At 37.3% G+C, this 144,179-nt stretch overlaps 3 protein-coding genes and 1 pseudogene across 9 annotated transcripts; 3 read left to right on the forward strand and 1 right to left on the reverse strand.

The window, feature by feature from the left end:
* The first annotated feature begins 10,737 nt into the window (after positions 1 to 10,737).
* Positions 10,738 to 11,712, forward strand: LOC104605451 (uncharacterized). Its single transcript, XM_010270231.1, has one exon. It carries the CDS (start codon positions 10,738 to 10,740, stop codon positions 11,710 to 11,712), a length of 975 nt encoding a protein of 324 aa, XP_010268533.1.
* Positions 11,713 to 28,987: 17,275 nt separating this feature from the next.
* Positions 28,988 to 65,277, reverse strand: ENDO2 (endonuclease 2). Of its 5 annotated transcripts, XM_010270069.3 has the most exons (11): positions 61,259 to 62,620; positions 61,115 to 61,166; positions 52,659 to 52,895; positions 32,211 to 32,385; positions 31,273 to 31,377; positions 30,733 to 30,788; positions 30,555 to 30,638; positions 30,257 to 30,349; positions 30,098 to 30,165; positions 29,449 to 29,522; positions 28,988 to 29,356 (listed from the first exon to the last, which is right to left on the reverse strand). In XM_010270069.3, the coding sequence occupies exons 3-11, from the start codon at positions 52,764 to 52,766 to the stop codon at positions 29,202 to 29,204; spliced, it is 918 nt and encodes a 305-aa protein (XP_010268371.1). In that variant the 5' UTR covers positions 52,767 to 52,895; positions 61,115 to 61,166; positions 61,259 to 62,620; the 3' UTR covers positions 28,988 to 29,201. The 5 variants fall into 5 exon arrangements, 1 of the variants encoding a protein (XP_010268371.1); XR_016079531.1 differs by lacking the exons at positions 28,988 to 29,356; positions 29,449 to 29,522; positions 30,098 to 30,165; ... (2 more) ...; positions 30,733 to 30,788; positions 31,273 to 31,377 and adding exons at positions 36,014 to 36,086; positions 64,882 to 65,277 and having other exon boundaries at positions 32,248 to 32,385; positions 61,259 to 64,771; XR_016079534.1 differs by lacking the exons at positions 28,988 to 29,356; positions 29,449 to 29,522; positions 30,098 to 30,165; ... (2 more) ...; positions 30,733 to 30,788; positions 31,273 to 31,377 and adding exons at positions 36,014 to 36,086; positions 64,882 to 65,277 and having other exon boundaries at positions 32,248 to 32,385; positions 60,995 to 61,166; positions 61,259 to 64,771.
* LOC104605450 (uncharacterized) lies at positions 57,803 to 60,982 on the forward strand (annotated as a pseudogene).
* Positions 65,278 to 117,399: 52,122 nt separating the features above from the next.
* On the forward strand, positions 117,400 to 121,554 carry LOC104605340 (putative alpha,alpha-trehalose-phosphate synthase [UDP-forming] 9). 3 transcript variants are annotated; one of them, XM_010270065.2, is made up of 4 exons: positions 117,400 to 117,606; positions 117,801 to 119,809; positions 119,921 to 120,194; positions 120,653 to 121,554. In XM_010270065.2, exons 2-4 carry the CDS (start codon positions 117,801 to 117,803, stop codon positions 120,971 to 120,973), a joined length of 2,604 nt encoding a protein of 867 aa, XP_010268367.1. In that variant the 5' UTR covers positions 117,400 to 117,606; the 3' UTR covers positions 120,974 to 121,554. The 3 variants fall into 3 exon arrangements, with proteins under 3 accessions (XP_010268367.1, XP_010268369.1, XP_010268370.1); XM_010270067.2 differs by having other exon boundaries at positions 117,401 to 117,606; positions 117,812 to 119,809; XM_010270068.2 differs by having other exon boundaries at positions 117,401 to 117,606; positions 117,856 to 119,809.
* The last annotated feature ends 22,625 nt before the right edge of the window (positions 121,555 to 144,179 follow it).

Below are 144,179 nucleotides of genomic sequence, written 5' to 3' on the forward strand. Positions count from 1 at the left end.
ATAGTGTAATCCGTTTTTTGTATTCTTCCTATTTGTTTAAAATTATTGGTACAAAATGTTGGCCCCATCATTAAATGCCTTAAACTTTTGGTCAAGTGCATCGATTATTAGAAGAGTACCAAACTATATCCAAAAGAGGAAACACTTAACAACAAAAAACTGTCAAGAAACACATTTTTGACCTCTTAATAATTGCATTTTTACATATCAAACAAATGCTCACAAATCCGAACCGAGATACATAAATACCCTGATTCAACATTTGTATCGCAAACATACAAAGCCTATATAAAATTTTACTGACTAAAAGAAAAAATCAGTAAATCATCCAATTCAGCCACTTAAGCTATTGTCTAACAGACCCTTAATATCAATGCCTTTGTGGTCACGCATCAAGTCCAATAGTTTCTTAACAACTTTTCAGGTTAATGACAAGATGCTATATGTCTTATAGAAGAATATATTCATACACTTATTTTTATTACTTTTTCAATTCTTGCCTATATCATGACAAACGAAAATCTACCAATACCTAGTTATCATAGAAATTTGATCATTTCTACCCAAAAAAAGAAAAAGAAATTGATCATGACAAACTAATATTATCTTAAATTTAGTTAAGTTTTTTCTATAATTTTTCCTTTTACATCATATTTGTAGAAAATGCTTCAATTTTTTTTGATCATGATAAGGTAAAAAGGGGTAGTTTTTTTTTTTTTTGATATTTGGTGATATGCACCACTAATAACCCCATCCCCAAATTCAGTGGTTGTGGAAATCAAGTCCACATCTATGTTGGAGCGAACCAGTTAACATACCAACTGAGCCGCCCCTTAGGGAAGATTACAACTTGAAAAAGTGCATTGACCACTTTAATAAAACTTTTAGAAATTATTACTTTAAAATAGATAATAACTAATATGTATCAACATTTCGTTTTCTTAATATTATTTAGGGCACATCGCTATTTTATATATCATCATATTAAACACAAATATGATATTTTTTGTAAACTAAAACTTCATTTAAAGAGAAAAAAAGGAAGTATACACAATAGAAATGCCCAAATGGAGTATGTAAATCCCGATCCATACAATGACATATAAAAAAATAAATATGAAATATTTATTAATGATGAACATAGAATATAAAATTTAAAATCAAACAAAAATGAAACCATTTTCTATTTGGGTGGCAGATCAATGGTTCAACCATTTGAGTCAAATTGGTCAACCCATGGTACCATAATTAAAAAAATTAAAAATAAAGAAATGAAAAAATTATGAAAAGATACATAAAATAATAAAACAAATTTGGGCACATGTTTAGTATCATATATTTGGCATATTAAAAACTAAGTGTGATGAAGAATAATTGTTTTTAAAAATGACAGAAATGGAATACTAATTAGAAAAATTGATGTCTAATTCATGGTCCCACTAACTAGGTCAAACGGTTTAATTAGGTCACCATGCTGATAACCAAGTAAATGTCTTTTGCAAATGGTTTGGTTGTAAATTGACAAATCATTGTTAGGTGATGGATTAACCTCTTTGAGTACTTGACTTGGCCATGAGATAAAACCAATATTCTAAAAGCTCAATTGCAATTGCATTTGCCTCCTAGTTAAATAAGTTAACTTGTGATGTCATAAAACAAATAATGAAAATACAAAATATGAAAAATTATAAAGCTTATAAAAAATTGAACATGCCTTTTAATATTATATATATTCCTTATATCTATAATTGCAGAAAATATGCTACCAAAAGAATTTTAACCGATCATACCCCTAAGCAATTTTAATGAATTCTACTTGATTGGCATATGAAGGAACCTAGGAGTAGCTCTAAAAGGAGAAAAATGAGAGGAAGTAGATTGAGATGGTTTGGTCATGTGCATGCAAAACCATATATAGAATTTGTTTGAAAAAGTGATCAATTTAATGTTGAAGGTGATAGAAGAGTGAGGGTAAATCGAGGACCTAGGTGGAAGTAATAAAAAATATAAGTGCACATAATTTAATGATGGATATAGCATTGAATGGAATTGGATGGTGAAAGGTGATTCGTGTAACTGATCCCATATAGTTTGGACAAGATTCTTAGGTGATGATGATAACCACCTAATTAGTTATCATTTTTATAATATCAGTTACTGATGATGCGCATTTTGGCAGCTCCTGGCTAGCAAGTGACTCGGATGCCTGGCTGAGTATTCCCTACTTGGAATGTGGCTTGGATGCCTAGTTGAATGGTTCCTACCTGGAAGGTGGCTTAGATGCCTAGCTGAATGGTGGCGAGCTAGAGAGGTGGCTCTGATGCCTAGCTGAATGGTGACGAGTTGGAGAAGTGGCTCTGATGCCTAACTGAATGGTGACGAGCTGGAGAGGTGGCTCTGATGTCTAGTTGAATGGTCATGACGAGCTGGAGAGGTGGCATTGATGCCTAACTGAGTGGTGACGAGCTGGAGAGGTGGCTCTGATGCCTAGCTGAATGGTGACGAGCTGGAGAGCTATGAGAACTAAATTGCGCATCTACTTGGGTCTTAAGGGTTGGTGCCCTTATATAACTGGGCTGCCGTGGGTCTCGTGAAACGCTCCCGAAATCCTCGGTCCACGACGTAGGGGTCCGTTCCGCTTTGGAAGGAGGATAACATGCCAGTTAATAAGGCTTATCGTTCCTCTCCGATTTGGGCGGGATGAGGATAAGGCCTACTGTTCTGTGACGTGATCCCGAAAGGTTCAAAGACAAATTGCAAGCTTCTAGAGAGGTAGGTTGCCAGGTCGGCGATAGAAGCAGGTCGCCAGGTCGCCAAGTCGGCGGCAGAGGTAGGTCGCCAAGTCGGCGGTAGAGGCAGGTTGCCAGGTCGGTAGTAGAAGTAGGTCACCAGGTCGGCGGCAGAGGCTGGTCTCCAGGTCGGCAACAGAAGTAGGTCGCTAGATCGGCGGCAAAGGCAGGTCGCCAGCTGGGACCCCATTTTGGCTAAGACAAGTTGTTGCCTAGGTGATGCTGGGATGTAGTCCAACTATTCTGATATGCCATGTGTCATGATGTGAGTGGAGGGCCAAATATGCCCTCATCAGTTACATTATGATTTGGTTACTTATTTTTGTTATATGAGCTCTGAGAAGAACATTTAAATTTTATCATCATTATCATTATCAATAAAAATTGTCACATGCAACGCATGTGCACATTTACTAGTAGAATGAAACAATGAAATAGGATTCATGTAACCAACCGTATGTAGTTCAGGTAAGGCTCAAATGATGATGATTCTTTTTTTTTCTTTTAATTTATGAGAATTTAGAAGGCTTGATGGTAGGACTGATCATTTTCAGCCTAGTCCAGGACTGGCCCAATATCTTACTTTGTTATATAAATATTATAATATATTGGTGGTTAAATAATTTTTTACTACTTCTATCCAAATCTTTTTATTGGTCTATCCATAGCCCTTTTAGACCTTTCACCTTGCAATAGATCACTTCTTTTTATAGATGATGTTGATGCTCTTCTATTCATGTGACTAAGCCATGTAAGTCTACTTTTTCTCATTTTATTTGCTATTGGCTTTAAAGAGAATGAAATAGTGAAACAAGATTCTTGTAGTTGATCCCGTATGGTTGGGATAAGGCTTGGATGGTGATGATTATGCTAATATAAATATTATAATAATATGAATCCTATAATACATATTACATATAATATTCTTTGGAAGGTTAAAAAGATCTAAAGAAAGGGAATCCAAATTATTATTCTTCAAAGCGTCATGATTCAATAGATCAATAGCTTGATTTGCCTCTCGATTCACAAGCCAGTAAGACGAACTTCTCCACGAGCTCTAAACAGCTAGAAATGATATTCTTCAATCTCCACGAAGGATTTGTGATTTGCTGAAGGCAAGAGATAACTAGCTTCGGATCCCCTTTAGTGACGATTGAGAAATCCTTAAAATTCAGAGCTAGGTTGTGTGCTTTCCATACTGCCAATGCTTCAACAGCATTGATGGTGGTATGTCCCAATTTGTACCCTTTAACGGGCACTAGGTCAGTGGTTCAACTGTCCTATTCAAATGGATTTCAAATTAAAAAAAAATAATAATTAAATAAAAAGCAGTCAAAACTGTTCTCTAGGTCAAACTGGTCGGTCACCTGGGTCAGCATGTCGCTGACCAAACAGTCTAACCGTCAGGGCCAATAACCGTTTGAAAACACTGGAAATTCACTTCTTTCAAATTAATAAATTAAAAGTATTACACATATATATTTTCCTTATTCACTTCCGACCAAACTGCCACCTTTTTTTTTTATTAAATAACATTCTTGTGTTTTCGAATTAAAATATCAAAAGTATAAAATGAAATTACTATCACCAATAAATTGCCACTTCTTATATCCATATCAAGTCACCATCCCTTTCGAGTGCGTGAATAAAGGCACTAACAGGTGTAGTTAGGTTTTTGCATCATTTTTTTATTGAGCTTCAGTTCTATTGTTTCTTCATCTGATGCAAGAACAATTATATAAAAAAAATAAAAAATAAAAAATAAAACTAAAACCAATAAATCTATACTACCTATAAAAGAGCAAATGCCCATTCTTTTTGGAATTTTAATTGGACGCTTTCTATCCCTTTGTCTAAGCATATAATGGACATAAAGAGGGTATATATGTCCTTTACTCTCACTTTAAAAATTGCTCACTTATAACTATTCAGAAACTGTCCATAAATTATATATAATTTTGTCTTAGGGGGCATTCTTTTTTTGGATTTTGAGAAGGGGGAAAGTTGGTTAATGGGATTTTGGTTTCCATTGACCAAGAATCCCATGTTCATTTTTCAGGTTAATGTGGGGACCGGGGAAAGTTTATTTTCCTGGAAAGTGATACCCATCTCCTAGGTGGGTAAATAACTTTTCCACCTAGAAGGAAAGTTGCTAACACTTGAATGTGACAAAAATGCCCATTTTCATAATGGATTTTTATGACTAAAATGGTCATTACCTTATTTACTTGAGAAATAAAAGAACATGGGTAAATGCACTTACCTGGGTAAGGAAAGGGATACCCATCTCCTAGGTGGATAAATAACTTTCCCACCTAGAAGGAAAGTTGCTAACACTTGAATGTGACAAAAATGCCCATTTTCATAATGGATTTTTATGACTAAAATGGTCATTACCTTATTTACTTGAGAAATAAAAGAACATGGGTAAATGCACTTACCTGGGTAAGTGTTTCCCAGGAAAAACTTACCCATGTAATTGCATTTACCCAAGTAAGTAACTTACTGAAAAGTGAACAAGGCCTTAGAGATATTGTCACGTGCAAATGCATGCACATGTTTACTAGTAGAGACAAAAACCTCAAAAAAGGATAACCAAAACAATAATCCTGCAAAACAAACCTGTACAATCTAAAACAAATAAGGAACTAGTAATTGGAGCATAACATCAATGAAACCTAATTTTAAGGCTAAGTCGAACCAATATACGGTTGTCCCAACAAAACTGAACCTACTAATGACCAGAGAAAGCAACAAATTCAAACAAAAGCATCATTATCCCTAATGTGGAAGCCGAAGATCGCCAAAAACTCAAAATATTTTACACTGAAAAGCCTTAAGGCTGCGTTTGGATGGGGCGTAAAACCCGGTTCAGTGTATTTTTACATTCAGGTCCAATTTTGCGGCCGTTTGGATGGGGTGTAAAAGTACTCTAAAAATCGGTGTAAAAGTGAGTTTCGATTTTTTTTTACTTCGATTATCGATGTATAAAATACATCGATTTTATACATGTGAATACTTAGTTGAGTCTAGCCAACTTGATCTGAACTTGCTGAATTTTCAATTTCTAAAATTCATTAAGACTACATGAAAGAGAAATTAAGAAGTAACAATTTCATTCTTGTAAAAGCAAATTAGAAAAATCAACATCAATAACTGCAGGTGGTCACAAAGTTGTAATTTGAACCTTTGGGTTTAGTTCACGAGTCGTTGCCTTGTCTCTTCCATGCCAATAATAACTACTAATATCCTTTCCTAGAAAATGAAATATTGAACTGTAAATATACACCATACAGTATAGTGTAGTTGTAACCAACAGATTTTTGGAATTTTAGTAGAGAAAAAAAGTTAATACAATAACCTACTAAGATGTCTTAAGTATAAATATTTCATTCTTAACACAATCAAAAACCTCTGTAACACATTTAGAAACTTGTTCTCATGAGAAATGTCAAACAAGTCTATTGTGGCTCCCTACTTCTAAAGCAAGATAAATATGCCAGTTTTAACTAATCAATATCCTTCTAGATGTTTTGAAGGATAGAACTACCAAGTAAAACTGCAATGTTCATTATTAGAAATTGAATGTCTTACCTGATTGTGTAGTATTGAACCACTGGAACCATGCTTCAAGGTGAACAAAAGCCCTTTCCAGGAATGAAGATATCTCTATGCTTTCAGTGGTAGTAAATCTATTTTGTTTTATGCCATGAACTAGATCTGAAGGAGAAATTTTCTTCTAGGGGTATCCAATCTTTAAAATATCCTTGAGCTTAGTAATTGTCTATAAATGCAGAAACCTCCAAAAACCATTCTTCATAATAGGATCAATAGCACTAAGAATCATCTCAACTCATAGCCCAGTGCCCCTGCAAGCACTTTTAGTTCACCACCTCTCCCATCAAATTCGGATATAGGTTTATCTTAAACAGGAATGGATGTTCATTAGTGGCTAATGAAAAAAGGCAGTAAATGGAACGAAACCTTATCCCAACTATTTAGGATCAATTTATAGATAACGATAGTATCATCTGCAAACTACAAGTGAGAAGAAAACAAGCAAGGTGATGATACTATCAAGGTGGAGGGGGGTGAGATTCCTTGTAGAAGGAAACTTTTTCCTTCTTAAAACTTATATTTGTGGTGGCAGTATTGCTGTTTTCCTCGCTTGAGATCCTTATTCCTTTTGTACATTCTACACATTCACCCTGTCTTCAATAAAATTTCTTGCGGATCAACTCCAACTTCCAACTCTTTGGTTTAATTAGATCTTCCAGGTTTATTTTGCTTCTGATTGTGTTTATTTTTGGGTGGTCAGGCCTTTTGAGTGAGAGCTTTTATGTTCTCATTAGGATTTAGTCTTGATCAAATTTAGTAAATAGTTGAAGAATAGAGCTCCTAACCCTAGTTTTCCAGTTCATTGTATGAAGGCCTATTCCAAGACTGTCCTCCTAATGATATACAAATTCATCATGCATACATACTGAATATCATGTACTACATATAAGAAGAATCAACAGGTTGTTAAATTCCCATGAGAAACCATCCAAGATCCATTAGAGGCACAGCCCCAGAGGCCAATAGTTTTGGTTTCTATCACAATATCACATACATTCCTACGTCTATGGTTATCATTTAGCATAAGGGGATGCATGTGCTAAGATTCAAATGCATGCAATGGTTTTTATCTCATCAGGAGATTAGGGTTCTCACTTCTCAACAATGTATGGTTGTATCATGTGAAAGGAGGCTGGTGGGGAGCAGATTAGGGTTAGATTTTATGAAGTATTAGAATTCAGAACTGAAATTCAAATCTGAAATTCAGACCTGAAATTGTAGGATTAGATTACCAAATCTAAAATTGTAGGATTAGATTTCAGATCTGATATTGTAGGATTAGATTACCAGAAACCAAAAACCTTTTGTCATAGCATTGATAGACCTGAAATTCAATGGTAGTTAGACTTTAACCTAGAACCTCAAGCAATATGTCTTTTTGCTTGATATACCCCTTTCTTTCTTGAGTTCAATTCAGTTATTTTAACAAATTTGCATCCATAGATAAAATATTTATATAGCCTATGCTCACTATGATAAAGTGTTTATTTGACTGTGTGTTTGTCTTCGACTACCAGACATGAGGGCACCTTGATACATTGAAAGACGTAGGCGAGTTGTAGGGGCCTTCTTTGCAATCCTGGGTGTCATCATTACCCCAATTATGGTAGGCTACTACACACTTTGTGAGCGTCCGAGAGCAAGGGAAGTTAGGAGCATAGGGAAAGGGAAATTCATGAAGAGCATATTTAATAGTGAGGAGTCATGCCTTTCGCAAATTAGGATGAAGAGAAGATGCTTTGATTCACTGTGTGATTTACTTAGACTACATGGTCAACTCACACCAACCCTTCATTTGAATGTTGAGGAGCAAGTTGCAATGTTCTTTCACACCATTGGTCACAATGTCCGGAATAGTGCAATCCATGTTAGGTTTGGCTGATCCCAGGAAACCTTTAGCCGATACTTTCATAAAGTCCTTCGCGTTGTGTTGAAGTTGTATCCCCTGTTGGTTGCACAACCTACATGAGATCATGTACTGCCAGAAATCAAATATGATGCCTGATTCATGCCATACTTCAAGGTATGCCTAATAATATGTATTGCTAACAATTAAACATATAAATCTAATCCGTTACCCATATGACATGGATCTAGTTGAAATGTAGGACTACATAGGTGCTATTATTGATGGAACTCAAATTCCTTGCAAGGTGTCTGTTGAAGAGCATGCTAGATTTTGTGGTAGGAAAGGGGTAACCACCCAAAATGTGATGGCCACAATCACATTTGACTTGAAATTTACCTATGTATTGGCTAGTTGGGAAGGGTTAGCTACTGATGCAACAGTCCTGTATGATTCCTTATAGAGGGAATATAGCCTTAGTATACCTGAAGGTAATCTACAAAATTTTTTCTATCTTCTTCCTACCTCTATATCAACAGGATCATTGGTGTGAATTGTTTTTTTTTATTATTTACTTCCATGTGAATATAGGAAAGTAATATCTTGTAGATGTGGGTTATAGAAATATGCCGTGATTCTTAGCTCCTTATCTAAACACACGGTACCACCTCAATGAGATCCAAGGATAGTTACCTGATTCTGCAAAAGAAATCTTCAACCATAGGCATTCTGCATTGAGTACTGCAGTGGAGTGCGCATTTGGTGTACTAAAGAAGCACTGGGCCATTCTAGACTCCACCCAACACTTTGATTTCCTTACACAGGTTAAGATTCTAATTGCATGTTGTGTCCTTCATAATCACATAATGGGCATTGATCCAAGCAATGCAGTAACTCGACAAGGTATTCAGGATATACAGGTTAAGATTCTACTGACCATTATTGAAAACCAAATAAATCGGGTTGTATTGGTTTGGGTTGATTTTTGGTTTGCTCAATTGGTTTAAAAGATTACATTGAAAACTAAATTTTATATTTTAAAAATTACATTAACATTATTAAAAAATAAATTTATAATATAAAATATTTGGGACTAAGAAATATGGGAATTTCCCCACTTTCCCGTATTAAAAAAAATATATTGAAAATATAAAAATATTAGTATATGTTTGTGATTGGGTCATCCGATTTTGGTCAATTTACAAATGACCACAGCAAAATTGATCCCAATTTCAACCGTAAAGATTAGAAACTAAGCAATTCGGGTCAAGTTGGTCAGGTTGATTGGTTTCATCAGTTCGATGAACAAACTTAACTGAAATAAATTATTGTTATTTTTGTATTGTAAAAAATTATTAAAAGTATTATAAAATATAAATAATTAATCATTATTTAAAAACTTAGAAATATAAAATAATTATATACTCTTATGTATTTTATTGTTTAGCTTTTCTTAACAAATCCAGGTCCACGTTAATTAATTATAATAGGAGATGAGGATTGAAAACTAGACAGACTTGGTCAGGCCCATTCGTATCATTCCATACCCATCGGCTTTTACACTTGCTAGTTTTGAATTGGCTACCCCACCTTTATTATTTCCATGGGAGGTTGGGGCATCTACTCACCTTGTATGAATGAGAAAGTAGCTTCGTCCATGGTTGTAAACCTCAGAGTAGTCAGAAGTTTTGGCTATGTTCGGACAATTTTAGGTGAAATTTTGACAAGTATTTCAAAATTTCAGTACCCAAAGTTTTATCATATTTCATTTTGATATCATCATTAGAAACTGATGAAAATCTTGATTTTATTTTTAATTAATGCGATAGCTTCATAAAGGCAAGCTTTTCCGCCATTAACATTACGAGTGTACTTCGTACTTTGAAGTTGTTCCCACAGCTCCCTCTATCCTGGGTGCCTCAAGAGAAAACCCTGATTTAAACGGAGAAGAAAGGGTCATCATATGGGAAGCATTCAACCATTGCATTGGTCACAGATTTAACTTATTCCTATACAAATTAATTAGTAGCGTATGGACATTAACTAAGTAGATTTTCTGAAAATCACGATTAGACTGACCGAGTCTTATGTCAAACTTCATTTTTTGTCTTTTGGGTGGTGTCATTTCTTTATTATCCTAAAGTCTAAATATATCCTTCCTAGAAATTTCTTCGCGCAATAACAAATAAAACGAACATTTCATTCTATCGTCCTCATTGTCAACTTCTTCATCAAGCACATCTTGCCATTTTATGACATATCTGGAATCTAGAGCCCAGATTCAAAATCAATCATATCAGATGAACGTAATCTGAAGAATTCATGGGTTAGCTTCTGCCCTATCTTTACCCCTACTTCAAGCAAAGAAATTAACCAATAAGACCGAGTCAAGTCAATTGGGTCTAAGCTTATACGTGTATACATTGCCTTCTTTTTGGAGCACAAAAGCATTGCAAAGAGAGTATACCATCAGAAGCTGAGGGAATGTCCACACAGAACACGATGAAATCTTCCGGCCAGTTGGGTGTTGCGGGAATTCTAATAGATGCACTGAAAATCCTCTTCAATGGTGGGAAGCTCATGGCTTCCATCTTTGTCTTCACCATCTTCCCTTCCTTTCTTCTCTTCCTGGGCAACCATTTTTCTACCAAAACATTGGTTCTTGATCTGGTTCTAAAAATTATAGACTTGCAACAAAGTACACCAGGAAGTGCTGAATACATCGAGCTAATGGGCGAAATCAGAAGTGATGTTGGAATTCTCATGGTCACAGAAGGGATCTTCATAGCTGCTGTTTGGCTGGTCTGTCTTTTCGTCATGATTGCAACTATTTATGCCTCAGCCGTGAACTACAGCGGCGGAGACTTGACTCTTAAGGAGTTGATTTCAAGGATCAGAGCAACATGGACGAGTCCAGCAATCACTTGGTTCTATATTTCTCTCTTTAATCTGGGTTGTACTCTTCTTGTCTGGGCTTCCCTAGGTTTCTTCTTCATGGTTGCTACTGGTTCCAGTGGTTCGATTGCGTTGACTGCTATTGCTTTCATGGTAGCTCTTCTGTTTCTTTGTATTGCACTCTATCTGTCCCTGGTTTCGATTGTGAGCCTCGTAGTCTCGGTTCTGGAAGATGGTTGTTATGGGATGGAGGCAATTGGGAAAGCTGAAGGGCTTATCAAGGGAAGAAGGCTTCAAGGGAGTCTTCTCATCGTTCTTTGTGGTCTAGTTCTCGTCCCCATCTCGGGATTTCTTGGATTCGAAATGAGCAACGTGAATTTCACAGAAGCTACACGATTAAGAATTGCAGTTCTGGTGATTAGTATAATTTGCATGGTCAAGATCTTCAGCTTAACGGTGTTTACTGTGTTTTATTACCAATGTAACGAAATCCCTGCTGAAGAGGTTCAAGTGCAACAAGGAAAGGGATACAACAAGGTTCCCAGCGATGAAGGCCTTCCTTAACAGGGCTGCTGGGAATTCTCAAGTACTCAGTGTCTCGTGTCCTCTCTTAGTGTGTATTCTATATATATATATATATATAACTTAGTTGTTTTACAGTTTTCCCACAACGGAAGACGATGATATGGCTAAAAGAAATTTCGATATTGTTGGTTTGTAATGCTTGTCTTCATGGGTAGATGCCAAAGTGCCGAGTCAAGACCAGGTTTACACTACAGCTTGCTTTAAGGTGGGTGAAGCTTGATGTGACGTACGCTTGGGTTGTGGCAACCCTAAGGCAAAAAAACACGGTTTCTCCTTAGGTTTGATAGACCTAAGGGATGGCAATTCTCGCCCTCCCCGACCACGGGAATTGTTTTGGCTGGGCAGGGATAGGGATGGGGATTAATAGAGATCCTCGACTGGAGTTGAGATCGAGCCGTTAGGATGGAGAATGAAGTTCTTGCCCCTCCCCGATCCTGATTATATATATTAAGGGGGGGTGGGTTGAGCCATCAAAGCTGGAGAATGAAATTCCTGCTCCACCCCGATCTTGATTATATATATTAAATGCTATTTATATTAAATATATTGTTTCATATATGATTTTATTTATATTATTTATATTATATATATTAAAATATTATTTATATTTTTGAAAATTTTCTTTATTTTAATTTAATTTATTTTTCAAAATAATACTGTTAATTTAGAAATTTTAGGGACTCGGGTCCCTTCGGGGAGTCCATCTCCATTAGGGATCAGGGATGGAGGATAACTTTTATCTCTGATGGGAATTGGGGTCAGGAGTTGGGCTTTATTTCAAAATCAGGGTTGGGGACGGGGAACATGATCCCCCAAACCCACCCTGTTGCCATTCATAGACCTTGATTAGAACTAGCTTAACATGCCCAAATTGATTTTTTGGGGAAAATTGCTGAAATCTTCCTTCAAGTTTTGGATTATTGCTAAAGCATCCCTTAAAGTTTGGTAATTACAATCACCTCCCCTAACTTTTTTGATACAATTGCAAGTAAACCCCCTCTGTTAGAATCCTCTAAAAAGAGGCATAAAATTGTCCAATATACCCTTGTAGTTACAACAATGCACTTTATGAAAACAAGAAAGAAAAAAGAGAATTTAAAGTTGGAACTTTACTGAATGATATGAAGGAAAAAAATGGAAAATAAATCAATTTCGAAAAAGAGATGGAAAGGTTTGGGGTAAACATTCATATGTAGACAAAACTTGGAAAATAAACATTTTAGTTAAAATAACAACATGAGTATTTTGGACATTTCCATGTCTCTTTTTAGAGGATTCTAACAGAGGGGGTCTACTTGCAATTATGTGATCAGAAAGTTCAAGGGAGGTGATTGCAACTACCAAACTTCAAAAGAGGTTTCAACAACTAGGGGTGTCAATGGACTGGTTTTGGATTGGACCCTATCCAAACCAAAATCAATTTGGACGGATTAGATGGACCAACAAGACATATTGAATTGTACAAGTCTAGACTTAATGGTCCAAAGTATTTATTGGATTGGATTGGACTTGGTCCATCCATAATATCATGTCCATTAATAGAAGATAAGAATTAATATAGGTGTCAATGGACGGTCCAAACATTTGGGTTAAAACTAATCTAGATTAAAACAAATTTGAATAGATTGGACGGTCCAAACATTGAATTGGACCGATCCAAAATGTTCATTAGATTGGATTGGACCTGGTCCATTTGTAATGAACTCACATTGGACTGGACTGGATTGGACTAGATTTGGTCCAATTGAGACCTTTGTTGATTGGCAACGACTAGAAACTTGGGGGAGGTTTCAACAATTTACCTTTTTTTTTAAACCCTAAGAGTATTTGTAAGTTATAATTCATGTAATTAAGGAATATATAGTAACACTTGGTAGAGCTAAGTGCAATCAAATTTTTGAAGATCAGTACTTGGGCCAACCAGAATTTGTCCGACGCATCCTGAAATTTAGGCTAATGAGGGGCTTGTTTGTTATGAATCCAATGTGTCATTTGGCAAGTCTTTTTGGAAAGATCTTCCAGCATCCCAGATGTCCAAAAGACATATTGAGCTTTTGGGGTCTTGTCTTTCAAGACAAATATCATTTGGTAAGTGGTTCATTCTATCGGGCTTTTAAGAATGCGTTTAGAGGCTATCTATCATGCAAAAAGACTAGAAAGTTTATTAAATTTGGCCTTTATGGCTTTTTGGGTCTTTCCACACACACGTCTTCTCATCTTTCCAGCTTTTGGTTGCTAAACAAAAAAGACTGATTTTCAATCTTTCGAACATGCCAAAGCCTTTTCCACATTGTAAGACTTGCCAAATGCCACATAGTTGCTGCACTTGAAGGCTATGTTAAGGGCTTTTAATTTTTAATCAATAATAATGCCCCATGCCACCAATGTACAGAACTAAGAATTGAAGGTTGTGAGGCATCTATCTATCTATCTATCTACAAGACTACCTAAAATCTCTCTCTCTCTCCTCCCACACATTTCTAATAACCTAAATAATCTCCTCTCATAAAATTTATCCTAAATTATCTCTAATTCCTAATTATGTCCTAAATTTTATCTAATTCATATTTATCTCCTAAATTATCTCTAATTTAGTAGAGAGTTTCTCTTAAATTATCTATAATTCTATTTAGGGCTTCTAGCCGTTAAGGGCAACTTTTTGCCCTTAATATCAATAAAAATAATATATTTTATATAATAACAGAAATGAGGTATCTTTTTTTGAAAAATATCAAATAAGGGCATTCATCTTCCTCCTCTGCATTTGGCCAGCGAATGCCCTTATTTTTAACAGAAATGAGATATCCGATTAAGCCCAATCATCTTAATGGCATTCTTCAACAACAAATAAGGGCTTAACGGAAAATTTAAGACGAACACGGTCAAATAAGGGCATTCTCATCTTGCCGGCGAAATGAGATATCTTGACGCCAATAACAACTTCTCTTTCAAGTGGAGAATGCTTCCTCCAGCTTCTTCAACAAACAATTTTTGTGACTGTCACCTTGTTTCTTCTTGAATTTTAAATTCAGTCAGCCGGTGAAAATGGCCTTGCTCCATCGAGTTTGCCCTTTGGCCGCGACAACCAGGACTTGATCCGCGGGTTCGCGTACAACTCGACCATGAGGCGGAGCTTTTGAGGATGCAAGGAATTGATTCCGGTGAACTTGTCGCAAATCTTCGGTGCAACATCTACCTTTTGGAGACTTGAGTGAAGAGAGGCGATGCATCGATTTACCAGAGAGTTCCGCTCCCAGACCGACAAATCCTCCTCTGGTGATGCCTGCTCCGCCTCATGGCTTGGCGTCCTTGCACTGACATCAGGATTCACTTGCTCACCTCAACCAGCTCTGCCTCCTCGATCTCAAATCCATAGGAACAAAATTCACTTGCTCACTTCTCAAAAATAATGGAGTTAAGATGATTAGGCTTAACCGAAGGGCATTTGCCAGCCAAATACAAAGGAGGAAGATGAATGCCCTTATTTGATATTTTTTAGGAAAAGATACCTCATTTCGGTTATTATATAAAATATATTATTTTTTTATATTAAGGAAAAAAAGTTGCCCTTAATGGTTAGAGAGCCTTCTATTTATCTTCTCCCCCACTTTTTATCTATATATGTCTAAAGAAAGTTCGAATTAAAAAAAATTAAGATTTATTTAAATATTCTAACGAAATTATATTACAACTTTTAAAATATTTATTAAAATACAAAAAATAATTATAATAGTTTTAACAACTTTCATATTATTAATAAGGGAAATTCCCGATCAGTACCCTGTACTTTGGCTCGAGTGACAATTTGGTCCCCAAGCTTTAAAATGCGACAATTCAATACCCGAACTTTCAATTTGCAACAATCTGGTATCTGGTGTTAATTCACCATCAGTCAGCGCATAAAAAGACATAAATACCCATTTCATTATTCAACAACCGAATTTGAATCATTTTCGAAATGACAAAAATGACCACTATATTGACGAATTCCTCTTCCACTTCCGCCTTGACCACAAAATCCGGTGAACTTGCTCTTAGATAATAAACAACCTCAAAAGGCTTATTTATTCTTGCTAACTTAGCAACTTCTACTATAGATTCAACTGGAACCCTGCCCCTGCTACTCCTCAAGAACCCCTCTCCACTTCCAAACCCCTCTTCCATTTTCATAATGGGAGAAGCCACAGACCCAACATGATAATTCCACTGAACAAGCTTCTTATGATAACCCCTCTCCACTTCCAAACCCTGCCCTTGTTGCTTGACCTCGCAGTGCGCCTTACCCCAATAGAAAGCTCTCTAGTTTGGTTCTTCATAAAAACCACTGAATCTCCAGGAACAAGCTTCTTATGATTAACGAACTTACTCTACCCAGTCATCAACAAATGCTGACATGGCATCCTACGGTAAATGTGCCAAAAATCCCACATCACACCATGAACATCTCTCACTATAATTGCCTATACTGGCGGCTCAGCCTTGTAGTTTAGTGGGGGAAATACTAAATCTTCACAAAACCTAGGAACTGAAAACCCATATCCATTGTTTGCATCGCTTGGTGTCAGGATATTCAAGAATGACGAAATCCTTTCCTCAGAATCCTCAATGTCACTGTCCTGCGACAATCCCGTTACAACCAACGGCATATGAACCATTCCGAAAAACAATTGATCTAGCGGTTCAAGACGTATTTTTGCAAAAACCTCATCAGTATCACGATTCACTAGGAACATAACCAACACAATTCTTCATAGAACCACATGCCTAATGTAGGCCAGAGAACTAAAATCTAGAGAAGAAGAAGCCTGCTCCGCATGGCCTTGCGGGAAGTAGTAAACTGTGGAACCAGCGGTGGGGATTTTTAACTCATTCCTCTCAAAATAGGTTGTATCGCTTTCGGAAATTCATTCCTCTCAAAACAAAAAACAAAAACAGAGATCATAATCTCCTACAATATTGCTCGCCATCGAAAGCCCATCTCTCCTCTTTATTCTTCTTCAAGGAAGCGAAGATGTTTCCCTACCAGAGTGGGCATACCCTTCAAATGAACGATACTAGGTGATAAACTTTTCATTTCTGCAATCTCTTCTTCTTCTTCTATCTTGTCATCGCTGTTGTAGATGAATCGAGTGTGCTTCCTTATAAATCGTGGCATTTTCTTCTGGTTCACGTTCATCTTTCTTAGCAATGACCAAGTAACTAGAGTCTTTCGAGATTCAACAACCTCTTTGTTCTTTCCATCCATCCCCATGACAGATTGAACACAAAGTAGATTAGATTTTACATTTTAGAATTCAATTGGATAGAAGGGAAAAAGAATGGTTAGTCAATGAACACCACCTCTTTTGTCGTTCCTTCAACCCAGATTGAAGAGAAAGGGTAAAAGGGTAAAAAGAAACGAAAAGGGTAAAATTTGAATATTATCATAAAGTTTAGTTTTGGCATTATGAAATTATTTAAATTGCACCTGATGTCATGTGATGGCTTTGACTGACAGTGAGTTAACGTTAGGTACCAGATTGTCGCAAATTGAAAGTTCAGGTATTAGATTGTCGCATTTTAAAGTTTAGGGACCAAATTATCACTCGAGCCAAAGTACATGGTACTCATTGGGAATTTTCCCTATTAATAATTTTATATTTTACAAAATTCATGACAAAATTATAAATAAAATTCAAATAATGAAAATTTTAAATATTTTACATATTATTTAAGTACTTAAATAACTAAATAATATTGTAAATAACTAGTTTTTTTATCAATTAATAATTCTAGAAAATAACTTTCAAAAAATTAATATTTATTAATAATTTAAAATATGATTCTATATTTATTATAGATTTATATATTCTAAAGTTAATATATGAATCTATTTTTGTTTTGTTATTTACCAGAAAATTTTCAATATTTATTAGAGATTAAACTATTATTTGATATTACACTATTTATTGACTACTTTAATATATTTCTTAGTATTTATTGTATTTTCATTATCAACATATTTTCAATAATTGTATCTTTTCACTATAAATTTTCAATAATTATAGGAGATTAAAATATTATTATTTATTAGAGATTGGACTATTAATTTAACTGGAATTAGGAATGTTCGTGGATTGGTTCAGTTCGATTGCTGGTTGTTTGGCCAAAAAATCGATTTGGTCTGGTTGAGGAGTTGATCACTTGAAACCAACTAACCATTAGTGAAAACCGACCAACTCAGGTTGTATTAGTTTGGTTTGATTTTTAGTTTGATCAGTTGGTTCAAAAGATTTAAACGTAAAAAACTAAATTTAAATTTTAAAAAATTATAGTGGCATTATTAAAGCATAAATTTAAAAAGTAAATTTATGACATAAAATGTTTCAAACTAAGAAATATGGGAATTTTCCCATTTTCCCATATTAAAAAAATTATATTTATAATATAAAATATTAATATATCTATGGTTGGGTCATTCAATTTTGGTCGGTTTGCAAATGGTCAAAGCGAATGAAATTGATCCAACCTAGTCTAGTTGGGAAATTGTGAACCAAAGCCAATAAAAAATACTAGAAAATTGGCCAACTCGGGTTGAGTTGGTTGGATTGGTCGGTTTCATCAGTTTGATAAACAACCCTAACTGGAATTAGGGCTGCAAGTTGGGTTGGGTTAGGTTAGGTTGAGACCAACCCTAGCCCAACCCTATGTTCTAAACCCCCAACCCAACCTGACCTACCCAACCCTAACCCTAGCCCTAACTAATTCCTTCAACCCTAACCCAACCCGATGTCAACTTCGGGTTGGGTTGGGCCAACCCAACCTTCTTCCCATCCCTTAAAATCTAGTTTTTTTTTTTTTTTGAAAGAGAATACTTTAATAGTTTAGTTTAACTCCTATTCTGATTTTTGAGTTCTTTACAGAAAAAATAAAGGATAAAAGAATTACACCAACTCTAAAATACTACAGCCTTGATTTAGAATAAAAATAAAGATGAAGTCAGACTTTTGTTTACTTTTTTGATAAAATACTATCTTTCCTCTTTTAAACAAACATTTGTTTTAGATTTTAAAATAATAAAAAAAAGTTAAGAATTCCGCAAACCCAATGAACAATTAAACAATTAAATAGTACACCACCCTGGATTTATGTTAACTTGTTAAGGTATCACTAATAGAGTAACGGTTGCACAAATAGTAAAAAAACAGGCCCTATTGCCCTATTCTAATCATCCTAGAACAAGAAACCTAACCCAAAAGTCTGAAATAGTGTGTGATTGTGTTAGTGTTGAGTGACGAACATAGGTGAATGTTTAGATTACTAAAAAAACTAAAAAACACCATTTGAGACAAAATATTTAATGGTGTGCCATCAGCTGTGAGTTGTGAGTGACGAACACGTGAATGGCTTATTCATATCTTTTCATATTAGTAAAAAACTAAAAACACCATTTGATTATTTGATCTCACATGAAAGGAAAGGAAAAAATCAAAAAATAAAAATATTGAGATTTAACACTTACCAGTTATGTGGCAGCAAGCTATCAGCTATGGGTGATGGGCATCTGGGCAATAAACAAGAAAGAGTAGAACACTTTAGATGGTAGACCACTATAGTGTAGACTCTGTATTTCTATAGTCTGTACTCTGTAGATGGGCGGAGAGAGGAGACCAGTCGACCACTGTAGATGGGCGGCAAAGAGGAGAGAGGAGAAGAATAAAATTTTAAAAAAGACAAAAGGTTATTAGTAGAACTGACAAAAAGTTGACCCAACCTGCGAACCTTACCTAACCCAACCCGAAAAGGCAAGGTTAGGGTCTCATATTTAGCTAGCTGAATGCGAAAATGACCTGACCCAAAAAAAACTGGGTTGGATTGGGTTGGGTCATGGGTCAACCCGCTGACCCGATTGTCAAGTCTAATTGGGATTATTTATGCATTGTTAGAAGTTTCCACTCTTTAATTTTTTTCTATTTAGTCTTTACTTTTTATTGTTTACTCTTTAAATTGTTAAATGTTCAAATTTTTTATTTTATATTTGGAATTTTAAGGTTAATTCTTTTAATTTTGATCTTTTTCATGTAATTTTTCTTTATGTTTTTAAATTTCAATTATTTTTTGCGATGACCCAAATTGACCCATGGGTCAACCCTAACCCGAATATTTAGGGTTAGGGTCTAGCATTTGACAACCCGACCCGAAATCAACCCGAAGTAACTTGACCCAACCCGACTCCGACCCACCCAATCCAATTGCCAAGTGTAGTTATTAGGGTTTTTTAGTTTTGTTGGTTACTTGATTAGGATGTGATTAACTTAAAGAAAGGCATGATAGTATGTAGGGGGCTATATAAGTATCATGCATCTAAACCCGATCATCAACCCGTCCCAAGTCAACCCAGCCCAAGTTGCAGCCCTAACTGAAATTAGTATTATAAAAATTATTAAAAATAGTATATAAAACATAAATAATTATTAAAAATTATTATTATTTTTGTATACTCTTATATATGTTTTTATTGTTCAGCTTCGATTAACAAATCATGCATATAGCACGGGCCCCTAGCTAATCTAGACTTGTTTTACACGAGGACAGGTGAAACTTAGACCTTGGAAATCACAATGACAAGAAATATAATGTGAATTTTCTTCATCTTATATCATTAATTTGTAGGATTGAATCTTCCCATGGTGATGATGAATTGTCCAAGTGGGTCGCATTCTTCATTTCCTAATGTCTTCTTATTAATTTCTTCCTAGAAATTTCCTGGTCGCCTCACTTCTGATTCTTGACAAATATCAAGCATATATAAAATAACGAAAGCCCTTTAAAAGTTTCCTGGCAAGGTGCCTATTTCCGAAGCTTCAAGTATGGATATGTATAAACATGCATATCAGGATGTTTATTAGATACTACTAAACATAATTTCTCTTTAACATTTAAAAACAAAGGTTTCTTGAAATGCCTTAAAAATGACGTTTCCGAGAACCTTTTTTTTTTCGGCTGCAAAGAGAAGTTCATGCATATAGTTTACTAGTAAATGCATACGTACATTTGCACATGACAGTATTTTTAAGACGAAATTATTTATAATTCATGGACAGTTTCTGAACGATTATAAGTAGACAGTTTATGAAGTGAGAGTAAAGGATATATATGTCCACTTTATGCCGATTGTATTTTTGGACAAAAAAAGTAGAAAACATCCATTAAAAATTCCACAAAAAATGAACATTCACTGCTAGCATAGATTTGGTTAGTGTTTGTTTTTTCTCTTTGGCTTATCAAAATCGAATACCTCAGGTGGGCCGTTGGACCATAACTGTTCATCGTCAGCACCACTGAAGCAAGTGGCAGGCTTGTGGGCTAAAACATTCATAGTGCGAGCTGCGAGGAATTAGGAAAAATAAACTGAATGAAAATCTATAATATCCTGTAAAACCACTTGGGTTGACCACGAACATGACCAGAGGGAGCCCTGAAAACCACGAAGTCTGATTTTTTAAGGTGATAGGTGTTAACGAGATGCTTTAATTTCTAAATCCTGGAAGGTTGAGCCTTCTTCCTTTCTTGACTTCACAAAGGATTCCTGGCTTGTTAAATTCCCAAGTGGTTACAATAGGGATAGAGTCATTGAATGTGGTCCCTGGTTATATGAGGATGATTTGACCGTGATGCAGAAGGCTGAACCTCATAAGAGCCCAGATTCTTATACCCTTACATTTGTTGATCTCCATGTTCATCTTCTGGGCTTGCCTGGTCAAAAACTAGGACATATACTCCGGCAGCTTCGGATGTAGAGAAGTGGAGTCAGTTGCATGTCTCAAAATCATGACGGCAATTTTGTTATATGTGAGTCATTTCAGTCGACCACTGCATGGCAGAAATTGCCGTTAGTAATTGAATAACTGGAGTTGTTTGTGATCAACTTTATAGCCACCTTGCTTTTCAGCCGATCAACATTTCTGTAGAATTCATTGGAGTTACTTAATCATGCATGTTAGAGAATATCAACCTATTCAAGGACCTCATCTAATAACTCAAGTTTTTAGGTTGAATAGTTCTTTGAGATGGTATCTGAGCCATTTTGATCAAATGGTCTAGTGTTCAATCCTCATTACCCCCATTATAATTAATTAATTAAGTTTCAGCACAAGGTATGGGTGGGCCGGGTGGGCCTGTGCTTATTCACACTTTAATAAGCTTTTCGTATGAGAGGGCGCATTAGAGAATATCAACCTATTTAAGGACATCACCTAACAGTTTAAGCTTTTAAGTACATCCATCCCTATTGGATGTACATCCACCAAATTAGGCAAGTTGTCCACTATGCTTACTTCACTTACTGTTTCAGCACCACCTCAAAAGCTAATTCTATTTTAACTATTCCTGCCGAGGAAAAACATATGGCTAAGCCTGGAAGCTTTCATAATTTGAGTTCCTTGTCAGTATAGATGATTTTCCTACCACTGTTTTTACATCGCCTCTGATGGGCGCGCCTGAAAATGAAGTATCTACATTTTGATGATCCGACTGAAATGGTTGTGGTGGAAGACCATGCCACCATGGGTTTGGGGGGGGGGGGGGTAGCTTGACAATTCGACACTTTCATCATCTCCTGAAATCTTCATTGTAACTCGATGTGATGCACACAAATCAAATTTTGAAAAGGCTTTTGTATTATCATTATTTTGTTGTGCCATCTCAAGGTCAATCTGGTGGTATGTGACTCAGTTGGAATAAGAATATTCAACTCTACTATTGTTATCCATGCTTCTGTGCACACAATCTAATCTAATAATTTTGTGTGTGATTCATTGGTGTTTACGAACATCCACAGAAGTCGAAAAGACAGGAAGTTTGAAGTGAAGTATTTAATTTGGGTTCCAGCATTAGTAATCCCACATTAAATACTTCACACCAAGTAGGTGGCAATTTCATAAATTTTGGGAAATTCGAGGATAGTTTTGGGCAATTTTACGAATTCGGGTCAAACCCAATCCAAGGGGTCAACCAAGCTTCTGGTTCAATGATGGGGGGTTTTGGGTTGATGGTCGGAGGGTTAAGAGGGGCCCTGGCCGTAGAGAGTGGGTTTTGCGTGTGTGGGCCAGCGAGACTGGCCAAAACAAAATCTATTTGGAAGAAGAGGTAAGTGAGGCTATTTTTTATTGAAATTTGGCAGGGTGGGATTTTCGGACAATCTAAGTTGACCAGTAAGGTTGGATTGCCCTAACTAGGCCTGGATTAGGCAGATATGGCAAGGACTGGATTCAGTTAATCTGGAATCTCGAAACGAAATCTTTGTATGATCGAGGGGCAAACAAGGTCTGTTTTGGATGAAAATTCACAATGTAGGGTTTTTGGGTAGTCTGAGGTGATTGGTGAGGTTAGATTGAGCCAAATGGGCCTAGATTGGGCAGACTCGGAATCTGGTCAATCTTGGACCTCAAAACGGAATCTAGGTTTGATGGATGGGTAGACGAAGGTGTTTTGAGCTAAAACTTCATAGGTGGGTGTTTGGGGGTGTCTGGGATCTGATGATGAGGTTCGATCAGTCTTTAAGGGTCAAGATTGTAGGAATTTAGGTCAATGGGATGTTTTAGAATGGAATATTGGTTTGATAGAGGGGAAAATAGGAGAATCTGGGGATAAAATTTTATGAGTAGGTATTATGTTATGTCCAGAGTCTAAATGTGTGGTCTGGTCGGTTTGGATGTGTCAAGATCAAGGTAATCAAGGTTCTGAGTGTTTAGGCTAACGAGCGAGGTCGAAATGGAATATTTGTTTGATAAGGGGGTAAACATGAGAATCTTGGGTTCAAATTTCATGGCTAGGTGTTTTAGGAGGTCTTGGGTCTGATGGTTGTGTCTGATCTAATGGTTAAGGTGAAAATGGGGTTGATCGAGGTTATCGGATAGGTATTGGGCAGGTTTACCAGTGGATTTGAGGGCTTTGGGGCTGAAAGCTGGGCTTTCTGGGATTTTGGGTGTTCTAGGGAGATTGGAAGGGTCTGATTGGGTGTTTGGGGGAAATTAGAGGTTTAGGCGATGGACCGAGCAAAAGTCTGGTGCTAACAGCTTTGAATGAACGATGAGTAATCGGACCATATCTAATAGAGTCAGATTTCTTCTCTCTGACACACCATTTAATTGAGGTGTAGCACGAGAAAACAACTGTGATATAATCCCATTATCCTTTAAGTAGTCCCTACATTTGTCAAAGAGATATTCACCTCCTCGATCTAATCGAAGGGTTTTGATCTGTCTCCCCAATTGTTTCTCGACTTCTTGTCCAAAATCCTTGAACTTTTCAAATGATTCAAACTTATGTCTCGTTAGGTACATGCAACTATACCTAGAATAATCATTGGTGAAAGTTATGAAATAACAATGTTGGTTTCATGTCCTAACATTCATGGGACCGCATACATTTGTATGTATAAGGTCAAGTGTATCTATAGATCTTTCAAGCTTACCTATAAATGACATTTTTGCCATATTGCCTTGGAGGTAAGGTCCACAAGTTGGTAGATCTTCCACATTGAGAAAATCTAAAGGACCATCCTTCACCAATCTTGTGATACGTTCTATATTAATATGGTCAAGTTGGTAATGCCACAAGCACGTGGGATTAACTATATCACATGTTCTTTTCTTGGGGATGTGCTCCGACACAGTTTCGACTATATTTATTTTTCCATGAGTAAGGAAATTGTTATTCAATTTAATCATAATCTTAGTACTAAATAAAATAGAATAACCATCTTTACACAACTTAGAAACTGAAATCAAATTTCTTCTAAGTAATGGTACATAAAGACAATCTTTCAATGTAACAACTCATTCTCTAAAAATCAAATCTACTGTTCCTATAACAGTAGCAGCAACAATTGTATTTGTCCCCAAGTAAAGCACAACCTCGTCATCATTCAGCCTTCTGCTTTTCTTGAACCCCTACAATGTGTTACATGCATGAGTGGAATCCCCAGAGTTAATATAGCAAGATGCATAAGTGACCAACATATTGGTATCTATGACAACAGATTCGAAATTACCTTCTTTGTTCTTCTGAGATTCTAGATATTAAGGACAATTCCTCTTCTAATGCCTAGTCTGCTTGTAGAAGTGACATTCATCTGATGACTTGTCTCTCTTCTACTTCTTCAGTTTGCCTCCCTTTTTTTTAGGCCTCTTCTTACCATCGGGCTAGGAAATTGAGAAAAAAAAATTATATTTTTTGTTTAACAACATAATTGATTTATTTATATAGAATTGACTTCAAAACTGAAAATTCTATTTATTTATTTATTGTTTTATTTTATTAAATTAAACATATTATTATCCACAAATTTCTACTTATTTTAAATAATCTTTTTTCTTAAAAACTTTTAATTAAAAAATTTACCTTTTATAATCCCCTGTAATGAGGGGTGATTTGGCCTGACCTAATAAGTAAAGAACACGTGGATGCGACCTGCTAGTCAGACAACAAATCAACATGTGGTGTCACGTCAATAGATCATGGGACCTCGGGTCCTCGGTCACTTCAGAGCTTGAGCACTTCGGTCCCCACGTATGCCGAGGTGCCACATAACCGAACCTAGAAGTTAGCCAGTTGTCTCTAAACTTCTTGGGATCACACTACATAACTATAAGCCTTATCCTCGCCCGAAACAGAGGGAAACGATAAGCCTCATTAATTGGTACGTTACCCGCCTTCCAAAGTGGAATGGATCCCTACGTCACGGGTCAGGGATTTTGGGAGAATTTTGTGAGACCCATGGCATCCTAGCTATATAAGGGCATCAACCCCCAAGACTCAGGTACGTGTGATTACTTGCTCACTAGTTTACTTGCATTCAAGCTTTCATCTTGCAACCAGAGTACAATAATAACTTAAGCATCGGAGCGACCTCGCCGGGTTAGCCACCCTAGGTTCTCTGGTCCTTTATCTTGCAGCTTGGTCCAACTCGCTACGTGACTAGTGTCCAGGTAATCTTCCAACTAGGAGCTTCTAGATCACATGCACCATCAATTAGCGCCGTCTATGGGAACCAATCAAAAGGTCAACCTTACACCTCATCTGTCTGTAGGAATCAATCAAAAGGTCCACCCTCGTCAAAAAGATTACCTTAGCTAATGCTAGATATATCAAACTAGAGGAAAAAGATAGCAGGAAACGGAAACAAAGGGAGACGAACTCACCAAGAAGACCAAAGGAAAAGAAAAGACTCTGGATGCAATGGCGACTAACACTGACCTGGGAGACTGAAGCGCGACCTCAACAAACTCGAGCACGCAATATGTGGCTAGAAAAATGGGCCCCTCTAGCCCTTATTTATAGCCAACGCGACCGAGACTCAACAGTCGAGATCTACACAATCTGACGACTCCCATCAAAACCAACTATATGCCATCGAAATCGGTTGAGCACACGATTTGACGTCCGTTGAGTTTATAAATGGCATGGCGTTCACATGTACCCAATACACGATTTGAGGTATTCCCTGGTCGAGCCAAATTGGTCATGAAGGTTCGATCGAAGAGCCAACCTCCGAACCACCTGGAAGTCGTGCCAAATCCACTTGGGCTCGCCATGAACTCCCCGCGACGGGTCAGGACCCCTAGCACAGGGAGTGGGGGAAATTGATAAGGGGTGATTTGGCCCGACCTAATATGTAAATGACACGTGTATGTGGCCTGCTAGCCAGACAACAAATCAGCATGTGGTGCCACATCAGCAAATCGCAGGACCTCGGGTGCTTGGTCACTTCGGAGCCAAAGCACTTCGATCCCCACGTACGTCAAGGTGCCACATAGCCGAACCTAGAAACTCACTAGTTGTCTCTAAACTTCTCAAGATCACGCCACGTAACTATAAGCCTTATCCTTGCCCGAATCGGAGGGAAACGGTAAGCCTCATTAATTAGTACGTTACCCTCCTTCCAATTCGGAACAGATCCCTACATCACGGACTAGGGATTCCATGAGCGTTTTGCGAGACCCGCGGAAGCCTATATATAAGGGTATCAACCCCCAAGACTCAAGTGCGTGCGATTACTTGCTCACTAGTTTACTTGCATTCAACCTTTCAGCTCGCAACCAGAGTACAATACTAACTTAAGCATCGGAGCGACCTCGCCAAGTTAGCCACCCTGAGTTCTCTAATCCTTTGTCTTGCAGCTTGTTCAGCTCGCTACGCGACTAGTGTCCAAATAATCTTCTAGCTAGGAACTTCCAAATCACGCACCATCACCCTACAACCTCCGCAAGTGTCTCGAACTGAGGGTCTAACACTGACTAAGATGGGAGAGAGATTGATTGAGATAGAGCAGATCGAGCAGAATAAGAAGAAGAGAGAGTGTGTGAGCGAGAGAGAGGGAGAGTGGGAGAGAGGAGCGGTTCTTGGCGGTGGTACCCTTACTAAGATCAAGTAGAATAAGAAGAAGAGTGAGAGAGAATGGGAGAGAGGGAGGGAGAGTGAAGGAGAGGAATGGTTGCAGTGGCAGTGGTACCGTGACTAATCGATCTAAGAAGAAGAAGAAGAGAAGAAAGAGAGAGAGAGGAACTATCACTGTAACAAAATAGGGGAAGGGAAGAAGAAGAAAAAGAAGAAGAGGAGAGAGAGTCTGACGATCTGAGGAGATTGCTAGCGATTTGAACAGGTCAGCAGTCGGCTGTCTAGGGTAGAGGGTGGTGGCGCTCACCGGAACATACACATGTCACCTAAACTGTACAAATTTGAAATGACAATTAATGATGGTCAGTTTAGGGCACCTTTATTTTTAGGTGGCTATTGTTTTTTTTCCTAATTTAATTTAATTTACATTTTCTCTTCCACAATGTTTGTATCCAATTGCATGATGGAATAAGTATTGTAGTTATGCATTAAGCTTATTAATTTCGCTCATACTTATTACTCATATTTTGTAGAATTATTGTTTTCTTTTTAATATTTTTGTGTTAATTTCGTTCATATTTTTTAGTTTAATTTCTTGCACATTATTTTGTAATAAATGCATTAAACCTATTAATGCCACATATACTCCAACGACAATTGACATGATTAACCCATGGTGAATATTTTCTAAATTTTTTGAGTAATTATCTTTAAATTGTGGGAGAGATAATTAGGAATGGCAATGGGGCAGAGATCATATTTTTCGTTATTACTTTCGATTCTGAAAATAATTTCCATCCCCATCCCCGATTTCCACTGGGAACAAAATTTGTTTTCCATTCCCAATTCCTGACAGGGATGAATTCCCATGGGAACCCGAATCTTCAGTGGTTGAACTATTTGTATTTTTGAATCGTTTCTTCACTTCTTGGACTATTTATGTTTTTGAATCATTTTTTTACTTGTTGGACTATTTATGTTATTGAACTCTTTTAACATCTACATCCAACACAACTAATTTACATTATCACTTCTTTTATTTTATCACTATCCCCTGCAACGCAGTGGCCCGCCCGCTAGTAGTAAGTAATTAAAGATGAACATGAATAGTACAGACCTCAGTATTGTGATAATATGATATGCTCTGGATATACTTGAATCCATATTATGGGGGTTGTGCAATACAAACACAGAGTCCTATTTGACATCTGGACCTAAAGACCCACACAAACACAAAAACCTGATTGATGTGATTGGCAACTTCTGAAATGTTTGTGAATGGGGTGGGATACAGGCGTATGTGCACGCCCTCTATCGTTTTTCCTTTTTGATCGTTCTTTTTTTAACCGTCGTTTGGTTTGAATATTTGAATTTAATTTTATTTTTAAATGTTTTCTTCTTCTTATGTTTGTGTTTCTTCAAATTTGTGCTTGCTTTACAGAGTGATCAAGTAGCACGACTCAGTTTTAGAAAGCAAAAGAAATAAGTTTCATTCTGCCTTCCATTTATTATTTTTTACAACAAGACGTGACTTTTCCTAGTCATATAAAAAGTATAGATACAACCCTGCCGATACAATCCGGTGTATCGATACTTTAAACCATGCTGATCAGTCGATCACCATTGGATATTGAATAACATTCCGGCATTCCCCAATAATATTCCGGTTTAAACTGGCTGCTTATAGAATACCCAAACAAAAAAACCTCAGTGCCTATAAGATTCCTTTGCCTCTATAGTCTATTGCAGTGACTTGAGACAAGGCAGTTGTGCCCTTTGCCACAGATTCTCAGAAATGTACCTGTTTCTTAGAACTAAGAAAAATGAAATTTCTTTTGGAAACCATTCTTCAATGAACGAATTAAGCTTCTGCGTATACCATACAGATGGAGCTTCTTGTACTTTTCTTTCTTTGTGAGAGGCTAAGAGATTCTTGTAGAGATAGAAGAATATGCTTCAGTAAACAAGACTAGCTAGAGAGCTTTTTTGAAATATATGTTCTGCATTTGAATAATAGTTTTGAATTAAATAATCACTCAAACATATTAAACATTTATTTAAGATAACAAGGTTCGATCTGGTCAATATCCTCAATTATATTGTTGATAAATTTTATGAACGTCTTTAGCAAAACCAGGTATTGAGTCATCCGACCCAAAAATACTATTGAGCGTGGCTGCCAATCGAACCCCACCTTGTGCCAACCGTAAATTAACTACCGGCAGACGGGATAGGAAATAGTCATCTGCAAGTGATTGTCAATTATATATTTATCTTCTCTCAGATAAAAAACTAAAGAAAAAATATTGTATAATTGTCAAAACGAAGGTAGCTTACCTTGTAACACTGAACCTTCAGTAACTCCTTTATATGCCCAATCACAAGCTGCTTTAATACTTTCAGAAGCATAACTGCAGACAAGGCAAAATTCTGGTTTATTCTTTTATGTTCATTGGTTAACATGTTTTTTTTGGGGAATCTAGGATTCACTTTTTGATTACTCATGTGAGTGCATGCCATGAAAAACAAAAGAAAATAAAAACTCAATGGAGGATTAGCTGAACATGGCTATCTCTACAGACCCACTGGAGGCAAGAATTTGGTTCTTATTGAATCTCTTTGATATCTAATTGGTTGCTAGTTTTTACTTCACTTACATGTGAAAGCGCAAGTTGCGTAACTGGTAAAACAGGATTGAAGCATAGAAGAATAATAAGTGATCAAGTGAAACATCCAACTCTATCATGGGAATGAATGCTCCAGATATCTACTGAAGCACAAAGTTCTGATAAAATATTTGTTCATTGTTTGATGTTTTAGATTCTTCTTAACATGACTGAAGGAAATGCCAAGTCACCCCAAGTTTAAAATAAGGTCATCTGAAAAAAATAAATAAATAAAAAATGAAATTGTTGTCCCCCATCCAAAGCAGAAATACTGAAAATAAATGTCTGTAGATCTTAAAAAATGAAGTAGAGAAATATACACATCTGGACAAGTCACATTATTGAAGCTGCATTTCTCCCATTCCTGTACTTCGTCTTGCCAGTCACCCTGTAATAAAGAATAAGATGGTTTATAGTAATTCACAGAAGGCGCTCTTCTTTCTTTTTAGATTGTATTAGTTAGCAATAACACATCATACCGTGATATTTTGTTGGATTGCATCAATCATATCTTCTACATTTGAGTTGTAAGACCTTTCTTCTGATGACTGAATTATGTTATCATCCCATACCTGAATATTTTCCAATTAATAACAGTACTCATAATCAACAGAATGGCAAAAGTCATCATATCCATCATGGAGCTCAGTAGATTAATCCTTTAGATGAAAGATTTTTTGCTGGGATGACCAAACAGTTATGATCAAGTCATTATCTGATACTTATTTGCACAACTGGTAAATGGTAAAAAGGAAAACAGGAAAGAAAGAATCTAACATGATGGAGGACTGTTTTTCTCCTGTACCAATGGACGTCAATAGTATTGCCTCCCTGATCTGATGCAAAACCTACATGCAGAGGCTGTGATGCATAGAAACCATTAATTAGCTTTGTGAATGGAAACTCAAAAAGTCCTCCCCAATGCAGTATACAATATATTTAATCTTCATGTTACCTGATGAATGTCCCCCATAAAATGGGAGAGGAAGAGAAGTGCTTCCGTGAGGTTATCTGATCCCCTCGTTCATTACATGAAAAGAAATGTACACTCAGTAAGCATAAAAGGAGAGTTTTGCAAACTATAATTTCTGTTACTAGGTGCTTATGATCCAACTCATGACACCAGATACAGGATTTGTTTATTTGGAAAATATAAAAACAACACAACCAAAGTGTGGCAATACCCAGATTTATTGAGAGGAATGTCTCCTGTAAGGAAACCTTGTACATGCAGAAGGAATGCTCTGAGTTGTGTTTTTAGATGCTAAGTGTAAATTATAGTTACCGAAAGTCCAGAACTTTAAAGGATTTATTTGTTGAGAATTCGATTGAAAAAGTTTTAAAGATTATGTACAATGTTGGGAAAAGAAAACTCAAGGCTTGGCTCAGTTTGGAGAGAGTACAAATACATACAAAATGCAAGGTTTTGCACTCTACATATTTGTATTTGTACTCCTTCCAAACTGAGCCTAAATAGTTAAGTAAATGGCCTTACATTCAGATTGAGATGCAATGGCATAGCTGAGAAGCTGACTGGTGTAATTTTTAATGGCCCCACTTACACACCTTCCCTTCTCTCCATTTTCATCCTTGCAGTCTCCTGAACATCATCATCAACATAGTTAAAGTAAAGAGAAGAGTAGTCTTCAAAGAATGGGTCGAATTTCACTTAATTGAATGACTGTACAAGACTGAATATATATACAAAAATTATAAAGAATAAATTGGAAACAATTACAAGAATAGAAACAGAGAAATAAGGAAAGGAGCTTCAGTAGGAAACTTCCTAAGATGAGAGTTTCCTTTTTGCTTTGATTGATCTCTATAATAGGAATCCTTTGTATGGTAGCCGGTCCTTCTTTAGCAGGAAGATTAGAGCCTTCTTTGGTAGGAGATCTAGAGCTCTCTTTGGTAAGAGTTCTAGAGCTCTCTTTAGCAGGAAGGCTAGAGCTCTCTTTGGTAAGAGGGGAAGAGCTAGGGTTGGTAGACCTAGGGTTGGTCAACTCCTCAATAAACATTGTCAAATTGAGATGGTCATTCAGCATCAAAACTGACAAGCCATGGCCATTACAGTATTCAACATTGTCTGGTATGTAAATATTCTTCAATAATTAATCCCAAGAAAATATAAATAAATAACATTTACCCATGTTGCCTGCAAGATCCCAGTTCCCAGGTATATAACAGAGTCCATAACAAAATAGTCCAATAGTAATAGAAAAAATAAAGAAACAAATCAGAGATGAAATAAACCAAGGTTGCTACAAGTATTCATTTTAACAAAGATAAATCTATATATCCTGTAGAATCTGTGGTCATGGCAATCATAACATATCTATTTCATCTGAACATATGCATAGAATAAATGTGTAAACATGCTCCATTTTATGACTACAAACGCAAAGCCAAAAAGTCTGGGAATAGGAAACTTACTGTTATACTGGTAGCTGCAAAGGTCATCAGGAGTATCGATGTAGTGAAGGGCAGATGACCAGTGATACCTAAATTTGACATGGTCTGCCCATGAGCAAAGACTTCCTAGATCATTCTCTGCGTAGTCTGGAAGAAGTTGCTTCACGGCATCTGCCGCAGCTTTGTTTAAACGAGCCTGCAACGCCAACAGAAACACTACGTGTTGTATTAGTTACAGAGAAAAGAACAGAGACCATGTAGAAATCACAAAGTAATCATTTTTAAAACCAACAAACTTATGGATAGTTTGAGGCTCTAGACACCAACAGAAGTCATGGACAGAAGTCACAGAACTAACCTGAGATATTTAGCATTGTTTAGAGGTTTAAAACTAAAGATATCTAGCATTGTTCAAAAAGTGATGAGAAAGATTGAATAAAGAACCTGAGCAATCCTGCAAACCGTGAGATGCCCATCTACTCCCCAACCGTGGATTGTTGGCAGAGAGAGAGAGAAGAGTAGCAAAGAGAGAAGAACAAATATGTGGAACCTGTTGAAGTTCACCGTTTCCTTCTGGTCTCAGCTCATAGACCAAGAATTATGCAAAAGAAAACTAGATTGGCATGATGTTGTGTCTGAATGGTAGGTATAAGGTATATACCAAAGAGAAAGAGAGAAAGATATTCTCCAGAGTCCAGACACTAATAACAGAAACCCATCTTATTTAATAGCATTAAATGATTAAATATTTGATTGTCGGAGCGTGCAACGGAATTTGGAATCCTTTTGCCTAAATTCGGAAGCAACCAAAATACAAGGAAGCTGCAAAAGCTACGACTATTGCTATTGGTTACGACTTACGACAAGCCAGCACTGCATTAATCATTTGTAATGTAAAGACTTCCGTTGACACTTTAATATACCATTACCCCCAAAGCCGTGTGTATCTTCTTTCTGGTATCATAGATTTTCCCTTCCTTTCTTACCAAAAAATGGAACATTTTCGTTTTCCCTTCCTCAAAGCAAGCTATGGCCTATCCTCTACCAAATAAAATGACTTAAATATCCTTTTCAAAGCCATGAAATACCTATCTGCCGTTTGGCAAGTTTTTTGGGATGTGGGTCTTTTTGGTTTTTCATTTTTTGTTACGAAACAGAAAAAAAAAAGACCATTTTTTTATCTAACGAAAACCCAAAAGATCTTCTAAAAAGAGTTCGCATCTCCGCTCCACCACGTGTTGCCCCACAAACGCTCCACACAACGTGCACACGGTGGGGCATTCCCACGTGCAGGGCTCTCGTCCTATTAGCCCAAAAACGAGCCCAAACTTCCTTATCATGGTTCGACCACCGGATCAACGGGTTGTTGATTTTTTCAATGGTTTTTGGCCAAATACTGGATTTGAAGTAAAACGAAACCCGTTGACTAGACAGTTCCTGGGCCGAACAGTCTGACTGTCCGGGTCAACGGCAGTTCGAAACTTTGCTCCCATATTCCCGCCCCCTCAACCTCAACAGTCTGACCATCCAGGTCGAACGGTCAACCGGTTTCGTGGTTTTTGGAAAAATATTGGGCTTGGAGTAAAATGGAACCTATTGCCTGGACGGTTCCTAGGCCGAACGGTCCGACCTCCAGGCCAAGCGATCAACCGGTTCTGTTGACCCAGGTGATCAAACCGCTGACCCGTTAAACAGTTTTTAACCATTTTTTTATTTTTCACTAGTTTTATTTTTTTAATTTATTTGTCAAAACGTCCCATCCTTTCGAACTGTACAATTGGACCGTCAACCTAGAAAACGGTGGCCAAAACGGTTCCGTTTCTGGGTCATTTTTTAAAACGTTGATTTGAGGTTGAGGGGCAAGAATATGGGACAAAGGAGGTTTGAGCTCATTTTGGGGCTAATGGGACGAGCTAACAATCGTCTCGTTAGCCCCGCACGTGGGAACGCCCCATCGCGTGCAACTAGACATGTGGCAGTTGCACGTTGTGTGGCACAACAAGTGGTGGTGGCCGCCTGGTGATAGGGAACTAGCCGGAGCTATCATCGGTGCTGGAGATGAAGTTGGATCCGAGATCAAACAGAGGAGAGTAGAGCGGGTCAGACACAATTTGAGGTTGAAGGGGCAGGAATATGGGAGCAAGGTTTTCAAACCATTGTTGACCCGAATGGTCGAACCATTCGACCTAGGAACCATCCAAGCAACGGGTTTCGTTTTACCTCAAACCTTGTATTTGGCTAAAAATCGTCAACAATCCATTGACCAAGGCGGTCGAACCGTCTACCCATTCAACGATTTTTTATCATTTTTTATTTTTAATTATTTTTTCATTTATTTGTCACAACGGGCCATTCGTTCGAACCGGATGGTTGAACCGTCAACCCGGAAACCAGTGGCCAAAACAGTTCCAGCCTTAACCGATGGACAAAACTTCACAAAGTTTATTTTGGGGTTAACGGGACAAGCTAACGGCCATCCCATTAGCCCCACACACGGGAACACCCCACCCCATGCGACTAGACATGTGGCAGTCGCACGTTGTATGGGCTGTTTGTGGGGCGACAGACGATGGGACGGAGATGTGAACTCTTCTAAGAAGACTTGCCATTAGGGTTGAAGTGACCAAACAAAATATTATGGGATGGTTTTGGTCATTTGATCTTTTGGTTTTAAGACAGAAAGTAGAAAGGAGTAGATTTTCATGGCCGGAACATTGGGCTTTCTCCTGGTTGTGACTTGTGAGTTTCCTCCCTAGTTCCACCTCCTCGTAGAACGTCATTAGAGAGAGAGAAAGAGAGAGAGAATGAATGTTAGACCACAGACATAGACAATGAACTACTCCATAGCCACACCAACCTTGTTTAGCTTCCGGATTATGTCCTTCAAGCTTAACCAGAAAACCTTCCGTTTCAGGTTAACCGAAAACCCTCTCTCTCCTCTCTCTTCAACCACTTCTATCCCCTACAAAATGCACCCACAAGAATACCTACAAGAACCGCTTCCAATTGCATTAGCGAGAGGAGAGAAGATGAAACAAAGAATTGGACAAATTTGAATTTTATTCATGGGAAGAAGCTCCGTAGTGAACTATATACTTGGGGCATCGGAGGCCCTTGCAATTACTTTGTCCAAGTTTCCTCTTGGAGCTGAATCTATTTAGGGGGGTCATTAAAAAAGGAGATCATACAATGATCCATGGGCATCATGGCAATGATGTGCATTCAACCATGATGTTCGCAGAGAACCATATAAATCAATACATGTGCCAAGCACTTATGGCCCATGAACGAATCACATCCATTCATCACATCACATACACACACAATTGATCCAAATCAATTTAAAACTTGTAAAACCTATATCCATTTAGATTAACACGTGATCATCCCATCAATGGACCAAATTATCTAATAATTTTATCTTCATATATATGCTAAGCTGCAAAAAGTAGTTCGGCCTATATAGCAATCCATGCTAAAATAGGATAGTCTTGCTTCAATCTAATATAAAAAGGGATTTTCAAGTATGGGCCAAATTGGTCCATGCAATGGGCCATCAAACCCCTAGCCTAAAACCGATTTTGGGTCATTTAAATCACAATCCAAGGGGCTATGATCAAACCCCAAGTAACCATAGGTTTGGCCCAACAAGATTAGATCAAAACTAGGTCAAATCGACTTAGGGTTGGTGTACAAAACATCTCACATAGGTAATGATCTAAAATTCTCAGTTATGATTCATAATCAAAACAACAAATAAATAAAAATAAATAGCTATGGCTGATAGTATGATAGTCTAAATCCAATCCAGACAAAACTACAACCTTGCAAAAAATTGCAGTCTACAGATCGATCTCCATCTACAAGCTCTGCCTTCTCCACACGCTCCAGCGATTTCTATGATGTAAAAAAATAGAAAACACTAACTTCTATTGCTTACATAAAAAAAAAATCTAATACATTCTTTTTAAAAAAGAAAATAATTAATTACAGACCACATAATCAATATAATGATCTCGGTGTATACAAAACTTGCCACCAACAAGATTTCGATCTCCATCACACTTTCAACCCAAGATTTTAAGAATCCATAATAGAACAATTCTATAATATATCATAATATATTCACCAAAATTTCAGATCATTTGCCCATTTTGAGAACCGGTTTCTCAGAATTTTCTGTTAATTGTTCAAATCAGCTAGACTAGTTCTTGCTGATTTGAGTTTTGGTTCAAATTTGATTTGCTTAAGTCCAAGGGCTAAACCTAATGCTCTGATTCCGCTGAAGGAAGGGTTAGGATCCATCATATGGATGGTCGAACCATGCTAGATGGTTGGACGCCTAATCCTTCCGGGAATCGAATTCCCTATGCTTTAAAAAACTACATTTTTCAAAATCAGTCTTGTACTAAACCGGACGAAATTTGAAACCAAACAAAGAGGGAGATATATACCTAATATGAATGCCACAAACGCATCTCAATGTGAAAGTTCATGCCCAAATCAGTCTTAAAACCAGCCTCCACTGAAGATGGTGCAATGTATTCTTGAAGCCAATTCAACAATGCAATTTTCAGCAAAACTACAATCCAACTGCTTGAATCGAAATGGGGGGGTGAGCACAAAATTCCTCTGGATTTTTTTTTTTTTGCAAAAATCAGAATAAAACTAATCTCTATCAGTCCCAAAATAGTTGTGGTCGAACTAGGGTTTCTTGTGAGACAAAAGAAGAAGGGAGAATAATAGAGAGGTGTTTTAGTTTAGTTCACCATCTTCTTTTTTCTCTTTATGGAACACTTCTCCTAATCAAATTAGAAGATTATCCAAATCTAATTTAGATATGGGTGTTCCAAATTCACCCCATGTCACATGACAACTTAAGATGATGGGTGTTCCAAAACCAGATTCACCCCATGTTACATGACAACTTAAACTGTCATGTGACAACTTAATTAATCATATTAATTATGGGCTTTAGGCCCATCAATTATAAAACTCACGACCTAAGAGTGATGCATGGTCAACTTAAGCCTGATTTGTATGTCATGAGACCCCATAATGGCCTCACATAAGTCCACATGGGTCCGACCCAACCTCTATGAAAAGGTCTAGCCGAATTCACTTAAATGATCATTGAATTCAGTCATCCTATGAAAAACCAAGGATAATGGACTTATGTAAGATAAAACTCATAAGGTAATTAGCCATGTAATGGTCTCTTACACATAATCTCTCGGCCCATAATGATTAAACATTGCCCAACAGGGAAGGACCTTTCCCCTGACTACAAGGTGCAATGTCACACTCTCTACTCGTATGGATCCCGAGAATTAAAACATTTTGCAAACACTTATCATAAAACATGTATATATATATTGCAAAACCAAATCTAAATCACAGTTGAAATCCATTGCCAGCAATTTGGGTTTTCATCAGAGAGAGTGTAAGCCCTATCATTCACTTTATCTGACAAAGGAACCAATCCTATCACTATGATCACCCACTCAAGTGAAATCTCATACTACCCCAACAATACTTAAGTTTTGACCATCAATTGATCCCACTAATTGGCATATCAAAGACATCCCAATCCAACACCTAGTGCAATACCATAATCAAGTCTAGGGGTTATGTGTAACTTTCCAGTTTTGTCTATCAATTTCCAAGGTATAAGGCATAACTATAAAATGGTTTGGGCTCAGTGTTTCAACCAAACACACACTACATGTGCTTTGGGTCTAACCCTACTAGTTGAGACAAGCTACCCCAATTTCTTTGGCAAGATAAACTCCCCAAGTCTATTCAACGACTGAGAATATTCTAAACTAACACAAGTCTCATAAGTGTCTAGTTTAAGGAGTAATTTCATAAATACAAATATCAACATGAAACAATAGTATACTTTTATTCATTTACAATAAATGTTTTATACACCAAATTGATTGGAATTAAGGGCATACATTGTCTAACAGTTCATGGCTACCTACAAGGGTTCTCAAAAGATTTCTCTAAACTCCTATTATCTACTTATATTTGGCCATCCGTTTGAAGATGATGTGAATCACTAAATTGTAATGAAATAACCATTAGCCTCCAAAGACTTCTCCAAAAGTGTGATATGAACTTGGAGTCTTTGTCTGAAGTTATCGAAAATGATAAACCATAGAGTTTGATAATCTCATTAAGGAATAAACCAACAATAAATAAGACATCCATTGTCTTCCTGCAAATTAGGAAGTGAGTCATTTTTGAAAAACGGTCTATGACTTCATAGAATCTACTTGTCACTAGGTACATGACAACCCGAGAACAAAATCCATAGATATAGGGGGGGGGCTCTTAGAAACTTGACACATGTGACAACGCTCTGCAAACCTCATGATGTCTCTCATCATCTTAAACTAAAAGTAACTTGTTGAAACGAAATGAATTGCTTTGTTACGCCCAAAATGGCCTTCATTGTAAAGCTCCTTGACGATTTTTAATCACTATGAGCAATCAAGTGCACATAAGTGGGTTCCCTTGAATTAGAAGCCACCATATACCACAAAGTCTGTCATGCTACATACCTATACATCTTCCATGATACCAACAAAATAAGGGTCAATGAATAATAATTCATGAAAAGTATTAAACCTAGGTACCTATGCTTGGAATGTGAATAACATAGCTCTCCTTCAGCTGAGAGCATCTAGAATTTGATTGTGCATATCTGACTTATGTTTCGACACAAATGAATATTCTTGGAGGTATGCTACCCATTTAGCATGCCTTGCATTCAGTTTATGTTAATCCCCAATATGCTTTAGTGCCTCATGATCTGAATACAAGATGAACTCTTTATAGATGAGATAATGTCATCATCACCGAAGGGGGGAGCTCTTAGAAACTTGACACATGTGACAACACTCTACAAACCTCATGATGTCTCTCATCATCTTAAACTAAAAGTAACTTGTTGAAACGAAATGAATTGCTTTGTTTCGCCCAAAATGGCCTTCATTGTAAAGCTCCTTGACGATTTTTAATCACTATGAGCAATCAAGTGCACATAAGTGGGTTCCCTTGAATTGGAAGCCACCATATACCACAAAGTCTGTCATGCTACATACCTATACATCTTCCATGATACCAACAAAATAAGGGTCAATGAATAATAATTCACGAAAAGTATTAAACCCAGTACCTATGCTTGGAATGTGAATAACATGGCTCTCCTTCAGCTGAGAGCATCTACAATTTGATTGTGCATATCTGACTTATGTTTCGACACAAATGAATATTCTTGGAGGTATGCTACCCATTTAGCATGCCTTGCATTCAGTTTATGTTAACCCCCAATATGCTTTAGTGCCTCATGATCTGAATACAATGTGAACTCTTTATAGATGAGATAATGTCATCATCACCGAAGCGCTTACACCACTGCATAGAATTCTACATCATAAGTTGAGTAGTTGAAGTATGGTCCATTTAATTTCTCACTGTAATAGGCTATGGGCCAATCACCTTGACTGAGAACAACACCAATTCTAACCTTAAAGGCATTATAATCAACCTCAAAGGGTTGCTCAAAGTTGGAAAGTGCTAGCACAGGTGCAATTGTCAATCGTGCCTTAATCTCAATGAAAGTCTTTTCTGCTTCAGTGGTGAACACAAAATTGGTATTGGTTTTCATACAATCTACTTTAGTAAGTGTTTAGGGAGTGGTTACTTAACAATTGTACGAACCTTCTTTAGGTCTATAGAAACTCCTTCCCTTGAGATAGCATACTAAGGGAACAAGACCCAATCTGTGGCAATAATACACTTATTCATAGTTGCATAAAGTTGCTCTCTACACAGTCATAAATATATCCCAAAGATGCAACAAATGAGAGTTCATATCAATACTATATATGAGAATGTTATCAAAGTATACCACAACAAATTGACCAATAAAAGACTTGAGAACCTGTTCATGACCTTCATGAATGTGCTTGGTGCATTAGACAAATCGAATGGCATCACTAGCCATTCATACAAACCATCCCGTGTTTTGAACACAGTCTTCCATTCATTACCAGGACGAATTCTAATTTAATGGTAGCCTAATTTCAAGTCCAACTTAGTGAATACCTTGGCCCTAGAAAGGTAATCCAACATGTCGTCCAAGTGTGAAATTGGAAACCAGTACTTGATAGTTATTTTATTAATTACATGGCAACACACATCCACTAAGTGACGTCCTTCTTTGGCACTAGCAAAGTGGGAACCATGCATGGGCTCATGTTGTCTCGTATGAACCCCTTAACAAGTAGTTCATCTACTTGCATTTGTAACTTCTCATGTTCAATGGGACTCGTTCTATAATGGGCATTGTTCAAGATTTTTTTAGTTTTTTCAACTTTTTTCATAATTTGCAAAAATAGTTTTTTTTTCAACTTATTTGATAATATATTGCAATGTTTTGTATTTGCTTTTTGTTTTGATGCTTGGAAATGCTTGTATATAGATTAATATACTCTCTGTGTTGATAATCCTATATGTTTTTTGTGCTTTAAATAGATCTATGTAATTTTTTAAAGAAAATTCAGAAAAATATAAAATAACATAAAAAGAATGTAATTTTTATTTTCAAATTATGAAATCAATATTTTTTGTATACTCAATAGTTGTATAGCATTTTTTTCAAATTATTGTAAAATTTGTTTCAATTTTATATAATTTATTTGATATTTTTTAATAATGTATTTTTTTTCAATTTGTAACTATATTGTATTTTTTATATTTTATTAATTTATTCCATTTTCTAATTTTCATATTCCATTCAACCAACCATTGTATACTCTGTATCATTCAAATTTAAATGAAATAAAATTCATATTTTTCTTCCAATTTGTTATTCACTTTGAGTCTTTGTCTCTTTGACTTCTTATTTGGTTAAGTATTTTTTTCATTTCTTTGTTAAATTTTTTATTTTTCAAATAGTTCCCAAAGGAAAGTTAAATATTTTAGTTTTCCTTAGAAAAGAAATAAAAAAATCAAAAATGTCAAATAAAACAAAAAAACAAAAAAAAACAGTTTGGCCCGGTTTGACCCATGCACAAGGCCCAGCCTATGGCCCAACCCAACACGGCCCAGGCCCATGGCAAAGCCTACAACCCACTCAGCCTAGGCCTGCGGCATGGCATGGGCCCGCATGGGCTTGGGCTATGGGTTGTGTCAAGCCGACCCCCCAAACAGGCAGGCCGCAAGCGGGTGGCCCGACACAACCCATTTTACACCATTATATTAAAGAACCTAGATAAAAATTTCCCTTTTTTATTTGATCATTGTGTTTGAATAAAAATTTCTTGCCATGGGCCTCATTCTTTTCAGAATGAAAGTTGGGTCCATGGCAAAAAATGTATGTCTTTTGTAGCATGAAAAATATTTGTGCCCCACTTGCCATTCTATTTTTCCATTAAACCTCAACTCTTTCTCTCTCTCAAACCTCAACCCTATCTCTCTCTACACCGTACCTCTCTCTTTCTCTCTCACTTATGCATGGTTGATTCATTTGTGTTTTCTCTTGTTTTAAGGCATTAATTGGTGAAGGGCAACAGATACACTTGAAGTACAACCAACCTCACCCACCACTATCTCTTTAGGGTTTTTTTTCTTACTATGCTTTTAGACTTTTGCAGATTTCTTGGTTTTGGTTGCCAGGATAATGATTTTTGATGAATAATTTGAGTTTTATTAATAGACTTTGTATAATCTTTACAAGCATCCCTTAGAGAGGCACGAGCTGTTACCTCTCATACAAAAAAGAAAACACATTACAATTGTGCCCAAAATAAAATAGATCTATTGACCCCTTGCTTAGCCAAAGCGTCTTCCATCCCATTTGTTGATCTCCTAATCCATTGTATCCTTAAATTCATATTCCTGGTTAATCATGTAAATTTTTTCATTTTACTCCTATAGCACCAAATTATAGACTCAAGATTCTTTAGCCATTCTACCACCATGGATCCCCTTCAATCACCACCTTGAATTGTAGCAAGCAGTTCCGCTTTGAGGGAGTCACCCATACCAATAGGGCCAAGAAAAAAAAAGTGCTATGAGTTTACCTTTTCCATCTCTCAAAACCCCTCCAATTCTAGAAGGGCCTAGATTACCTTAGCTACTCCCATCAAAACTCAGTTTAACAAAACCTTCAATTGGTGGTACCCAGATCACCTCCATTCTGTCCTTGGTGCTTTTAGCAACTACTTCCCAATTCCTCCAAAAAATATCAAAGGAGAACTGGGAAAACAACTCCAGATTCTTGATCCAATGGATCACCCTAACCATCACACAAAATCCTGATTTCTTCCTTGTTTCTCTCTTTCTCTGAGAATATTCTTGCATTCCTCTCCATAGTTGTCAAGGCGACGCCTAGGCGACAAGGCGCCCTTGGAGGCTCACCTCGCCTAATCCCCAAGTAGCATTCTACTTCCTACTATAAAATATTCTTGTATTCATTCTTTTTTGAGATTACAATTATAAAATAGACATTGTTAAACTAAAATAATCATTTTGTGTGTTTATATACTAATTTCTTTTTATTATTTTCTTATTTATTAGGGTTTAACCAACACAAACATTGCTAAATTCTGTATTGAACCCTCAAAGACTTAAAAACCTGAACCAATAAGTAAGGAAGAATTTAAAATTTTATCTAATCAGCACATTTTCCTCTTCCATATATTCTTCTACTTCTTCTTCTTCTTCTTCTTCTTCTACTACTACTACTACAACTACCAATACTTTTTATTTTCTTCTTTTCCTATAACAAAAATAAGGGTTCAGCCCCTATATTTTTTGAATTTTATTTTCCTTCTTCCTTTTCTTCTCATGAATATGCTGATTTTCTATACTTTAATATAAAATTTATACTTTTCTTATGAAAATCATGAATAATTATTAAAGAAATATGGTTATGGTACCTAGGGAACTACCCTAGGATCTATGTTTTTAACATAAAAAATCCATCGCCTAGGCGACTAAGCAACAAGGCACCCCCCAGTCCCCTAGCCTTGCATTTGCGCCTTGAAAACTATGTTCCTCTCTTCCCAAATGGCCGAAATCAAGGCAGCTCTGACACATCTCCACATTATCCTCCCTTTCTTTTTTGGCCAAGTAAAACAAGAGGGACCAAATAACATAGTAAACTCCATTGGTAAAGCCCACCTGCACCCAAACAAAGAAAAAAAAAACAAAGCCAAATATCTGCAATAAAGAGGCAAGAAATCAATAAATGAAAACAACTCTCATTACTAGATTTGCACAAGACACACACCAGTTAGGGGAGAGACAGTAGTTAGGTCTTCTCTTTTAAAGCAAGTCCATAGTATTTATCTTTCTGTGAACTACTTCCCAATAGAAGGCTCTTACTTTGGGCGGAATGGGTCTACACCTAAACTCTTTAAGGCTTAGTTTGGAAGGAGTACAAATACAAATATGTACAGTGTAAATACATATAAAATAGTTCAAAATACAAGGTTTTGCATTGTACATATTTGTATTTGTACCCCCAAACTGAGCCTAAAGGGAAAGGAATAATATGAGGAATCACAAAAAGTCTTAAACAAAGAAGCACAAGAAAACAAACCATTAGGGTTGGGGGCCCAAATCCGCTTATCAAGTTTTCTAGGTTCCAAACAAGCATTTTGAAGGAATTGTAGAAGGTCCATACAAGCCACAAGTTCATTATCCCTAAGACCCGTCTGAAAGCCAAAGTCCCAACCAAGGCCCGCATGATTTAAAGGAGAAACAACAAACCTTGATACACTCATTTTGCACAAAGAAACTGAGTATAAGGAGGGGAAGAGCTCCATTAACAAACGAAAACCAACCCAAGTATCCTCCAGAATTTAGTAGAAACCCCAGAGCAAACATCATACCTAATGAAGCTTTATAAGGCGAGCCCAGAGTAGCTTTGGTAGATACACCTACATCCCAACTGTTTCCCAACCTTCCATGTATGCTATCTATTACTTCATGCCACAATCTATCCCTTTCCATCAACCACCTCCAAAGCCATTTCCCTAGCAAAGTCTTATTCTTTTTATCCATGCTACCAATACCCAATCCTCCTTGTTGAAAATTTCCTGACTAGTTAGACTTCTATAGGCTTTGTTTTTTATCTGTTATTATTTTTTATCTATTATTGAAATTCTATCCTCTGCTTGATTTATTTATAAGGGAGTGAAGAGTTGAAAGCTCTAAAATTCTGGGTCTAAACCCAACAGATGTACAACTAAAAGCAGTTTTGAGCAAACACTAGTTAGGGCAAATCAGGAGTATCCAACAACTATCTAAACCCAACAGCTAGGGATGGATAACACATTGTCCATGTTGGTTAATCGTTACTTCCAATGTGGAGGCCTCCATTTAGTAAAGTGATACTTCAAGAAAGGATTTCTCTATGGTTGAACTTTTGATTTAAACCACCTTCACAAGTAATGGTAATCATTTTTTTATCAATAACAAGCAAGGTTTAAAATATCTTAAACGGGGCCGTATCGACCGATACGTACTGTTTCGAAAAGAACTCGATACACAAAATGTGTAAAAGACATTTGTTCCATTTCTTTTCGTATGTCTCGGCCGATACGGGCCCATATCTGGCTGTTTCGAATTTGTATCAATCGATATGAACCCGAAACAAACCGAGTCGTTTCGGTTCCCCTTCTTCCATTAATTTTGTTAATGTATATTTAATATTGAATCTCTCTCATTAATGTCGTTTTTTACTCCTATTTTTAAGTCTAACTTTTCCTTCATTAATTAACTAATCACTCCTATATTTAAGGCAAATTTAAATTCAAATTTGAATTTTAGCACCTAATTCCAATTATCTTATTAATTCCATTAATTAATGATCCCCTCTCTCATTAGTTTTGTTTTGTTAGTATAAAAACTTTAAATGTTAACAATAGCAAGACTTGAACCCTGGTCAGTGGATTTTAGCACTCATAATTTCGCTACTAAGCCACTCTAATTTGTTTGTTATAAGTATATGCACTTTTAGTTTTAAGGAAATTTTATCTTTTCTTAGTGGTGCTTATAAATGCTGAAATTAATTACTAAAATTTATATACTAATAAATATTAAGATAAACTATATTGGTTATTTGAAAATTGATGTATATGTATTCACATTTTAGTTTTTATTTTTATTTTTTGCTTTTTTCACATTTTAGTTATTACATCATTTTTCAACGATTACTAATTATGTCTTGATATGTCAATTTCTATATAAACATTAAATTATGGTTTTTTACATTTAAATGACTTATTTACAATCATATAAAACTTATAAGTATTGTTAATAATATATTTTTTATGATTTATTCGAATTTCCTAGCATATTTATGCGTGTTAGAATGCTCGAGTCAAGGGTATTTTGGTCATTATGGTGTATCTTATTGAAAGTGAAATGTCTATTGTATCTGAGTTTAAGTTATGTGTCCCATCTTCTATGAGGGACAACATTGTCTTTCTTGTAACTTAAGTTTTATGAATAAAAGTCAAGTGGGTCGACTAGGAGAGGGTGACTTTCACTTTTCTCTCTTCTAGTTTGGCCGAACATTCTTCTCCTTCTTTCTCTTTTCTTTCTTCTTCCTTCTTCTCTGCTTTAACCTAGAATCAACTAGGGTTTATTCACATGGTATCAGAGCTGTAAGGTCGTATCCTTATTTTTTCTTGTTGCTGTTCTCTTTCTGGGTTCGCCGCCAGCTTTCATAGTCGTCTTCTTCATTTTCGATTGACTTGAGTGGAGGTTCGATAAGGGGTTGAAAAGGAGCTGTTGTTTTGTGGGTCTGGAGGTGAGAATGCCTCCAGTCGTTGCTGTGGTGGTCGTTGAAGTGGTATACTAAACCCTCTGTTCAGTATCGAAGAGGGCTAAATGTGGACAGGTATGAACACTACTGTTGTTTGTCCAAGTAAGGGACTGTAAATGTTTTCTTGTTGCTTCAAAAGTTGGTTGTGGTGATGCTTGGTGTGACTGATATGCATTTCAGTCGTACTCCTTTGCATTCCTCTTCATATGTATGTTGAAAGAAAAGTTGTTGACTGTTGAGGTTCACAACAGCAGTAGTTTGGTGGTGGTTGTGTCGTGGTGATTGGTGGTAGTGGTGGTTGGGTCCTAGACCTTGTGTGTAATCAGTTCTGCAGTGTGCAACCCAAGTGTTTGATGTGAGGACTGAGTGATTTCAGTCTTAGTGTGTGGTGGTGAATGGTTTTGTAGTGTGCAGCCCAGGTGTTTGATGTGAAGACCGAGTGATTTCAGTCTTAGTGTGTGGTGTGTAATGTGTATTTAAAGCTGGGATTGGTGGTGCTATAAGTGAGATAAGCCGTGTGAAAGAGTGTGTGGTTGTGTTGTATACTTGAAGGTGAAATAATGGAAATGGCTTCTTCCGTATATGGGAATGACAACAAAACCAACATCATGCTTTCTTCAGATTATATAAGTGTTCAAATGACATCCATCAAGTTGAATGGTGAGAATTATGTACTATGGGCAAAATCTGTGGAGGTGTTCTTGAAGGCCAAGAGGAAAGTAAAACATGTGAGGGAGGAGAAACCTTCCTCTAATTCTCCTGTGTTCAGTGATTGGGAACAAGATGATGCACAGATAATGACATGGCTTTGCATGGAACCAAGGATTAGTGTGAACTTCATGTTCCTAGATACAACCAAAGAGATCTGGGATCATGCTAAAAAGTTGTACTCTTGACAAGACAACACAACTAGGGTATATCAGTTGTACCAAGAGTACTTCAATTTGAAGCAAGGAAGTCAAAGCTTAGAGGAGTACTATGCAAGTTTGAGGAATATCCGCAATGAGCTAAATGTGTATCACCCTCTAACATCAGATGTCCAGATCCAACAAAAGCAACGTGAACAGTTAGATGTGACTAGGTTTCTTGTGGGCTTGAAGGTTGAGTATGAGCCTGTCAGAGCACAAATATTGGGGGGATCAGCTCTCCCTTCACTTGAAGAAGTTTTTGCCCGTCTCAAAAGGACATCCATTGAGCCGGTGGAACATTCTTCCTTCTCTGATAGATCTGGTTTGGTAGTGACTAAAGGGAGTGGCCGTGGAAGTAGAAGTGGTGGTGGCAGCAGTAGCCCTCCAAGCAACCGTGGTGGACACATATTTAACCGGGCTAGTGGCCTGACTGGAGGCCGAGAGTCAGGGGGAGGCCGTGGAAGAGGAAGGAGTAATGCTCAGAGAAAATGTACACATTGTGGCCTAGATGGGCACACAGTTAATTTCTGCTATGATTTGCGTGGTCCACCCAATACTTGGGCTAACCATGCTACATCTAAGAGTAGTAGCACCATTACTGAAAGCTAGCAAACTGTCCCAACCCCCTCCACACCCGCTTGTGCTTCCGGGCAAGAAATGGTGAGTGTACCACGGGCAGTGTATGAGCAGTTCCTTCAAACATCTCAGCAGAACACAACTACACTTGCCCATTCAGGTATGGCTTGCTTGGCTTCCAAAGCCTTACCCTGGATCATTGATTCCAGAGCCTCGGACCATATGTCTGGGACTCTTGATGTATTTTCTTCCCTTTCTCGCTCCTCCACATCTCAGTCAGTTACTCTTGCTAATGGTTCTACATCTCCTATTTGTGGTGTTGGTGATGTTGATTTCTCCTCCATGTCTTTAGCATCTGTTTTATATGTTCCTAAGTTTCCGTTTAATCTTATGTCTGTTAGCAGATTAACCAAGTCTCTTGATTGTTCTGTAACCTTCTATCCTTCTTCTTGTGTGTTTCAGGATCTCAAGACAAGGAAGAAGATTGGTGGAGGGCATGAAGCAAGTGGTTTGTATTACCTTGATGGTGGTGGCCCCCTAGTGGCTTTTCAGTCGTCTCTTACTCCTCTCCAATGGCACTGCAGACTCGGTCATCCCTCTCTCAAGTCTTTGAAGCTGCTAGTCCCTTCGTTGAGTCATCTTTCATCGTTAGATTGTGAGTCATGTCAGTTGGGAAAACATCATCGAGTCTCATTTAGTCCAATAATTGATAGTCGTGTCTCTAGTCCCTTTGCTTTAGTTCATTCTGATGTATGGGGTCCAGTTAAAGTTGTGTCATACAATGGGTTTTTAAGTATTTTGTAATCTTTGTTGATGACTTTTCAATGATGACATGGATCTACCTTATGAAAGACCATAGTGAATTGTTCTCTATTTTTCAGAAATTTCATGCTGAAATATGCACTCAATTTGGTGTTCATTTGAAAATACTTCGCTCTGATAATGCCAAAGAATACATCTCCTAACCATTTCAGCAATACCTAGAACATCATGGAATAATTCATCAAACTTCTTGTGCCTACACCCCGCAACAAAACGGCGTAGCTGAACGGAAAAATAGACATCTTCTTGAAACTGCTCGGTCCTTGATGATCAATATGCATGTCCCAAAGCATTTTTGGAGTGATGTTGTTCTTACATCCTGTTTTTTGATAAATCGGATGCCCATGTCAATCCTTGGAAGTCAATCCCCTTTCTCCGTGTTGTTTCCCACTTTGTCTCCCTTTCCTCTCACCCCAAGAGTCTTTGGTTGTGTTTGTTTTGTTCAACACTTGGGACCTGGAGTAGACAAGTTAGATGCTCGAGCTACGAAGTGTATTTTTCTTGGCTACTCGATGACTCAAAAAGGGTATAAGTGTTATAACCCAAATTTTCATAAATCGTTTGTGTGCTCTGATGTCACCTTCTTTGAATCAGTTCCATTTTTCTCATATGTCGGGGTCTCTTCTCCCTCTGTAGTTCCTCTTCCTGTACCGGTTATGGACCCTCTTCCCGTAGCTCCCATTCCTACTGCAGATGCACATCATATTCCTGTTACTACAAAGAGGCCGCCAATTACTCGTGTATACCCGCAAAAGTGCTCCGGCCCCTCCACTTCAGCACCTGTCGACAGATCCTGCTACTGCTCCTTCTCCCTCAGATCTTGATCTTCCTATTGCTTTGCGGAAAGGTAAACGTACTTGTACTTCTCATCCCATTTCAGACTATGTTTCCACCGTTCACCTTTCTGCTTCTCATTACAAGTTTATATCATTACTCTCATCGGTTCCCATTCCCAAGACTGTACAGGAAGCCCTTACGTCCCCAGGGTGGAGGCAAGCCATGGAAGAAGAACTCTCTGCTCTACAACATAATCACACGTGGGAACTCACCACCCTTCCTCCTGGTAAGCACACTGTTGGGTGTAAATGGGTCTATACAGTGAAGCATCTTCCTGATGGCAGTGTGGAACGATTGAAAACACGGTTGGTGGCCAAGGGCTATTCTCAGTTATATGGTGTGGACTATATGGAGACATTCTCTCCTGTGGCTAAAATTGGTTCAGTTCGGGTGTTGATCTCATTGGCTACTATGTATGATTGGCCTCTCCTACAACTTGACATCAAAAATGCCTTTCTACATGGTGATCTTGTTGATGAGGTGTATATGGAGCAACCACCAGGGTTTGTTGCTCAGGGGGAGGCTGGTAAGGTATGCAGGCTCAAAAAGGCAATCTATGGACTGAAACAATCTCCTCGTGCATGGTTCGGCAGGTTCAGTGAAGTGGTGAAGGCCTTTGGGATGAAACAATGTTAGGTTAATCATTCTGTGTTCAGCTATAACTCAAAAGATGGAAAAATCTTGCTAGTCGTGTATGTGGATGATATTGTCATAACTGGAAGTGACAACAATGGAATTGACAGACTAAAAAAATTCTTACAGGATCACTTCAATACGAAAGATCTGGGGAAGCTAAAGTACTTCTTAGGAATAGAAGTTGCGAGGTCAAAACAGGGGATCAATCTATGTCAAAGGAAATATGTTCTTGGTCTACTTGAAGAAACAGGGTTGTTAGGTGCTAAACCAGCAGACTCCTATGGAACTCAATGCCAAGCTAAGTGTGGATGCAGGTGAAGAGTTTGATGATCTTGGAAGATATAGAAGGTTGGTGGGAAAGTTGAACTATCTGACCATTACCCGACCAGATATATCATTTGCTGTGAGTGGTGAGTCAGTTTATGCAACATCCCCGGGTTCCTCACTGGGAAGCTGTTTTGAGAATTGTTAGGTACCTAAAGGGTGCTACAGGTCGTGGTTTGTTATACCAAAAGGGAGGAACTCTTGAGATAGTAGGATACACAGATGCTGATTGGGCTGGTTCTATATTAGACAGGAGGTCAACCACAGGGTATTGTACCTTCCTGGGTGGCAATCTTGTAACATGGAAGAGCAAGAAGCAAACAGTGGTGGCAAGAAGTAGTGCGGAAGCAGAATACAGGGCTATGGCCCATACCACATGTGAACTAGTATGGCTGAAGAACCTACTACAAGAGATGGGTTTCTCAATTGACGACCCCATGAAACTATACTGTGATAATCAAGTTGTTGTTCACATTTCATCCAATCCTGTCTTCCATAAAAGAACTAAACATATTGAGGTGGATTGTCACTTTGTGAGAGAGAAAGTGATAAGTGGGGTAATAACTACATCTCATGTGAGCTTAGGAAATCAATGGGCAGATCTCTTCACAAAAGGATTGTCTCGGGGAAGAATAGATTACATTTGTAACAAGCTGGGACTATATGATATATACTCTCCAGCTTGAGGGGGAGTGTTAGAATGCTCGAGTCAGGGGTATTTTGGTCATTATGGTGTATCTTATTGAAAGTGAAATGTCTATTGTATCTGAGTTTAAGTTATGTGTCCCATCTTCTATGAGGGACAACATTGTCTTTCTTGTAACTTAAGTTTTATGAATAAAAGTCAAGTGGGTCGGCTAGGAGAGGGTGACACTCACTTTTCTCTCTTCTAGTTTGGCCGAACATTCTTCTCCTTCTTTCTCTTTTCTTTCTTCTTCCTTCTTCTCTGCTTTAACCTAGAATCAACTAGGGTTTATTCACAATGCGTATCTTGATTTTTCATCTGTATCCCAATACGTCTCTTAAAATTGTCTTTCTAATACACCTTGCGTTTCCGATACTTTGAACCTTAATAACAAGTAATAGTAATCATCATATCCTCTATGTGCAAACATCATTTATTTTTTTTTTCCTTTTTTAGCAAATCTTATAGAAGAGAAAAATCAAAAAGAAAACCTAATCAAAATATCCTGGCATTGTAGAATCACATGGCTTTTGTAAGTCATACTTGACTTTTTCAAAGTATGGGACAATACAAATTTCATAATTTGAAGATGAACCTTACATCCAATTTGTGAAAAACATTAAAAAAGAATTTCATCTCAAGCCTCAAGTATAAAATTGGTTTATTATGTTTTGCAGTTTCTTCATAGACGTGTCAAGTTTACATTTTACAATACATTTGGAGGCTTGGCTGATGTGGAAGCTATATGTGTCTCACATGCTATTTCACATCAAGGTTTCTAATAGGAATGAAGGTAAAAACAAATAAGATTCAAGGTCACTTAAACTGACACTACTTCAAAACCCTTGTAAATCTGCAGCATATCAAGATTTCCCTTAATAGATGTTTAAGGATTTAGATCCAGCATCCAACAAAGTAGATCTCATGGTGACTCTTTTAGACGGTTTATTAGCATCAAGATCACCAATTCCAAAGACCATTTCAAATTTTGTCATGTATGATATGATAAAAAGGGTATATACATCAACTAAAAGGTAAACGTTAACCAAGTGAACTGCATAGATTCTATATATGTGTCTGTGTCTACATGTAAGTTACTTCTGAGAGGTGTTATAAGACATTTGTAATGTGTATAATATCATAGTCTGTTGCAAGTTTCTACTTATCCTGACAAGTGAACAATCATGACATTGCAGCTTGTCAAGTTAATAATATCTGCACGGTTCTGTTATAGAGCTAAGTATACAAGCATTCAACTACTTCAGTAGAAGTCCTAACATCTGACCATTAGCCTGATTATTGCTCGAATAAAAGAAAGGAGAAAAACTAATCATTAGAATCAATTTACTCCTTTCCTAAAAGCTTCCTAGGTCTCAAGTCCATTAATGACTTGTGGTTTAACTTGATTAGTGTAATTAAAACCCTGCAGGATTTGTTTACAGTTTCCTGCTCTAAGAAAAATCTTGGCCACACACCAAGTTAAACCCCCTTTCTCAAACACTAGTTGGCATGTTCTCTACCAAGAGAAAACATGTGATTTAGAACACAATGAAGAGATTAAAAACAAGAAGTTGCAAAACCAGTGAAGAAATGTCTTCTTGTACTGGGAAACTTTACCATCATATCTTTGTAATGCCTCTCCAGAATTTCACAGTTTTCCACAAGTTCCTTGTAAGCTTCAGGAATGCATTTTTTCATGGTGTACAGGTCGTGTAATTATGTCATAATTACCTATGAAGTTAACTATTAAATTACTCAACAAAATAATCTAATAAGAACAGATTCTCCATGCATATAACAAAATTAAGATAGAAGTAGGATGTGTGCACCTGAGCATTGACAAGAAACTCTCCATAGAGCTTATTTTCCCCAGTGCTTGGGTTCCTAATGAAAATAACACCTGTTCCAGAAGCACTCCCCATGTTTCCAAAAATCATACATTGAACATTAAGAGCAGTCTCCTTCAACCCAGTTATTTGATTGATGCTCCTATACTTGATAGCTCTTGGACTGTCCCAGGAGTCAGAGACTGCTTTGACAGCCAACTCTTAACTACTTCTTTGGATCTGTAGAAACATACAAGCAAAAAATAAGTTTTCCGGATACATCCTTGATGGAAATAACAGAAATCCTGTCACTTAGCTAAACTGTTTAGGCAAACTGAGGTCCTACTAATAATCCCAGAACAGACAAGGTTTATTAAGTTTACATGGAGAGTTGGTGGGGGTGTGGTGATAAATATTAAGGTACTTGGAAGTCTTTTAGTGAATGCACCAAGATTCTGAGTTTTTGCTGAGAATGATGAGGCAGGACAGCCTATTATCCTTTGTGTTTGAGCACTTATTAAAACTTGAATAGGCAAAACCTCAGGGGCCCAATGCTGTGTCATTTTTTTTTCCAATTGGGTACCTAACTTGCATAGCTAGTTTTGAAGAGTTGCATAAACTTGTTTACTGGTTTGTTAACTAATATATATTTTTGGAAACATAGCAGGACAGGACTCCTGGAATAAATACAAAACAGGCTCAATTTCACTAGTTCTTGGATTCCATATCACTATGAATGTCCTTCAGCATGATAATTTATGCTTTAGATCATATAAGCCCTCCTTTGTCATCACGACTATAGACATTTTGTACATCTTTCAAATGCAAATCTTCAATGTTCTAAAGTGGGAGTTTTTTTTATCAATAACAGAAACTTTTCATTAATAAAACAGAAGATACAAAAGAAACTCGAGGGAGAGATAAAATGACTTAACTCTCCCCAAGAAATGGGATTATGACCCTGTAAAATGATCAAAACCTGTAAACTGAAGTGCTTAGGTAACCATAAATCATCAATGTTGACGGATAATAGCTTCAGAAATTAGCATTTAGGTGGTGACCACCTATCATTTTATTAGGAGTTTGAGAAGATGGGAAGAGGGAGCGATAAGGAATTTCAGACGGTGAACAGATGGAAGTCTGAACTGGACATCGAAGCAAAGAAGCTTCTACTCGAATGCAGAAAGACCAGAGGCAAAAATATCTTAAAGGTGAGAGAAGGTAGGAGGGCGACAATACATCTACTCGAGGAAGCAGTTCTCTGGTTGAAGGGATCTGTTGATGGAGTTCTTCGGTCATTTAAATCCATAGGGTGGAGAAATGTTTTGAAAATGGAAGGAAAGAAATATGAAGTTGAGCTAAGACGCAATGGGAAAGGGTGGTACATTACCATCACAGAGTTTTTTGGTGATCGGAAGCAAATGGTCTGCTTACCGGCAGGGAAGCATACACAAGGCTGGTTAACGTTCGCGAATGAGCTACAGAAATATCTTGTTGCGTTTAACAATCACATGCAAAGGGAGCACGAACAGGAACAGAGCAAAGCCGATAGTCTTCTCAGGTCCTCGAGCCAAGTTTCGAAGCAGAGACCTTGGTGCAGCGGGAAGGTAATCACAAGCTCGAACAGAGGACTCAAAGTCTGGTGCGAGGCTAAGCAAGAGGATTGGGAGAAGAGAATGGTGATTACAACTAACAAGGATATTCAGGACTGGAGAAAGTTACTGACTTCGGTGGTAAACAACCTAAAACCTTGAAGCCATTTTCAAACCGGAAGGCAGTTCTCAAAATAGATAACAGGGTAAACAGAGGATTCACAGTGTTTGAATGGGAAGAAGGATTGGTATATGTACAAAACTGGAAACAGCTGTGTAATGAGATGGTAAATGCCGGTGGAAGTTTCAAACTAAAATTGTTTGGGCTTCCCTTCCATCTCTGGAACAAACCATGTTTGGACAGCATAGCTAAGATGTTGGGTGGGGTGATGGAGGACATCAAAATGCAGGATTATCGAGCTGCGGAGATTAAAATCAACGGGGTGGAGCCGGGATCGATCCCAAGAGTAATCGAAATGCTCGTTGACGAAGTATTGTACAAGGTGTGGCTGGTTTCAGAGGTGGAGGTGGAACTCTGGGGGCAGAGTCTCAAGGTAGAAGATGAAGGTGATGTGGCGGGCTGGTTCACATGTGGCAAGCAGGCGTTGGTGAGACTGAAAAGTCGACCATTGGAGATCAACAGGCACTCAAGCCATTTAAAGAAAGAAATTTAAAAAATTTTGAAATTAATGAAATTTTTGGGGCCCAGGCTTCCTTCGCTGACGTGGTCAAGAAGGGGGGAGGGCCAGTTAAGGGTGTGGTGCGGGCCGGGTTATCTGAACCAGTTGGAGGCCTGGATGGCCCAACCAAAAGGCTGAACCTCAGGCCAAGTGAGTGTTTAAGTGAGCACATGATCTCGGTGGGGATTATAGACGATAGCAAGCGTCTATCTTCTTCCTCGAAGAGGATCGTTGGTGCTGCTACAGTCTCATCTAGACGAGATGTTCGAAACGACGGCCTGTTGCAATGGGTCCCTAGACCCATTACCTGAAGCATCTGGGGGAGATCACACAGTGCAGGACAGTCCAAACCCCAGGTACGTAAGAGACTACGGTGAGGAGGAGGGTGTCGATGAGGGCTGGGTAAACTGTCAGTTGGAAAACCCAGTCCTGGAAGAAGATTCTGACGATCAAACTAGCATCGGAAATGTCGAGATAGATAAGTGGCCAGAGGAAGCTTTGGCGGCAACTTTAAATCTCGGCGACTTATTCACAGAAGAAGTTGCAGAAGGCTTTCTTTCAGAGAGGCTTCTACACAGGGAGGAAGATAACATGGCAGAGCACATCCGTATTGATGGGGGTGGAAAATCTGATATTATCTTAGAAGCTCCATTTCCAAAACCCACTAATGGACAGGAGATTTGTAAGGACGTATCTGCGACCTACCAGAAGGAAAACAGAGTTTTATTATGGAGGGACAAACAGCCGGGTATGGGAAGAAACTACTGTATAACAAAGGAGACAGGAAGGCAATCCCTGCAGACCCAAGCCAAGGAGCTAGTTGACACTGTCACACCTTTTCAGGATCCGGATTCTCCTGCCTCCAATTCCAATTTCCTGTCTCTTTCCCAGCATAACCCAGGTATCTGTGTCCTTTCAGCTTTTTCTACTAATGCTTGCTCTGTGTCCTGTGTTCCAAATACCAGTCTCGGTTCAGAGTCTGCTGCCTGTGAAGGAGGGGGAGGGGCAAGTAATAAAAGTAGAGTCAGAGAGGGTAAGGAGAGGGAAGATAGAAGAGAAGAGGAAGCAAAGAGTAATATTGGAGTTCTGGAAGGTACTGAGAACACGATTCATGAAGAGGAGGAGAAGGACTCTTAGAAGGAAGGGGTGGAAGAGGTTCAGATAGAAAAAAGTCAGGAGGAAGAGGGTAGAGATGGGGACATAAGTCAAGAGGAGAGAAAGGGAAGGACAGACAAAAGAGAGCTGGCAAGTGAAGACTCTGTGGCAGTATTTGTACAAAAGCTGGGGGTGTAAACTGAAAGATCCAAATGATTTGAAAGGATTCATACAAAAAAAGAGAGAAGAAATCAAAAGTAAGAGGAGGAAAAAGAGTGAGGTTGAAAGACTGGTGAAGGATGTGGAGGGAGAAAAAAGGTTTGGTGTTGTAGGGGAAAGGAGGAAAGGGAAGAAGTGAGGGTAATAGGTGCAAGGGGTGGACAATAAAGAATAATGAGGATTATTAGCTGGAATGTTAGGGGACTGGGGAGTGCAAGAAAGAGCAGTGATAAAAGAAGCCATCATGAAAATAGATCCAGATGTGGTACTGCTACAGGAAACCAAAAGAGTAAATTTTGACATCAAATGGGCAAGGAGTGTGTGGAGAGGTAGGGGGGTCAGTTGGGTGGCTTTACCATCATGGGGATCTGCAAGGGGTGTTGTGACAATGTGGAAGAATGAGGTAATTGTTGGGCTGGAGGAATTGATAGGACAATTTTCAATCTCTTTGAAATTTGGGCAAGTGGAAGATGGTTTGAATGGGTGCTCACCAATGTGTATGGGTCAAATGATTACAGAGAAAGAAGGAAATTATGGGAAGAACTGGCTAACATTAGGGGTTTGTGGGATGAGCCATGGTGTTTAGGAGGTGATTTCAATGTAATTAGATTCTTGGCAGAAACTAACAGTCCTAGGCAGAGGTCCAATACAAGCACGAGGAGATTTAACCAGTTTATTGATGCCTTTGAATTGAAGGAAATCCCATTGTCACAAAGGTGTTATACATGGTCCAATCTCCAAGTCAACCCAATTTGCTCTAAGCTAGACATATTCCTATTTTCAAATGATTGGGAAGAACATTGGAGAAATTTGAACTCTAGAGCACTCCCAAGGGTAGCCTTTGATCATTGGCCTATCATACTTTGTAAGGAGGAGGTGAGAAATGCAGGTCCCACTCCATTTAAATTCGAAAATATGTGGTTAGAGCTTCCGGGGTTCATTAAGAAAGTAGAAGATTGGTGGGCAAAGAGCAATCCAGTAGTGGAGTGGAATGGAATGAGGTTTCACGAAAAACTTCAATATCTAAAGGCAAGGATCAAGGAATGGAATCTATTAGAGTTTGGGAGACTGGAGGAAAGGAAGCAGAGGGTCATTACACAAATTGAAGATCTGGATAGCAAAGAAGGAAGTGGCAACCTAGCAGGAGAGGAAAGGGAACAAAGATGAAATTTGCGCAAACAACTAGAGGACTATATTTCTCAAGAGGAAATAAGTTGGAGGCAGAAGTCGAGATGCAAATGGTTGAAAGAGGGGGACAGGAATACTAAGTTCTTTCATGCTTTGGCAAATGGTAGAAGGGGAAGAAATTTTTTATCTCCAGTTTGGAGATTGAAGGGGCAACAATTACAGGTCAAGAGAAATTGTAGGAGCATTTGCAGATCATTTCAGGCATATATTCAGAAGGCCCCTAAACAACAGGGTGTGGCTGGAAGGTTTGGAATGGCCAACTTTGAGGAGAGAAGATAGGGAGTGGTTGGAAAAGAAATTTGAGTTGGAAGAAGTTAAAGAGGTAGTTTTTTCAATAGATAGATCAAAGGCATCGGGCCCAGACAGTTTTATGATGGCTTTCTATCAGGATTGTTGGGTGATACTAAAAGATGACCTAATGTCAGTGTTTGATGAATTCCATACCAGAGGAGTAATTAACCTTGGGCTAAACTCTACCTTCATTGCTCTGATAGCCAAGAAAAGTGATGCAAGTCATCCGAAAGATTACAGGCCGATCAGTCTAGTCAATGGCCTCTATAAGATCATCACCAAGGTGTTGTCCTTTAGAATTAGGAAGGTGCTCCTAGCAATCATAGCAAATAACCAAGGAGACTTTGTTAAGGGAAGGCAGATAACAGATCAGATTCTTGTAGCAAATGAGAGTCTAGAGGATTTTAAGATATCCAGGAGAAGTGGGGTGGTCTGTAAATTAGATTTGGAAAAGGCTTTTGACTTGGTTGATTGGTCTTTCCTATTAGAGGTGATGATGAACTTTGGGTTTGGAGAAACTCAGTGCAAATGGGTGATGGGTTGCATTAGGGATTGTCATTACTCTATTTGGGTGATGGGTTTCCTTTGGGTAAACAGATTAGCTGTTTACTGTTGTGTCCAAAAAATTCAGAGACCGCCACAAACCAACCCTTTTCCGGTTCCTCTTCAACTCCACCAAATACTTCCTTCTTGGAATTTCCAAAACACCTTTCCATCCTTCCACCCTCATAGAGTACAGTACTCCATTGATGAAGCCTTTCAACCACTGTATAGCTTCACCTAGTAGAAAAAGGATTTTTGGCTCTAACAACCCTTGAACTTTGCAAATAGGCCAGTTTCGACCTTAAAGAATTTAGAGGGCCATTTTAGACCTCAAACTAAATTGAAAAGGCCATCGTTAGCCCAAAAACACACAGTGTTAGTTACGTCATTCACAATCTATTAAATAATGAATAAAATAATAAGAAATGCTAATGTGGCATTATTCAACTCAAAAAAAAATGAAAAATTACAAGTGGGTCTCACTAAATTAAAAAAAAAAGCATTTGATGTATAAATTAACAAATGTTGAAAATAATAGGTGGGCACCACTTGAAATTATAAGTGGGTCCCACTTGAAACTATAGGTGGGTTCCACTTGAAAATAATAGGTAGGTCCCACTCTCTCTCTCTGCTTCTTCTTTACTCGACGCCATGTTCATTGTCATTTCTGGGCGAGCAGAGGACACTTGCAGTGGTGGCTCCTCTGCTCACACTAGAGAAGGCGATATCCATTCTTAGAGATAACAAGAAAAAGGCACCATATGATCAACTGGTTGTATTGATGATGCTGAGCTTGAGGGGGAAGTGGCTCAAAATCTGCATGACTATTTCAGAACAATGTACAAAAAGGTTATAGAAGCTAATATTGAAGAGTTTGAAACAAATTACCAAGGGTCTGGTTCAGAGAAGAATGATTTGAAGGATCTTTTTCAGAAGTACAAGGGCAATATGAACATGCTTTTCTGTTCGATGCTCTGTTCAGATCCTGAATTGGATTCACACAAGTTCAAGGATATTCTTGATGAGACTATAGCTGCAGGAGAGCTTAATGCAACCAAAGCCTACCAGAAGTGGGCAAAGCAAGTAGCTGAAACAGGGCCACCTACTGATCCTCTAAAACAAAGAAAAAAATCAAACAAAGAGTCTGAATCAAAGTTGCTTGCAGTTATTTCTCAACGACGAAGCCAAAGGAAAGAGCAATTTGATTCCATGTTCTCATCATTGATGGCAAAATATAATGGCAGTGAATCCCATCCAGAACCCACCGAAGAAGAATTTGAAGCTGCGAGGAAGAAGGTTGAAAGCCGTAAGCAGTCCAAGAAGGCAGAGAACAAGTGAATGGCTTGTGTCAACATCTTTCTTATAGAAAAAGTTTGCTGCAGAAAAGGAATGTGTAAAATGGCTATTGTAGGGAGGACTCTCTCCAATGTTTTTATTCCGTTTATTTGGCCTTCTGAAAGCACGGCATCGATCATATTCAGTGAGTGCAATCCTATGTCTAGGCTCTGATTTGCTTGAAATGCAATCCCATGTCTACGAAATCCAATTGCATAGGAACACAAAAATCCAAAGAAGCAGAGTGCGAGCGGAGGAACCACCGCTGCAAACGTCCTCTGCTTACCAAGAAACAACAATGAACATGGCATCAAGGAAGACAAAGAAGAAGAAGAAGAAGAAGAGAGAGAGAGAGAGAGAGAGAGAGAGAGAGGGGTGTGTGTGTGTGGGACCACCTATTATTTTCCTCTTAAAGGAGAAAATTTCAAGTGGGACCCACTTATTATTTTTCTCTTAAAAGAGGAAATTTCAAGTGGGACCCAAATATATAATATTTTTAACATTTATTAATTTATATATTAAATAGTTTATTTTATTTAGTGGGACCCACTTGTAATTTTTCATTTTTTTGAGTTGAATAGTGCCACATCAGCATTTCTTATTATTTTATTCATTATTTAACAGATTGTGAATGGCGTCACTAACACCGTGTGTTTTTTGGGCTACCGGTGGCCTTTTCAACTTAGTTTGAGGTCTGAAATGGCCCTCAAAATTCTTTAAGGTCGAAATTGGCCTTTTCGCGAAGTTCAGGGATTGTCAAAGCCAAAAATCTAGTAGAAAAATGGTCACTTTTCCTTCTTATCTTCAACAAAATTTGTCCCCTGCTCTTTCCTTGTTCCAACAGCAATTTTTTCACTTCTATCGCAAGTTCTTCTCTCCATCTGGAAGCTGGTATGAAATCTCCTGTCTTCCTTCCCTCCATCCCCACTCCTTTTCTAACTGCAGCCACTGGTTTGGCAATTTTCACTTTTAACACATGTTCTTGATTTAGGCAGCAAGAAACAAAAATTCACATGAGTTGCAACACTGAGAAAGGAGGTTGCATCCCTGATGAGAGAATTTTTCTTCTGTTTGTGAACAATATCGAGACCATGGATCCACTGACAGAGCATCACACACATGACCTGATTGCAAAGTTTTTGGCAGGAAAATGGAGAAGAAGGAGATTCAAGAGGAATTGATAAAAATTCAAATGATAGTCTCGCCATCTCTGCTGCGAGGGAATGGGGAGGAGAATATGGACTCCGCACATCAAGTTTAACAAGCATACTATTGACAACATCTAAAAGTAACAATTAATCCTCAAAACTCATCATAAGCATGAATAGTGCACAGGTCATGCAAACCACTCTACAAGAGAGCATGATATAGAATATAGTTTGTGCAAAATAGATACCTCAAATGACACTTTATCCAACTTCTGATTGGAAACCAGTTTTCTTCATGATGAGTTGGAAGGTAACTTGATATTTCAAGAAGTAATTAAAGCACAAACAAGGCCAATGAGCAAACTTACATGGTACAGTATACAGCCATTTTGGCTTATCCAGCTGTAAACATGTTTCTTCCTGAAAGCCATAAGTTTAGAGTCAAGAAATCTTATCAAAGATAGTATTAATCAACTTACAACTTCAACAGAAAAGAAAACTAGAATTCTTACCACCATTGGGACTGGGTTTAATGTTCAGGTAATTTTCTTGCATGGGGATGATGAGCCACTTCTATGCAAAATCATGGGTGGAATCTGGATATGATCCAACATGGATAGCAAAAAGAACAGATTCAAAGTGTCAACATTGCATGCAGTGAACACCTAACAAGATTACTTAATAATGAACCACATCCCAGAATCACCAGCCAATTGAACTTTTACTTCTTAAAAGCCAGCACTATAATTTAGCACTCCAGTTTTTCCCACTCATCCTACGTCATTGTTTCCTCTTCCTTTGCTGTAATAAATTTAACCTTTTCAGAGTATCAACCAATCTCTGATGCAAATCTCTAGTATTTCCATATTGAGGAATGAATCCCCTTTCTTGTATATCAAGCAATAATGTTTCACCCTTAACAGGATTATTTTCCTTAACAATGGCGTGAATAAGTACAGTATAAGTAGTAGTATTAGGCCAAATACCAATTTTTTTCATCTCATCATATAGTTCAAAGGCAGTGGCAACATTGCCACAAGCACAGAGACCTGAAATGAGAACATTGTAAGCAACAATATCAAGTTTTACCCCATAACATTCCATCAGATCCCTCAACTTCAAAGCTTCAATGGGCTTAGCTTCTTTAAAGAGATTATGCATTATAGTAGTAAAAGTAGAACTAGTTGGAACCAAACCCGTCCGAAGCATCCAATCAAGAACCAGCATTGCTTCCTCAGTCTTTCCGCACTGTAGGAGCCCTCTAACAAGAGCACTCTCAGCAATTTTGCAAGATGCTAAACCTAGCATTTGCATCTCATCTTTAAGTTTGAATGCTCTCTTTATATCACCCACCTTGCACATCCCCTTAATCAAAGCAATGTAATGTTTATGGGTGGGAAGAAACCCTTTGCCAAGCATTTCATGCAGAAGAATATGTGATTCCCGAAAATAATATTTTCTATTGAGTCCATTAATAATTGTGATGTAGGTATCCCCATCCATTGACACACCTAACCTTCTCATACAGTTAACCAGATCAAAAACTTTCCCCATTTCACCATTTTCACTGTATTTGGAAATAAGCATGTTAAATGTAAAGCGGTCTGGAATTATACCTTCCATTACCATCTTTTCTAAAAATTTAACCCCAACATCCTGTATGCCAGACTTGCAAAGTGCAAGAACTAAGGAATGGTATGTTACATTATCTGGCAAAAATCCTCTTCTAATCATGGTGTTGTACACTTTAAAGCATCTGAACAAGAGCTGCCTCTTGGAATATGCATGTAAGAGAATGTTATATGAAATCAAATTACAACACAGACTTCGGTTATTTACTGCAGAAATAAAACTCTCCACTTTATACACCTGCCCCATTCTTGAGTATCCATCTATCATCACATTTAGCATAACTGTATCTGGGTATAAACCTTTCCCCAACATCTCTTCATACATATAGGAAGCAACTTTTGGTAGGCCTTCCTTGAAAAGACCATGAATCATACAAGTGTACATGACCCGGTTTGGTAGTAAAGTTTCCCTTTCCTTCATTTTCCCAAATAAAATAATTGCAGTTAGCGTCTTGTTCTTCCTACAAAGACCATTGAGAAGAATAGTAAATGTATAAACATCTGGAACTATATCTTTTCTAACCATATCATCATATAGAAACACTGCCTCCTCCAACCTTCCAGCTTTACATGCTTCAGACAGTAATGTGTTATAGACAAAACTATTCACAGCACAAGGAACATACTGGAGTTTATGCAAAAATTTCCTTGCCTCTTCTAAGTTACCACCAATGAAGAGTCCTTTTAATAAGCTTCCATATGTGAAAGGACTTGGATGATGACCCAACTTAATCATGTCATCAAACAATGAAAATGCTCTTAATCCATCACCTATACTTCCATAGCCATTTATAATGCAGTTAAAGGTGATTGAATTAGGAAGTATGCCCATCCTACCCATGTGTTGCATGAAGATATTTGCCTCTTCCAACATCCCACATTCACAGAGAGAAGCAACCAACATGTTACAGGTCATAAGGTCTGCATCATAGCCCCCGTGGTTCATACTTACATAGGCCTTCATTGCTTCCATAACATTTCCCTGCTTGCACAAGCTGTAGATTAATGTAGAATATGTGACATGATTGGGCATAACTCCAGTCTTATGCATCTTGCAAAGAATCCCCTTTGCATTTTTAATCATTCCTGCTTTGCAGAATCCATTAATAAGCACTGAATAACTGACAACATCAGGATTAACACCACCATGTAGCATTTTATCAAGCAATTCTAAGGCTTCACCAAGCTGTCCAATTTTGCAGTATCCATCTATTAACATTGTGTATGTGATATGGCCAATAAAAATCCCACTTCTCCCCATCCTCTCAAGAAGATTTCTTGCTAAATCCATTCGAGAAGCCATGCAAAACCCATTCATAAGTATACCATAAGTAACCCAATTAGGTCTTAATCCCAAAGCTTCCATTTCACTCAAAAGTCTCAATGCTTCTTCTAAACCCCCTTGTTGGCAATACCCATCAATCAAAGAATTATATGTAATGCAATTTGGTGCAAGATTAAAAGTCAACATCTCATCAAACACCCGGATAGCTATTGCAATCTTCCCCTCTTTACAAAATCCTTTAACAAGAGTGTTGTAAGTGACTTCATTTGGAGATATTCTTTTCTTCCTCATCTTTTTCAACAGTAAATAAGCTTTCGCACTCCTATTGTTTTTACATAAGCTGTCAATAAATAAGTTATAAGTACATACATCGACTTCAATGCCTTTACAACCCATGTGATCAATAAGCCCAGAAGCTGCTTTGTATCTGCCCTTCTTGCAATACCAATTGAGCAAAGTATTATAACTAACTATTGTTGGGTTATAACCAGTCTCTTCCATCTTCCTCAAGAGATAACCAGCTCTCTTGAGCTTCCCTTCTGCACAGAGAAAATTCAACAGTACATTAAAGGTAACGACATTAGGACAAATTTTCCTGGTCAACATCTCCTTAAAGAAGAACCATACTAACCCCACTCTACCCTCTTCCACAATGGCAGCTAGCACACTATTACAAGTATAAACAGACGGCTTGAAACCTCGAGCACCCATCAACCGAAATGTCTCAACTGCATCTTTTAACATTCCCCGACGTACATAAATTCTAATTAGAAGGTCAAAAACCGAAGGATTCGAGTTGCAAAGCGAGTATGTCCGCATAAGAGCAGAAAATACAGAATCTGCCCCAATACCCATTTCGGAAAGATGTCGCAAAATCAGCTTTGCTGGTCCATACATTCTGGCTTTGACAAGTACGTGAGTTGTGATGCAGAATATGTGGGTGAGGTGATCGAATTCCAAACCCGGTTGCCGGATAACCCAATTAAGGAACTTTAAGGCCAGCTTTCCATGAACAGTTCTAAGCGAAGCCAATTTATAGTCCATGTGATTCAGGGATTCCCAACGATGAATTGTGAGAATTGTGTAGATGCTTTTCTCTATGTCTCGAGCTGTTTCCAACAGGAAAGTTTCAGAAACAGCATAATTGCTTCTAACAGAATCTGAAATAAAAAATAAAATGAGGAAAGAATACAGAGCCTTCTTTAAGCTCCAGACTTACCACTACTGAAGAGCTTTGAAGTTGAAAGTAGACGCACTGAAGCAAATCGCCACTGTGGAAACCGGAAGAGCTTCGAAGATCTACTTAGAGCATAACGGGTGCAAAACCCAAGCGCCATAAAAGAAAGAAGTACGAAGAAATTTAGAAAACAATCTGGATCAACAGAACCCAGAATTTGTTCCCAGATTCACTCACCGAGCTAAAACCCTAAAACCTCGGAAGCTCCAACTTCGAGTGAGAGAGAGAACAGAACATACTAACGTCGGAAGCAGCTCCAATTCACGGGCGAGTATTTTTGCATTTGGCCTGTCCGTACTTTTCCGTAAAAATTAATGACGGTCCGGATCGTCAGTATTTCACTTCGTAAGAATTTTTTGCTAAGCAGAATTTGCGCCATTCACTTTTTTTTTAAATTTCTTAAATTATCTTTACTGTTTAACTAATTATAAATTATATTTTTAATATTTAATTATTATCTTAAATTACCCTCAAGTTTTCTTATAATTGACTAATTATTCTTCTATAATTAGAGTTACGTGTGATTCTATCATTAGAGATGTCCATGATTCAGTTATTTTACAAATCAAATCAATTTTATCAGTTTTTCAATTTCTCTAAACCGAAATCAAATTAATACCACCGATTAACCGGTTCATCGATTTTAGTTTTTGACTGATTCAGTTTTTTGATTTTTCAGATTTTTATATTCATAATATATATTATATAAATATATGTATAATATTATATTATAAATAATAAATAATATAAAATATATTATAAATATTATAAAATATAATATATTTATAAATAGATGATTATAAATATAATATATGTATATATTTATATATACATATATTATAATATATGACATATATTTAAAATATATATAAAATATAAATATAATTAAACATACCGATCAATTTAATTAACCGTCAGTTTTTTTCTAGAATAACCGGAATCCAAACCACTCCTTCAGTTTTTCAAAAATACCAAACTAAATTCGAACCGACCAATTGGAGACAAATGGCGAAGGGGTATCCTGATGGTTGGTAGAGATGGAGAGGAGGAAGTCTTCGATGAGGAGCTTCGGAGCCCACTTGCCGTACCCGATGAGGTTGATGTTGATCGGAGAGGACAGGACAGGACCCATGTAGGTCGGTGACGACCTCGAGTAGTTGCTACGCTATCAGATGAGTTCACCGGAATTTTCGCTATCAAACACCGTTGACGACTTCAAATAGCCCTGTTTTAGAATCTTCGCTATCTACCCCCACCTTTCCATCACCACCCTAGCCGATAGCTATTTACCTTTGAAAATCAGTGGAGAATCGATGATGGGGAGTTTTCTCAGAAATGTTGGATGGCTGAACGGTGGTCATAACAGGTGATTGTGGGAGGAGGTGAGATGGATGTTTTAAAGAAACTATCAAGCTTGAGAACCAAGATAGGTACGAGGGGACAAGAAAAAAAAACAAAAAAAAAAAAAAACAAAATAGTGAGTAATCACCGAAGATATGAAAGAGAAATCAATTGGGGCCGCTATGGCCGAGTATTAATCACTGTTGTCAATGTGTTTTCGCTACCACTCTATTGTTGTGTCAAAGGATGAACAATTCCCAAGGAGGGACAGGGAGAGAAGGATTTAAGGGTAAAATGGACATTTTCATCCCTTTCGTTATTATTTAATGATTATGGTAATTGTTTGAAACAATAGGGATAGCATGAGACAATAATTAAACAATGGGGATATAATTAATCAATTAGCTAAATCATAGAATTTAAGAAAAATAAGAGAAACAAATCTACCAAACCAAACAAAACCTTATAAGGAAATCATTTGCTACTTCTAAGGTCGTTTCCGCGGAGAAAGCCTGAAGCATACAAGCCTCCAAAGAAAAGCCTTCAAGCCATATTTGGTGAAAAACATGGAAAGCCAAACATATGCTTATGCTGAAAAATAAACTTTCCATGAAGCTATTTTTGGTACATAGTTTCTTAAAAGCAGTACATTCAAGGCATAAAGCAGCACTAAAGTCTCCCAAATAGATCTTATTTGAAACTTCCCCTCACTTTGTTGTTAATGTCTAAAACATCTCATCTTCAGGCTTCTAGGATATGAGGACATAGCTTTTAGATACCTCCAAATAACCCTTTATCTATAACTAATATCTATATTACTAATGGGGACCTGTGCAATGCACGAGATTTGTCAAAAGAAAGTGAAACAATTGAAACTGATAACTATCATAAAGAATGCAATGTTATTTAAAATAGTTAATCTTTATTTTAGTAATTTGTCACATAAATAATTTAGTAGTTTAGCAGTTTGGATAATTATGTTAATAATTTTTAACAAAAATAGTAAATTACTACTAATTACTTAATAAAATAATTATTTTTTTATATTATCTACTATTGTTCTATTTTATTTATTTTAATTTATTAATAATTTAATGTTACAAATTTTCTATAAATATTACATAAGTATTTAAAATACTTAATATTAGTAAATATATAGATATAGGTTGTAGTCATAATTGAATTAATCTAAGCCCGAGCTTGAGGTTTAAGCCTTTGGAATGGTTTGGATTAATCCTCAACCCACCCAAGTTGCACCCCTAAGAGCAATATGACATTTGTAATTGGATAGAACCAAACCAAATACAACTCGTGCATACATTTTTTTGGATTTTTTTAACTATTTTTAGATATTGAAGCCAAAGGAGCTATGGGGGATGGGCTACCCCCATCATGTATCCCAATTAACAAAAAAAATAAAATATCTCAAGCCAGATTTTTATAATGTATTAATAGGACAAGGACCAAGGTTCAAAATATTGCAACATATCGGTTCGTATGGGCCGATATTGTTCCAACAAGGTTTCTTTTTGTATTTAATACCGAATCTCTCATTAATGTCGTTTATTTAAGTCTAATTTCTCTTTCATTAATTAGCCAATTACTCCAAGGCAAATTTAAATTTAAATTTGAATTTTAGCGCCTACTTCAAATTCTCTCATTAATTATGTTTTGTTAGTGTAAAAACTTCAAATTTTAGCTATAGCAAGATTTGAACCTTGATCACTTGATTTTAACAACCACAAGTATACAAATGAGCCACACATATTTATTTGCTATGATTATATGTATTTGTAATTTTAAGTAAATTTTCACTTTTCTTAATAAGTGACAAGTTTTTATTAATAAATGCTAGAATTAATTATTAAAATTTATATACTAATAAATATTAAGATTAATTATATTGATTTTTGAAAATTGGCATTCACATTTTATTTTATTTTTGTTTTTTTACATTTTAGTTATTCCATCATTTTTCAATGGTTACTAATTGTGTTCCGATATGTCACACTTTATATAAACCATTAAACTATGGTTTTTTACATTTAAATGACTTATTTACAATCATATAAAATATGTAAATATAGTTAGTAATATATTTTTTAAGACTTTAAGACTTATTTGAATTTTTTACCATATTTATGCGTATCTTGATTTTTCATCCATATCCATATGTATCCAAAGCATATCCCGATACATCTCTTAAAATTGTCTTTTCAATACACCTTGCATTTCTGATACTTTGAACCTTGACAGGGACACACTTGCCCATGTTAATTATATTTTTTACAATTAAAATTTATATTATAAAAAGTATATAAAAAGTTCTATTTATATATTAATATATATAGTTTTTATCTAAATATTGTATAATAATATTTAACATATATATGTATATAACTTTTAGGTTGAGCTTAGGGGTTTCTTAGCTTGGGCCTTGCATGCTAAGGTTGTCCATGGACTCTGAAAGTATGATACCAGATTCAACTCCGAATCTAATTAACCCAGATTTGGATGTTAGAACTTGCATTGTTAATAATCAAATCGGATATGGATTTAACCCCATCCGATCCAATTAAAATCCACGTCTATAAAAATATTATTTTATGTATACATATAGTTATTATGTATAATTATATAAAGTTTATAATTGACAAATTTAATATTTTATATTTATATATATTTATTATACATATATACTTTCAAAATAATTATTTTCTATTTTTGGTCACTTTTAACATAATAAAATGGTTTGGATTAAATCTGAATACAATCCAAGGTCCAACATAACAATTGAATGTGGATGCACATCTAGATATTTCATAATCAAATGTGGATGCAATTTAACTTGATCTTAGTCCGGTCCATTTATAATCCTATTACCTGTATTATGTGTGAACTTGGTGCATATTCAAACTAGACCTAACTTAGAAAAAAATAGTTGCTTAACCTTGGAAATTTGTAAGTCTAGCTAGGTTGGACTAAGTTATAGTCATCTCTAAGTAAGAGTTTTATAACATTTTTAATTATGTTATTATTAGTTTTATTATTTTAGTTCATTTCTATATGGGATGCAAATGCTTTGTTTTAATACTTTTAATACTTTTTTTTACTTTTTCTTATTAATTTTTGTTATCCTATTAATATTAGTTATTTTTAAATAGAATTCAAATGTATTTTAATTTTTAATTTATTAATTAATAGTTTTTATTATTTTCTTAATTTTTAATAGTTGTTAGATAAAAAATGTTAAATTTTAATATTTTTATAAACTTTAGTAATTTTTATTAATTTTAGTTATTATGTTTCAAATTATAATTTTCTAACAATTAACCAATTAAAATAGAAATTAAATATGAAACAAATAAAGAGAATTTGTATGAAAGTAAAATTCTCTCTTTGGAATACAATAGGCTAATAATGGAAGAGGCCTATAGAAATATGCTAAAATAGGTTAATGATGGAAGGGGTGGCACCTATGTCTTAGAATCCTCTCTCTCTCTCTCTCCCTCTATCTTTATTTTTAGGTGATTTAACTATTTATGATAATTTTATTAACTAATTTTTAAGTTGTTATTTGTTTATGGTCTAGGTTGGGCCCACGATGGCCTTAAAGCATTAGGCCCAAGCTTGGCCTTGAAATTTGTGGGTTTGATACGAGCCCAGGGCTAAATCAAAGTGAAATGATCTCCCCTAAGCAACTTGCTTTTAGTTTATTAGATTAGAGAATAAAATAAAAAAAAAGGAAAAGGAGTATGAATTTTAAACAATTGAATGGAGTAATTGAGAGGAGAGATAATTAGTAGAGTGAGTTATTAGAGGAGAGAGAGAGTTAATGGAATGATTAATGACAAGAGGTAATTAAAGGAGTTAATGAGAGAGAAGGGAATTAGTGGTGAGTTAATGAGGAGAGATGAAAGTCTTAATTAAGGTCTTAAAGTTGATTGACTAATTGAGTTATTTGTTCAATTTTAAAAATAAAAGATTAGAAATTCACAAAATAGATATATTAGCACAGAAAGGAAAGGCGTGCTGACATGACAAGAGTTTGGATGGGCTCCCCACCAAGTGCGCCCTACAAGTGCCCCACATGCCATGGGTCCCCCCTATATGTGATTCAAAACTAATAAAATCGGTAGAATATTTCAGAATAAAGTAAAAGAAATCAGAGAAGAAGAATGAGACAGCAAGAAGAAGGAGGAAGATTGGAGAAGAAAGGAGGAGTTCGAATGTCTCCTCTTTCCCCTACTCTTATCTTTTATAAAACATGCTTAAGTTACATAAATTACAAGGAGGCCCTTAAGTAGGCATCCACATCAGCATTAAACTTAGAAAAACATAAAAAGAACTAAAGGCCCAACAAGAAAACATAACATGAAAGAACTAATAAGAAAGACACCAATGGGCTAGGGTTCATTCGGCCCAGTCTATCTACACTCCCCCTCAAGTTGAGCATAGATATCCATCATGCCCAGCTTGCTTATATAATGAACCATCTTTCCTTTAAGAACTCCTTTTGTCAAAACATCAGCCAACTGTTCTTCAGAAGCAACAAATGGTAGGCATACTTCTCCTGAGGCAACTCTCTCTCGTATAAAATGCCTGTCAACCTCAATGTGTTTAATTTTGTCATGTTGAATAGGATTGTGTGCAATGTTGATAGCAACCTGGTTGTCACAATATAACATCATTGGCTTCTTACAGTCTATACCCAATTCATCTAAAAGTGATCTCGACCACATAAGTTAAGAAACTCCATGTGTCATTACCCTGTATTCCGCTTCAGCTGAACATCTTGCCACTACAAACTGCTTCTTACTCCTCCACGATACAATGTTCCTTGCTACCATAGCACAGTAACTTGAAGTAGACCTCTTATCATTAATACATCCAGTCCAGTTAGCATCAGTGTATGCTTCCAACTTCATGTGTCCATGCTTAGAAAACAAGATGCCTTTCCCTGGAGTCCCTTTTAGATAACATAGAACTCTCTCAGTAGCTGTTAAATGTGTATCTCTAGGAGAATGCATAAACTAGCTAATGTGTTCATGTGTCCATGCTTAGAAAACAAGATGCCTTTCCCTAGAATCCCTTTTAGATAACACAGAACTCTCTTAGTAGCTGTTAAATGTGTATCCTTAGGAGAATGCATAAACTAGCTGATTAAACTAACTGCATAGGAGATATCTGGCCGAGTCATGCAAAGGTAAAGTAACTTCCCAACCAGTCTCTGGAACACTCCCTTATCAGGCAACAGTTCACCTTCAGTCGCTAACAACTTATAATTTAAATCAATAGGAGTAGAAGAAGGTCAAGCCCCCAGTTTTTTGGTCTCTACAAAGAGATCAAGAACATACTTCCGTTGAGAAATGAAGATATTATCCTTAGATCTGGCAAATTCAATTCCCAAGAAATATCTGAGTTCTCCCAAGTCTTTAATTTCAAACTCAGTGTTAAGAAAACTCTTGAGATGAACAACTTCCTGAGTATCATTTCCTGTAACCACAATATCATCAACATAGACAATCAGGAAGGTCACTAAGGAATCTCTCATCTTAACAAACAAAGTATGATCCAACTGAGTCTGTGTGTATCCAAAAGCAACAAGAGCAGCCTGAAATTTGTCAAATTAGGCTCTAGGAGACTACTTAAGGCCATAAAGAGACTTCTTTAGTTTACATACCTTTCCTTGCATTTTCTTCCCATACACCTCTGTAGGTAAAGACATATAAACTTCTTCATTTAAGTCCCCATTCAAAAAGGCATTCTTTACATCAAACTGATGAAGAGGCTAGTCAAAAGTAGTAGCTAAAGATAGTAAAACCTTAACTGAAATCATCTTGGCTATTGGGGCAAAAGTTTCTAAGTAGTCAATACTATACATCTGAGTATATCCTTTAGCAACCAAATGGGCCTTATATCTCTCAATAGTACCATCAGAATGATACTTAATAGTGAATACCCACTTACAGCCAATCGGTTCCTTTCCCTCAGGCAAATCCACAATTTTCCAAGTATTGTTCTAATGCAAAGCATCTAGTTCAGTCATCATAGCATCTTTCCATCCTGGTTTGGACAAGGCATCTGGGATAGACTAGGGAGTTACATGTGTGGAAACAGAGGCAAGGAAGGAATAGTAGGAAGGGGAAAGGAGGCTGTAGGACAGGTGTTTGGAAATACAATGAGCTGTGCATTTCCATTTGACTTTGCGAAGGGCAATAAGGAGATCAAGGTTAGGAAGGTATCCAAAGTGGTAGAAGAGGGCTAACCTGTTATCTCAGTAGTGATGGAAGGATCAAGAGGCACATCTGAAGGCATGGAAACAACTTGTATGTCTCTGATACCACCTCTGGATAATAGGATCGGAAAGAAAAGAAGGGGGATGAGTAGGAGGAGGAGAGGGAGCAGGGATAGATGATTCAACTGGAGTAGACTCTATGGAAGATTCAATGGGAATTGGAAGAGGAATAGATGGTGACAATGTAAACTACTCATTTGAATGCTCTCCCTCAAGAGAAGTACCAAAGAAAGGGACTAACTCTACAAATGTGACATCTCTAGAAACAAAGCGAGTGCCACGAATTGGATCAAAATAGCAGTACCCCTTCTGTGTTGAGGCATATCCCAAAAAGACACATTTGTGTGCTTTAGGCTCAAACTTATGACTTTGATGACTGTGAACATGGACATAGCAAGTGCACCCAAACACTCGGAGAGGAAGAGAAAACAGATCTTCATTTGGAAAAAGCAAGCTAAAGGGAGTTTTAAACCCTAGAACTTGAGAAGGCATTCAGTTTATCAAGTATGTAGTTGTAAGAACAACATCATCCCAAAATTTAACAGGAACATGGAAAGCAAAAAAAAGGCTCCTCGCAACCTCAACCACTTGTCTTTTTTTCCTTTCCACGACTCCATTTTGTTAACGAGTGTAGGAACAAGAACTTTAATGGATAACTCCAAAGGTATCAAAGTAGTTGGAGAGACTCTTCTAAAAATATTCCTTTGCATTATTATATTAGAATACTTTGATCCAACTGTTAAACTGGGTAAGAATAAGTTCATGAAACCTTTGTACAATATTTGGTACTTCATCCTACAATTTTAGAAGGTAAATCCATATATAACGAGAGAAATCATCAATGAAAAGAATGAAATATTTGTAGCCCTCCATAATAGGTAAATGATATGGCCCCCACATATCAAAGTGCACAATATGGAAAGGAGAAATAGATCTTTTATTACTCACTAAAAAAGATTGTCTACAATGTTTAACAAGTTCACATGACTCACAATGAAGATTCGATAGGGATATTCCCTTAAACATTTCTGGAAACAAATGACTCAAAGCTAAAAAAGACAAAAGACCAAATCTGAAATGGCATATCATGACTCTATTAACCGACTCTGATAAAACAGACTCCAAAGCAACTCCACTCGGTAATCTGGGACTTTGATTAGAGACATCCAGTAAGTAAATCCCATTCACCTCATGGCCACTCCTAATCGTCCCCTGAGACTCCAGGTCCTGAAAAACACAATAAGTAGGAAAGAAAGTTATGTTGCACTTCAATGATTTGGTTAAACTACTAACAGATAAAATGTTAGTGCTAAGTTTGGGAACATGAAGGACAGAGGATAAAACAAGTGAATCAAAGGCTTTAGTATTCCCCTTGCCAGATATGGGAGCAAAAGACCCATCGGCAAGAGAAATATTCTCTCTACCTAAGAGGAGCTGGTATGAGAAAAAGAGGTTGGGTAAGCTAGTCATATGTTCTGATGCACCAGAATCTATAATCTAAGGAATTCTACGATTACTTGATACTGTAGCATGATTTGCAAAAGCACGAATACCTGAATAAGCAAAAGCAGATGTAGAGGGGGTGCCTGAGGAGGAAGATGTAACAGTAGACTCCAACCAATTTATCAATTTCCCATATCTCTCAAATTCTGCCTTCACTGCTGCTAATTGTTCCACACCAGATTTTTCTTCACATTTAGACACTATGGCAACATTTGCATTCTTGGGTTTTCTAAACTTACCACCCTTCTTAGAACTATTGTTGTTTCGGAACCTCTTAGGAAGAAGATCTGGATGAAGCTTCCAACCAGAATCCTTAGTATATTTTGGCTTCTTGTAATATTCACATATCACTTCCTTTTTCTCATTCAGCCCCTTTGGTTTTATTCTAGCATGTGCAAAATGTTCTGGAGGAGGTGGGATCTGTAGCTGTACCTGTCGCCTGCACTCTTCACTGCTCACCATAGAGTATGCCTGTGCAAGTGACACATCATCCTTAGACAAGATATTTTGCCTTGTAATATCAAATTTAGGATTGAGTCTTGTAAGGAACTCAAACACCCTGTTTCTTTTCACAAATTTCCTAAAAATTTTGGCATCTTTCGTGCTTTCCCATGCAAATGTTTCCATAACATCCAACTCTTGCCATAGTGACTTCAACATCGAATAATAGATTTCAACATGATATGTTATATATGTACAAAATATATTTTATATTTCTTATAATATAAAATATAATGCATATAATAATATATACATATATTATAGGCTAGGCCAGAGTAAAAATGATCACCCTTAGTGTGAAGACTTTCAAATCTAAACTCACTTACGCCCAACCAAACCACTCAAACCCATCCTAAGTTGTGTTGGATTTAACTTTGAGGCAAGGTTTGAGTTGGAAAACATGGGTTTTGACCTTGGACCTATGTCCACTTATGGGCTTGGTTTAGTACTTACTAACTTATTCAATTTATACCCCTACTTTTATTTGACAAAGTATAGGAATTTAGAGAGATTTTAAGTGAAATCACTTAAGTATCAAAGACACCATTGGCATGTTAAGTGAGAGTATCAAACCTATTAATAATCACCTTATGGAAATCCAAAGTATTACTCATACTAATGCAAATATTGGAGAGGAGTGATTTTTGCTAGCACAATTGGATTGTCTATTGGAATTAGGGGAACTTTCATTGGAAGCAATGCTTAAAGTGACATTGTTTCAACCCATGGTCAGAATTTATAAGCTCAAAGTATATTCGGGGTAGGTGCCATCTCAAAATTGATGCCAAATCACGGGCGGGTATGGGTGCATAGAGTGTGGGTTTTTGACCTTTTGAATGTTTATAGCTCTCTAGTGGAAATCAGAAATCTGCATTGGGCCTGTCTGTACTTCTCCATAGATTTTATCACTCCTTCGCTTCTAGCTGGTGGTACAAGAACATTATTACCTGGTTGTGGGGTCTAAATAGAAATAGGACAAACAACTTCCATGTGATTTAAGGTGCTATCAAAAATTATTTTTCTAATTTATTCTCTTCTACAAATCCTTATCCATCCTCATTTCCTACCCATATACTACCTAGCCAAATTATTGAAGAAGAAAATTCTATACGTATGACAATCCCATCAAAGGAAGAGATTCATGATGCTCTATTTTATATAAGGCCCCTGGAAGCTCTAGGCCCAAATGGAATCTCCTTTTTATTCTATCATAAATGTTGGAACTATAGTATATAAGGATTAGTCCAATTTATTTAAGATTATCATAAGAATTATTACCTATAGGCTTTCTCTGATTATCTCTTGCCTCTTCACCCCATGCAAAATGCATTTACCCTAGGCTAGCATATTATTATTGTCAAGGATTTGGAAAGAAAATAGTAAACCAAGAAGAAAATAAATGGAAGAAAGAAGAAAGAGAGAAAGCATAAAGATTTAACATGGTTCGGCTTGGTAGCTTACATCCACGGGAGAGAGGGAAAACATCCACCATGAGAAGAAGAGATACAAGATTGATCTCTCCATAGGCTCAACAAAATGTCTTCACTCTCTCTCTCTCTCACTCTTATCTCACACAACCAATGGCTTAGATAAGCAAAAGACCAAATTATATCAAAATTACACACAAGTCCTCTTCATTCCATAAATACATCCAGGTCCCCAATATTATAAATTTACCCTTATAACCTCTAACATTACAAATATACTCCTATAACCTCCAACACCTACACTGAAAAAAAAAATACAATACATATCTTTACACCTTCCTCAAACTTGAGGTGGGGAATTCATGTAAAAAAGTTAGAGTATAACCAAGTCATAATCTCATAATCACCAAAATGAAGCAAAATGGAGTTGGCTAGGAAAAGGCCAACTTGAGTTGGCTAATTAGAAAGCTAACTAAATAAAGAGAATCAAAATCCTATGTCACCTAAGGAGATCAAAACTCCAAGATCAGAGTTAACCAATCGGGAAGCCAACTAGATAAAGAGAATCAAAATCCAATGTTACCTGAGGAGATCAAAACTCCAAGATTAGAGTGAAAGCCAACTAGATGAAGAGAATCAAAATCTCATTCACCTGAGGAGATCAAAATTCTAAGGTCGAAGTTGGACAATCGGAAAGCCAACTAGATAAAGGTAATCAAAATCCCATGTCACCTAAGGAGATCAAAACTCTACTGGAGCTGGCCAATGGAAAGCAAACTAAATAAAGAAAATCAAAATCCCATATTACCTAAGGAGATCAAAACTCTACTTCCAGGGAAGAGAGGGAAAACATACACTATGAGAAGAAAAGATATAAAACTTACCTTTCTACAGACTCATATCAAAATGTCTTCATTCACTCTCTCATTCTCATCCCACACAACTAATGGCTTAAATAGGCAAAAGACCAAATTATATTAGAATTACACACATACCCCTCTTCCTCCCATAAATACATACAAGTCCCCAAAATTTATCAACATTACAAATATAGCCATGCATGTAACCTCCAACAATTATCACAAATATCATTACCTTCAGACTTTGTGCAATTATCTTTTGCCTCATCCCCATGCAAAATGCATTTACTCTAGGCTAGCATATTACAGTTAGTAGGATCATTGCTTTAGAGGTCATTAATTCCTTTAAAAGAATGAAAGGGTGGTGTAGGGATTTCCTTTTAAAAATAGATCCAAGGCTTATGAATTATGACTGCAAGGAGAGGGGCTTTGTTTTAGAATGTTTGAAGTTATGTGGCTTCTTGCCCATTTTGTGAACTAATTAATCATTGCATAGCCTATTCCTCTATGCAAATGGTTTTGAATGGGATGCCTTACAATTGAATACATCCCCAACATGGACTAAGGCAAGGTTGTCCACTATCTCCTATTTGTCTAACCTTTTTTTTTGGATGTTCAATGGCGATTTTAAAGGGGTCAAATTTGGAAGAGGTGTGAACTAAGGCTTAATCATCTATATCTTGTTCATAAATGATATTCTTATTTTTGGGTGAGCCTCTGCTAATGAACTACTTGGCATTAAATATTATTTGAATTTATTTAGTTCATGGATAGGGCAATTGATGAACACCCAAGTATCTATCATTATGTTTAGTCCAAATGTTCACAGAAGATATAAAAGAATGATGTCTTCAATTTTGGGTGTAAAAACAATGGATTCTCATGAGAAATACTTGAAAGCCTTCATAGAAACATGGATTTGAATATGATAATTGGAATCTCATTGTGAAGAAAATCCAAAGGAAATTAAAAAATTGGAAGTCTAAACTCCTATCTTAAGCTAGGCATGGTATCCCAATAAAGAGTGTGCTGGAATTCATCTCAAACCATGTTCTTTAAACCTCATTAATTTCTAAGGATTATGCTACAAAGATTAATTCTCTTTGATATGGAGACTTCTGGTGGGGTTGTCTTGGCAAGGAAAAGTCTACTTATATGAAGAGGTGGGACTTTGTTATGGAGATTTCTGGTGGGGTTGTCTTGGAAAGGAAAAGTCTACTTATATGAAGAGGTTCCTAAGGACTTAGGAGGTTTGAATTTTAGGAATGTACTTGATACAAGCAAAGTGTTGATTATGAATTTTTGAAGATTTTTCATGGAACAAGACAACTCATTTTGGGGACTCATTTGATTATGGGTATGAGTACCTTAGTACTAAATATGTTAAGAATGGAAACTCATTTTGGACTCTCATGAAAAGAAATGGCATCTTAGGAGTTTGGAGTTTGATGCTTTTGCAGAGATTATCATAAAGAAGGGACTACATTGGGTTGTAGGTAATGGTTAGTAAATCAATGTATCAGATGATTCATGGGTTGATGGTTGGGTACCAAATTAATGATCTGAGAGAGGCAAGAGATTTGTATAATAGGCGGGTTGTGACCCCAAAAAACCCAACTACAAGTACTCCTTGGCATATCACTAATCACATTGTCCACTACAAGATATTAATGTCTCAAATCCCTCATTTCTCAGTAGAAATTGTTAAATTCTCAAGAAACTATTTCACTTATCTATTAGCAAAATAATCTCTTTGTATATCTTCTATTTTTACTTGGTCAACGATATTTGCATTCCTCCATTCTTCATTTAAAAAATGATTGTATTCTGAGCATTCAATTCAATGAATTAGCCTTTTGGTGTCAAAAAGGAAAAAAAAACTCAAATAAATAAATGAGAATAAAAAAGGGGCTATAGCTAAAATGCAAATATATATATTAAATATAAATAAATTAATGATTGCAAGTATAAAATGAATGAAGAGAGGTATGAATTTTATGCATTTTAGATTCGGATGATAGATAGAAATAAAAAAAACAAGCAATTTTCAAAGTGTGCAAAACTTTCAATATCTTTTGAACCTTCCTCCGATTCAAATCTGATAGCTTCCTCATTTTATTTGCCCGAACCCACATGTTCCAATTGAACTAGGAACTAGCTACCGCCAAACTATCCCACTCCTAGTCTAATGAGGGATTGACTCATCACTAGGCCACTCTTAAGACTCACATAATCCGTACCTAGGTCCTCCCTCCTCCAGCTCCGACCTTGCATTGTCTTCTCCAGCGAAATTATAACTCAAAGTTGTTGATCGTTGGCGATCTATCCTAAAAAGTTGGCTTGTCGCCTTGTCGGTTCTTCCATCCTGAAACAACTGCCTTCTCACCAAGCCTCCAGTGTTTGGAATATCTTGTCTTTCCAGAACACATTCTATGAGACATGAATAGTTCTCGGATTTTGATCTTCATGGTAAGGGATCTGAGGTTTGATTCTCTCATCCCTTATCTCTATTTTTCTAGTTCCTTCTGATGGAGGGTGATTTGAACCGACCCCTTGGGACAGTGACACGTGAACATGACTCAGCATAAGTAACAATTCAGCATCATGGCCTGACCGCGACTAAGTAACAGGCCCGCAGGACAGCTCGCTATAGGGGGAGCCCGCTACAGCGCGAGCTCAGGGACCCCCGATGTACTGAAAGGGAATACTCTAAGACAAGTCTATCCCAGCTCGCGAGCTAGGATAACCAACTCGCTCCAATACTTAGGTAGAAAAACTGCCTCAAGGGCCACTTTAAGAGGAATCACCTCGCAATACCCTCAGGAGCTCGCTACAAGGTAGCTCGCGACAGGATAGCTCGCTACAGGGCAGCTCGCTACTAAGCGACGCGATGTTTTTAGGAAGCTTCTATCTAACAAGAACGTACTCGTCAGACTGCACCATGTCTCCTGACCGATGGCGCAGTCCCTGCCAGCTCGACAAGCCTGCGCCCACGTCTTTTGACAGGTGGTGGCGTGTCTATCCTTCCAGGACGTGTCACTCATCCGATTGGGTAGTACACTGCAACGGTTACCTGCGCAACCCTGGTAGATAATAGCTGCGATAGAGGTCCAGTGGCAGTTACGCCCGATTTGACAAGAACGCTCATATATAAGAGCCCCCTAGTTGAAGAAGAGGGCTCTCTCGAAGATCTGATATCTTATCTTGAATATCTCAAACTTTCTCTCGAGCTAACTTAGTGATCTAGCGCGACCTACACTCTTAGCCTTCTTTACACTCTTTACTACTTTCTCCAACATTCTAACTTAAGCATCGGAGTATTCTCACCGGGCAAGTCCCCCGGGAATCCTTCGCCGCTCTCTTCTCAGGTACCGTTCGTTGCCAGCGAGGAGCTAGTCAGCTGCCAGCTAGGAGTGCCCGGATTGCGTAGCATCATTTGGCGCCGTCTGTGGGAATACGCTTCAAAAAGCCTTCCTCTAAGCTTCTATAGTTTCCTTTTGAAAACTTAGCACTCATGGCCTCCTCCAGCAACGCCGGACGCGGTGCCAGCCATAACGCTTCTGGGGAGCAACCCCAACTCCCCACTATCTGTATCGGACAGTTCACCGTCCCCCTCTCTGTGGACGGGATCCCCAGCTTGAACGTGCCTCTCACAGTGGCACCCGTGAACGCTCCACTCCCTTCCACGGTTGGAGCGACATTTGTTGAACCTTCGATTGTGCCCCTGGTGACCAACCAGAATCAGTTGGAAGACTTAGTGCAGTGCATGCGAGCCATGCAAGCTCAAATGCAGTAGTTCCAGCAGTTCCAACTCTACCAGCAACAAGTGCTACATCAGGTCTGTCAGTACCAGTATCAGCAGCAGTTCCCTTCCTTGCCTTAGGCCTAGCAGCCACTCCCTCCTAGGCACCCGGCCTCGAAGCAGACCAAGCCCTCCCGCCGAAGCGAATGACCTCGCCGGGGAGAAGCCTCTCAGGCCCAGGATCTCTCCAAGAGCCAAGCCTCTTCCCATGGCAGAAAGGAGAGGCCAGTCACCCTCGCCTCGCAGCCTATGGGCAGGTTGGGGGCCTCCCAGCCAGTCAAGCCCATATCACCCCAGCACTTGTAGTTCAAGCTCCCGCTCGCAGAAAATCTGTTTGAGGTCCTAGCCACAAACACTAGGCAGGGCCCTTTGGTCCAGAGCTACCACCAGCAATCCAAGCCCATTGAGCTCGATAACATTGAAGCAAGCAACACCAACGCTGAGCCGCCAAAGCAGCAGCGAAGACGCTGGCAAGCTTGCCAAACTGCTACCCGTGTCTTGCCCGAGCTCAAAGGTAAAGAGGAGATGAGCTCAGGTGAAGTAAAAGCTACTCCTCTCCTCTCAGTTCCTTCCTCACTGTCTCCAGAACTTATTGCTGTCCCCATGCCAAGAGACTTCAAGCTCCCTCCATTGGACAAGTATGATGGATCCTTTGATCCGAATGATCATGTAGACGCCTTCCAATCTCAGATGCACCTGGCAAGGGCCAGTGAATCCTCCATGTGCGTGGCCTTCTCCACCACCTTCAAAGGGGTAGCCCACACATGGTATCAAAACCTCACGCCCGATTCGATAAGAAGTTGGGCGCAGTTCGTGCAAGTTTTCACCTCCCACTTTGTCACCAGCAAGAGGTGCCCAATAACTCAAGAAAGCCTCCTCGGCATAGTTCAAAAGGAAGGGGAGTCCATTCGGAGTTACATCAAGCGGTTTAATGACTCTTGTCTACAGATACCCAATCTGGACCCCGCAGTTCACCTCACTGCAGCCAAGCGAGGTATTACCCACAAAGAGTTCAAGTGGCACGTGGTTGTCAATCAGCCCAAGACTGTGACTGAGTTCCTCAAGTTCGCAGATCGGTTTATCGGGACGGAGGAAGAGATCAACCAGAAGGGTGAGCAGGCCCTTGAGAAAAGGAAAAGGGAACCAGAGCCCTCAACTCAGGGCGACAACAAGAAGAAGAAGGACCAAGCTCAGGTGGCAAAGCCAAATCAGCCATTCTGAGCTCCAGTAGCAGAAAGGGACTACACGCCCCTCAACGCAAAGCGGGCCGAGATCCTCATGGTGACCAAGGACACCCCGTATGTGAAGTGGCCACCTCGGCTGAAAGTAGACCCTAATGTTAGAAATAAAAATTTGTATTGTAGTTTTCATAAAGACCACGGTCACAACACCGAGAACTGTAAAAACCTCCACGACGAGATAGAGGAGCTCATCCACGTGAGAAATTTTGTACAAAATAATAATAGTAATAATAAAGCAGGTCGACAGGGGGAGTAGAGTAGAGATGCTCCCGAGTTCAGCAGGCAGGCAGAAGCAGCCCCCCGAAGAGAGACCAATTCGGGGGACCATCCACGTGATATTCGGAGGATCAATTGTAGCGGGCTGCACCTCAGCCACAGCTCGAACATCAGCTCGCGGAGCTGCCAGGGAGGAACAGAACCCCCGAAGCGGCCAAGGATGGAAGACCAAATCTTCTTCACAAAAGATGATGCGCGTGGGGTTCACTACCCCCATGATGACACGCTCGTCATAAAGATGAAGATCAATGACTTTGAAGTCAGGCGCATCCTCGTTGACTTAGGCAGCTCAACAGATATCCTCTTCAAAGCAGCCTTCGACCAACTTCAGCTCCAAGAGAGCGATCTGAAGCCCGCGAGCACTCCCCTGGTAGGCTTCAGCGGAGAGGAAGTCAAGCCCCTGGGAAGGATCATAGTACCTGTGGAAGTCAGCACTTGGCCTAGCATAGTGAGGCTCAACCACGATTTCTTAGTGGTCGCAACCCCCTCCCCGTATAACACCATAGTAGGTCGGCCGATTACCCATGCCTTGCGGGCTGTGATGTCCACTTAGTACTTGGCCATGAAGTTCCCCACGAACTTCGGAATTGGGATAGCGCGAGGTGACCAGCTTGAGTCTCGCAAATACTACGTCACCACCCTTAAAGGGAAAGCCAAGGTGGCTGATGACCTCAAGCTGGAGCGACCTACAGAGTAGAGCGAGGAGCAAGCTGCACCCACAGAAGAGACCGTCTCCATCCCAGCCTCGACGGAGGACCCAACCCGAACACTCCAGATCGGTGCTTCCATTGAGGAGCCTCTGCGATCTAAATTGGTACGCTTTTTACTCGAAAATTTAGATGTTTTTGCATGGTCCGCAGTAGAAATGCCCGACATAGACCCTAGCATTATAACTCATAAGCTTAATACTGATCCTATAGTTAGGCCCGTTAGACAGAAGAAACGCAACCTAGCCCCAGAGTGATGGAGGGCAGTCGATGAGGAGGTCGAGAAGCTCCTTGCAGTCGATTTTATTAGGGAAGTCCACTACCTGAGCTGGGTGGCCAACCCCGTTCTGGTAAAAAAGGCTAACGGTAAATGGCGCATGTGCATCGACTACACCGACCTGAACCAAGCTTACCCAAAGGACTGCTTCTCACTCCCCAGGATTGACTGTCTAGTGGACGCGACCTCGGGGCATGAGTTGTTGAGCTTTCTAGACGCCTATTCGGGATACAACTAGATCAGGATGGACCCGACAGATGAAGAAAAGAGTGCCTTAATAACCGAGCTTGGCCTATACTACTACAAGGTCATGCCCTTTGGGCTAAAAAATGCCGGGGCAACCTTTCAAAGACTTGTAAATAAGTTGTTTGAGCCATTGGTTGGCCAAAAAATAGAGTGTTATGTAGACGACATGATCGTCAAAACCCAGTTTTCATGCGACTTAATACATGGCTTGCATTTAGTTTTTGAAATTCTGCATAGATTTAATATGAAGTTGAACCCGAATAAGTGTGTCTTCAGTGTCACCTCGGGTAAATTCTTGGGATACATTGTTAACCGGCATGGCATTGAAGCCAACCCAGACAAAGTAAAGGCCATCCTAGACATGAGACCACCCCGAAAAATGAAGGAGGTTCAGAGGCTCAATGGCCAAATAGCCGCCCTGAGCCGCTTCATGTCCAAGTCAGTAGACTGATGCCTACCTTTCTTTAAGGCAATTAAAAGCAAAGGGTTTGAATTGACCCAATATTGCCAGCTCGCGTTCGACGAGCTCAAAAAGTACCTCGCTAGCATACCGATTTTAACCCGGCCAGAGCAGGGCGATGTTTTAGAGTTGTACCTCTCAGCAAGTGATGAAGTGGTCAGCTCGGTACTAATAAAAGAGGTAGATCGGGTCCAACAACCTATCTACTATGCTAGTAAAGTATTGCAGGGAGCAGAGACAAGATATCCGGAGATAGAAAAGCTGGCCTACGCACTGGTTATTGCAGCCCAAAAGCTCTGTCCGTACTTCCAAGCTCATACTGTTGTCATCCTCACCAACAAACCTCTGAGGCAAGTTCTGCTCAAGCCCGAGGTCTCTGGTCGACTAACGAAGTGGGCCGTTGAGCTCTGCAAGTACGACCTCCGATACAAGCCGTGAACCTCTATCAAGGCCCAAGCCTTAGCAGACTTTTTTGCGGAATGCACTTTCAGCTCCGAAGTCCCCAGGCCGGTTGAGCACGAGGCCCCCAGTTCGGGCGAGCTCGAAGCTCCCAGGCCAGTTGAGTCTGAGCACCATGAGGTAGCAACTAGTGCAGCATCTCTCCTAGTAAGGCCAAGCACGAAATGGGATGAAGAGCCTTGGATCCTTCACGTAGATGGCTCCTCGAACAAGTAGGGCAGCGGAGCCGGAATCATTCTGTATGGCCCAAGTGGCACAAGGTTGAAGTACGCACTACACTCCGAGTTCACAGCATCCAACAACGAAGCGGAGTATGAAGCGTTGATAGTCGGGCTGGCTCTAGCCAAAGAAGTGAAAGCCAAGCATATCGTCATCTGTAGCGATTCCCAGCTCGTGGTCAATCAAGTCAAAGGCGAACACGAAGCTCGTGAACCAACTATGATTGCCTACTTACCCAAAGTAAGAGAGGCTCTACTTAACTTCCAGTCACACTTCATCAGGCAAATCCTGAGGTTAGAGAACACTGAGGTCGATGTCCGGTCCCGGTTAGTCAGCACTAGTGATAATACCATGAGAACCATGTACATAGAGAACCTCCCTCGGCCTAGCATTCTCGGGGGGGCAGAGGAGGTCGCTCCTGTCGTTCAAGCAGAGCCAAGCTAGATCAATCCACTTGTGAGCTTCCTGCTACACAGGACCCTCCCTGTAGACCGCAATGCCGCCAGAAGGGTAGAGCGTCAGGCAGCCAAATACGTCATGATAGACGAACGTCTGTACCGAAGATCCTACACGCTCCCCTACCTACGCTATTTGTGACTTTCCGAAGCCGAGCTTGTGCTCCGCGACACTCATGAGGGCCTGTGCAGCGGACACTTGGGGGGCAGGGCCCTCGCCCAAAAAGTGCTATGACAGGGGTACTATTGGCCAACAATGAAAGCATATGCTATTGAGCTTGTCAAAAAGTGTGACAAGTGCCAGAAGCATGCCAATATCCACCATCAGCCCGCTGCTGACCTCAAGTATCTCACCAGCCCGTGGCCTTTCGCACAATAGGGCATTAATATACTCGGACCGTTTCCACCAGCGACAGGCCAGAGGAAGTTCCTAGTGGTAGCAGTGGATTATTTCACCAAGTGGGTAGAAGTTGAACCTCTCGTGACGATCACAGCTCGAAATGTCCAGAACTTCTTTTGGAAAAACATAGTGTGCCGCTTCAGGTTACCTCGGGTATTGATTTCTGATAATGTTAAGCAGTTCGAGTTCATTAAATTTTAAAACTAGTGCCAAGACATGGGGATCCGACAAAACTTCACTTCAGTTGCACACCCTCAAGCAAACGGTCAAGAAGAAGTCACGAACAGAGCTATCCTCCGTGGACTAAAGGCAAAGTCAGACTGAGCTAAAGAACTATGGGCAGACGAGCTACCCAGTGTTCTATGGGCTTACCGAACCACAGAGAATACCACCACAGGAGAGACCCCCTTCAACCTCACCTATGGCACCGAAGCAGTCATCCTAGCTGACTGAGTAAACCACGAGTCACTCTCAGAGCCTAAGGGCCAAAATGTCGAGCTAACAAAGACCTCGGCGCGATAAGACCCAGTCGCCTCCATGGCATGGGTGAACTACTGAGTAGACTACGAGTCACTTTCAGAGCCTAAGGGCCAAAAATGTCGAGCTAACAAAGACCTCAGGGCGATAAGACCCAATCGCCTCTATGGCATGGGTGAACTACTGAGTAGACCATGAGTCACTCTCAAAGCCTAAGGGCCAAAATGCCGAGCTAACACGACCTCAATGCAATGAGACCCAGTCGCCTCCATGGCATGGGTGAACTCCAAGAGCGGACTATAAGTCACTCCCTCAACCTAAGCGCTAAAACACTGAGCTAACTAAGACCTCGACACGATGGAAGACTTAGTCGCTTCACTGGTAAATGCAAAGTATTAAGTATCAGAGGCATAGGCAGCTCGGGTCTGAACCCTATGAAGCATAGCTCGTTTCAGTATATTGGCTGAACCTGACAAGGAACAACCTACGAACATACAGTTCGGGCATACATGGTAGTTACTTCGGGGTATACTATAAAAATACCTCAAGCATTAAGGGATAGCTCGGGGTAACAACTATCAAAAAATCCTACTTCGGGTATGTAGCTCTAACAGCCCCAGTGATGAAACCGCTTCGGCAGAAAATAAAGAGCACACCATACTTAGCAGAAAAAGAAAAAATCCATTACTAATTCATAAATAAAAACCGGGCTTAATAGCCCGGAGAGAGTTCAACAAAAGTAAATAGGGCACAACCGCCCAAGAAAGAGATTTTGAAAACCGGGTTCTGACACCCGGGAACCACCAGAGTTCAGTCAGAAGAAAAAAATTAGAAGAGTCGGCAGCCTCAAGGGTCCACCTCGTCATCATCCTCCAGGGAGTCAGGCTCCTCCTCCTCCGCCTGGTCCGTCGTCTCAGGATCTAGGCCCTTCATCGTTATGCCGTCGAGGTTGAGTCTAGAGAACTTCTTTCGAACCAACCAGCAGCAGAGCTTGACCCCGGAGCGGTACAAGCTCGAGTCATACTCCACTTGGAGGTCGTGATACTCCTGGGAGTCCTTGAAGTCCCAGACCGCTTTAGCCCGCTCCTCCTCCACCATGGTGTCAAGGTTTTGAGTTCAGTCCTGAAGCGTAGAATCCAAGTCTCGAACCTTCTGGCGAAGAAGCTCCCTCTCCGCCGTCACCCTCGATGACTCCTCTCGGTAGCGAACGCTCTCCTCAGAAAGCCTGGCGATCTGCGCCTCCTGGTCCTGGACGAGTAGCTCCTGGGCCTCTCTCCCCTTTCGAGCCTGAAGTACTTCACCTCGGGCCCGGTTGAGCTCGCCTTGGAGCTTTTGCACAGTAGACCTTTGAGCACGAGCATCGCCGGAGTGGATGTTGGTCTGGAGGGCCATGGCGTGGATGGTGGAGTTCACTTGCCAATAGGAGACTAAGGTCAGAAAAGAGAAAATGACACTTACCACCATACAGTGGGCGGAGGCAAACCTGGCGAGCTCCTTGGGGTCCATCTCTCCCCAGCTAGCGACCTCCTCGTGGCAGATCGCCCTTCGGCTCTTTCGTGCAAACACGATGTAGTCATTGACACCCTCCCAGTTCCCGGTAGGGAACTGCGGGAAGGGGAAGGGGCAGGATGGCCCAAACGAAGGAAACTGCCCTTGCACCGGGAGCTCGGGCCCTTCTACGCCACCTTCCGTGGCAACTCCCTCGAATGGGACAGGTGGAACCTCATGTGGTGGAGAAGCGAAGACCGGGTCAGCAAACTCGAACTCAGAATCCCCAGAAGTGGAGGCTTGGTCAGGACGCGACCTCTTCGCCTTACGCTTCTGGTTGTTGGAAAGAAGGCAGCGTGCATCAACACCAGACATGATGGCTGCCAAAAAACCACAAGGTATTAGTCCAGCAAAAAAAAAAAAATACAAGGCACTACGCGACCTAAAAGGCAACCTACCCGGGCTCAGACCGGCCTGCGCGAGTTTCTCCTTGGTCAAGTAGTCCGACCAATGGAAGCCAACTGCCGCCCAGGACTGCAGTGTTTTCCGAACTTCGGGGTCCAACTCAACCCCTAAATCCTGGATGGCGGCCCTCTAGTGAGTTGGGAAGGGCCACCCTTCGGGGTTGCAAACAACAAAATAGTCCCGCTTCCAGGCCGGGATCCTGTTTGGTAGCTCGTATAAGAGCAAGAAGCCGAGGATGGTGGAGAGGATATCAAGATTGAGGGGAAGACAGTACTCATAAAACAGGGAAATAGTCCCAACTACATTTCGAATAGAGTTGGGGTGAAGCTGGCCAATGGTGACATTGAAATGGTTCAAAACCTACACTATCAGAGGATGCAGAGGAAGACGCAGGCCAGCCTCGAGCTGTTCCTGAAAGATCACTATCTTGTTGGGAACATGCTCCCAGGGAAAGTTACCAGAAGGGAGGCTGTAGATGAGGTCTCCGGGAAGGTTAAAATGAAGAACTAAAGATCTAAGTCTCTCCTTTGACATAGAGGAGGGACCAAAGTTGTCGGGCTCCCTGCCCCGAGAAGTGGAAGTCGTCTCGCCGGAGGCTTCCCGAGCCTCCGGAGCCTGCCCCCAAGCTCTCCTTGAGCTCGAGGGAGCATCATCCTGGTTACCATCCCAGGAATAGACGTGGTACGGATATCCAGACATATTGACAAGATGATAAGACTCACCAGAAAAGAAGAGATGGTGTGAACGGGAAAAGAGCTTGGGCAGCTAGATGGAGACGCGACCTCCGAATCCGAAGACAAGGCAAGTTAGCGTAAAAGAAAGTGAGGCCTGGGCCCCCCCTATTTATAGCCATTGTGCCCTCAAATCAACGGCTCTGATTGAGACAGATCTGATGGTCCGCAGTCAAGCTGACCGCACGTCTTCTGAAATCGAAATGTGACTAACCGCACGTCTCTCATGATTGAGGTAATGACGGCTGCACGACATCCGGAGTTAAGAGCCGCTTTGGCGTGTTTCTCAGCATTCGAAAAGTCAGAAATCCCCTGACTTCCACACACACATTTAATGCGAGCAATCAATCAAGTTTGAACTTCAGTCAAATCCACCCGCCAAACTTCATGAACTCATCATGCTAAGGTAACACTCTTAGCCCGAGGAGTGGGGGGCAATTAATGGAGGGTGATTTAACCCGACCCCTTGGGATAGTGACACGTGGACATGACTCAGCATAAGTAACAGCTCAGCATCACAGCCTGGCCGCGACTAAGTAACGGGCCCGCAGGACAGCTCGCTACAGGGGGAGCCCGCTACAGTGCAAGCTCAACGACCCCCGATGTACTGAAAGGGAATACTCCAAGACAAGTCTATCCCAACTCGCGAGCTAGGATAACCAGCTCCCTCAAGGGCCACTTCAAGAGGAATCACCTCGCAATACCCTCAGGAGCTCACTACAAGGTAGCTCGCGACAGGATAGCTTGCTACAGGGCAGCTCGCTACTAAGCGACGCGATGTTTTCAGGAAGCTTCTATTTGACAAGACCATACCCGACAGACTGCGCCACGTCTCCTGACCGACGGCGCAGTTCCTGCCAGCCCGACAAGTCTGTGCCCACGTCTCTTGACAGGTGGTGGTGTGTCTGTCCTTCCGGAACGTGTCACTCATTCGATTGGGTAGTACACTGCAATGGTTACCTGCGCAGCCCTGGAAGATAACGGCTGTGACAGAGGTCCAGTGGCGGTTATGCCCAATTTGACAAGAACGCTCATATATAAGAGCCCCCTAGTTGAACTTAAGCATTCTCTCGAGCTAACTCAGTGATTTAGCGCGACCTACACTCTTTACTACTTTCTCCAGCGTTCTAACTTAAGCATCAGAGTATTCCCACCGGGCAAGTCCCCTGAGAATCCTTCACCGCTCTCTTCTCAGGTACCGTCCGTCACCAGCGAGGAGCCAGTCAGCTGCCAGCTAGGAGTGCCCGGATTGCGCAACATCACTTTCAACATTCATACTTGGTTCATCTATATTCCTTCTCTTGTTTATGTATTAAAACCCATCCTTCTCTGTTACCACTCTCAGGTATGGTCCATATGCTCCACTCCCCGTATTATGTTTCACCAACTGTCTCCCCATCATGCTCGTTAATTGATCCATCATCTGCTCTTCCGAGACCCTTTCACAGCTTATTTCTTCATGCCCTATGATTTTATGGGTAACTTCTTATATTGGAAATCATACAACATTTTAGAGCCATCTTCTTCTACTTCATTATTCCCCAACGCCGGCGGGAAGTTTATATTGATTTGTACCCGAATGCGGAATAGTTTATCCCACAAAAGAACACCTTCCTCCTCATCTGATTCCTCCACCTCTTCTCTGGTTGGTGTCCCTGCACAACTCACTATCATTGCAACCAAATCCCAACTCATTTTTTCTGGTGGTACCCCCAATATGCGAATTGTAATGCACATTCCTTTAACAACCTAAGGTTCTTGCCTCAAGAAAACTTCAAGATCCTTTTTCTTCTTAAAGGCTACCCACAAAATCTCTTCCCTGAAACATTCCACTTCATACTTGTTGTTTCCCTAGAAGTTTCTTACTTTTTGTAACACTCCAAAAGCATTCAGTTGTTTATGATATACTACTTTCCCAAATAGACTTTTGTTGCATCTCTCCTCAATTGATGTCCTCCTTCTTGGTCTTTCTTCTTCACCCTCCTTCCCATCTGATTGATTCGCCATACTTTTTCTTATAGTCTATTTGTGGTGCTCACTGAGAAAATTGAGCGTATAACTACTAAGGTAAACTTAGTAGAGAGCGAACTATATAAGCAATTGAAAACCTAACCACTATTAAAATTTAGAAGAGGAGGGTTGCCACTAAAGAGAGGAAGGATTCCTACTCCACCATTTTGCACGACTCTTAACATCGGTACCGTCAACAATAGTGTCAGTAGCATCGAAAATGAATGATTGGTAAGCGTGGTTTGTTTCTTTTGTTGTAGTTTCGTTGGGGTTTAAAAATCATTGTAACTTTTTATTTGCATGGATAAGTAGTTTTCATCTCATTGACCACCAACATACTGTGACATCTAATAAAATCCAAATACAATTTTGTTTTCCACCAAATAGGAGGTGAGTTCATTTCATCAACTATCGACACAATATGATATGGATTTTTTAATATAAATGGTATTTTGGTCCACAACGGTAATAGGAAGCCCTTGGATTAAGTGGAAATGCTAACATGAGTAACATGATTGTGGCAATTTCTCTTTTTTTTTTATCTTCAAATGAATCTAATTTCTGAGTTCATCTCTCTCTTCGCCTTCCACATCTCTCCCTAAGGGATTTAAGAGAATTATTGACGAATTATTTATTGGAGAGAGTGTGTTCCCAAATATTCTCTCTACTTAGCAGAAGGTATCTCACATATCTTCTCCAACATACCCAAGTTTAAACCCCAAAAGGATCTTACTGATTGGTATGACAAAATCAACTATGTCTAATACCCAACAGAGCACCATTATCAAGTTAAGGATCGCATGTAACATTTTAGGTGTTCCGTGTATCACCAAAGTCTAATACCAACTTGAAATTGGTCTGGTTTAATGTTTTAGGTAAACACCCATTCACACACTTTAGGTTACAACCTTAACAACTAAGACTTGCTACTCTATTACTTAGGTAGTGTAGGAATGACAACCTTGTTTGGATCATACCTACCCAAGTCTATCCATTGGTTGAGAATATTTAGATTACATAGTGCCCCAAGTAAAATCCTAATATGTAGTACATGGGTAGTTTACAAAAACACACCTTATAACACATGACAAGAATTGAACTTTTATTTAAAAGAATAGTTAATCACATCATTTGTTGAATTTAAGCACACACACAGTCTAACAACTCCTATTTGCACTCAGCTCCAATCAAATATAAGCCAGAGTCCTACACTCCTTAACTTGCAACATTCCACCTTTGAAGATGAGAAAATGGTACTTAGTTCTTCAAAGATAATTGAGTATGCTTTTAATAGCGGTCTAATGTCCCTCTCCAAGGTTGGGCTAATATCTACTTACCACATTGATAACTTGTGCAATGTCAAGGTGAATACATAACATTTCATACATCAAAGTCATATGACAAAGGTGTAAGGAAACTTTCCATTGGAGAGAGTGACTCCATGCATAAAAGGCATAAGACCTTTATTAGAGTCTTACATGTTGAACCTCTTTAAGATTTTATCTATGTAAATAGATTAAGATAGCTTGAGTATCTACTTCATTCCATCTCTATAGTGTTGAATTCCTAGTATGTAGGAGGTTTCTTCTAAGTTTTTCATAAAGAATTTCTATGAACTCCATACTTTTACACCAATCAGCATTCCTGCATTGCTTTCAATGAGAAAAATGTAATTGATATAAAGTACAAGGAAAACTACCTTATCTTCCACTAATTTCTTGTACAACATGGTTCATCCTGATTTTGTTTGAAGCCAATTTATTTGACCATAAAATCAAAGTGGATATTCCAACTTCTTAGAACTTGTTTTAGTCCATATACTAATCTGTATAGCTTGCACACCATGTGTTCTTACCTTTAGCAATAAAGCCTTCTAGTTGTTACATGCAGGTATCTTCCACAAGATTTCCATTCAGGAAAGCCAATTTATTTGACCATAAAATCAAAGTGGATATTCCAACTTCTTGGAACTTGTTTTAGTCCATATACTAATCTGTATAGCTTGCACACCATGTGTTTTTACCTTTAGCAATAAAGCCTTCTAGTTGTTACATGCAGGTATCTTCTACAAGATCTCCATTCAAAAATACAGTCTTGACATTCATTTGTTAGATTTCATAATTATAATGTACAATAATAATTAACAATATCCTAATGGACTTTAATATGACCACGATTGAAAATATCTCCTTATAACTATACATTCTTTTTTAATGTAATCTTTTGCCACCAAATGAACTTAGTACATAGGTCTTAACTTTCCCATTAAGACTATTCTTCCTCTTGAAAGTTCATTTGTAATTGATTGCTTTTATGCCTTGAGGTGGATCATCAAGAGTCTAAACTCTATTAGTTTCCATTGAGTTTATCTCGGCTATAATGGTATCTACGCACTTTTGGGAGTATATATGTCTTGCATAGTCTCCATATAAGTTAGAAAATCTTTCCTACTATCATCAAATCCCATCAAGAATGATTCTTGATCATAGCTATATCATACAGGAGGTCTAGACACTCTGATAGATCAAAGCCATATCATTAGGGTACGGGATTGGCAGTTCCTGGATCTAATTGGGACTCTTCCACTATAGTCGTGCTTTCTTCTTTAAGAACTATTTCTTGACATGGTTGATCACTAAGGATGTAGTCCTTTTTCATAATGTCTCTACAAAAAACATTTGCTAACACAGATTAAAGAGATAATATCTAATTAAGTCATTTTAGAGTGATTGAGAAGAGACCATACCATGTTCAACATTTACCCAAGGAGTGATAGTAGGTGATAACTTGTGAACTTGTTTCAATAACCCTTAGGTAGTGTCAGAAGAACCTCTTAGAGAGATGTTTGTCACTTTGATCTAATTTAAGTGTTTAAATCCCCTATCTTTTGCACTAATGTTCATGGGGCCACATACATTGGCATGTGTTGGGTCTTAACGTACTTGTAAATCTTCGTGTATATTAGTAAATGGCCTCTTAGTTGTTCTGCCTCAAAGGTATGGTTCACTTGTCTCATGGATCTTTTGGGATTAAAGGACTATACTAGTCTTATAATCCTTTGTTTATTTACATGGCCAAGTTTGAAATGCCATAAGTAAGTGGGATTAATGGTTTCACAAGTCCATTTCATGGGTATGAGACTTGAAACTAGTTCAGTCATAGTGGATTCTAGGGAAGATTGGAGTACGTAGAGACTATTCTCTTTTCCTCCCAAAACAATGTTTTGTTATTCAAATTCTGGTTGTAATTTTATTAATAGAGATCGAAAAAAAAAGAGAAACTATCATTGCTCAAAAAAATGTGATATTCATATGGGGTGAATTTGGCTATTTAAAATTTCTTATTAGCATTTAAGAACCCATGAAATTGGTTTATCTAGAATGCCATATTGCATGTGAGAAAAAAGTTTCCCTTGCTTTGAATCGACTTTGGAATTTGAACCAAACAATATTAAACCCCAAAAAGAAGAAAGATCAGATCTTTACCTGACAATCCTCACAAATGCAAGAATTTGTTGTGGTGTTCACTCCTAAAATGCCAAGCCTCTGTACATGCAATTAAGTTGAAGATAGTGTAGTTGTCGGTTTCTTGCTTAATCCTTGAGAAATCAGAACTGATTTGTTGCTGATATCACGCCTAGTAATGGAGGTTTGTTTCCTGAATGAAAACATCAAAAGAACTCCAAAGTTGTTGGTTGCAATATGTGAAGAATGATGCATAAAGTTGTAAATTCGACCCCTCTAATTAATGTTCTCTAGGTTTTGGACCGAATATTTCCAAGAACAAAGGTTAAATTTGTGCTAGTCTTTCCCAACAGATTTTGGGTTTAAATAGGCTTCTACTAAATCCTTTCTAAACCCTAGAAAGATCCTAACCAAATTAAGAAAGGCTAGGTTTTAATTGGTTTCTAATTTCACTTTGTCTATGACTAGTCAAACTAGTCAAGTTTCTAAACTAACTTAATAATTTGTGCATAACTAGCTCTAGTGTATTTCTTAATTCTCAAGGATTGGGAGTAAAGGTGATACTGTATGGCATGGGACCCTCATGCCATCAGATTGAACCATTATGTAATTAACTCCTCTCTTATAGAGAGGTGGGACCACTATGGATGAATTCCCTACTAAAAGGGAGAATTGCCTATAGCTATATCGGCCTGAAAATTTCCCATTAGAACTTATTATTAACCATACTAACACTTGGGTCTCAGAGTATGTTTCTAGATATTCTCTCTGCTTAGTAGAGTCTTTGATCTTATCACAATGATCACTTATCCATCTCATATATTTGCTCCAACATATTTAGGTGTTGACCATAAAAGGATCCCACTGATTGATATATATTAAAAACATGCAGTTCTATTCGATGCCCAATAGAGAACCATTATCAAGTCAAGGATCACATACAACATTTCAGGTGTTCCATCTATGACCGCTCTAGGAACAACCTAAAATCGCTCTGATTCAGTATTTCAGGTAAACACCCATTCGTACACTTTGGGTCATAATCCTAGCAACTAAGACTTAATTCTACATTATCAAAGAAGTGTGGGAATGTCAATCTAATCAGGACCAAACCTACCCAAGTCTATTCATTGGTTGAGAACATTTAAACTTTATAATGTCTCAAGTAAATTCTTAATATATAACACAAGTGTAGTTCATTAAAACCCACCTCATGACACATGACAAGAGTTGCACTTTTATTCAAAATAATAGTCAATCTCATCATCTATTGGACATGAGGGCATACATTGTCCAACTCATTAGCGAGATTGGTTGTGTCTTCTTAGGCCAATACATAGCTTGGATTGTTAAATTTTGGGCTAGTGCTGGGCTTGGGCCTAAACAAAACCTAAAAGTATAATGTGGGAATTGTTTTCCCTTGGCTTCTGGATTTTTGATTGGGCATAAAATATCCCTGTCTTGGTTATGAATTGCAACATAAACCATGACCACATTTGATTTTTATTATTCACTAATTGTAGTATTTTTAAAAGACTTAAAAAACATTGCTTCGTTGCGGGTATTAACAGTTATGTGAGGATTTTTATGTCATTTTGTAATGCCATAAATTGGGTTATCCTTCTTCTAGTAATGAAAATAATCGTTCTTCAAATAGATTCTTTTTTAATGATTAAGACCAAACTTGACTAGAGTCAATTTTGTTAATGATAATATTTTGTCTTCATGGAACTAATTCCATCTCACTTTTTCATGCTTGTATGTGGTTCATGGTTTTCAAAATCGGACCGGACTGGAAAAACCAGGAACGGTCAGGTCCGTTTACCTCATAACTGTTATTTCCCCTAAAACCATTGATTTGGTCAGCAAACCGCTGACCAGGCGGTCGAACCGTTCACTGGTTTGACCGGTTTTTATTTTTTAAAATTTTTAATTTTTTTGTCAAAACGGATTTTGTTCATTTGGTTTGAATGGTCGAACTGTTCGACCCAGAAACTAGACCCCTGACCGGTTCATTGTCCCAGTCGGTTTTAAAAACCTTGATGTGGTTATTTGAAAAAGGAAATCTTTTTGAATCAATAGAGGAAAGAAAGCATCTATACACCAAGATAATGAAAGTAATTGCATATTATCATACTTTTCGTCAACTTCCATTGAAATGGCCTCTCAAATTGCTCAACTTCTATAAGCAATGTGATTATGTAGTCTACATCTGAAGTCCAAGGCATGTATTTGTGTATTAAACAACGTTCCATAGAAGTTTGAATCACATTTTTCTGTTATCTTTTTATTGCAAATTATTCTCTACATTTTTAAATTTCTTTTTCTGCACTATAATACCATTCTTTCTTGTTGGTCAATAAATAGATAAGTTGGCAAGAGAAGATTTGTCTAGTTGGAGACTTTCTCATTTGAACTTTATTTTTGATTGAAAATTGGTATACTGTGAAAGTAATTTCATTTTTTTTTTCTATTTCAACTTTTCTTCTTCTTGCATACTACTCCAAAATTAGAGATGTCAATAGGTTGAGTTCAATATGGATTTTTCCTTCACCTTAACCTGACTGTCCAATGCTCCCACTTGTAGTTTCCCAACCCGACCCAACCTAAAGTTTTCAACTTTATACCAATCGTCTTGCCCCATGATATCTTAATTGCATTTTTTCATGATACATTTTAAAAATTCAAGAGCAACTAAATTAAGTTGGAACTTGGTTTCTGGGTTCCAAGTTGTCATTTTCTCCATAGTGAAAAATTAATAAATCCTAAGCTTTAAGATTATAGAGTTAGAAGCCATACCAAATTGCAAGAAAACCTTCTACATATGTGGGGGTATCATGAAAATAATAAGTAGGTAATTATAATATTATTGAGTTGAGACTGGTTTTGGCTGCCCCAAACTGATTTACACTTGAACTTATCTTATGGTTTTATATCGACTATTAATTATAATAAATGTCAAAAATAATAAGTAGATAAACAATTCAACCAGTAAGGTCGTTTAGTTGTTGACCATGAGTAAGAAGATCTAAAACCATGCAATAAACCCACCAATACACCATACACCATCTTTTAATTATTTGTCTTTATTACAAGAGTTATGATAAGAACACCGAAATTATTATTATTATTATTATTATTATTATTGGATTTTTTTTGGTCAATTATTGGAAAATTACTTAAACCTGGTTTTAACCCGAGGAAAATTTTCCTTTCACATTTTAAAGAAATATGCAATGATTGGTGGCACAAAAAATGAAGACAAAAAACAATGATTTAAAAATTAAACATTAAGTCATCGCTTTCCATCAGAAAATGGAATAGAATGGAGGTATTTACCTATTCTTTAAAAAGTTAAAAGGAAGTTTTTGCTAAGATAAAAACTCAAAAAGAAGTTTAAATAATTTTCTCTATTATTAGAATCATCATTTGAAATTACCAATTTGCCACATGTAGAATAAGTGCACATTAACTAGTGAAATTAAAAATATGCATATATAGGTCGGGCAAGGCCCCGAGCACACAGGCTGAGCCCAGGTCAATCTGAATTCAACTTTGGGCCAGAAGCCCTGTAAGATAGTCCAAGGCCAGACAAGCCCAATTTATAGCTTCCCCTGTCTTATTATTACAAAACCCCTTGAATAGATTTTTCGTTTTATTATTTTTGAAAAAAACTACTTTCATTGTTTTCATTTACCAAGAAGGCAAGAATATAGAAAGAATGCTCTAACACCTCTGGCTTCAATACTGAAGTGCATTTTAGTTTTAAATAAATGAAATATAAGTTGATTTTTTTCTGGTACAAACTGGAGATCTTGTTGTTGGAAATCGTTTCCTTCTCTTATTGATGATGGTGTTTGTATGAGAACAGAGAAAGGAGAAGAGGATCAAACACAAAAACAACAATCTATTTAGACACGGTCCCTCAACCATTTTGCTTTCTTTCCAATAGTTGGAGGAAATTAAACTTTCTGTCAATTTAGATTGGTAACTAAAATTTTCAAAGAATCCCATTATTAAGGATTTTTGTAGATTCATCCTCCCTTTAGTAGAAAATTCATCAGATCAATGGCCATAAAAGTTTGGCAAAAGTTTCAGGGCTATCTGTCTAGGGCTGTCAATGGGTGGGGTCTGGGTCGGGTCGAGGTAGAATCAGTTCTGGACTAATTATTAATTGGGATAAAATCATAGATCCAGAACCATCTCGATTAATAGCTGAGTCTATCAGGTCCAGACCCAATTATACTGAAAACTATATTTGTTTGTTTAAATAATAACTTAAAATTTAACTTTTGATAATATAACTTAAAAAAATAATAGAAAAATACTAAATTATTTACATATTAATAAAATAAACATTTTTAACTAATATTATCTATCAAATTTATCATTTCAAACATAAAATATGATAAGAATTATAAGAAAATAAAGAAATTCTTACATATATATAATAAAAATTATAAGAAAGTTATCATTTCACACTGGCAGGGTTCTCCTTTGTACTAGAAAAATCAAACTATTTAATTTGACATGCCCAATCTGAACCATTGAATTTGCCTTTTCTTGCATTGTTTGAAGAATCCTCTTGATCTAGGCCTTAGTGTATTAACTTAGACTTTGACAACCATTCAACTTCTAACAAAAAGTTAACGAGGATGTAAAGATAAAATTGGATGGTAACCGTCCAAATGGAATTTGCAAGTGGCCAAAAAGGAAAGAAAAGGTGAAATGAAAAAGAAAAGCAAAATGTTGGGACAAAGCTATGCAAATTCAAGTGCAGAGCCTTCCCATGATTTTCACCATTAAAATAATAAAATTTTAAGGTAACAGCCCTTCAATTCGTAGATTGAGAATATCCCAGTGGGATTTTCTTTTAGTTTGCACTAATTGAGTGGTAAGTGCAAATGCACGTGAGGAGCACCCTGGATATCTTGCCAAAACCGGTATACATATGGACCCATGCCACAAGTGGGTCTCATGTATATGAAAGTAGTGTGTTCACTCATGATTAGTTACATCGTTAAATCAATTCTCCAACATGCATTGAGAGAATATCTTTCATATATTTATCATTAGGAGATGTTCTTAATACACGGTTGGGATGTGTTATGAGGCATCGGTGGAGTATATTCTGCGAGGCATCAATCTGAACTCTTCTATAAGAAGAGAGAAGTGAGAGGATTACTTCTTTCTACGTGGATAACAAAGTCATGTCATCCATATTAAAATTATCTTAAAACATGAAAAACATATGAATTAGGATCAGCTACCAATACATGGTATCAATCACATCCCAACCGGCCATTGTAGCCATACATCAGGAACATCTCCCCATGAATGATAAGGGAGATGGTCTCAATGTAGGCTGCAGTGGCCTATTAGGACAGAGTTAGGAGCATTTTGTTGGTAGCAGATCCCTACCCATTACATCTCTTTCAAGTTTCATCCACCATGAAAAGGAGCATTCCTTCTAGCTCTAACTCTGTCTTTTCAAGAAAATTAATACAAAAAAAAAAAAAAACAACAGCTGATTATCATGCTGTGTTTGGTTTTGGTTTGATAGAAAAGGAGAAATTTGGGTTGTCCATAGTCGTGTTAATTCACACAGATTCCTTGCAAAAGTATGGATGGTGGATGCATTACTGTGGCTATGACTGGGTTAACTTTGGCTGTTGGGGCCCAACAGCATAGACTGTTGAGACAGTTTCGGTTGGTTACGTTCTAGGCAGTTCACTAATTCACGCCTATGTTTTGGTTTTTAGTCAAAATAAATTAAGATGTAATTATTAATTTACCCATTCTCATAAAAAATTCTCTCGCTGTTGGCCCCCAATAGATGAAGTTCTTCTGCTATGACTAGGAGAGCCCTGCTGATAGCCCAGGCTGTCCAACATATTCAGTCAAAGTTCAATTAGGTTTAGGGAGAGTTTCTCGGACCGAACTTTCTCTTTGTCAAAGATAGTTTTTATTTTGCCCTTGAATTGTATTTTGAATTGAGAATGAAAATTTCAAGGGTTAATCCATGAACATGGGTTACAAATGGTCAAAGCACGTTATATTTTGTGTGTACTTTTTGTAATTGCATTTTCTTTCGTATGTTCTTGGTTTCTGATATAACAGTTACAAATCAAACTTCAAAGACTTGCAATTCACCCCTTCCATTGATGTAATTATCTTTGACTCGTAACGTAACTAATGTCGTTGTGACCCATTCCTCCTTATCTTTTTCTTCTCTCGTTACCATTGATGATGATGGGTGTTAGATAAGTAAGAAACAAGGAAACAGGAAGCGTCAAACTCAGAACAAAAATAATTAATCCATCTAAGGCTTATCCTTAACCCTATTCCTTTTCTTCTAACCAATAGTTGAGAGTAAGAATCAATCAATCCAGTTTTCTAAGTAGAAATTTCATGGCATCTTATCTTTATTGGTTCATCTTACTTGTATTAAAGCATCAAATCATTCAACCTGGGCACGGTCATGCGTTGAGTCTTGGGCTTTCCTTTTCATACACGTTCTAAGAAGTTTCTCTGGGTTGTCTTGATATGATTTACAATAAATCCGAATTTTGTTGACCATTCAATCTCTAATGAAAGATAGAAGGAAGCAATAAAGTAGAAATGGTTGATGATCATCCAACTCAAATGGAATTTTCATGTGGACAAGGGGATTGGAATAGAAAAGTTATCTCCGAATGAAACATTTGTAGTGCTGGTTGATTTATGTTGGTAAAGTGCAATGGATGAGAGAGAGAGAGAGTAATGGTTCAAGCTTCAGGAGATTGGAATAACATCAAGTACTGAATTGTTACCATCAGAACTCACAAGTCAAGCTAGAACTTCCCATACACATGAGTGATCGATCCAGCGGAGGATGTTATTTGATGGGATAATGATATGGGTAGGATCCGAGTCCGAGTCAAATGGATCCAAATCCCTTTTCTGTATCTGCTCCTACCCTTTCTTTGAATGGCTATATTAACAATCTAGAATAAGAAATTAATAGGTTTGGATCTGCAATGAATCCAAATTCTAATATGGGACTATGGGTCAGCATTATTTAATTTTATCAGCTCCGACCCCAATAATCTGATTCGGTATATTAATACATGATAAGGATACCTGCAATGTTCTCATGACCTTTTGAGAAGAAAGAACAAGAGAATTAGTAAGTTTATTATCAAATTATCAGGATAAAGGCCTCTTGATTATAATTGATTCTTATCAGGTCAGACCCTGTAAACCCAATTTATTATAGATTGGGTCTAAATCTATTGCTTACTAATACTGTATTATCTCCGTTGAGATTGGGTCTAGATCTATTGCTTTCCATGTAATAATTTTTTTTTATGATAATGATGATAGTGAATAATACGTTTTCAAATTTTTTATAATTTTTTTATATTTTTATATTTATAAAAATTATTCTTATTTGTTATATTTATTTTTGTTTAATGTAATGAATATATGATATTAGAGATATGTCCAAAAAGAGTTGGACACAGGGGCGGAGTTAAGTATATTAGTAGGGGGGGTCCTTGCTAGATGGCCCCCAAACATTTTTTGTTTAATTTTTCTTAAAGAAAAAAATCAATCTGTAATAGACCCAAACCTTCCCACTCCATTTCTCGTGAAACCCTACCTCTTCTACTCCCTATTTCATTTTCTTGTTTAACTTGCCCCCCCCCCCCCCCCCCAAAAAAAAAAAAAGAAAAAAAAAGGAAAATTCCTAGCTCCGCCACTAGTTGGACACATTATAAAAATTATTCTTTTTTGTGTGTTTTCATTTTTGTTACTTTTTATTACAATTATTTAATTATGACATCAACAAGGGTTGACACATTTAGCCCAAAAGGTTGAATTGTTGACTTACCACCAAAGAGGAAAACAACTCTATTTTTAGGTTTCTTTTAAATTTGTATCTTATTCCTATCATTAATAAAACAACTATTCTTTGTCACACATATTTTTTAATATGATTAACTAATATAGGATTGAGAGGTGATATCCTAACTATAAGCTTTAATGAGAGGGAATTGAATAAAGAGAAATATAGCAATTCAAATTACATTTTGTGCCCTCACAATTAGAGAGGGACCACATTAAAAAATAAAGGTATTTTAGTTAAGAATAGGATTTAATGATTGTTAATGGAAGCTAATACCCTAAATATAAGACTTAATGAGAGGGATTTGAATGAGGAGAAAAGTGATTGTTTAAATTATATTTATATCCCTATAATTAGAGAGGAACCAAATTAAAAAATCAGGGTATTTTAGTCAAAAAAAGTTCCACACTTTTAATAGTGCGTGTGTGTATGTATAATTTAACAAATTAATATTATAAATCTCATTAATGATTATTAATATTATTAATATCATAGTAGAAAAATTGCATTTACTTATGAAATCAGTCACTAAAAAAATCTCTTAAATGGATAATTGAGATTATAGAGGCAAAAGCATTTAGAACTTATTTGATTATGTCTCAAGCTTGGGTATTTGTAAATGACTTTTTTATACCTTAATACGCATTGATATAATATGGGTTGCTTATCAGCATCAGTTTAATAAGAGTAATAATATAACCATATTAGGTATAAAAGTAATGATATACTTACATGTAAATTTATATATGACAAATTTAAAATTTTATATTTATATTAATTTGTTATATATGTTAAAAAATAATCTACTTTTTTATTTAACTTTTTTCCTTTATTTCAAAAAAATATGAGATCTTTAAATGCACAGTGAAACCAAACAGTGGTTTCATATGCAATAAACGCTAACGCCTATGTGGCGCTGAAATGGCGGCATTTTTTCAATATCCCAAGGAAAGAAACATCCTCAAAGTTTGTATTGTTTTTTCTGTATAAACTAGCCTTAATAGTAACTGTATAGATATTTTGGATATTTTCAACCCTTTTTTTAGGGGATTCTAACAAAGAGGGTACACTAATAATTGTGTCAAAAAGTTGAAAGAGATGATTACAATTACCAAATTTTGAAAAAGGTTTTAACAATGGTCCAAAACTTAAGGGAGATTTCAGCAATTTACCCAAAAAAGTAGAAAGAAATATTCATTGGAATAAGACTGCTGCAATATTAATTCAAAACAATTAATTTTCGGTATTGTATTATTCCATAAATCAGCAGCACACAACATCATTGTTGTCACTACTGTTTTCAAAACCGGACCGGACTGGACGGTTGGATTGGAAAGCCGGAATCTCTAAAACCGTTGATTTTTATCAACAAATCGTTGAACCGGCCGGTTAACCATTCGAACAATTTTAACTGTTTTCCATTTTTTTATTTTTTTGTCAGAATGGGCCGACTGTTCGGGTCGAACAATCGGACCATTCAAACCGGTAACTGAACCCTAACCGGTTCGATCATCGGTTCATTTTTAAAAACCATGGTTGTCACTTGTGCTATGTAGTGGCATTGTCACAACATTTCCAATGAAAACTTGTTTCTTAACCCCAACAACACGGATTTTTTTTTTTTATAAATTGTCAAACTGACGACTCCTCCTTACCTGATTAGTTTCAGTCAATTTTGAGAAATTAAATGAGCTTTCCCAAAAAACAGGATTTTCTTTTGTCTATTTCCACCACTGACTTTGCTTTTTCATAGACGGCTGTATACCAAAAACGCAGCCATGCCCAATACCTCATACCTTTCAACAAATGAATAAACAAGATTTTGATAAATCTCATTCATGGCCTATCAATGGCAGTTGACCCAAACCCAGTCATAGTTCAGTGACTCTGTTAGGATCATAGTTTTCGAATGGTTGGACCGTTCGGCTTAGAAACCTTTCAAGCAACTAGTTTCATTTCATCAAAAACCACTTTATCAGCCACTTATTCAGGTGGTAGAATCATCGACCCATTTGATCTGAAGAATGATTTTTAACCGTTTTTTATTTTAATTATTTTTCTATTTTTTATTTATAAAGTTGCAATGGACTATCCACATCAATTTGGATCCCCGGGTAAAATTTTAACCCAAAAACTAGTGGTCAAAACAGTTCTCAGTCCGGGTCAATTTGGATCGCCTGGCGGCAGAAGAGAGTATGTCCAAAACAAATTGAGATTCTGTTATCCCACGTCTATGGGTTCCAAACTTGCTTGGAGAAATGTACCGGTCACCAGACAGAATGAGACACACCATCTTGTCTTCAATGGATGATTAGATTATCTTTCTTTTTCTTTATTCAATACCTTTTTTAGTTCCAACTAATTGGAGATGACTTTAAGCTAAATTTCAATCTAATTTAGGTTGTATTCAACATTTTTTATTTCAAGGATTTATCTCATTTTTGCAGTTAAAATACTATACTATAAATACTGAATTTTTAACTGTGAAAAAAAGATAAATCCTTAAAATAAGAAATACCAAATGCAGCCTTAGTGTCTAACGATGAGATGGGTGAGACAGATTGGTGCAGTTTGGATTCTTGTACAAAGCATGCATTTTTCTGCAGAATATAATATACATAGACAACCCACCAAGCAAATCTTGTTTTATTAGTTTAATATTAATAAAAAAAGTGGGAAAAAGTTGTTACATTAGAGTAAAAAAATTATTTGAAAAGATCAAGAAAAAAAGTTTATTTTCCTTCATTGATTAAAAGAAAAAGTTTAAAGCTGATGAACAAACTGTAAAGAAGTTGATTGCAAATAGAACTTCAAATTTTATGGTAATTGTTAGCTTTCGAACTTCTGTCCTTGTTATACTATTTTATATTAGATATGTGAGAAAAGAGAAAGAGAAGGGGGTCAAACTTTTCAAGCTTTTGATTGACCCAATCAATAGTGGAAAAGGAGGCAATTCATAGAATCAGTTAATCTAGATTTGTAACTCAAAATTTCTTATCTTGACAAGTTTTTTTTTTTTTTTTTTTGAATTTTTTTGGGTGCATTTCTCTTGTACTTGAAAAATCAAATCATCCAAGTTAGCCATGCAAATTTGGATTTGTAGCTGGAAATTCCTTAGCATCTTATCTTTACAAGTGTTTTTGTGGGTGCATTTCTCTTGTACCTAAGAAATCAATTCATCCAAGTTAGTGATGCAAATTTGGATCTGTATATAGCTGGAAATTTCTTAGCATCTTATCTTTGTGTGTGGGGGGGTTGTATTTGTTTTCTACTTGAGAAATCAAATCATCCAAGTTGGCTATGCAAGTTTGGATTTGTAGCTGGAAATTTCTAAGCATCTTTGATGGACTTTTGTGGGTTCATTTCACTTGTACCAGAAAATCAAACCATTCAATTCTGGCATGCTGATGAGCTAGAAGTTTCCTTAAATGGGGATCTTTCACTTGTGGGGAAAGAAGATTTGGGAGAATAAGTGGGAATTTGGTGACCAGTCAATCTCTATTGAGGGCCTAATTACAAAGAAAAGGAATCTCTATTGCGGAGCATCCATGTGATCAACCGTGCAATCAAGAAACAAAATTTCAAAGAGGGAAGAATGGTCAAATGGAGAATGTTAGGAGTGCTGGTGGTTAACATAAACACTGCACATGTGAATGAAATAGATGTTTTTGTGTAAGGTAGAGGAATTTGACCAGTGGCTATGAGATTTTTTTTTTTGGATAAATGAAAATAGATTTTATTAATTCTGAAAATGTTTAAAATTTCGATACAATACATCTCGTATCTGATGTATCGTTTACAAGTTTTTTGGGACCCCTCTTTTTTAATAAAAAATATGCTATTATACCTCCTAAAAAACCAAATTTTGAAAAGAGAAACTAAAAAAGTATATAAAAAGCGTGTATTTCTAAGTATCGGTATATCTCTGCCAATAATACACAGAAACGTTTCGCTACTTTGAACCTGGAATTTTTGAAGGCATCCCTTAGTGAGGCACAAGATGCAACCTCTCTATAAACCAAAAAAGAACATAAACTATTACAAGAATATTATTGGTGGCTATGACATTTCAATGCGGCAGAGCCAAAGAAATGGGAATCAACTTCAGTTGGGATGTCTGCATCACAGGTTGAACTGTGAACTTACCCCAAGCGGCCAAGACAGAAGAAACTTTCATGACCTTTCCGAGTGTTTGTGTTGGCAAGGGGTGGGAGGATCTCTGCTATGGTTGTTAATGGATCGGATCATGACCCAGATCTAATCCGAATTAAATCCAATTAACTTGGAGATGTATGTTCAGTACCATTATTGGCTATGTTTAGTGAGACCAGATCTGCTCCTCACAGTGTACTCCTCACACCGACTTTTCAGTTACAGGCACATCCTACCATGCATCGAAAACATCTCCCATGAATAATAATTCATAAATATAGGAGATGTTCTTGATACATGGTGAGATGTGCCTGTGAGATGTGTTCTGTGAGGAACAGATCCGGTTTCATGTTTAATGGGGTTGGTCTCTTTCTAAGAATGATCATGGATTGGGCTGGGCCGGCCCAGGCCGGGATTTTACAGGGCAATAACAGCTTTTAGAGCAGCCCGGGTTTGGCTTGGCCTGTACATATATGCATTATATGTGCGTGTGCATGATCATTTTGGCCCGGGCCTAGCATTTACTCACCCAGCCCACATTATATGTAGGGCTTGGTGCGGGACCATGCTGGGCTGGCCCTGGAAGGAAGAAGGCTGCCCAGGCCCGGAAATTTACAGGATAAGGACAGGCAGGGTTGTGCCGGCCCGGGTTGAAATGATCAACCCTATCTCTTTTTCATATGATTTGTCCTATTTCTGCCACGTGAAAGACTGAGTGTGACTTGCATTCCAAGTATGAAGTGATAAGTGGTGATTCAATCACTAATTAATTGATCAGAGCAAATTTCTAAATATAGATGGGTCTATGCAAGGCACCAAATGAATGCCGGATAACCAAACGAGTAGATTCAAACAAAATAGCAATTATACAATACATGACGGGTCAGAAGCTACATCATATCCGACGATTCTGACCATACACCCAATAAGAACCCTCTCAATTAGCCATCTCTGTAATGCTTCCATCTGGGTCAGCTGCACTTCTTTATATATTGGGAATTGAGATTATGCTACTTCTGAACTTTTGAAAATAAACTAGGGCTAGAATAGCCTACTTTTGTCATATGGGTAGTGTCGTAGTGGATGACACATGAATGGTTGAGAGAGAGAGAGAGGTCTAAGCCAAGTAGGAGTTTAGTTCTTTAAGGGTTCCAATTAATATCTGAAAGTTATAAATTAATATGCCATTATTTTGTAGCAAGGTTCAAAATTTTGTATCGGGTGTATCATATTGTATTTTTAAGGTTTCGATACATCTGTTTACAGGTGTTTTAGGACTTTCATTTTTTTTTAATAAAAAATATGTTATTATATCTTCCCAAATATCAAATTTTGACAAAAGAAACTAAAAAAATATAAAAGTGTGCATTTCTAAATACTGATATAATTCTGCCGAAGCACAGAGACGTATCGATACTTTAAACCTTGTTTTATAGTTTTAAACTTTTTGTCATAAATGAAGAAAAGCCAAAATTCTATGAAGCATCTTGCAGTGGTATTATGTGGTCAAGAGTCTAAAGATGACTTAAGTAGTAAAAGTAAAAGTGGATTTTGTATAAAGAGGTTTCATTACAATAAATAGCTGAAGTATTTACCCTTTGATACTATTATCAAGACAAAACACCAAGTAATTTTTGCCACCATTATGCTTCAAATTGGAGATAAGCTTTAAATTTCATTGGTTTACTATCAAATAGAAAAATCACTTAACTTGATTACTATAGTATTTATTTAAAAAACAGTGCACTGGTACAAGACTAATATAGGTTGAGAGAGAGAGAGAGAGTAGGGTGAGAAAGAAAGAGGTTTTAAATGAAACCTTTTCATTTATGTTGAAGCTATTGTCAGATATTTGAGAACAAAAGGAAAAGGGGATAAACATAAAAGAATAATGTATTTAGTTTCTGACCTATAATCTTTCTTTTTATCATCTCTAGCTATATGAGAGTAGAAGGGTAGAAAAGAATCAGTCAATGTAGAATTGTAAATCAACTTTCCTAGCATCTTATCTTTAAGGGATCTTCATGAGCCCACTTATTTTGTAGAAAAGAAAAGGGAAAACAAATCATTCACTTAAGAGTATACCCGTTGTGAATCATTGAAGTTGCTTTTCTTGCATGTTGAAGAATTTTACTTTAAAAATTCATGGGACAGTAAAGGAAAAATGGCATGATAACCATCCAAATTGCATTTCCTTATCTGATTAAAGAACAAAGGTTAGAAAAGAAAGGAAGAGAAAAAGGAAGAAAATACTCAAATGAATGATGACCAAACAATCATGAAAAAAGTACCAATGTCTTTATATTGTACTAATAAATGCACGTGTTGAATTGAAGTAGTAATAAATAAAAATTAGTATCATCCCACAACCTTTGCAAGTTGAAGGAGTTAGAAGGGCCAAGAGCAGACAAAAAAGGACATTGATTGAAGTATTCTATTTGCTAATAATTTAATAATAGATATGACAATAAATATGATGGAATAGTGAAATAGTGGGGATGACAATTTCTACCCTATCTAGGGGTATTCACCCTTACCCAGCAGATTTTTTTTTTTTAGGGTTTAAAGGATGGATTTTGGGATAGGGGTAAGTTTTGGGATTCTACGACTTGTTTGGATATGGATAGGGTACAATATTAGGCTAAACCTAACGCTCCACGACCCGCATATTGTTGGAAATTAAATCATATGAACTTTATGAATTAGGTCTTGAATTTAATAATATTGAATTTTAATGAAGGATAACTTGATAGTTTATGTGTTTTACATGTCTTAATCAAATAATTGGAAATTCTGTTGTTTGTTCATGTTATTTTACTTGTTTATTGCTTATATATATATAACAAGCAATAATAGAAAAATATATGTAGGTTCTAAATCCAACCTGCCCTACCCTTGAATGCGGGGAGGGTAGGATCAGTAAGGGTTTTGCATATTTTCACATGCAGGGAGGGTTTGGATTCTCAAAATCTAACCCGCTATGGGTTTTGGGGAGGCAGGTAAGGTCCAAAGTTTACAAAACCTTCCCTGAACCCGCTCCATTGCCATTCCTATGAAATAATATGCATATAGTCGACCCCATACAGTTGGAACAAAGCTTAGATGATGATGATGATGATGATGATGATGATGATGATGATGATGACGATGATAATGATAATAAATGCACATGTGCATACATGTGTTTGACAAGAAAAAGGTAGATACATTTAGACATAAATGATATGTACAATTATTCAAAAAGTAAATACCTTGAAATAGTAAGAAGTGATTTATGTACTCATAATTTAAAAATGAATATATATGGCACTACAAAACAGTTGGACCAAAAAGAATATGGCTTGAAAGGGTAAGAAATGACTAAGTGTTAATAATTTAACAATGTGTATGACATAGAACAAAGGGAAAACAGTATTTAGAGTTGTAATGTGGGTTGGCCAGTGAGTGGCCCAGCACAGCCCAACACGATAGGGGTCGTGCTAGCATAGCATGGTTGCTACAATTGATACTATGTTGGGCCTAGGCACAACACGTGAATCTAAGACTGTATCGGGCCTAGGCTGTAGAGGGCGAGGGCCGAGCCACCAAGGCATGACTTGATCACTTGGCACAGCCCAACACGGCATGGCCCGGATACTTTCCCGGCATGTGTGCAATGACTATATTTGTTTTTTTGGGGTATTTTGACTAAAATACCTTACAATAGCTATATACCACCACTAGTGGATATTTGCAAAAAAACGACTTAAATGCCCTACAACAACTATATAATAGCTAGTTTAGCTAGTTTAAGGGGGTATTTGACTCAAATAACATATAACCCCTAAAAATAACCAAAATACCCCTCCCAATAGAGATAAACAACTAGTTTTGGATGGTATTTTGGTCAAATTAATCCACCCAATTCCCATTAATACCCCTACCCTCCCTCATTTTCACCAAGTCACCATAACTCTCATACTCTCATACTATATTACTCTCTACAATCTACACACTCTCATACTCTCTTAATTTTCTCAATTTTATAAGGAAGAGCTTGTTTCAAGTGTCTTAAGTTTACAAACCAAATATTGCAATTTGGGAGGCTCAGAAAGCTTTGTCAGTTGAAATTAAGGATACCAGGGATTGAACCAAGTAAGCAATAGATCAAATTTATTTGTTCTAAATTTTAGTTTTCATTATAATGGTCAGCTCTTCCCAAATTCCTTTTCATTTTGTTGATGAATTCCAGCTCTAAGAATATCAATGTCAGTAATGTTGGTGCTCCAAATATAGCTTCTCTAAGTGGTGCTACTACCAATAATTCCAAGTCCAACTCTAATAAGAGGACTAGCAATATCTACACTATATTTGATATTGAGGAAATCCATGTAAAAGGGAAAATTTGCAAAAAAATGCAAACATGATTTTAGATGCCATAGCAGTGGTAGCATTGACCATTTGTCCAGATACATAACATCTCACCTGAGACAGGGAGATGACAACTTAAACCAAATGCAAATTTCTCGTATGGTATTTGGTAATTTTCAGTATTCCTAGGAGAAAATGAGGCCAGAAATAGCTAAATATTTTGTAGACATTGAGCAGTCCTTTATGTTTTTTGAAGACCCTAGGTTAGAAAATTTTTTGCAACATTCTGCTAACCTTTAGTTTAGAAAAGCTTCTAAGAATACAACTAGAAATGATTCTTTAAAAAAATTTTCAGATATATAAACAAGATTTAATTTTAACTCTTTCTAATTTAGATTCTAAAATTTCTCTTGCATTCAATATATGGACAATATAACATTAGTCATATTTGTGTACAGCACATTTTATTGATCAAGATTTGAATTTGCAAAAAAAAAAAAACAAAAAGAATTTTAAGTTTTACTAGACTAGAATGACCACATACTGCCATTGTAATTTCTAGGAGTATTTTAAATACTTTATATGAATATGAAATTGAAAATATTTTTTTTCTATTACTTTTGATAATACTATTAATAATGATTCTACAATAAATATGTTAAAAATCAAATAAAACAAATTTTTAATGAAAAGTAATTTCATATTAGGTGTGCATATCACATATTAAATTTATGTATACAAGATACATTAGAATTTATTTCACCCCATATTAATAAAGTTATAAATTGTATTGTTTATATTAGAACATCAGGGATAGAAAATAAGAATTTAAAATTTTATGTCATAATATGGAAAAATAAAAAAAAGATTTGTATTAGATATACAACATAGGTGAAATTCAACATATTGGGTAAAAAATATAAAGATCCAACAAGTTGGTTTCAAAATATTTTATGTTTCTAACATAAAATATTTAATTAATTTTGTTTCTAACAAAATTTATTATTTATATGCAAGTCCAAAAAAATCACCCTATGAAGCATGCACGAAGCATGGAATCACTCACAATAAAAAAATCACCCTATGAAGCATCCACAGTAGCATGGATCGATCCACGAAAGAAACCAATGGAAAAGAAATTGGCATGTGGTGTGGATTGATCCACAAGATAGCGTGGATCAATCCACACCACGAACCAACCGAACGCCCTAACATGTCGTGGTGCATTCTAAAATGCAATATATCATGGTCAGACCATTACCGAACAGGCGAACACCACCTTAATTTCTTTAACTAAATTGATTGTTGTGGATGGGCTTAAATCGAACTTGGATCTCCTACCCACTTAAATAGGCATGCATTGGGAATATCTCCCTTATCATTCATGACGAGATAGCATGGATCGATCCACACCATTGACTAACCAAACGCCCCAACATGTCGTGGTACATTCCAAAACGCAATATATCATGGCCAAACCATGGCACCAAACACCACCTTAATTTCTTAATTGAATTGATTGTTGTGGGTGGGCTCTCCTACCCACTTAAATAGGCATGCATTGGGAATATCTCATTTGTCATTCATGATGAGATGTTTCAAAATCACACTAGAATTGTCTTAATGGTAGAAATGTGATAAAAGTTTGTGGGTAGGAAATCTGTAATTGCTTAAATAGTTCCATATTTAACTTATTTTATTTTTAAAAATTCAAAAGAACCACAAAATTTTAAAGGGGTTAAGAAGCAATATGAGGAGTTTGATGGAAAATTGCATTTTTAAGTATAAAGATAGAATTGCATTAAAGCAAAGTTATGAAAAGTCTTACACTGGTGTATAGGAAAGCTGGTTTCTCCTATTTAATATAATAATACTGGTGCATAGGAAAGTTGGTTTCCCCTATTTAATATAACATTGCTCTCTTTAGTCCACAGGTCCGTTTTGGTAGTTCATAGATGGATTTTCACGACTATAAAATTATTAGTATTCAAATAAATTAGGTGAAAATTGGTTGATGGATATATCTAGTCACTACCATCTATAGTTTTGTAGGTAGTCATCAACTTTCTTTTCTTTAGATGGCATTTGATAGAGCTAATGTCTAACATGTGAAAGTTCAAAAAGAACTTTTTATATACATGATAATATGATATCTAGAAACAACAAATTTGCTTTTCTACTTTTAAGAGACTCTATAATGTGAAAAAAAAGAAGGTATTTTATTTATTATGATCCATCAGAAACACATATAATCAAAATGTTCCATGAACTGGTCATCTCTTCCCAATCAAACCTATTTTCTTTCAAAGATATAGTTTAGATGTTAATGCAAACAAGACCTGAAGATCAAACCTCTGAAAAGCAAATGTTTTAGATATCAGACTCCATTTGAGCGTTATCAAACCCCATCTTAAAGTTACTTCCATAACCTAATTCAGCTATGCCAAATTTAAAACAAGCATTCTTCATTAATATCATCTTGGTATCCACGGCGTCCTAACACTAAAATCTTTTAATTTTCCATATAAGGCACCTAAGTCATCCTTAAGCTATACTTGGGGTCTGTTTTGTTTGTTTGGTTCACAGGAATAGAGGTCTAGAGTCAGAATTGGAATGGTCTCCCTCCCCCCTGAATGAGAATCCTATCTAGCCAATTCCGGTTCCTGTCTAAACCAAACAAGAAGGGGAACAGATCATTCTGATTCCGATTCCAATGAATTTTGATTCTATCGAATACAACGATCCTTAGTTTGATAGAAAACAAGAGACAAAGGCTATGTTTGGTTTGAAGGAAAAAGTAGGGAAAGGAAAGGAAAAGAAGGGAAACCTTTATAAATCTTGTATAAATTTCCCTGCATTTCCCTACTCTTTCCTTCAAACCAAACATAGCAAAAAAGAAAAATTGAGGGAAAGTTGTTAAAGTGAACTTTGTGCTAAGCCTTATCAAATTAAAAAAACAAAAAATCCTTTTCTTAAATTGGGAAAAAAATTTAATCATTTGATTGACCAGTGATTTTGAGCCATCTTTGTTCAACCGTTTGGCGCAGGAACCATCCAAACAACTGGTTCCATTATTGATCCATTTAACCCAAATAATAATTTTTGATCATTTTTACTTTAATTTTTTTTTTTTTAATTTAGAACGAAGGACCATCCATTCAAACTGAACATTAAAATTGCTGACCAAGAAACCGATGGTCAAAGTGGTTCCAGCTATAGTTCAGTTTTTAAAACATTATCTTCCATTATCATCATGAAAAATAGGTACAAATATTATTCATATCAACCTTTGATTAATTTAGGACCCCTATCTCCGATGCTTTTAATAAAATCATGAGTACCACCTAAAAGCCAATAGATAATACTTCTGATATTTGTTAATGGATAGCCCACTTCTATAAGAGCACATGCAGCAAATCTACATATAAAGCTGACCTCTTTATCTTTTCTTTTGTCCTTTGCCTGTACTAATACATTTTTGAAATAAGTAGTGTTATGGCGGCTCACCATAAAGTGTAGACACATGCACCACACCCCACCCTACAAAAGTGGAAGAGGAAAGATGAAAATGTCTAAAAAAAACATTTTTTCCTTAAATAAATGAAATAAATGTATTTTTTAGTAAAAGGGAAAGCAGAACTCTCAATGGGTCGGATTTGGTTCAAGATAGGGTGGGCCAGTCTCAAATCAATTGTTTAACCGGTTTCTAATATTGAACCAATTATTAATGGTTAATCCGGTCTGACCGATTAGACACAATTATACATATTGACATCTATAATTATTTATAATTACTTATGATAATAACAACTTAGAACTTCATTTTTTATAATATATTATTTGCTAAAATTGATAATAAAATGATAGTAAACTATTTATATGTTGAAGTGTTTTAAACTAAAATCATCTCTATGAAATTTACACTTTTAGACATAAGATATAACAAAAATTATAAGAAAAAATCAGGAGACCTCTATCATTATCAAGTATGGGAAAATCTATTCTGCCAAAAAGACATTATACTAGAAGAACTTTAATTTGACCAATCAAAATTGCCGATGAATTTTGACAAATACCACCTGCCATTTCTAGTTTTCTTCATAATATATATAAATGTTTCTTTATTTTACATAAATTTATTTTCTAAAAAATGCTGTTAATAAAAATTTTTGAGGATCCAGGTCCCCATAGGGAACCCATCTCTACCCGGGATCAAGGATGGAGGATAACTTTTATCCCTAATGGGGATCGGGTTAGGAACAGAGAATATGACCCTGCCCCAAATCCATCCTATTGCCATTCCTAATCATAGTCGAATAATTGGTTCAGGTCTTAGTTGATTTGGAACAATTAAATCAGTTCTAACCTCAATTATTAATCGGGATGCAAACCACATAACCAGAATCAATGTAATTGGTTCAATCAGGTCTACGACCCAACCCATTGACAAGGAAATGGAATTAGATTAAAGAAAAAAAAACTGGAATGAGTCCTTCAATATCTATAATTAGTTTGGAAATATCTCCAAAGTTTAACTTGTACCGAAATAATATATACTAGTTGGGACCCGTATGATGTATAAGTTTGATTAAGAAAATTTGATGAACAAACTATATGACATTTCCAATTAAACAGCACTCATATAAGTTCAATTTAAGCATTATTTTTTTTTTGGGTGATGCCTATATAATTTATTGATCACAATTCAAGTTGTGCTTTTAGTGAAAGCGATTAATTTTCTATTCTCTAAATAAATTTGAATTAGAGCAAGGTCCCTTGGTGAATAAATCACTACATAGTAGATTGCAAGATATTGTTAGGTGTCTTCTCCCAAGTCAAGGTATCTTACATTTCTCGTATAAGTAACAGGGTTGCACACACTATTGCAAAGCAAGCTTATAATATCTCAAGATCTTGTACTTGGTCCTTGCCTCTTGATTTTGTCAGGACTATACTTATTCAAGACTCAATGCAAGGATCTAATTAAGTACAAGCTTTGCTCATAAAAAATGGAGAGGGGAGAAAATTAATGGGAGGGAGTTAATTGCATAATAATTAATGAAAAGAGATAATTAAAGGAGTTAACAGAATGAAGAGAGAGAGAGAAAGGGAGAGAGTTAATGGTGAATTAATGAGAAGAGATAAAATTAAAATTAAAACAAATTAAGGCCCCGTTTGGTTCATGGGAATAGGGGTCTGAATTTGGAATCAAAATGGGCTATTCCAATTCCAACTGTTTGGTTGAGCAGAATCGGAATCTCATTCCCATTCTAGCTGGAATGGCATTCCCCCATTTGAGGGAATGGCCATTCCTGTTTATTTCAATTCCTATTCCTATTCCTATTCCTATTCTTGTCTGAACCAAACAGACTACGGGAATAGACCATTTTGATTCCGATTCCAAAGAAATTCGATTCTGATTCCAACTCTAAACCAAACAGACCCTAAAAATGTCCTCTTGAGTTATTTTATTTAATTTTAAAATTAAAAAAAAATAGAAAACCATAAAATAAATAAATGTCTGAGACATTCCGTTTTAATACATAGAAGATATAGATTTATACTTAATAGGCCAAAGTGCACTCCTTCCTTTGTGGAAAATGGCAGAAAAAGTCCAAAGTGCACTCCCTTTGCTGCCATGCCCAAGACCCGGAATTGGTCGGTTTGGTCATCGGTTCGACCAACCGGTGGGCCTGATCAATCATCAGGGTCAAACATGGTCAACGGCTGGGATTATCCGACCTTTAATCTTTTATTTCAATAGTTTGTCCCTACGAGGGGAACAAACTAATTCAGCTTAGTTATTTTGTATTATCCAACAACCTTTTAACGTTGTCGTTGTTGTCATTATCCACTAGATATACGACACGTGTGCTTTAATTCATCGGTTAACCTAACATCACTATCCTTACAAATCAACGACTACGACTCGTTGAAAGTCTGTTATATATTTCATTATTTTGATTGTGTGCTTCGCACGTATGTATTTTTTTACGAGAATACTAGAAAATACGTCTACGTGACGGCTCCCAATGTGGGCCCATCAATGTTTTATAAAAACAGTAGGGCCCCACTTTGGGAATTGGGACACGAGGCCAGCGCTTTCAAGCCCTTTTTTCTCATTAAAAGCAAACGATCATAAGCCACACGTCCATGTTATCAAAGTCCATCATCCTCACCCGTCTCATTCACTAGTCACTACGTGGCAGGCGAGTGGGTCCCACAATAAACCACAGAATTTGGATAACTATGTAACGGTACTCAATTATATCACTGACACAACGGTCAACCCCGTCCCTTGTAGGACACGCGGTGTCCTTGCGAGTCATCTCCTCAGAGGAGAAACGATGACGTGTCCTCTGCCAAACCGGCTGTGTTGGCGTTTGTGGGGCACCCTCTGTGGGGCGCAGATGTGAATTCCGGGTTGACGATCTCTCTACCGGGTTGGTTACGGCCTCACAGTCAGCGGTCAGAGGCCCGAGCCGACAGCGTACAGACTTTGTTCGATGACACAGGTACCCACGTTTCTTTCCTCAATTGACACGTGGCAGATTTGAAGGCCCAGCCCAACTATTGCCCAACTGTGTTTTCAGGAAAAGAAGATAGAAAAAGGAAATAATAGTCTCATGGTATCGTTATCTCCACACGAGCCAGCTGGAGCTTATCCAGGCGTGTGACGAGGGCACTGTTCACAGCTGTAAAATCCGGCCACGTGGCTTTCCATGAAATTTCCGAAGCTTCAAATTTCCTAAACCCCCCTGCCAGTTTTCAAAAATACGAAATCTCCGGGAATCAGGATCTTTCCGTACCACGTGATCAAATTTCATTCTTGCTTCTTCTACCCACGTGATATTTTCCTCCATTTTTGGACCATTTCTGCCTATAGTATTCTTGTTAGAATAGTTACTATTTATTAAGGGTGTTTACGTCATTTAAAAAATTACCTTTTTTTCTTTTTTTTTTCTTTCGCACTGTGGAGAGATAAATACTAAATAGTCATCTGGACGGGGTGAGCCACGCCAACTCTACTAGTTCCTCCCTGAACACGTTCGAGAGAGCGAGCGAGAGAGAGAGAGAGAGGGAGAGAGAACTCGGTTACAGTTCATAGAAGAAAAGCGAGAACAGCATTGATGAAGTCGTCCGGCCGTTCAGACCGTTCAAACTAGCATCAGTAGAACTGTCTGCTCTTCCAATCTTCCCTTGTTACCAGGTCGGTGTTCCAGCTCTGGTTATCTATGTAGAAGAATAAACAGAGAAGCTTTATTGGTTTATCGTTTTCTCCATTCCTTTTGGTGCTTTTTCTCGGTGGCATGAAATTTATGCTTCGTCTCAGATTTTTTTTTTTAGCTGCGGAATTCGGTTGTTGAAGTTTACACTTTTTTCTTTAATTTTTTACGAAAGAAGATGTTGTCTAGATCTTGTGCGAATTTATTGAATTTGGTTTCGTCGGGAGCGGTAGGAGATTTGCCAAAAATCGGTCGAACTCGATTGCCGAGGGTGATGACCGTACCGGGAATAATATCTGACTTCGACGGCGACGAGGATGAAGGCCGGAGCGAATGCGGAGGTTCGGATGCCGTATCGTCTACTGTACAGGAAAGAAGGATTATCGTTGCGAACCAGCTGCCTTTGCAGGCGCAGCGCGACCCGGAGAGTAAGAAATGGTGTTTTGAATGGGATAAGGACGCGTTGGTTTTACAACTCAAAGATGGGTTCTCGCCGGATGTTGAGGTTGTTTACGTCGGGTGCTTGAAGGCCGAAATCGACCCGTCGGAGCAGGACGAGGTGGCGCAATTCCTTCTTGAGAAGTATAGGTGTGTGCCGACGTTTTTGCCGGTTGAAATTCAGAATAAGTTTTATCATGGTTTCTGTAAACAGCACTTGTGGCCGTTGTTTCATTACATGTTGCCCATATCGCCCAACCATGGCGCCCGTTTCGATAGGGCTCTGTGGCAGGCCTATGTATCTGCTAACAAGATTTTTGCAGATAAGGTGATGGAGGTAATAAATCCAGATGAAGATTATGTGTGGGTTCATGATTACCATCTCATGGTACTGCCAACGTTCCTGAGAAAACGGTTTAATAGGGTGAAGCTTGGGTTTTTCCTGCACAGCCCTTTTCCGTCATCGGAGATATACAGGACACTTCCGGTGCGAGAGGAGATTCTCCGGGCTCTGTTGAATTCGGATCTTATTGGTTTCCAGACATTCGATTATGCGAGACACTTCTTGTCTTGCTGTAGTCGGATGTTGGGCCTAGATTATGAGTCAAAGAGGGGTTACATTGGACTTGAATATTATGGCCGGACTGTGAGCATTAAGATCCTCCCGGTTGGAATTCATATGGGTCAGCTTGAAACTGTTCTATCCCTTTCAGAAACTGCTAAGAAGGTCCAGAAATTGAAAGAACAATTTGAGGGAAAAACTGTGATAATTGGCGTGGATGATATGGATATGTTTAAGGGTATCAGCCTGAAGTTCTTAGCAATGGGGCAACTCCTAGAACAGCACCCTCAATTGAGAGGGAGGGTGGTTCTGGTTCAGATTGCAAACCCTGCAAGGAGCCGAGGTAAGGATGTCCAAGAGGTTCAGGCTGAAACTCATCTTATTGCGAATTTGATCAATGAGAAGTATGGTAAAGAAGGATATGAACCAATTGTGTTTATCAATGGCCCTGTTTCAACCCTGGAGAAGGCTGCATTCTATGCCATCTCTGAGTGCTGTGTGGTGAATGCTGTGAGGGATGGAATGAACTTAGTCCCCTACAAGTACACAGTTTGCAGGCAGGGGAGCCCTCTTCTAGGCAAGGTCCTTGGCATTGATGGGTCCAACACCTCAAGAAAGAGTATAATTGTTGTGTCCGAGTTCATTGGGTGCTCCCCATCTCTTAGTGGGGCCATCCGAGTTAACCCTTGGAACATAGATGCTGTGTCTGATGCCATGAACTTGGCCATCACCATGCCTGAGCCAGAGAAACAATTGCGCCATGAGAAGCACTACAAGTATGTTAGTTCTCATGATGTTGCCTACTGGGTTCGAAGTTTTGACCAAGACTTAGAGAGAGCTTGCAGAGAGCATTTCCTGAGAAGGTGCTGGGGCATTGGTTTTGGTTTGAGTTTCAGGGTTGTTGCATTGGGTCCTAATTTCAGGAAGCTTTCAGTAGAACATATTGTGTCTGCATATAAAAGGACAAATAGTCGATTGATCCTATTGGATTATGATGGTACCGTGATGCCACAGGCATCTGTGGACAAAACTCCTAGCAATGAAGTAATTTCCGTATTGAATAGTTTAAGCAGTGATCCAAAGAATGTTGTTTTTATTGTGAGTGGCAGAGGGAAGGATTCTCTAAGCAAATGGTTTTCTCCTTGTGAGAAGTTGGGTATTTCAGCGGAACACGGCTATTTTACAAGGTATTGTTAATTTTCTTTGCTTGTAAGAATGATAGATATCATCTTTTTCATTGTCTTCATTCTTTAGTTTTTAGATGCGTCTCCTGAACATGTTCTGTTTGTTTGATGCAGATGGAGCAGAGATTCTCCATGGGAGTCCTGTTTGTTGCCAACAGATTTCAATTGGAAAAACATTGCTGAACCTGTAATGGAACTTTACACAGAGACAACAGATGGATCTTCAATTGAGCACAAGGAGAGTGCCCTGGTCTGGCACCATCAAGAAGCCGATCCAGATTTTGGGTCATGTCAGGCAAAGGAGCTCCTTGACCACCTGGAGAATGTACTTGCTAATGAGCCTGTGGTTGTTAAAAGAGGACAACACATAGTTGAAGTAAAACCACAGGTAATGAGATGTAGCTTACCTTTTCTTTTAACCCTTTGTTTGGCCAACCCATCAGCCAAGCTCTTTGCTTACCTTTGTACCCATTTTATTTGTAATTGCATGTCTTTTGAATACCATCTGGACCATCTGAATTTGTTCTTAAATCTCCAAAGAACTCTCTTATCATCCATTAGCAACTAATAATCACCTTCAATGGTTAATCTTTCAACCCCCATTTCTTTGGTTTTTCGTACCCCAAGTATGTCTGCCAAAATTTCTGCCCTTCCTAAGTCTCCTTTACCTATTGGACCCGAGTACAGTGCACAGATGGTTCCCTTCCCATCCCTAACTACTCCCTCAATACCTGAAGGCCCTGGATTGCCCATGAGCCATGCTACTTCCATGAAAATCCAACTTCAGCCACCCACTTACTGGTGGTTTACTGACTTGTGATGGATTATCATGTTTGTAAATTGCAGGGGATAAACAAGGGCATGGTTGTTGAAAACCTTATCTCAACCATGTCAAGCAGGGGGAAGCCACCTGACTTCATATTGTGCATAGGAGATGACCGATCAGATGAAGACATGTTTGAGAGCATTGCAAGATCCATTTCCAATCCATCCTTGCTATCCAGAGCTGAAGTGTTCGCCTGCACAGTTGGTCAAAAGCCTAGTATGGCAAAGTACTATCTAGATGATACTGTTGAGGTCATCAAGTTGCTTCAAGGAATTGCTACTGCATCAGTCCTGCAACCAAAATCAGCATATCTTCAGGTCTCCTTTGAAGGATCTCTATGAAAAGCTTAAAATATATCCTGGTGATGATTTATTTTTGATTGGTACTGAAGATGATTCAAACATCCATTAGCCTGAATTGGCATCATCTAGTGCAAGCCATGGGTTTTATGTATGGAAACAGTTTTCTGGTTTTGCACCCTCTTCTGAGATTGAAAGGAAGGAGTTTGATCACAATCAAGTGCTAAGAATTAGTTTTTGTACAGGATAATAGACATGCAAAGATGATTTCAAACATATTAATTCTTAGCACTTGTGAGCTTCGCGTCTGAGTTCTAGCATTCCTTGTGAAGCATGCACCTCAGATTCTAAAGCCCAAGGGAGATCTTATCTGATATTATATATTGGGTGAAAATGTCTGTAGTTGAAGTTGTCTTAATGCCATTAATCTCAGTTAGGAAAAATGAAACACTTGAAGGTCAGATTGCCTGATAATGCTTGACAAACTAGCACAGAGATTTCCCAATCTACGTTCATTGTCACATGTACATACAAGTAGTTATTTACCTTCTTATTTCCCTTGAACATCTGTAGAAAACCTTCTAAGTTGATCAAAATTTACCAGATTTCTTCTGTCAGTTAAATATAGGTTTTTATGTGCAGCGTGCAAGTTATGTTTCCTTTAAGTGTGGAATAATTGGTAGCAATTAAATGTCTCCTATTCTAATTTGGTTTTGACTGGTATAAGTTGGGCATCAATGTCCTTTTAACTTGTGTTCTTTTATCAACTAACACAGTTTTGCTTTGTTATGGAAATACAAGTGGTTATGGTTAGATTATAGAAAGAAAGGATGTATGGAAATACATGTTCAACCTGAAAATTCCAGCAACCTTGACACCTTGGTTTGGTGTTTGGAACTCAAGCTTTTGACAGCATGTTCTTGATGCAGGATTTAACGCATTCAGTTGCAAGCAGAGTTTCATAAGTGGAAACTGGAGAAGTTTCACTGTTATTCTCATGGAATAGATGAGCTTTATGTTTTGCAGAGTCTCACAGGCTGATATGCAAGGACAATGAACAGTTCAATGAAGAGTAGTGATGACGACAGTATATCAAGGTAAATCACAGTTCTATGAAGAGCACAAATGATGGCAGTAAGCACAGATATTGGTTATATTTGACTACCTTCCACATATTCTTAGCAGCCTACGGTGGACCACCCTCTGAAGAAGCTTGTGGGAAAGTATCAAAGCTGACCACCAGGAATAACTTTGTGATTCACATGCTAATTCTCTAAACAAAAGAGGAAATAATCCATTCCTAGCAACAGCATAGCCTAATAGATCCCCTATACTCCATTGCCTTCCTGTGTTGGCTGTACCCAACCAAAAAAGCAAATGGAATGGAAACAAGAACCAACAAAATAATCCAAATTCCAAAAGAAGGTTAAGAATAGAAATTAAAAAAAAAAAAAAAAAGCTATCCAAAATTAAAAGTATTTAAAGAGAGATGTCACAATGAAGCACTAGGAACAATCAATCAGAAACTCTAAGAATAGTACTCAAACCTTTAATTTTATGAAACTCCATATACTCGTTGATAGCTTTCAATAGTCAATTTCTTTCTTCATGTCAGGGTAATCATTTTTCAATTTAACTCTGAAAATTTGTTTGTTTTGACTAAGTTCTGGGAACAATGGATCTTGTTCAAGGCCTCTGGTGGGAAGAATATTTTGCTAGGGATGTCATTTACAAGGATTTGATTGACACCATGGTGATGCATTACATAATCCAACCAATAAATTTTCTATCGAAACCCATATGTACCATAACCTTTTCCAAAAAGCCCATTCCATTTTATCATAGGCTTAACTCAAGTTTTACGGCCATCAAACCTTTCCCTTCCTCTCCCTACCTTTTCTTTGAAACCAAAACAGCCTTACATTAGCTTTATCTTTTTGTGGAGAATATCATAAGTAATTAAGATATTGCCAGATATCATTCTGCCTAGAATAAAAGCATTTTGATTTTGAATGATGATAGGTTAAAAAGACAGTTTTATCCAACATACCAAAATCATAGTGATAATTTGTTGCAAAATATTACAAATTCTATAGGCCATAACTATGAAACTTCCTCAAGACACCTTACCTTTGGAATTGGAGCTATAAAGGTTGTGTTCTGTGCACAAGTAACCTATGGAAAAAGGAACATTTTATGGCCTTTCCTGTATCATCACCTACAAGCCTTCTAGTATCTTTCAGAAAAAAGAGTTGTGGAATCCATCAAGCCCTGACACCTTCCTAGGAGCCATTTCGATCAATGCTTAGTTAATTTCTTTATTTGCAATATATATCTCCATCTCTTCCTTGGTCTAACCTCCAATGACACATTTGACTCTTTGGCAAACCCTTTCTATACCCATAGGCCTTGAGGACTTTGTATATATTTTGAAAACGATTGACCACTACTTCATCCATAATCCTTTGGTGCTCTTAGATCCATTCTTCTTGTCATTTTTTATTTTTAAAATTTGATTCTAAACCCTTTTCTTAATGGCCATATGGAATATTCTTGTATTTCCATTGCTGATGATAAGCCAAGATCCTCGAGTTTTGCACCTAGATCAATTTTCTCTCATCTCTACCTCCATTTTTTTGATCAACAACTCTACCTCCAATTTTTTCTTTTAGGCTATGTTTGGTTTTAAGGAAAAGGTAGGGCAAAGGAAGGGAAAGGTAGGGAAACCTATACAAGGTTTGTAAAGGTTTCCCTACCATTCCCTACTTTTTCTTTTGAACCAAACACAGCCTTAATGTTTCAAAATTACTTGGATTTCATCTTTCTTTTAGTTTATCTTTTTCTTCTGCTAATTGCTCTTTAATTTGCTTAATTTCATTTAGACTCCCCCAAATACCTTTTAAGTTCTACTTTCTTGGAACACCTCTAAGATGATTGCGTTTTTGTTTGACCACATGCTACCTTGATCCTACAATATACTTGTCTCAGGTAGTCTGCACAAATATTCCTTCACAATCTTCATAGGTTGTCCAAACATTTTGAAAGGCGTTTTGTTTCCCATTTTAATATTGAGTTGGTTTCTAGAACTATTAGTAGTGATAAATGGTCCTAGCCTCCTGAAATTAAACTTATCATCCTTGCCTCTTCAAAAAGCATTCTACATTCCTTATTATATGAAACCATCTTACTTCTTTCTCTTGTATTATCCTTCTGCATCTCTTTTTTAACAAAGTATATCTAGGACCATGGCGTACAATTTCTAGATCATGTTGATTTATCAACTCCTCGAGTCTCAATAGCTCATTGCTACAAGGTCTATTTCCTTGTCTTCTAACCTTAAGACCATGCTTAAATCTCATACATACACTCATGGAGAACTTATTCTCTTATAAAGATTATTCCAATCTTCCAAGAAGGCCTCACTCTTCCTTTATTATGTTTTAATTTCCATAAATGAAGGTACAAAGCTATTGTTTCCTCTTTCACCCCAGATGTTGGTATATTCATGCTAGTTCCCAAAAAAAGTACAAGTCCATTAGCTAGTCTAATTGCATCCACACCCCAACAGTCCCAAATGTTGATCTGTTTGAATATTTTCTACACTCAATTAGAGTGCATTAAGTCTCTACAAGGAAGATTAATACTTTGGACCACTTTCAAAAGAAAACTTTTTTTGTGTTCATCTCCAAACTGGTGTACTCTCTAAGCCTAGAATGAGGATTACTACCACTTGCTAATATCTCGTTCCTTTTCTATAGCCATACAGAATTGGACTTTTTTTCTTTGTTTAATTAGGTGTAGGTGGAACCTTCCAATAAAAGTAACTATGTTGTTTAATCTGTATACCTTTGTGGACTATTTGAGAAGAAAGGAATGCCAAAATATTCTAGCAAGAAAATGAAAGAAGCCTCTCAAAAGTAAAGAAGTGTATCTTGACAAGGGCAATTCATTGGCTGCAAACCTTAAATTCTTTTAACATTTTTTGTCCTTTAATGACCTGTGGAGGAGTTTGTTAGTAGTGGCTAATATTTCTTCCAAGAAAAAACAGTATTAGAGTAGGCCAAACACCTCCTACAAGACGGTTGAGTATGTTTCATAGGTAGCCTTACCCAAGGGGGTGAATTGGATTCTATAAGGTTTCCTCCCCAACTAATGTCTTTTTAAACTTAAATGCTATATAATGGATGATAGAGAACAAAGAAAGTGAAAACAGTACGATAATAATATAACAATGTATAAAATGAGTTTTAATCAACAAGTGTAGAAACTAAAAGAAAAGACAAGATTTATAGAGATTCAGCCAAACCAAGCCTATGTTCTCTCCCCATGCACACCACTTGAGAATTCCACTAAAACCAACTAGGATTTTTGGGTGCCAATTATTAATCCTGTGTGTTTTGATGATAACAAAATTAACTCATTGAGACTACTAATGATTTGAACTTAAGTGTACAACTGTGCCAAGAGATTTCCATTAGTAGAGATAAAATGTTTATAAACTCTTGTGAAGAATTCAAATGTCTTGAACTGCAAAGTGGGTAGCTATTTGATGAACAATTTACTCTCTGGGGAAGAAGAAAGCTACAAAGAGGAAGAAGAAGAAGAAGCAGAAAGCATCAAGTTCTAGAGCTTATTGTTATCATCTTTATATCCTTTAGAACTTGATATAATCATTTGCAAGCATGCATAAAATAGGCTTAATTGACTAACCTCGGTTTAACTAAAACCTTAGAGACTAGTTGTTAAATAGCTAGGCCTTTCCTTAGATTTTATACTAAGCTTAAGTATGAAACGTCTAAGTGTAAAGGTCTAAGGAGTTGACTCCTAGATGATTAGAGTCACCTACTTGAAGTTTCTAAGGTTGCTCATATCCTATAGTTGATTCCCATAAGGTAGTAGTTGACTACCAGTGATAGTTGAGAATGGTGTCATTGAGTACTCTACTAATGGAGTAGTAGCTGACTACCTATGACAATCGAACCTAGTGCAACATTGGCTTTATCCAATAGTTGGCTAATGGATTAGGGGTTATCAACTATGCGTTATGATCAAGAATACTGTTCATCAAGTAGTCAACTACCACAGAGAGAGATTGTCTTGCGAGTAGTAGTCGACTACTTATTCCTAACAAGGTTGAAACAATCAATTATTAGCTTGAACAAGTAACTACTTCAAAAAAGGAAAGAAGTTTTTTGGTCATTTGAAGGATCAACGACTCTTTCCTCTTTTGATAAGCCTTTAATCTTGTCAAGAACAAGCTCTAAACTTTTCTAAAAATAAATTTATCTCTTCCCAACAGATTTATAATAGTTATATGCTCTTTAAGTATGATTTATTTTATAAATACACAAGTTTGAGATGAAAATATCAAGGAACTTATTTGAGTTATATTATGAAAAGAAAAAAGAGAGCTTTATCAAGAGAGCAACATTGTTTGAAGAGATTATGGGCTTAAAAGAGTCTTTACCCTTGGAGAAAAATGCTCTAAAATGCTATTTGTGCTTCATTGATTGAAGAGATTATGGGCTTAAAAGAGTCTTTACCCTTTGAGTTCTTTAAGCCTATATTTGTTTATGCTCTTTCTTGCATTCAAATAGTGTGTTAGAGGCATTACCTTTGTGCTTTAATTATTTATACCTATTCTATTTGATTAGCTAGTAGTTTCTAGCTAATAGTTATTAAGTGTTCAAAGATTGAATGCTGGAAAGGTTGAGATAGCACCAATAAGTTTATCCGATTAAAGGTCTTATTGGCACCTGTAAGGTCTTAACTATTGTAAGGTCTTATTGGAACCTAGAAAGTCCAACTAGTTGTAAAGGTTTTATTAGAACCAGGGAAGTTCAACTGATTTAGTGAAAATTCTCAGATGATGTGTCTGGGGAGAGGACGTAGGCCTAGGAATGACAAAACCTTTATAAATGTTGTGTTAGACAGTATATGCCCTTAGCTCCATTCAGATTGATGTACACAAACATTTATTAGTAAATGAATAAAGTACATTGTTATTTTATATTAAATTGGTACATTTTTGTGAATTACTCCTTAAAATAGACACTTATACGACTCATGTTAGTTTAAAATGTTTTCAGTCATTAGCTAAACTTGCAGAGTTTATCCTAACAAGGCTAACACTAATGTGCTACCGAATTGGTGGAGCAATTTGTCTCAACTTCTAGAGTTAGACCCCAAGCACAATTAGTGGGTATTTAGAAGAAACACTAAATTTGGACCAATTTCAGTTATACCCTAGACCTTGTAGATAAATGGGCAAAACTAGAAAGTTTCACTTAACCCCAAACTTGATTATGATATTGTACTACGTATTAGACAGAGCTATTTTTTATGTGCCAATCTGTGAGATCCATCAAGGGTCAAATACTTGGGCATGTTGGGGTGGTTTTGGAAATTACTTGAGTGGGTGATCATAATGATAGGATCAACCCATTTTTCAAACAAAGTGAATATTATGCTTTGCACTTTCTGTGATAGAAACCTAAATTATTGGTAAAGGATTTCAACTATATTTCAAATCTGATTTGTAAAATATATGTATATGTTATATTACTATTTTATGAAAAAAAATGTTTGCAAAAGGTTTTAATCCTAGAATCCATCTAAGCAATGAGTGTGGCATTGCATTTTATAGTCAAAGAAGAGGTCTTTCCCTATGGGCAGTGTTCTGATAATTATGGACCGAGAGGTTAGGTGTAAGAGACTATTACAAGGTTGATTACCTAATGGGATTTATCTTACACAAGTTCATTATCCTTGGGTCTTTATACTCGATGATCATTTATGTATTGGGCCCAAACTAAGCCCAAGCTGATTGGGTCAGGAGTTCACATACATTCTTTGATTCAAGCAAGTTGGAGACCGATTTTTGTTGAATCAGCTTCACATACACACTACACCATCTTCACATACCCTTTTTGATCCAAACATTTAGAAGTTTCATTTTTTTGGTCTTTGTATTAGGTATAATCAGTTTTAATTTGGGTTTCAAATCTGGTCCGATTTAGCGCAAGATCAATCCCAAATTTTCATATTTAAAAATCAATGGGAAGTCGGTTCTAAAGTTGGGTTAGTAAATTTTTGAAAATTCAACCAGCCACCAAACCGGGTTCGGCCATGTCAAATCTTATTTGTAACCCTTCCAACATATTGTATTTGCCTTCATTTTCTTATAGTTGCTATTCTTTGTTGTTGATGTTTATTGCTTGCACTATTACACATTGGCACATAAGCACTACATTAATATTAATCGCTATTAATTGTATATAGCTCTTGTGCTTTAGAAGGTTTTAGTTAGAGGAAATTAGTAGAACCCAATTCACCCTTTCTCTTGGGTTAGGCTACCTAAGCTAACAAGTGGTATCAAAGCAAGTTCGCTAGTAGTTTGGCTTAACAACTAAGTGATTTAGAATGGCCACCCAAGCCAGCACTTTATATGCCGAAGGGCAACAACTATTGGAAGGCAAGGATGAGATTCTATCTCATCTCTCTCAACTATGAGCCATGGCAAATTGTTGAGAATGGATGATTTGGACCAACCAAGAATGCAAGAGAGGTAATGGTAGAAAAAGCCTCCTTGGAATGGACTAAGGATGGAAAAAAAAAGGTGTCTCCAAATGCTAGGGATATGAACTATTTTTACTTTGCATTGAACATGAACAAATTCAATAAAATCTTTGCATATGAGACAACACAAGAAATATGGAGAACTCTAGAGGTTACACATAAGGGATTAATCAAGTGAAAGAGTCCAAATAAGCATGTTGACATGGACTGGCCCATATTAGGTTTGTGCATGGGTTTGGGACTGAACCAGTTGGCCCAAAGCGGGTTAAGAGAAGTAAATCGGGCCAGTCCATATTCGGGTCGGGATGTGTGGATAGGGTTCTGGCTAGACTATCCAAACCAAGTAAAGCAAACGGGGTGGATTTTGGGTTAGGATGGACATTCAGGTTGACTCCAAATAGGCATGTCCTGAGTCAGATCAGGTTCAGACTGGACTGATCAAGCCAAATGAACCAAACCGGGGTGATCGGGTCTTCTCATATTCAGACCAAGTTGAGCTGGTCCGGCCTCAGGTCAAGTTTATTTGGATTTATGTCGATTTGGGTGAAGTGTTTTGATTCGAGAAAAAACTAATTTTAGTTACTAATTAATAGAAAATTAATGCATTAATTATAAATTATTTCATTCAAATGAAGTAAATTAAAAAAATGGTTAAGGAATTAATACTTATACCTTTAGTGGTTAATCCAATGGTTATCCACAACCCAACCCAACCCATTTAAATTGATCCAATGGGTGATCAAACCTTTTCCAACCAGTCAAGTAAATAGGCGGATTGGGTGGGTTAGATACTGGGTGGGTTCAGTGGGTTGGGTGGAAAATAGCCACCCCTAATGATCTCCAACTCCAGTAGTGTTGCAAAGGTCTTCTCCCAGATTGACCACAAGTTCGATCTGATGTATGCTAAGCATTCCTTTGTTCACTGGTATATTGGTGAGGGCATGGAAGAGGGAGAGTTTTCTGAAGCTTGTGGTGATCTTGCTTCTTTAGAGAAGGATTATGAGGAAGTTGTTGTTGAATCTGCCGAGGGAGAAGATGGTGATGAGGAAAATGAATACTGAGTGTGAATGAGTGTGGTTTGGTTCTTTAGTTTTAGTTTGTTCGAAGTTGTCTAGGTGGACAATGTATTTTCGTTTCTATTTATTAGTTGAGAACTATTTTGTTATTGCTATATTCATCAGGATTGAGCTTTTATGTTGTTGATTGGTTTAAAAGGAAAATTCATTATTCTTTTCCAAAAGCTTATATTGATACTTAACATATGTTGCCGATTATTGTTGATATATAATATATTTATTAATATATGATGTATTGTTGCCAATACTTATTGTTTATTTATGAAGAAACACGACAATTTGTAATATCCATTAATGATGTTTGTTGGATTAGAAGTCAAGCCTTGGTTCATAGTTAGCTAACTTTCTTGGATTATTAGCTGTCAATTTTTTCTTTTTTTCTTTTTCTTTCTTGGTTAGCACCATCCAAATTTTATCTCATCCCTCTTATTTTTTCTTGTGTTGCATGACTATTTTTTTCTTAACGCACTTAGTTGTATAATTTCAAATGTAAATATTTCTTTTATTTAAAAAATAATTTTATGTTGGATTTTAGTTTTAGTTTTTATTATTCTGTTTTGATTTTACATTTTAAAATTCTAAAAGTTTTACTGGCATTAATTAATAATAATTATTAAAGCCTACATTCTGTGAAGTTAATTAATTAATTACTTTCATTTAATTACACTAAGTGATATTAACTTTGATATAAGTAATCTTTCTAAGTACATGATTTTGTAGTATTTTTTTAGTAATTGTTGTGCTAACCACAGGCACCCCTCGCTAGTTAAGAAGTTAATTAGGGTTAGAGGAAAAGAGTTTCTAGTTTGGGTTACCTTCTCCAACATGTATATTGATGATCATGCTTCTAGTAAGGCCACTTTAAAGACACCAGCTGAGCACCTCTTGTTTGCTTTCCATCTATGCTTTCAAGCTCGAAGAGGAATAAAAGAAGACAAATCTTCCAAGAAATGAACTAAATTGTAATAGAGTTTTTCTTTTCTACAAACCCGATGTCTTACTGTATAGAAGCTCAATGTAATTAAGGGAAATACAAAAAGAAAACAATTAAATCTAAGTAAATAAAACATGAAAATTACTAGATGTTGGAGAGTAGAGTGTCTTGATTAATTCCAACACATTGGGTTCTACTTGAGCTACCTAGAAACATAGCACATCCCTGCAATGAGAATGAACATGGTGGGAAGAAGTCAGTCTTCTTAACAACTCCAGATTGGTACAAGATTAAATGAACATGGTTCTTCATATATATGATTTTATTAATCCTATCAAACACCTTTAACAAAAACATATCTTAGCTTCAATGAAGTTTGAAAGTCACCTCCCCCTTCTTTCCTATATTGATTTCAGCTCAATGCCTCAACACCCTAGCATAGCTAACTAGCTATTTCCTCTCCTAATAAAATATCTACTTCAAATCCTAGTTCCTCTCAAACCCTAGAAAGAAACTAATCTTTATTGACAACATCTCTTACTACCGAGGTACTATCAATCTTGATTTGATCAACATTCTAAGTAATTTTAGTTCTTAGAAGAGTTATTAAACTTAAAGATTGCCTTTGTTCCACAGCTTAGGAGAAATTTGATTTCTGTTTCTAAGTTATGTAAGTATGGCTATTCTATTTTATTCAATAAGAATATTACAATTAAGTTGAATAACAAATTCCTTACTTATGGAGAAATTAAGAATGGTCTCTATGTACTATACCTTCTCTAGAAACAAATGTAACCGAGACAAATTCGAAACACATATCTATCAAAAGAACACGAGAAATCATTAATCCTATCTGTCTGTGGCATTACTGACTTGGCCATATAAACATAGATCATATGATAAGATTGGTAAAGGATGTTTTCTTAAATTTTCTCACAGTAGAAAATCTACCAACTTATGAACCTTGCCTATAAAGCAAGATGACAAAAAGGTCATTTATTGGTACGCCTGAAAGAAGTACATGTACATTTGACCTATACATACAGATGTATGAAGCCCACTAAATATTAGGACACATAATTCCCATTAATATTTTATAACCTTTATTGATGATTATTCACACCATGTGTATATGTACCTAATGAAACAGAAGTATGAACCATTTGAAAAGTCTAAAGAATTCAAACATGAAATTGAGAAACAGTTAGTGAAACAAATCAAAACACTATGATTAGATGAACGTGGTGAATATCTCTATAATGAATTCAATGATTACTTAGAGGATAACAAGATTATATCACAATTGTCTCCACTTGCTACACTACAATTAAATGATGTATCGAAGAAAAAGAAATCAAACTTTATTAAGATCTAGTTTGATCACTCAGAATTACCCATATCATTTTAGGGATACGCATTAGAGATTGTGATTTACATGCTAAATCAGATTCCAACTAAGTCAGTTTCCCAAAAACTCTATATGAGCTTTTAAACTAGTAAAAAACAATGTTAGACATTTTAAGCTATAGGGTTGTCCAACACATGTCAAAAAGGCAAGTGCAGATTAATTGAAATCCTAAACCATTTGTTTCCTATTTATAGGCTATCCTAAAGACTCTACCAGATACCTTTTCTCTAACCCAAGTGAACAAAAAGTATTTATTAGTTGAAATGTGTGCTCATTTTTTAGAAGATGACTACATTCTAAACAATCATAATAAAAATTAGTTCTTGATGAGGAGAGCTTAGAAGTAGTGGAAGATATCCCATAGGTTCTAAATACCAACACCTAACTTACAACTACTCCAGAAAACCAATGAATATCAATTGAGTTTAGACATTTACAAACCTGCCCCTTAGGGTAAAAGCAAGTAGTTGCAAGTTCATGTTCAAGAGGAAAAAAGGGCCTTCATGGAAATGTTGAGACCTATAATGCTTGGCTTGTTACGAAAGGTTACACTTAGAAATGAGTCAATTATGAGAAAACCTTTTTGCCCATGGCCATGCTAAAATCCATTAGGGTATTATTGGAAATGACTACACACTATCATTATGAAATTTGAAAAATGGATATCAAGATTGCATTTTTTAATGAAAGTCTTACTAAAGATATCTATATGTAGCAACCAAAACGCTTCATTGGTAAATGGCAAGAATGGATGGTATATAAGCTTAATAGATCCACATAAGGATTAAAGTAAGTTTCAAGAAATTGGAACATCTGATTTGACTCGACTATCAAATAGTTTGACTTCGAGCAAAATCTAAATGAACCTGTGTTTACAGAAAGATAATGAAGGATAATATTGTATTCATAATATTATATGCAGATAGCATTCTACTCATTAGGAACGATGCAGGATATTTTTTAATATATTCTCCATGAAAGATCTTAGAGAAGTTCTCAGTATCTTAGGACTTCATCTCCATAGAGATAGATCAAAGCAGTTGATTAGATTATCATAATCTAATTACACTGACAAGATATTCAATAGATTCAACATGCAACATTTCAAGAAATGATTCCTTTTAGAGATGGAGTCACTCTTTAAAAATGAATGTCACCTAAGACCCCCAAAGAGATAAAGGACATATGAAAGGTTCCCTATGTTTCTGTTGTAGGAAGCATCATGTATGCTATGTTATGCACTCAACCTGAAATTGCATAAGTCGTTGGTGTTATAAACAGATACCAATCCAACCCAGGACAAGAACATTGGATAATTATAAAAAACATACTAAAATACCTAAGCAGAGAACAAAAGACTATTGTCTCATCTTCAATGGTAGTTCACTACAAATGACCAGTTACAAAGATCTTGAATTCTAATCAGGTCTAGATGATAAAAATTCCACATATGGATACATCTTTATGTTGAGATTAGAGGTGTAACTCAAGTCATGCAAGGCTGGAATGGTACGTGGACGGCCTGTGCAACTGGCGGGCCAAGCCGATCCATGCTTGCTACCTCTAGGATACTTCAAAGGTCTGGTCCAACATGGCTTAAGGCATAGGCCCAGGCCATTCCATGTCGTGCCATGGGTCAGGCTAGTCCACAGGCTGAGCCTTGGGCCAAGTTGGGCCACAGACCGGGCTAAGCCAATGAAAGGTCTATTTTAAAAAAAATAATGAATTAAAATAAATTAATAAAATAGACAAAAAATTGAAAAAAAATCATAAAATTTTATTTTATATGAATTTTGATGTATATAATTGTTTATCTATGCAATAATAAAAGGAAATAATATAATAAAATTAAAAGTAAAATTATATATATTATATACTATATATTATTGGTTGTGTTAAGTCAAGCCACGTTCTGGGCCGTGCTGGCACACGGGTCATGGGTAGCACCTTGTTCGGCCATATCGGCCCATGGGCCTAGAAACCCAAGCCCAACATGACCTAACCCATCATGTTATGCCCGATACTGCCTGTGTGTCGTCATGTCGAGCTGTCTAAATTTCATGTTGGGTCGTGGTACGACCTGATTTACTCCTCTAGTTGGGATCATATGCTATCAGTTGGAGAAGTAGCAAGCAAAGGTTCATAGTAGACTCCAAAGTTGAGGTTAAGTACATTGTCGTAAATGAAGCTGCCAAAGAACCAATTTAAATGAAAAAATTTGTCCAAGAGTTTGGAGTTGTACCCTCTAGCATGTCATTAATTCCACTATTGTATAACAACATTAGAGCCATTGCTTGAGCCAATGAGCTAAGAGTGCACTCGAAGTCAAAACGCATTGAGAGGAAATATCATATCTTATGAGAGGTTAGGAGACATTTAGATTCAGAAGGTAGAACTACTGGATAATGTAGCGAACCCATTGACCAAGCCACTAACACAAAAAGCGTTTGAGGGACATGTGAATAGTATGAAGGCTTGTACCTGATTGGATCTAAGTGTAAGTAGGAATTGTTAGATAGTGTATTCTCTTATCTCCAATTTGATTAATGTATACTAAATTTTATCTATTAATAATATTAGTAATTATTGTTTTATGCTCAAATTTGTATGTTTCTATGAATTATTCCTTAAGTTGGGCACTTATGATACTTGTGTTAGTTTAGAAACTTCTCAAGCATTGGATAAACTTGGAGAGTTTATCCTAACAAGACTTACACTAATGTGCTGCCAAATTAGTGGAGCAACTTGTCTTAACTGCTAAGGTTAGACCCCAAGTACAATCAATGGGTGTTTATAAGAAGCATTGAACCTCGACCAATTTTCAAGTATGCCCTGGACCTTGGAAACATATTAGTAAAATTAGAATTTGCACTTAACCCCAGACTTGATTATGATGTTGCATTAGGTCTTTGGTTAAAATGATTTTAATATAACAACTAGTGAGATCTACTTAGGGTCAAATACTTGGGTATGTTGGAGCAATTAATGATGTTACCTAAGTGGGTGTTCATAATGATAGGATCAGTTCCTTCCTTTTATCAAACAAAGTGAATCAATGTTTACATTCTCTCTTATGGAAACTTAAACTATTGGTAATGGATTTCAACTGTATTTGAAATCATTTTGAAAAATGTATTTATACTTATATTATATTATTTTCTAAAAATGGTTTATAAAAGGTTTAATCTCGAAATCTATCTAAGCTAAGGGTATGACACTACACTTTGCAATTAGGGAAGAGGTTCTTACCTGTGAGTAGTGTTTTGATCATTTAGGGCTAAGAGGTTAGGGAAAGAGGAAATTATAGGACTTAAAACCTAGTGGGTTTTATCTCATATTAATCCATTATCCTTGGGCTTCATAGGGTGACTTAAACCAATAATCACTTAAACTTTAGTGTTGGGCCCAAACTAAGCCCAACTTGATTGACCCAAGGGTTCACTGCACTTGTGTAGTGAGTTTGACCTATCTCTTTCCAAACATGGGCTGAACCCATATGGACTTATGCGATACCTTTATGGGTCCCATGTCATACACTATTCAGGCCTAAGAAGCCTTGCAACAATTATGTAAGTATATCACTAAAGGAAATAGGCCCATTATTAGTAAGACTAGTTAAAGTAGTCATATGACAAGTTAAGTTGTCATATGATCTGGATTGAATATGGGTATAGAGCTCCATTTTACTAGTGTGATTAATTTTTAATCCAAATTTGATTTGGATCAAGACTTAATTGTGTTAGGAGAGAGCTCTATATATAGGGTTGAGAGGGAGAGGTCAAACTATCCTATTCTACATTCTCTCTTACTCTCTTTCTCTTATTCCTTGCTTCCAAAACCCTACTTCGAACCAGCCTTGGAGAGGATTATTGATTTCCTGTTGTGTTTTGAAGAAAAAAAACATAAAAAAAAAACTAAGTGGTTCACATAGCTTCATCAATTCCAACTAGTTGGAGATCAAATCGGCTAAAGGAATGTTGTAGGATCAACCTCAAGTTTCTAGTTGCACTATCTTCAGTTGGGAGCCGATCTAGATCTAAATTTTGGGTGTGAACTACCACTCTAGGACATGCAATTTGTGGATTATGTATCAAGTATGCTCAGTTAAATTTGGGGTTTCAAACATTGTTCAATGCAATTTTGATCTAGAAAATTTAGGTTTTCAAATACCAAGAAATCAATTCCCGTGTTGGATTGAAATTGTTTTGTAATTCGGCCAACTACCCTAACAGGTTTGGCCATGAAACAATTGAATTTCATCCCTTCAAACCACTTGTTCAGTGATTTAGATTTAATCTCTTATGCTCAACTTTTGGAATTGTATTTGAATTCCTCTTATACCAATTGCTTCCCATATATTATATCAACACCATAAAACCATCAAGTAGTTGATCCAATAGTGTATACCCCAAGAATATATATAATATTGGTGCCACCGCCCATGACCCTATTCTCGAGCCATCCTTAACATGGATTGCCTTAGCCCATGCCCTACACCCCATCACTGCCCTGCCTACTTTCTAAGCCTTACCCTCATCCCCGACCCACACCCTTAGCCTAAGTCGTGCATAAACAATATCATTGATATTTCTTCTTGTTTCATAGTGTGTGTTCCCTTTTCTTAGCACTTTAATGAAGCTCAATTTATGAGATCTATTGATTCTACGAGGCCCCATGTCACCTAATGTAAAGATTTTTCATGAGATGAAACCTAAAAACAAAACCAAAACAAACCCAATATGAGTCAGCTCATTGAGGCTAACCTCGCACCTAGTTTGACCTCACACCAAGTCCGACCTCGCACCCAGGCTAACCTCACACCTAGTCCAACCTCGCACACTTAGTTGTCGGTTTGACCAACCAACAAACCGAGAAGTCAATGTTTAGGTTGGTTTTCCGGTTATCCCGATCGGTTTTGGGTGATGGGGATGTGAAGCCGAGGATGTTGGTTCAGTTGGGCAAATTATATGCAACTAAATTGAGTATCGTCCATAGTAGCAGATTGGATATCATCAATTATATTGTTACCAACTCCAAAAGTTAATATTGCTATTTTGACATTTGTCCAAGAATTCTCCCTCATTTTCAGTCCACATCTGAGCAAGAGTATCACCATAATCCACATTCATGGTCCAAATCGATTCAAAGTGCTTCAGTGGTTTAAAACGACACTTGAAAGTTGAAACCCAGAAAACTACAAAGAATATGGTTATAGTTTGGCTGGTAGATGCTTCACTATATCCTAGGGAACAATTCAAACCAACTTGAGCTAGAACACAAACAAATCGCCCCTTGACCAAAGAATGGGCTGATCTTTTGTTTGTCCATGTGTAGGTTGGGCCTTGAAATCCAAGATCCAACAACCAACAATCATTGATGAAACAAATGCCACACTGGTGTAAGAAATTTTTTACCATGTTATTCCAAAAAAATGATTCCCACATTGGTGCCACCTCATCTACCATTAGTAGCAAAGGTGTGTTGCATGAAAAAAAAAACATCTAAAATGGCACTAATGTGACATTATTTTTTTGGGAAAAAAGGCAATGGTTCAAACACCACCTAAGTTGGTTGGATGTATAATGTATTGTGTTTTCATTGGAGGTTGCAAGATCATGCTGTCGCTATGGTTAAGAGAGTTCATGGTCTCGTTTGGTTCCGTTTGGAGAAGATCTTAGACCAAACCCGTAAATTACAAATTAAAAAATTGTTAAATCGAATCAAACCGTTTTGGCATAAAAACTAAACTAGACCAAACCATTTTATTATGGTTTAGTGTAGTTTCTAATACAATATGTGGACTTTGGACCATTCTATGATTTTATTGGATTTAAGCCAATTAAAAAGCCTAAATAACAACTCCTAAAAATTAAAACTTAAAACTTTTATTTTATTATAAAATAAAAGAGTTTATTATATATTTATAATTGTGTGCATTTGATTTAGATGTAGTATATTATATATAATATTTATACATCATATATTTATAAAATTATATATTGTATATTTATATGTTTATATATAATTTTAGTTTATGGCTTACAGTTTGATTCAATTTATAAAATCCAATAAACCAAATTCAAACCATAGACTACAATTTAGCAAAATATCAAACCAAATCAAACCGTTTATAGGTGCAAACCAATCCAAATCACAAATTTGGTTTGGTTCAGTTCGGTTTTGAGGTTTGAACCATACAATGAACACCCCTAAATGTGTTTGTAGGAGGTGCATTCTAAGGGATTCAAAGGGCAATACAAAACATAGGGGTATTATAGACCTTTTACTAAAACTATTCACTTTCTAATAATAGATATTTGGCAAAGGGGGCTCTTGCCTCTTTGGAGGTATCGAAAAAGTGAGAATAAGTAAAACGATTAGGTAAATGTGAGGGAGAGTTTCAGATAATAAGTTAATAACCCTTTAAGTTACTAACTTCCATTTTCTTTCATTAAATTTGATATTTAAGGCATTTTTTCACCAATAAACCAATCCAAAAATGAAATTACTCTTCCGTCCAAGCATGGCTCAAAGTATTGATCTGTGTATCGACAGAAGTGTATCATTACTTCAATTAATGCAACTTTTTTTTCAAATTTTAGTTTTAACTATATATATTATATAATAAAAAAAAGAAGTTCCCAAAAACACCTATAAAACAAGTGTATCAACACTCAAAAATATGATATGATATGCCCCATATTAGGCGTATCGTGTCGATACTTTGAACCTTGCATCCAACTAGTAGGCAACCAATTCAACCATATAGGTCAAATGAATCAAACCATGATTGCATAATTAAATAATAAATTTTAAAAAATAGAAATAAATACCAAAATTTTAAAATGAAAAAAACTGTGACAAAAATGATTGTTTTTTGTTTATGATGGAAATAAAACACAAAGTTTTAAATTGATCTAAAAATGAAATTGGTTTCCTATTTGATAGAGTCTAACAAATCAAAACATCAAGTTTTGGGTCAAATGTGTTGACCCTTAATGCAATTGTTAAATATAATACAAAGATAAAAACATAAAAAAATATGAAAAAAATACAACAATTTTACATAAAACATTTGGACATATCTTTAATATCATATATTCATCATAATAATAAAAAAAAGTGTGAAAAATAAAAAAAAAAATCAAAATTCCACTATGATGCTAGAAAGACATGATACCGGGAAAACTTATAACCAATCAAACACCAACCAGTCTCATAAAAATAGTAACCAATCACGTGGTTGTTCATTAAAAATCACAAGGGATTTTGATGGATAAAAGCCTTTCCGATATCATTTTTTGTAGCATCATTTTTCCTTGTTTTTATACACATATATAAAACAATTGGTATTATTATGCTATCATCATCTTTGAACTATTATCTTTTAAGGCCCTATTTGGTTGGGCTATGATTGGGCTTTTGAAAGCCATAAAGCTCAAGAAAGACCGTTTATGATTTGGTAAGATGTTCTCGAAAACAAAGCTATGTAAAAGTTAAAGTTTAAAAAAGAACAAAAATGAGAAGTTTCAATTGAAATTTTCTTCCGATCTTTGTCTTTAAGCTTCCATTCTATAATCAATGTTTTAAAAATACTTAAAAATGGAACCACTTTAGTTACACGCCATGTTGTTAGATTTTAATTAAACATAAACCAGTTTTTATCATGGTTTTTAAAAACGAACCGAACCAATTAGGGGATCGGTTTCCGGTTAAGCAGTTCAACCGTCTAGGTCGAATGGTTCTACCCGGGACATCATAAATAAATTAAAAATAAAAATTAACATAAAATTAAATAAAATACAAAAAAATAAAACTATCTAAATAAATAATAATACAGTACAAAACACATAGAAAATATAAAAATAAAATACAGAAAAATTCTAAAAAATACAGAAAAACACAAAAAAAAAATCAAAAAGTACAGAAAAATAAAACTATCTAAATACAAAAATAACAAAGTACATAACAAATAGAAAATACAAAAGTACAGAAAATACTGAAAAAATACAGAAAAATAAAACAGAACATATAGATATTTCAAGAAGAAAACCCTCAAAAAATTCAAGTCAAATTACAAGAATACAAAGCTCTATATTTGGATTCAAGAATCAAGAACCATATGAGATCCTATTATTAGTTGGAATCTAATGTGCATTGTGTTACTTAGAAATCAAAAGAAAAATCAAAGGAACTTCCCAAAGTATCACATTTTGAGCCTATTGTAAAAATCAAACAACACCTAACAGATGAACACTTAGAATCGTCAATCACTCGGATTTTTACTCAGTCAAGCCTCTAAGCAATAGGACTGTTCAAAAGTTTAAATAGTCAGAAGTTTGATGTCATTTCGTAGTTTATTATCCTATTTAACTGAAAGCAAAACTTCCTTATGGTAAACTAATTAGAAGAAAGAAAATGTTTGTAAATAGACCCGTTTTATGATCTACCTTCTGGGTTAAAGAGAGGCAAGCAAGTTCAGATCCAAAGAAAGGCCAGTTCTGCATGTTTTGATTTTCAACTATCAAGAGTAGTTGGTAGTGAAAGGGATGCCCTTTGTGTATATAATATCTATAAATAAACCCTTAAATCTCTATGTATAAATCAGTGCTCACTAATCAAGGGAATGTAAAGTCTGCTAATCTTCAATTTATTCCACCGCTGCAAATTCGCTGCCCGCTGCAACAAGTCGGCCGCCGCTACAAACTCGCCTACCGCAGCTCTTACTACTTGAGCCTGGAAGTGCTGCAAAATACGCTGGCCGCCACTGCAAACTTGTCGTCGCTGGTGACCGTTAATTGCCGTCGGTTGGTGTATGTCGCCATCGGATGCCGGTGGTGTTGGCCGCTACAGGTGGTCAGTTGGGTGTGAAGGTTGAGAGGAGGGAAGGGTTACAATGAAAATGGGGTTCTAACCCTAAAGGGCCTAAAGATTCGATTTTGGGTTGGGGATATTGAAGTCATTTTATTTATTTATTTATTTTTAATTTAAAACAGTGAAAATAAAAAAAAGGATAACCTACGAACTGCTGCCCAGGTCGAATAGTATAGCGGTCCGACTGCCCGAGTCAGTGGTTTTCTGACTTTTTCAATGTTTTTTAGGAATTTCTAGTTTCTAGTATAACCGGACCCGGGGGACTAACCGGTTACCGGTTTTTTCGGTCTAACCGTCTGATCTGGTCCAATTTGAAAACCATGGTTTTTATCACTGGATCATGGATCAAGTTTTCTAACCATTTAGTTGAATAGTTATCAAAAAACCATCTAGTTGAATAGTTATCAAAAAACCATCTAGTTGAACTGTTCAATTCTATTGAATTAAAAATTTAAGAAAAAACAAAAGAAACAAAAATAACAAAGAACTTTTGATAATCTTTTAAAGCCTTTTTTTTGTATTGAAATAATCTTAGGGTTAAATACTTAAAGTACTCCTATGGCTTAGAAAATGGACAAAAACTTACCCTACTGTTTGAAAAATTACTTAAAGTGCCCCTAAGTTTTTTGACAAACAGGAATGGCAACGGGGTGGGGCACCCCCTACCCGTCCCTAACCCGTAACCCAAATACCCTACCCGGCCCCAATGGCAGGGCAGGTTCCGAGCAAGACACCCATTTCCCATCAAGGATGGGGAATCCCCAAATTTTCTCCACTCCAATACAACCAACCAACCACCTAAAAATACATCATATTGATATGGGAATTTTGGCTATTTTAGGAATTGGAGTATAACAGTTTGGGAGTATTATAAAAATGAAATTTTGGGATCCTAAGGTTTAAAAAATTTTGGAATAACTTAGAAGTATTTTAAAAATTAATATTAAACCCGTGAATATTTTACTAGTTTGCCATCAGGTTCGGGGGATTATTTGCCAACCCCGTCCCTTCCATGTCCCCAATTCAGGGCAAGAATATTGTCCCCGTCCCCGCCCCATCCCTATTTAAGATCAGGGAAAACCTGCCCTATTCAGGGTGAATCTGGGAGGGGCAGGGCCCTGATTTCTCTCTCTCTATTCGTCAATGACATAAATCTAAGCCCTGGTTTCTCTCTCTCTCTATTCGCTCCCTTTTGACAAGGTCAGTTCTCAGTTGATTATTGCTATCTCTCGCTTCGTCATGTGGCCAAAGCCTTCATAGATTGCACCCATCGCTGGACAGAACCCACCACCCAACAATGGCTTTAATACCAACCATGGTGTCTGGTGTCAAGAGAATGAAGTTCCACACCGGTCCACTTTGTTTGTACTGAAAAATAATCCTCTTAGAGGAAGAAATTTAAGAAACAAAAAAAAAAAAAAAAAACTCTAATTGAAAACTTTTTATAAATCGTCAAGTGCCACACATTTATGGCCCATGATCACTGCAAATGTGTTAGATTATGTCTTTGTCTGGATCTGATTTCCTGTGTTTGTCTCCACCTACATTTCCAACATTCAATTCTATAAACAGTGTTCTCTCTCTAATCTCTATCAACAAATGACACAATCACCTCCAATCACACTAGTGACCCCATCTTCACCACCACCGAAGTCTTCTTCAGAAATATACCATCAAAGGGTTCATTACATACCCAATTTACCCCACCCTCCTAGTTTGATCTAAGTGGTTGGTTTTATTTTGAAAATTTAAAGAACAATGAAGGATAAAATGATCGTAAAAAGGTAATTTTGAAATTAAGAAAAATTATATAAATCACATGACATCACATATGAATGAATTGTAACAGCAAACTAATGGTAGAGAGGATTTTGTCCATTATTAAAAAAATTAAAGGTACCTTAAGTAATTTTCCAAACAATGTGGTAAATTTGTATCCATTTGCCAAACCATAGGGTTATTTAAGTATTTAACCATATGCTTAAAATAATAAACACTATATGTTATAATGTAAGCTTATAGCTAAGCTAGGTTTGATCAAACTAATCAACCTAAATACTTGTTTGGCTATCCAAGTCCAACCATTAGGTCTAGTCCAAGTTTGAGGACATTGGATCAAGCAAGTTATAGCTCCCCCTCAGAAATCGAAATATGGAATGGGGACGTACGGAAATCGAAACCTATGCCACACCCACACAACAAATAGGAAATTTGTTTCGGCTCCTCCCCCCATATCATCATAATTTTATTGTATTATCCATTATACCCCTCCACCCCAATGGCATTTTTCATCGTCTTCTTCCTCATTTCGAACCAACGATTGTCAGATCCGTTAATTGTAGATCATCGGAGCTCTACAACAAGTCTTCTCATCATCTTCTTCCTCATTTTGAACCTACGACATCCCCACCATTTCTCAGATCCGTTAATCACAAATCACTGGAGCTCTACAGAAAGATACAACATCTTCTCATCATCTTTTTCCTCATTTCAAAACTCCAGCATACACCCTCTTCTTCGTTTCTCAGAGCCAAAAACTACAACATCCTCCCATCGTCTTCTTCCTCATTTCGCTCTTCTCCATTTCTTAGGTTGTTAATCACTGGATCACCGGAGCTACAACGTTTTCCCTATTTCAAAATTTGTCAGAGGTGTTTATCATCAGAGCTTCATCTCTTACTCAACACCGGAGCTTCACCCTGTGTTCACTGGTCACCAGCTGTGGACGACACCCAACGTTCACCGTTCCGAGGAAGCTGGAGCATCGGTTTACTGTTCACCATCCGTTAGAGGCACCTTGTGTTGACCATTGGAAGGACGCTTGAAGCTAGTTCCAGCGGCCATTGGAAGGACGCTCAAAGCTAGTTCCAACGGCCATTGGAAGGTTTCTCAGGCCCCTGCATTCAACCGTTGTGGAGGTGGTTCACTCGTGTTTTCCAACATAACCCTGTGTCTCCGATTCATTCTGGTTTGGTCACCAATGCATTTGTTGACGCTGCTCGACCACAGGTAATTTACTTTGTTACATTTTTTCCTTAATTCATTGTCGTTAGGACATTTGTAAATGAATATTTGAATGTTGCTTAGTTCAGTTCAATGAAAATGAAGTGTTTAATGTTGATTAAGATATGAATGTCGTTACGGTGGGTTATTGAACATTTATAGGTATGAATAGCCAACGGAGTGTTGGGAGTAAATCTCCGAGTAGTTTGCAATATGATACTTAAGTATTGCTATTACAAACAAAAATGCATCTTTTGAATTTCAACAATTCGGAATAGCCCACAGAAGTTATTTTATAGCTGTCGATTAAATCCGAGGTAATATTTTTAGTGGGATGATATTATTTGCTAGCATCGATATAAGGCATGTATATTG

The sequence above is a fragment of the Nelumbo nucifera genome, chromosome 8, assembly GCF_055504915.1.
Source record: "Nelumbo nucifera cultivar China Antique chromosome 8, China Antique-T2T, whole genome shotgun sequence".
NCBI lineage: Eukaryota > Viridiplantae > Streptophyta > Magnoliopsida > Proteales > Nelumbonaceae > Nelumbo > Nelumbo nucifera.

Excerpts from the sequence above, each read along its gene's own strand:
- LOC104605451 (XM_010270231.1), top strand. The coding sequence starts at position 10,738 with ATGTCCACACAGAACACGATGAAATCTTCCGGCCAGTTGGGTGTTGCG.
- ENDO2 (XM_010270069.3), bottom strand. The coding sequence starts at position 52,766 with ATGATTTTTGGAAACATGGGGAGTGCTTCTGGAACAGGTGTTATTTTC. Across the intron at positions 30,639-30,732 it reads TTATGGGGGACATTCATCAG|CCTCTGCATGTAGGTTTTGC; the intron begins GTAACATGAAGA and ends TATGCATCACAG. Across the intron at positions 29,357-29,448 it reads TGAAGGTTCAGTGTTACAAG|ATGACTATTTCCTATCCCGT; the intron begins GTAAGCTACCTT and ends AATCACTTGCAG.
- LOC104605340 (XM_010270065.2), top strand. The coding sequence starts at position 117,801 with ATGTTGTCTAGATCTTGTGCGAATTTATTGAATTTGGTTTCGTCGGGA. Across the intron at positions 119,810-119,920 it reads GAACACGGCTATTTTACAAG|ATGGAGCAGAGATTCTCCAT; the intron begins GTATTGTTAATT and ends TGTTTGATGCAG. Across the intron at positions 120,195-120,652 it reads TAGTTGAAGTAAAACCACAG|GGGATAAACAAGGGCATGGT; the intron begins GTAATGAGATGT and ends TGTAAATTGCAG.